This window comes from Girardinichthys multiradiatus, chromosome 15 (genome assembly GCF_021462225.1).
Source record: "Girardinichthys multiradiatus isolate DD_20200921_A chromosome 15, DD_fGirMul_XY1, whole genome shotgun sequence".
Classification (NCBI taxonomy): Eukaryota; Metazoa; Chordata; class Actinopteri; order Cyprinodontiformes; family Goodeidae; genus Girardinichthys; species Girardinichthys multiradiatus.
The window spans coordinates 40123398-40267576 of NC_061808.1; the positions used below are offsets into that span (position 1 = coordinate 40123398).

At 42.6% G+C, this 144179-nt stretch overlaps 2 protein-coding genes and 1 long non-coding RNA gene across 5 annotated transcripts; 2 read left to right on the forward strand and 1 right to left on the reverse strand.

Moving 5' to 3' along the window:
- The first annotated feature begins 2787 nt into the window (after positions 1–2787).
- mcm9 (minichromosome maintenance 9 homologous recombination repair factor) lies at positions 2788–80905 on the forward strand. Of its 3 annotated transcripts, XM_047387063.1 has the most exons (15): positions 2788–2916; positions 12642–12823; positions 27389–27551; positions 33013–33119; positions 39232–39438; positions 39534–39615; positions 39891–40091; positions 40180–40305; positions 58400–58519; positions 59543–59717; positions 71032–71234; positions 71345–71548; positions 75959–76041; positions 77542–77687; positions 78647–80905. In XM_047387063.1, the coding sequence occupies exons 2-15, from the start codon at positions 12659–12661 to the stop codon at positions 79095–79097; spliced, it is 2433 nt and encodes an 810-aa protein (XP_047243019.1). In that variant the 5' UTR covers positions 2788–2916; positions 12642–12658; the 3' UTR covers positions 79098–80905. The 3 variants fall into 3 exon arrangements, with proteins under 3 accessions (XP_047243019.1, XP_047243020.1, XP_047243021.1); XM_047387065.1 differs by lacking the exon at positions 33013–33119 and having other exon boundaries at positions 2911–3019; XM_047387064.1 differs by lacking the exons at positions 27389–27551; positions 33013–33119.
- Positions 80906–116562: 35657 nt separating this feature from the next.
- Positions 116563–122830, forward strand: gja1b (gap junction protein alpha 1b). The gene is made up of 2 exons (XM_047388356.1): positions 116563–116747; positions 119298–122830. The coding sequence occupies exon 2, from the start codon at positions 119314–119316 to the stop codon at positions 120475–120477; it is 1164 nt and encodes a 387-aa protein (XP_047244312.1). The 5' UTR covers positions 116563–116747; positions 119298–119313; the 3' UTR covers positions 120478–122830.
- Positions 122831–136076: 13246 nt separating this feature from the next.
- LOC124882507 lies at positions 136077–136733 on the reverse strand. Its single transcript, XR_007041916.1, has 3 exons — positions 136618–136733; positions 136209–136544; positions 136077–136130 (listed from the first exon to the last, which is right to left on the reverse strand). It is a non-coding gene; the product is annotated as an uncharacterized LOC124882507 (long non-coding RNA).
- Positions 136734–144179: the final 7446 nt, after the last annotated feature.

The following is a 144179-nucleotide window of genomic DNA, read 5'->3' on the forward strand; positions in this document are numbered from 1 at the left end:
TGATCAATCCCATTAAATTTGGTGCAGATCAGATGATGTATGTTGAACTTAGAGCCAAACGTATGGCCATGGCGTGATGTCTGATTTTGCCGCGCCACTATGGCCACGCGCGTTTATGATCAGTCACTGTGCTTCAAACGAAGTTAGACCCACTAGTTATCTGTCTTCTGACACACTTTCAAGTTGATTGGGTCAAGAGGGTCAGAGAGGCACCTTTCCAAGTGAAAAAAGTGACTTCCTGTTCTCAGGGGGCGTGGTTTTGATGATGTCGTCATTTGAGATGGATCAATAATACCAGGTTTGGTGTATTTCAGCCAGTTTATGTGAAAGTAATTGCTGTTTGAAATTTGCGGCGAGAAGGCTAACTTTAAGGCCTGGTCCCGCCCCTTCAACATGCTCAAAATGTCACAATTTTGATAACTTTTAATCCCCAATGTCTTAACTGCATACTGACCAAATATGAAGCCGGTAGCTCAAAATCCCTAGGAGGAGTTCGTTAAAGTTCGACATGTATGAAAAGTGAACAACGTCCAAAAATGACCCTTTGACCCAAAATGGTCAACTTCCTGTTGGTTTTAGGGCATACCCATAATAGACTTTTTTTCCTGATTTGGGGGGGATCTACCTATGTACCAAATTTCAACTCTGTAGGACTTACCAGTTGGCCTATCTCACTTTAGGGGGCGCTGTAGAACCGTTTGGCCACGCCCATTTTCAAATTCATTAGAATACGACAATTTCACTAGGGGGACAATTTTCAGTGAAGTTTGGTGACTTTTTGAATATGTTAAGACCTCCCAAAAGGCAATTCATTTCTCAGATGAATAATAATAAGAAACATTCGAATTACAATAGGCTTTCGCAGCGTTTACTGCTCGAGCCTAATAAGAATTCCTACAATTACAATAGGCCCTTGCAGTTTTCCTGCTCGGGACTAATTACAGGTCCTTCTCAAAATATTAGCATATTGTGATAAAGTTCATTATTTTCCATAATGTCATGATGAAAATTTAACATTCATATATTTTAGATTCATTGCACACTAACTGAAATATTTCAGGTCTTTTATTGTCTTAATACGGATGATTTTGGCATACAGCTCATGAAAACCCAAAATTCCTATCTCACAAAATTAGCATATTTCATCCGACCAATAAAAGAAAAGTGTTTTTAATACAAAAAACGTCAACCTTCAAATAATCATGTACAGTTATGCACTCAATACTTGGTCGGGAATCCTTTGGCAGAAATGACTGCTTCAATGCGGCGTGGCATGGAGGCAATCAGCCTGTGGCACTGCTGAGGTCTTATGGAGGCCCAGGATGCTTCGATAGCGGCCTTTAGCTCATCCAGAGTGTTGGGTCTTGAGTCTCTCAACGTTCTCTTCACAATATCCCACAGATTCTCTATGGGGTTCAGGTCAGGAGAGTTGGCAGGCCAATTGAGCACAGTGATACCATGGTCAGTAAACCATTTACCAGTGGTTTTGGCACTGTGAGCAGGTGCCAGGTCGTGAAGAAAAATGAAATCTTCATCTCCATAAAGCTTTTCAGCAGATGGAAGCATGAAGTGCTCCACAATCTCCTGATAGCTAGCTGCATTGACCCTGCCCTTGATAAAACACAGTGGACCAACACCAGCAGCTGACACGGCACCCCAGACCATCACTGACTGTGGGTACTTGTCACTGGACTTCTGGCATTTTGGCATTTCCTTCTCCCCAGTCTTCCTCCAGACTCTGGCACCTTGATTTCCGAATGACATGCAGAATTAGCTTTCATCCGAAATAAGTACTTTGGACCACTGAGCAACAGTCCAGTGCTGCTTCTCTGTAGCCCAGGTCAGGCGCTTCTGCCGCTGTTTCTGGTTCAAAAGTGGCTTGACCTAGGGAATGCGGCACCTGTAGCCCATTTCCTGCACACGCCTGTGCACGGTGGCTCTGGATGTTTCTACTCCAGACTCAGTCCACTGCTTCCGCAGGTCCCCCAAGGTCTGGAATCGGCCCTTCTCCACAATCTTCCTCAGGGTCCGGTCACCTCTTCTCGTTGTGCAGCGTTTTCTGCCACACTTTTTTCTTCCCACAGACTTCCCACTGAGGTGCCTTGATACAGCACTCTGGGAACAGCCTATTCGTTCAGAAATTTATTTCTGTGTCTTACCCTCTTGCTTGAAGGTGTCAATAGTGGCCTTCTGGACAGCAGTCAGGTCTGCAGTCTTACCCATGATTGGGGTTTTGAGTGATGAACCAGGCTGGGAGATTTAAAGGCCTCAGGAATCTTTTGCAGGTGTTTAGAGTTAACTCGTTGATTCAGATGATTAGGTTCATAGCTCGTTTAGAGACCCTTTTAATGATATGCTAATTTTGTGAGATAGGAATTTTGGGTTTTCATGAGCTGTATGCCAAAATCATCCGTATTAAGACAATAAAAGACCTGAAATATTTCAGTTAGTGTGCAATGAATCTAAAATATATGAATGTTCAATTTTCATCATGACATTATGGAAAATAATGAACTTTATCACAATATGCTAATATTTTGAGAAGGACCTGTATTAGGATTTGATTTTACTTGTTTTATTGTGTCTGTACATTAATATGTATTTTATATTCAATCTTTTTCCATTTTGCATTGTTTTTATGATTGTGTACAGCACTTTGGTCCTGTCGGTGTATAAAGTGCTTTATAAATAAAGTTGGCATGGTATGGTATGATTATGAACAGTACACACACAAAATAAAGTAGACATTTTGTCCCACACTACCGTAGGTGGCGGTAATGCAAACAATATGACTCTTGCCAACCGCAGCCGTCCCCCAAAAAACAAGAAGAAGAGGAAGAACAGGAAGAAGAGGAAGAAGAAGAAAAGTCCGCGCATTGCGAACCTGTTGATGTTCAGCGGTTGTTTGTGAAGCAGGTGAGTTGTCAGCATGAACGTCTGCGGTATGTTTCTAACAGCAGGGTTCAGCCTGAGCCACTCTTTCAGTAACGGGACAATTTCCCAGCTGCACCGGAATCAGGTCAGTTTTACCTCCAGGTATTTGAGTCGGGAATAGAAATTAGTTAAAGATTTGGGAAGAAACAATGTGTGTAAGTAAACAAATTCAATTTGTTCCATAAACTTATGTTAAACAAAATAGACCATTTACTGCATCTAAACATTATCAAAATAAGTTACTGTTTTAAAAGCCAAAGCATACAATATGCACATCCGTGTCGTACAGATTTCTTTTATAGTAACTAATCTTAATATGTAACTGTCATGGAGGACGCATCGTTTCCAATCCGAGTTGATAACTGCTGGCGGGGATCAACTTGTGGCAGCAGCTGGCAGGCGCAGATGTTTCTGTGGGCGGGGCAACAATTGTAATCTCTATTAAGATTTTTGGGTCATTCCAGAATTGGAGGACAATACAGGCACCAACATTTTAAAAAACCGACCATTTATTTTATTTCATTTTTTTTCACGTTTTTCAGAAAAACTGGTAATAATCCATCATATAATTTGGTTTCATCCAGCTCAAACATGCACTGCACACTTTGTATGAGATATTTTATTCGTCATTGGCTATGTTTGGTACAACTCTGTTACACATATTTAGACACCTAAAAAACATATATTTCAAAATATTAATGAATAAACCTTTTATAATTAAATAAAGAGTATTACATTTTATTTGAATAACAATTTCATTTCAGATAATAGTTGCCCTTAATTTGAATTTAAGCAACTTTTGAAATCTATCTTACTCAACCTTCATTTTTCATGTTTGTTTTCTAATATTAATATTTTTTTATAGTTGCCAAAATAAATAATTAATACTATTAGTCAATTTATTGACATGTGACATGAGGTAACATTTTCTGGGGGACGAATGATGGTCAGAAGGTCCTCAAAGGGATACTGGTGGAGATCATCCCTCAACTGCCTGAAAGATTTGTTTCCCCCCACTCCTTGCATACATTTAATCTGGCAGTGGGTTCGATTCACCTGTTATACCGTCCCTTGGTAGATAGTACAGTCATACGACAAGATACACCATTTCCCCACCGCCTCTTGACTGTACCACTGCACTCTGTTGTGCTTTGGATGTGGCGCTAAGTGGTCATCAACTGGGTTAAAGCTAAAGCATTTTCTGGCAATCATACTCCAGATTTACTGTTGCAGAACACATGCAAGTGACGTCACAGTAAAGTATTTCCACATCTGCTGCATCACACCTTTGACATTAGTGCCTCTGCTTTTCAACAGTGCTCACTAGTGTGGGAGAATTCTGTAGAAATCAATTAAAAGTGACATAAAATGTCTATGAAAGCTACTGAAAATTATCGACATGATTTCATCTATTTGAGTCAATCATTCCATCCAGGAATTGTTACACAATTGGGGCCCCGTTTTAGAAAGCAGGGTTACTGAGATTTCAAGTCAGTTCTGGCATAAGTATGTGCATTCCTTGAGTTTTTGGTTTCAGAAAGCCAGGTAACCGTTACCCTGGGTCAAGTTACCCCTGCAACTTACTCTGTGAACCAACCCTGGTTAGTAGCAGGGTTTATTGAAGTAATACTGGGTTTGGTCTACTTTTTGCTGAGATATGGAACAAGGAAAGTGTAAGGAAGGGCATGATCTTTTCTGGGGGAGCCTGTAGACGTTGGAGCTCAAATACTCCGCAGAAATCTCCACCAGGAAAGGGTGATCAGACCCTGATTAGATACCTTATCATGTTCTGGTTGAATATATTTTCGAGCGTTATCGTTTTCGCCACGGTCAATTTATCTCATTCATATTTTCAGTTCTCGTTTTGTTTGTATAACACAATTGAGGCAGAAAATCATTCAAAGGCATCCGTACGTCGTGCTCTCAGGAATGTTATCGTTCCACGTACACCGTTACTGTATAGCAGAGGTTAACATGATCACAGACTATCAGTGGAGTCAGTTTGTCCTCCTTAGCAGAATGGTTCATGTGACGCGGGACACCTGGGTTCGATCCCTGATGGAGGTTGTGCTGAAGTTATGTTTTATTTTATTATCATCAGACACAAATAGCTTAGGTTAAGTTACATCTTATTTTCAACAGGAACCCCTGGAACATTTATAAAGTAGCTTAGCAATCTGATAAAACTGTGGGCAAGTAATAAAAGAAGAAGTTCACAAAATTGCAGGTATCAGTGAAAGCAATGATTTTGTCCGTATCACATTTTGAGATTACGTGCGTTATCTATTCATATATTTCTGGGTTTCTAGGCATAATTGGCTGCATACATGTCAGTTACATTCACTGCTCCTTCATTAAATAAGAGTTTTTTTGTTTTTTTTTATATATATACAGTTTTCATCTGCTGTACATACATTCCAATTAATCCTAACCATTGAACAGTGCAGTCAGATTCAGTTATTTATTCAAATTGGATAAAAAGTTTTTCTATCTAAGGAAACCCAGCAGATTGCATCCAGTCAGTGACTTGCAGCATTAACTCCTCCTTGATGAGCATGTAGAAACAGTGGACAGTCACTGGTGTTGACTTTGCAGCAATCCCTCATACTGAGCATGCATGTAGCGACAGTGGAGAGGAAAAACTCCCTTTTAACAGGAAGAAACCTCCAGCAGAACCAGAACCAGGCTCAGTGTGAGCGGCCATCTGCCACGACCGACTGGGGGTTAGAGAGAACAGAGCAGAGACACAAAGAGAACAAAGAAGCACTGATCCAGGAGTACTTTCTATGGGTTGGAAAAGTAAATGTTTGTGGATGTAGCTCCTTTAGTCATTTCACCTAGAAAGAAAGAATAGATAAACGCTGAGTTTAGAGAATGAAAGAGAGCTCATACAGTTAGTTACAGTAAAAGCTCGGTCAGTAGCTATGTCTAGGAGAGAGAAAGGATTAAACACTGAAAGGCAGGGCCAAGTGGATCTTCTGTTGAAGGTGAGCATTAAGTTGTTGCTAGCAGAAGCTTGGACGATGCCCCTCTCCAGAAAGGTGTCACAGATAGACACAGAGTGAGGCCAGATGTAGCTTCTAGGAAGAGAAAAGAGAGAGAACATAAAGTTAGAAACTGAAATAACAGCAAATAATGCAAAATTGGAGAGTAGTATGAGAATGTAACAGAGAGAGTGAAAGTGGTCATTATGTCCTCCAGCAGCCTAAGCTTATAGCAGCATAACTAGAGAGATAGCTCAGGATAACCTAAGCCACTGTAACTATAAGCTTTATCAAAAAGGAAAGTTTTAAGCCTAGCCTTAAAAGTAGACAGGGTGTCTGCCTCACGGACTAAAACTGGGAGCTGGTTCCACAGGAGAGGAGCCTGATAACTACAGGATCTGCCTCCCATTCTACTTCTAGAGACTAGTAATTACCAGTAAACCTGCAGTCTGAGAACAAAGTGCTCTGTTAGGAACATATGGAACAATCAGATCTCTGATGTATGATGGAGCTAGATCATTAAGGGCTTTACATGTGAGGAGGATAATTTTAAATTCTATTCTGGACTTAACAGGGAGCCAATGAAGGGAAGCTAAAGTAGGAGAAATATGATCTCTCTTTTTAATGTTCATCAGAACTCTTGCTGCAGCATTTTGAATCAGCTGAAGGCTTTTAACTGCATTTTGTGGACATCCTGATAGTAAAGAATTACAATAGTCCAGCCTTGAAGTAACAAATGCATGGACTAGTTTTTCAGCGTATAACAATGGCCACCAGTGGGCTCTAGATGGACAAGCGTTATCAGTTTATTATTTTACTTAGTACCCCTACACATAGCCCATTCTAAAATGTCCAAACTCTAACACTCAGTAGTTTATTCTAAACTCCCCAACAACCCTGCACCATTCCAAACCCTTTGTGAAGAGCTTTGAGATGACATGTGTTGTGAATTGGCGCTATATAAATAAAGCTGAATTGAATTAAATGTATTAATTTTATATACCATTCCTCATGTTGCTGTCTGTTACAGTCCAAGTAACACCAGATACAGCTGGATCACAGGTTATGGACTATCTGCCTACTTAGCTGCTATTTTGTACAGTCTTCTTTTAATTTGGGTGTTCTTTAAATCCGAGTTAACATATTATTTCACATCCCTCACATACAAAGTGATGGGAATAATGGCTTTACTAACGGCGTTACTTTTTTCAGTAACGTGTAATCACTAATTAAAAACTAATCACTTTTTCCATCGTTACATCGCCGTTACCGACAATTTGACAATGACAATGCCGGGCTTTTTAACCATACGAGCAGACAGAGATTTAAAGAGGAGTGGCAAATGTAAAGGAGGTGGACTGGCAGTACTTGTGAACAACAGATGGTGTAATCCAGGACATGTAACTGTGAAGTGTCATCTCTGCAGTCCAGATATTGAACTGTTGGCAGTAGGTTTTCGTCCATATTATTTACCCAGAGAGTTCACCAGTGTTATTTTGGCAACAGTTTACGTTCCACCTTCTGCTGTTGCTGACACTGCATGTGATGCCATCAGCTCAGTTGTTGCTAAGCTACAGACACAAAACCCCAATTTCTGGTGATTTTAACCACGCTTCACTCTCTGCTACACTTCCAACGTTTCAACAGTTTGTCACCTGCTCTACCAGAGAAAACAAAACATTGGATTTGTTTTATGCAAATGTCAATGACTCATACATCTCTACAGCAAGACCTCCTCTAGGCAAATTAGATCACAATCTTGTTTTTCTCTGCTCGAGATATAAGCCCCTTGTTCAGAGGCAACCTGTAATAAAGAGGACTGTGAGAAAATGGTTACAGGAAGCTGAAGAAGCTCTGCAAGGTTGCTTTGAGGCTACATACTGGGACGCACTGTGCCAGCCACATGGAGAGGACATCAATGCCATGACTGAGTGTGTAACCGACTATATAAACTTCTGTGTGGATAACATCATCCCCACCAGAACCGTGAGAGAAGAAGATCACAGGCTTCAATTAGAAGGATGATCAGACCGATGGAGGTCTGGACAGAGCCAATGAACTGAACACATTCTTCAATAGGTTCAGTTCAGAAACAAGCTCATCATCCTCCTCTCCTGCTCACAGCCAAACAGACATTCCACCTTCCTTTGACCCACAGGACCCACAGCTGTCCAGTAACACCTCAAATCTTTTATCTTCCACCTCAGCCCTAGACCCTTCTGCTTCTACATGTTTGCCTTCAACCATATCAGAAGATGCTGATGCTTCCTTTGCTTCCCCCTTCCACTTGTGTGTCTCAAGAAGTCAAGTGAAGATGCAACTGGAGAGACTGAATCGGAACAAGGCTGCAGGTCCAGATCATGTCAGCCCTAGAGTCCTGAAGGTCTGTGCAGAGCAGCTCTGTGGGATTCTGCAGCACCTCTTCTACCTCAGCCTGGCCCAGAAGAAGGTTCCGGTGTTGTGGAAGACCTCCTGTCTTGTTCCGGTACCAAAGAAAACTCACCCATCAGTCCTCAATGACTATAGACCTGTTGCCCTGACATCCCACATCATGAAGGTCCTAGAGAGACTCCTGTTGGCCCACCTGAGTAAGCAAACAGTAAACCATCAGGACCCCCTTCAGTTTGCTTATTGCTGTGGAGTTGGAGTTGAAGATGCCATCATACACCTGCTTCAACAAACCCAATGTCATCTGGACAAAGCCAGTAACACTGTGAGGATCATGTTATTTAATTTCTCCAGTGCATTTAATACAATCCAACCTGATTTTCTTTGTCAGAAACTCCAGAAGACTCAGGTGGAGGCCTCAACAATCTCCTGGATCAAAGACTACCTGACAAACAGACCACAGTTTGTGAGACTGAAGGGTTGTGAGTCTAACCAGGTAGTCAGCAGCACAGGAGCACCACAGGGGACTGTACTCTCACCATTACTTTTCACTCTGTACACCTGACCTCCAGGACCAGACAGACTCCTGTTATCTGCAGAAATACTCGGATGATTCTGCAGTCGTGGGGTGGATCAGAGATTGACAAGAAGCTGAGTACAGGAAGGTGGTGGACCGCTTTGTGGCATGGTGTGGAAACAATCATCTCATTTTGAACGTGACTAAAACAAAGGAGATGATTGTAGATTTTAAGAGAAACAGGAATAAGTCAAAAACTATTTCTATCATGGGAGAAGAAGTGGAGGTGGTGGAGGAGTATAAATACCTCGGTGTTCACCTGGACAACAGACTAGAGTGGAGATGCAACTGTGAAGCCATCCACAAGAAGGGACAGAGCAGACTGTACTTCTTGAGGAAGCTTAGGTCCTTTGGTGTTTGCAGCAAGATGCTGCATATCTTCTATAAGTCTGTTGTGGAAAGTGTGATCTCTTCTACCATCATCTGCTGGGGAAACAGCATCAGAGCCAGGGACTTAAAAAAGCTCAACAAGGTGATAAAGAAGGCTGGTTCTGTTCTGGGGACTCCTCTGGAACCTCTGGAGATCATTGTTGAGCATCCTCTTCATGAGACTGTCCTACAACAACAAGATTGTCTTCAGTTAGAGGCTTCTTCAGATCTGCTGTAAGACGGAGCGCTACAGGAGATCCTTCCTGCCCACAGCCCACAGCGTCTACAACGGCTCTTTGAAGAAACCTTCATAATGAGCTCCAACAACATTTAATTTCCCTTTGGGATTAATAAATTATTTTTGAATTGAATTGAAAGAAATCAATTAAATGGAGCACGTTAGAAACTAAAGCTACTCATTGAAGCTCTTGTCATCTGTCATCTAAGCTTTTTTTTTCTCTTTGAAAAGAGGATCGAGGGGCGAGACAGTCGCTTAAGTGATGATGATTGGCTAAGGTAAAGTAAGCTTTCATGGTAAGCCAGTAAGAGGCAGTGTTCAGTTTACATACAAACCACAAATGCACACGGCAGCCCTGCTCAGGCAAACTAGCAGATGTAAGCTGCAACAATGGCGGGTCTGGAGGGAAAGATTGTGTTTGGTCTATGTAATTCCACTTTATGCAACTGGCTTATGGAACCTAGAAACAAAATCTAAATTCATGGACATATTTAAACTTAATGCAAAAATTACTTTCCCTGTTAACTAGTTACTTTTCTAGTGGAGTAACTCAGTTACTAACTGTTACTGAATTACTCAGAACTAACTAAAGTAAGATAATACGCGTGTTGAATAAATCTTAAAGGAAAAACTAGAGACATTTTTCAAAACCGTTTATTTCACTTTATTCAACCTTTACAAACATTTGTGTTACTGACCCCGTTTTAAACTATCACTGTCACTAGTTGATCCAGGTCTGAATGTGCTTGATAGTTTTCCTGATTAGTTTTATGTACTCTTGTCAACAGGCTGCCTAACAAGTGGAATCCCCAGAACAGAACACACTGCAAATACATTAGATATGTATCATAACCTTTAGGGTGCTGTTATTTGACAGTAAGATTAGGAACCTTTCTTTTTTTTGGTTAGTCCATGTGGATATCACCACTGAGATACATACACCACAACACTGGCTGCTAACTTTGTGTTATTTACACATATATGTTACATATACAGGGGTTGGACAATGAAACTGAAACACCTGTCATTTTAGTGTGGGAGGTTTCATGGCTAAATTGGACCAGCCTGGTAGCCAGTCTTCATTGATTGCACCAGTAAGAGCAGAGTGTGAAGGTTCAATTAGCAGGGTAAGAGCACAGTTTTGCTCAAAATATTGAAATGCACACAACATTATGGGTGACATACCAGAGTTCAAAAGAGGACAAATTGTTGGTGCACGTCTTGCTGGCGCATCTGTGACCAAGACAGCAAGTCTTTGTGATGTATCAAGAGCCACGGTATCCAGGGTAATGTCAGCATACCACCAAGAAGGACGAACCACATCCAATAGGATTAACTGTGGACGCAAGAGGAAGCTGTCTGAAAGGGATGTTCGGGTGCTAACCCGGATTGTATCCAAAAAACATAAAACCACAGCTGCCCAAATCACAGCAGAATTAAATGTGCACCTCAACTCTCCTGTTTCCACCAGAACTGTCCGTCGGGAGCTCCACAGGGTCAATATACACGGCTGGGCTGCTATAGCCAAACCTTTGGTCGCTCATGCCAATGCCAAACGTCGGTTTCAATGGTGCAAGGAGCGCAAATCTTGGGCTGTGGACAATGTGAAACATGTATTGTTCTCTGATGAGTCTACCTTTACTGTTTTCCCCACATCCGGGAGAGTTACGGTGTGGAGAAACCCCAAAGAAGCGTACCACCCAAACTGTTGCATGCCCAGAGTGAAGCATGGGGGTGGATCAGTGATGGTTTGGGCTGCCATATCATGGCATTCCCTTGGCCCAATACTTGTGCTAGATGGGCGTGTCACTGCCAAGGACTACCGAACCATTCTTGAGGACCATGTGCATCCAATGGTTCAAACATTGTATCCTGAAGGCGGTGCCGTGTATCAGGATGACAATGCACCAATAGACACAGCAAGACTGGTGAAAGATTGGTTTGATGAACATGAAAGTGAAGTTGAACATCTCCCATGGCCTGCACAGTCACCAGATCTAAATATTATTGAGCCACTTTGGGGTGTTTTGGAGGAGCGAGTCAGGAAACGTTTTCCTCCACCAGTATCACGTAGTGACCTGGCCACTATCCTGCAAGAAGAATGGCTTAAAATCCCTCTGACCACTGTGCAGGACTTGTATATGTCATTCCCAACACGAATTGACGCTGTATTGGCCGCAAAAGGAGGCCCTACACCATACTAATAAATTATTGTGGTCTAAAACCAGGTGTTTCAGTTTCATTGTCCAACCCCTGTATATTTTATTGCAGTATAACTTCAGTTATTTACAACAGTTATTTTTAATCTGTTTTTGACATGTAAACACAAAAATGCCAAAGCAGCAGGTTTGTGATTTCGATTTTATTAGATTTGGTCCTTCAACACACAAACATATGCTGAGTCCAATATCAACATATACACTCATTGTGAGTACAGTATAGCTAAAAACAGTTCAAAAACAGTCCAATGTGGTTACATGACATAACATGATCTGTTCTTAACATGCCGCTCACACAACAGGTACTCTGTGAACAACACAGGGATTTCCATTTGGGATCTGGTGGGCTCTTAACTTTTCAACATGAAACAGTAAAGGGACAAATCATTTAGAGAACACATTTGATGGAAAATATTTTATACTTTTTAATGTTTTAGAAGAATCACATAGCATTGATAAAAATAATGTAAATGTAATAAGATAAAATCTATGATCCAGTCTAAATTTAAGATTAAACAAATTAACATAGAACTTAATGACAGTCTTGCAGGTTGCTGCGGCTGCTGGCATACGACTCTCAACATGCATTAAAAGTGTCATTTTATATATGCCAGGTACACAAAGTGTAGTCTAAGTAACATGTGGCAGATAATAAAACATTTTTCATATTTTTTGGAAGAAGTGTAATGGCAGTAGTTGGTGCTCAGATTGGTTTTAAGAATCTGCCAGTACTCAAATGTGGGAACAGTTTGAAAAAATGCGATATCAGTACATCCCTAGATGATGGGAAAGCAGTACTCAACACAGCCGAGATATGCTATTTCAATCAGTGGAACTCGTGGAAATATTATGGAATGTTGATATGACTCTGATAAAGGTAGATCTTTCTACCTGGTAAATACTGAAATCTGCCTTTTTTTCTTGGCTTTCAGATTTCATCCGCCTCACTATGTTGATAAACCCTGAAGAGGAAGCCCTGATTGGTCGAGTTTTTGAAACCTATCTGACAGACCATCATCATCATGACATTCTCCAGCTCATCACTGATATAAATGAAGATACTCATGTCTCTGTTGTGGTTAATGCCATGACATTGTTTGAAGCCAATATGGAGGTAAATTTCCTGATTTTTTTTTATAAAAGCAGAAGTAAATTCATGACCTTTTTATAGATTTTTGTTTTGTTGAGTTACCTGTTTTTTTTATTCAATTTGAGTAGTTAAATTAGCTGCTATCCTCTCAATGGCGTTGGGATGATCTGGATACATCCTGCATTGGTGCACTGATTTTAGCAACTTGCTGTCATTTGGTGATGGCTACGTGTTCTCAAAAAGTAACGAGTAAAAGTTATGAATCCCAAAAGTGGAAATTTAAAAGAAGTCAGTTTCTCTGTCCTATGTTTCAATGACTGAAGCTCAACATTCACAAACACTTAAACATAAACTTCCTTTAAGTTGTTCTTATGTTTTTATCAATAATGGCAATCAATCTATATGACATAAAACTTATATAAATGTAACCGATTCTTGCTGCACTCCAAAGTCTCAGAGCAGACCAAATAATCCCTCGACTCTGCGTTGTGTGATTTTTTGTGAAGGAAGGCAAGGAGTTTCTGGTTGAACAGACATTTTATTTCCTGCGTGAGAACATAACGGGTTCGTATCAGTGCAATCGGCTTCAGCTTCACACAGCACACTCTGGTGCAGCTTTCACAGACTGGCCAGATAACTAAAACAAAATTTACAATGTACAATAAAGAATATAATACAAAATGGTGTACCTGCGTGAGAACATAACGGGTTCGTATCAGTGCAATCGGCTTCAGCTTCGTACAGCACACTACAACAGAGCTTCATGTTAGCATTTAGCTTTCACATGCAGAGTGTCTTTCTATATTAAACAAACTGAAAAGTGGAAAAACTGGTGTCGAGTACATATCCAGTATGCACCCACCACACTCAATGTGTATAAATTCATAAAGACATGTTTTATGGATTGCTAATGTTTTTCAATGCTCTGTGCTGAAAAATGCAACTCACCTCTGGTGCAGCTTTCACAGTCTGGCACCGAATACCGTAGCCACCAGCATATAACCAGCCACACCGAGAGGGGTCGCTATTTCCCCATTGCACTTATACATAAAGCAAGTTGAATTGTACAACTTAACCTCTGTTACATAAACACAATTGAATTTAAGTTATTGAACAAACTCTGCTTATTGTATCTGTCTGTTGATATATCTATATACTTGCATTTTTATCCGTTTGTCTCCATCAGTCCTTATCTATTTCATCTTATTTCAAAAGTTGTTTTGCGAGCTTACTTAAAAAGTACTTCTATATGAACAAAAGTGTAATAACCTTTGTTTTGCAAACAATTTAAACAAATAAGATGCTCATTAACTGCAATGTAATAACCCATAAATTAATATGGTTTAATAGTTAACCAGATGTTTAAATAAACTCCAAAAGGAACCACAGCAAATAAATAAAGGACAAAGTCTGAACATTGAGACACTTTACAGTCTCTGACATTCATTTTGAGTTCATTTGTTCACTTTCTTCTGAGGCACGTGTTTAACATGGTAATGACAGAGAGAGTGAGAGCTGGATTTTATTTTGAAGTCCTCCCTCTGTTCCTGTCAGGAGCATTAAGACTGGCTCATTTATACATTTTTTAAAATTAAAATAAAGATGTGCTTTAAAGTGGATGCCAGAAATGCACACATAAAGAGCCAGGTAAATTACAACTTTGGTCAATGCGAGCTTCCATACAAGGGCATAAACCACCACAGTTTTTTCCTTTTCTTTTCTGCTCCGCATTCTCCAGCATTATTTAGAAAAAAAAACAAAAAACTTAACTTGACTGTTGGAGGAAGGGGCTCCGCCCTGCCCTTCCAATAAAACTACCATGGCGTTTCACCACGTTCTCCCCCTCCATGCTCCTCGAGTGTGAATCTGCATTACGCAGCCTTACATCAAGACTTAAATAGGCATCTTTTTCCACCTTAAGTTGGAAACAACATAGCTCTTCTCCCACCGTGATAAATCAGCAGTGTGTCAACACGTGCAGACTTTTAATAATTTACTACATGTGATTTTCTTGAGGGGGCAGGCGGTACTGTTGGCGGGGGGATGGGAGCCCCTCTAGGATTATGGTAGGGGAAACGCTGAAGTATCCCACCACTGATTAAAAACCAACTGGACCTCTGTTACACAGTCTTAAAAAATGCATGTTGGGCTGTCACCAGGGCTGTTTTGGGACTTTCTGACCACTGTCTGCTTCACCTCATTCCAACTAAAAACCTGTAAGCTGTGTTAGGAAGTGGACTGATGAATCAAACCAGATCTTACAGGCCTGCTTTGACTGCAAAAATTGAAATGTGCTTGAAGCTTCAGCCTCAGACTTAAATGGATTAGTCACTATGATCACACATCAGTTTTTGTGAGGATGTGTGTGCAGATCAAAACCATCGTAAAAAAAGAAAAAAAGACCATCGGTTTTTGTGAAAACGTGTGTGCATATCAAGATTTCTCGTATGTACAACAACAATAAACCATGGTGCATTTCAAATTTGAGGAAGCTGTGTCGGACCAAAGGTGAGGTTTACATCAGTGCGTTCCGTATAACCAGGCTATAGATCACTGAAGATGTGAAGAGGCTATTTTAGTGTCCAAAGACTAGGAAAGCTCCAGGACCTGATGGTGTGTCCACCTCCTGCCTGAGAGTCTGCTCTCACCAACTGGCCCTCATCTTCACTCAGATTTTCAACATGTCTGTGCAGCTCTGGAACGTTTCCGCGTGCTTCAAACGCTCCACCATAGTCTTAGTCCCTAAGAAATGCACCATCAGGGGGATTAAGGACTACAGGCCTGTCGCCCTGACGTCTGTGGTCATGAATTACTTCAAGCGACTGGTGTTGAAGCATCTATCACAAGCCCTCCTGCAGTTTGCTTGCTGGGCAAACAGGTCGGCAGATGATGCAGTCAACCTAGGACTACACTTCATTCTGCACCACCTTGACATACGCCAGGATCCTGTTTGTGGACTTCAGCTCTGCCTTCAACACCATCAACCCAGACATCCTTAACCAGAAGCCAATCTAGCTTACAGTCAGTGGATCGCCAGGTGTGTGACTAACCGGCAGCAGCGGGTGAGGCTGGGGAGCATCTTCTCCTGCACAAGAACCATCAGGAGTGGCTTGCCCCAAAGGTGTGTTCTCTCCCTGCTCATCTTCTACCTGTTCACAAATCACTACACCTCAGTGGACCGATCTTTGACACTCCTGAAGTGTGCAGATGGCACCACTGTTATTGGTCTGATCCAGGACAGTGATCAGTCTGCATACAGACAGGAGGTGGATTGGCTGATCCTGGAGCTTAACATCCTCAACGCTGTCTACTGTGGATCACTTCTGGTTCTTTGGAACCACCCTTTTTTAAATGGTCCTCACACAAAGACACTTTTTGGAATAAGCGCCAGCAGAGACTGTACTCCCTGTGGCAACTCAAGAAGTACAACGTACCACATGAGCTACTGCTCATCTTCTACACGACCATTGGATAGTCTGTCCTCTGTTTCTCAATCACTGTATGGTTTGGCTCATCCACAAAACTGGACATGTCCATACTGCAACGAACGATCAGGTCTTCAGAAAGGATCATCAGACCTTCCCTCCATCCAGGACTTGTACAGGACTAGGGTCAGGAAAAGGGCAGCTAACATCTCTGTAGACTCCACACATACTGGTCACAGGTGTTTAGACTTTTACCTTCAGGTGGCACTACATAACACTACTTTCAACAAAAAGAGTCGCCACAGAGACGGTTTCTTTCCCCAGATTGTCCCTCTGATGAACATAACAAACATCTTACACCCCGAGTAGTCTGCTAACCTGCTGACTACTCAGATGAGAGGTGCTGTCTGCAGCCTGTATCCAAGAAGACGGTGGAAGTGATATAGAGGCGAGGAGAGCAGAAAGGAGGTCTATATAACGCTTAAAGGATGTCCGAACACAAACAGCTCTTAAAGACTTTATTCTCTTTTCCATTTTATTCCCTCCCTGAATGTCAACGATGCTTGTCTGCTCACATATAAGCTGTTAGAAGATTTGGGGAAGGGCTTTTGGAAAAGAAGAACCTCTTCTTGTTTTTTTTGCTCTGTTCTCATTGGAGGACGCACGCGTTTTCTCTCCCTCCCTCTTGCCTGCTTCTATATCTGCTTTTGTCTGTGTTTTTCTCAGAGCCTCACTTTACATATCTTCCAAACTTGCAAATTATGGATTTGGTCAGCTGGTCTCTTAATGCAATTGATCAAATTTTTTCCACGGGAAGACAGGGTAAAGGAGAACCCTCTTGCCCAGCCGGTACATTCTTCTCTGGATACACAATGGATTCCTGGCAACAGTGGATGATTGTGTGCCTGACTACAATGAGGACACAGAAGACGTTTATATACGTTATATATTTGGATATTTCTGCTTTTTGGATCCGGCGGTTACCTGACTTATCAAGTGAGTAGCAAAACGTGGGCAGCTGTTCAAAGCATCCCAAAGCTGCCTGCGATGCTAGATGGAATCTGCAGAGCGATCAATGCTCCGACTGAATTGTTAAGAGAGCTAAGCAAGCTGGATACGGTTCTTGAACAGAATCGTAGCCTGGAAGCAGCTTTTGGACTCAGAGGTGAAAGGATTTAATCATGGAGAAGGTTGTTCACTCGAGAACTGCAGAAAGTCCCAGAAATTTGGATATTTGGATTCACAATTGAGAGATAACAGTAAAAACTCTTAAATTGGTTGGAAATCCACACAACTGCTTGAACCAGAACACTTATTGTTTTTCTAAATCTGGTGCCCCAACGTGGCCTTGGCAACTTCTGCTAAGTGGCTATCGACAAAATATCTCCTGGATGTCATGTAATCATGGCGATCTTTCCCAGCACCCCCAAACAGCTGTGACCCAGATAAGACTTTGTGGCCGATTGAGAAAACTTCCATCTCTCTCCTCAAGGACAATGGCGCTCTTGTCTGTGTTGACAGTCAAATTCTTGCACACACTTTCATAGTTATATATTAGCACCCCCAAGATTCCACCGCACTCTTGCAAAATCTTTTTGGTAGCACTGTTGCCTTGCATCAAGAAGGTCCTGGGTTCGATTCCCGGCCTGGGGTCTTTCTGCATGGAGTTTGCATGTTCTCCCAGTGAATGCGTGGGTTCACACCGGGTACTCCGGCTTCCTCCACACAGTCCAAAGACATGCCTGTTAGGTTAATTGGTAATTCTAAATTGCCCTTAGGTGTATGAATGAGTGTTTGTGTGTTGCCCTGCGATGGACTGGTGATCTGTCCAGGGTGTACCGCCTCTTGCCCATAGACTGCTGGAGATAGGCACCAGCTCCCCCGCGACCCACTATGGAATAAGCGGTAGAAAATGACTGACTGACTGGATAAAAAGTTTTTCTGTCTAAGGAAACCAAGCAGATTGCATCCAGTCGTAGCAGTCTTTCCTCCTGGATGAGCATGTAGAGACAGTAGACAGTCACTGGCGTTGACTTTGCAGCAATCCCTCATACTGAGCATGCATGTAGCGACAGTGGAGGAAAAACTCTCTTTTAACAGGAAGAAACCTCCAGCAGAACCAGGCTCATTGTGAGCGGCCATCTGCCACAACCGACTGGGGGTTTGAGAGAACAGAGCAGAGACACAAAAAGAACACAGAAGCACTGATCCAGGAGTCCTGTCTATGGGAAGGAAAAGTAAATGTTAATGGATGTAGCTCCCTTAGTCATTTCATCTAGAAAGAACAGATAAACTCTGAGCCAGTTTTCAAGGTTAGAATCTGAAAGAAAGCACATAGTTGGTCAGAGTAGAAGCTCAGTCTGTAGCTATGTCTAGGAGAGAGACAGGGTTAAACACTAAAAGACAGGGCCAAGTGGATAATCTGTAGAAGGTGAGCATTAAGTTGTTGCCAGCACAAGCTTGGACGATGCCACTCTCCAGAAAGGTGTCACAGGTAGACAGAGTCAGGCCAGATGTAGCTTCTAGGAAGAGAAAAGAGAGAACATAAAGTTAGAAGCTGAAATAACAGCAAATAATGCAAAATTGGTGAGTAGTATGAGAATGTAGCGAAGAGAGTGAAAGCGGTCATTATGTCCCCCAGCAGCCTAATGGTGCGTTCACAATGAACGCGGATTCTGTGATAGGAGCGGCCGATTTACATGTTATCCCTATGTAGAGGCGCTTTCAGGAGTGGCGCGGTGCGAAGGAAATGGAGGACGCGGTGCGGAAGGTGCGCCGAGCAAAGCGGGAGCAAAGCGAGATCAATGGACGAGTTGAAAAATGTGAACTTTTTCCTAAATTTGCGTTGCGTCAACCAATCAGGGACTGGATGTGGCTGCGGCGTAGGGTGAGAGACCGCAGCAGAGAAGAAGCGGTTGTCAGTGAAGATGGAGGACCAGATCATAGTGGCGGTGTGTGGCAAGCCAGAGTTGTATGACTCAGCTAATTACTTTTATCGAGACAAGTACAGAAAGGACCTGGCCTGGTTATGTTTAGGCACAAATATCTTATATTTAGGAGATGTGGACATTAAAAATCGGCTGTTGTTTTTTACTGAGCTGAGATTTATTTACTCACCAAAGACAGATTGACAGGCGTTCAGCAGCGGGGATATAGTGCCGGTAGTTGGTGTCCCGGAGGCCGATTCGTCTCCCAACGCGGGACAGCAGATCTTCAAACTGGGTCCTGGATAGACGGAAGTACCGCTGAAATCGACCATCATCCAGACGCAGCTCCTGGAGTAGGTGGTGGTAATCTCCGAACTGTTCCCGTCCCTGAAGAATCTGGTGAACCCAGGGACGTCAGTGGCGTTTTTCGGCTCTCCACAGGTAAAACGCCGTAATTATCAGTGAAATCCATGTCCACCATGTTCAGTTGAAGCCAGCAAGCAGCAGATGGAAGCACCTCCTATTTGAAGACGTGGCGAAGCGTTGCCGCTTGTTGCCAAATGCCAACGCGGAGATCACGCGGAATGTCAAGCGGGCAAAAGCACACAAATGAGGCGAAATATTCGCAGAATCTGCGTTCGGTGTGAACGCACCATAAGCCTATAGCAGCATAACTACAGAGATAGCTCAGGATAACCTAAGCCACTGTAACTATAAGCTTTATCAAAAAGGAAAGTTTTAAGCCTAGCCTTAAAAGTAGACAGGGTGTCTGCCTCACGGACTAAAACTGGGAGCTGGTTCCACAGGAGAGGAGCCTGATAACTAAAGGATCTGCCTCCCATTCTACTTCTAGAGACTCTAGGAACCACCAGTAAACCTGCAGTCTGAGAACAAAGTGCTCTGTTAGGAACATATGGACCAATCAGATCTCTGATGTATGATGGAGCTAGATCATTAAGGGCTGTATATGTGGATTTAACAGGGAGCCAATGAAGAGAAGCTAAAATAGGAGAAATATGATCTCTTTAATTTTCATCAGCACTCTTGCTGCAGCATTTTGAATCAGCTGAAGGCTTTTAACTGCATTTTGTGGACATCCTGATAGTAAAGAATTACAATAGTCCAGCCTTGAAGTAACAAATGCAGGTACTAGTTTTTCAGCATAACTCCTGGATAGGATATTTCTAATTTTGTCAATGTTCCAGAGGTGAAAGAAGGAAATCCTAGAAACCTGTTTAATATGGGATTTAAATGACATGTCCTGGTCAAAAATAACACCAAGGTTTATTACTTTATTACCGGAGGTCAATTTAATGTAATCCAAGTTAAGTGATTGACTAAGCAGTTTCTTTTTTAAAGACTCCTGTCCAAAGACGACAACTTCTGTCTTGTCTGAATTTAGAAGCATAAAATTTAAAGTCATGCAAGTTTTTATGTCTTCAAGACATGCTTGTAGTCTATCTAACTGGTTGGGCTCATCAGGATTTATGGATAAGTAAAGCTGAGTATCATCAGCCTAACAGTGAAAATTTATCCTATGCTGCCTGATAATTTTACCTTTTAGAAGCATATATATAGTAAAGAGAATTGGCCCAAGTACTGAACCATGTGGTACTCCACAATTAACCCTGGAGTTTGAAGATGATTTATCATTTACATGAACAAACTGGAATCTCAGACAAATAAGATGCCAACAGCCTAGCACTGTTCCCCTGATCCCTACAGCATATTCCAGCATTTCTAAGAGAATTTTGTGATTGACTGTATCAAATGCAGCACTGAGATCTAACAGAACCATAACAGACACAAGTCCATTATCTGAGGCCATAAGAATATCATTAGTGACTTTCAGCAGAGCTGTTTCAGTGCTATGATGATCTCTGAAGCCTGACTGAAACTCTTCAAACAGGTCATTGCTGTATAAATGCTCACACATTTAATTAGCAACTATTTTCTCAAGAATGGAAGATTGGATATAGGTCTGTAATTTTTTAAGTCATCTTGATCAAGCGAAGGTTTAAGTAAAGGTTTAATTACAGCTACCTTAAAAGCTTGTGGTACATATCAATTTACTAAGGATAGATTAATCATATCTAAAATGGGGCTGGTAATCAGAGGGCACACTTCCTTAAATAATTTGGTTGGGATTGGGTCTAACATACAAGTTGAAGGTTTAGATGAAGCTAATATTTCTGATAACTCAGGAAGCTCCACAGGATCAAAACAGTCCAAACACAGATCAGGTTCTACAGTTATTTCCAATGTTGTCTCACTTGCTGAGGATGAAGTAATCATCTTCGGGAGTATGTCAAAGATTTTCTTTTTAATAGAATCAATTTTATTTAAGAAGAATCCCATAAAGTCATGACTGGTGAGAGCTAAGGGAAGGCATGGCTCAACAGAGCTATGACTCTGTGTAAGTTTAGCAACTGTACTAAAATGGAAACCTAGGATTATTCTTGTTCTCTTCTATTAATGATGAGAAATGAGCTGTTCTGGCTTGGTGAAGTGTCTTTTTATACAACAGTAGGCTATTTTTCCAGATTAAGTAGGAATCCTCTAGGTGTGTAAAGCGCCATTTTCTCTCCAATTTTCTAACATTTTGTACGCAGTACTTTAAAGCACCTTAAATAACCAGTACCTTAAATAACCAAATTATTTAAGGAAGTTTTCCCCTTTGATTACCTGCCCTATTCTAGATATGATTAATCTATCCTTAGTAAATGGATATGCACCACTGGCTTTTAAGGTAGCTGTAATGAAACCTTTACTTAAGAAACCTTCACTTGATCAAGATGATTTAATAAATTACAGACCTATATCCAGACCTGTGCTTTAAAGTATGCAGCTCTTAATTAAACCAAGGACCTAGCCTCCTTTTAATGATTACCTTCTTTTTCAAGGGGGCTGCATTGTCTAATGCACCACGCAATGATGAAGTAACACTATGAACAAGAGAATTAATTTGTGAAGGGGAAGAAACAAAATTATTGCCCTCCATTGTGCTTTTCTGTGATAATGTGGAAAATGAAAGTGGACCAGATTCTTTAAAGGTTGTTACAGCATTGTCTGATAATGATGTACTATAATGAAATGTTCTTTCAGCTGTGGAGTACTCGGTTAAGATAAACTCAAATGTTATTAAAAAATGGTCATACAGGACAGGGTTATGAGAAAATATTGTTATGTCTTTACACTCAATGCCATGTCAGCACAAGGTCCAGAGAATGAAGACAACGGTGGGTAGGTTTGTTAATGTTTTGAGCAAAGCCAATTGAGTCTAAGATAGCATTAACGGCTATATTTAAGCTATCACTTTCAGTGTCAACATGAATGTTAAAATCCCCCACTATAATAACCTTATCTGTATTTAACACTAAATCATATAAAAGGTCTGAAAACTGATCTAAAAATTGAGAGTAAGGGCCTGGTGGAGGGTACAAAACAACAAACAGAAGTGGTTTTAGTGCTTTGCAATTTGGATGAGGAAAACTAAGGATTAAACATTCAAAAGAGTTGTAGCTATTGATTGGTCTGGGACTAATCAATAAATCAGACTGAAAGATGGTTGCTACTCCTCCTCGCCCAGTATTTCGAGGAATGTGAAAATTTAAATAATTAGTAGGAGTTGACTCATTTATAGAAACATAATCCTCTAGCTGCAGCCAGGTTTCTGTGAGGCAAAATAAATCAATCTGATTGTCACAAATCAGGTCACTAACTAGCAAAGTCTTTGAAGAGAGAGATCTTACATTCAGTAAACCACATTTAATTGTTTTATTTTTCTTTTCAGTCAGAGTTGTTTATTTTTATGAGATTTTTCCTGATTTCCTCGTTTTACATTACAGGTCCTTCTCAAAATATTAGCATATTGTGATAAAGTTCATTATTTTCCATAATGTAATGATGAAAATTTAACATTCATATATTTTAGATTCATTGCACACTAACTGAAATATTTCAGGTCTTTTATTGTCTTAATACGGATGATTTTGGCATACAGCTCATGAAAACCCAAAATTCCTATCTCACAAAATTAGCATATTTCATCCGACCAATAAAAGAAAAGTGTTTTTTATACAAGAAACGTCAACCTTCAAATAATCATGTACAGTTATGCACTCAATACTTGGTCGGGAATCCTTTGGCAGAAATGACTGCTTCAATGCGGCATGGCATGGAGGCAATCAGCCTGTGGCACTGCTGAGGTCTTATGGAGGCCCAGGATGCTTCGATAGCGGCCTTTAGCTCATCCAGAGTGTTGGGTCTTGAGTCTCTCAACGTTCTCTTCACAATATCCCACAGATTCTCTATGGGGTTCAGGTCAGGTGAGTTGGCAGGCCAATTGAGCACAGTGATACCATGGTCAGTAAACCATTTACCAGTGGTTTTGGCAATGTGAGCAGGTGCCAGGTCGTGCTGAAAAATGAAATCTTCCTCTCCATAAAGCTTTTCAGCAGATGGAAGCATGAAGTGCTCCACAATCTCCTGATAGCTAGCTGCATTGACCCTGCCCTTGATAAAACACAGTGGACCAACACCAGCAGCTGACACGGCACCCCAGACCATCACTGACTGTGGGTACTTGACACTGGACTTCTGGCATTTTGGCATTTCCTTCTCCCCAGTCTTCCTCCAGACTCTGGCACCTTGATTTCCGAATGACATGCAGAATTTGCTTTCATCCGAAATAAGTACTTTGGACCACTGAGCAACAGTCCAGTGCTGCTTCTCTGTAGCCCAGGTCAGGCGCTTCTGCCGCTGTTTCTGGTTCAAAAGTGGCTTGACCTGGGGAATGCGGCACCTGTAGCCCATTTCCTGCACACGCCTGTGCACGGTGGCTCTGGATGTTTCTACTCCAGACTCAGTCTACTGCTTCCGCAGGTCCCCCAAGGTCTGGAATCGGCCCTTCTCCACAATCTTCCTCAGGGTCCGGTCACCTCTTCTCGTTGTGCAGCGTTTTCTGCCACACTTTTTCCTTCCCACAGACTTCCCACTGAGGTGCCTCGATACAGCACTCTGGGAACAGCCTATTCGTTCAGAAATGTTTTTCTGTGTCTTACCCTCTTGCTTGAGGGTGTCAATAGTGGCCTTCTGGACAGCAGTCAGGTCGGCAGTCTTACCCATGATTGGGGTTTTGAGTGATGAACCAGGCTGGGAGTTTTAAAGGCCTCAGGAATCTTTTGCAGGTGTTTAGAGTTAACTCGTTGATTCAGATGATTAGGTTCATAGCTCGTTTAGAGACCCTTTTAATGATATGCTAATTTTGTGAGATAGGTATTTTGGGTTTTCATGAGCTGTATGCCAAAATCATCCGTATTAAGACAATAAAAGACCTGAAATATTTCAGTTAGTGTGCTATGAATCTAAAATATATGAATGTTAAATTTTCATCATTACATTATGGAAAATAATAACTTTATCACGATATGCTAATATTTTGAGAAGGACCTGAATTTTTAAATCTATTCAGTTTTGGCCGTGGGCGAGACACTGTCTTAATAGGGTAATGGGTGGGTAGCAGTACAGAAGCTGCAGAGAGGAGTGTTAAACTACAACCATACTTCCTGGTCTGAACCCTGGGTTGTGTTGAAGCCGTCTCTGCTTTCCCGGGTCCGTTGATTTGGGTACAGGTTTCAAAGAGTGAAATAAACACAAGTACAATCTACTTATGTTCGCCTCTGCAGAGTGAGAGATGGAGACTCCAGCCAAGTATCTGTAAGCCCAACTCTGAACTCTTGCTTCCAGCTCGTTTTATTCAGTCTCAAGGGTGTGTTCAACATATACGTATATCATGGCACACATGTATAAAATAACATAACAGTCCCTTAGGTCCAAATAAGGAATACTTCTGATTGTAACATGCAACTCATCCTCCCCTGTCTCTGGCCTTCCCTGTCCTCTTCTAATTTATGACCTTGCACTCTCTATGCTTCTCACTCCCTATGTTTTCACTCCCCTAGGCCCCTTCTATGCTTCACTCCTTAAGGTTGACCCCCCTATTTCCACACATTGCAGTTACACACATAGATAGTTTATATTCTACAGTTGTCAGAGTTTTGGAGAACTAATAAATTCGTCCAGATTCCTAAGGCGCGGTTGAATGACAGCATCCGGCTAAACATGTCGTCACTGGTCAGATCAGGGAGGGGACCAGAGAAAATTACGGAGTCCGACATTGTTTTGGGAAACTTACACACCGAAGCAACACTAACTTTGGTGACTGGGTGTCATTACCGCCAGCGTGAATAATAATCTTACTGTATTTACGCTTATCCTTAGCCAGCTGTTTCAGGTAGGATTTGATGTCACCCGTTCTGGCCCCTGGCAGACATTTGACTATGGTCGCTGGTGTCTCTAGTGCCACGTTTTTGACTATGGAGCTACCAATTACCAGAGTCGGCTTCTCAGCGGGTGTGTCGCTGAGTGGGGAAAATCTGTGAGAAACGCAGATGGGTTTGTGGTGACCTGTGGGCTGGGATCTAGGACTATGCTTTCTACGTACCGTCACCCAGCCGGCCTGAGGCCCCGGCTGCGTGGGCTCTGCTGGAGGACTGCTACGGGGAGCTACCCTCGGTGGCTCCGCTCTGGCTAAGGGGCCTCGGCTATCTGCTGGTTTTTCAACAGCATGGAGCCGGGCCTCCAATTCCGACACCCTCGCCTCCAAAGCTACAAAAACAATACATTTATTACATGTACCATTATCACTAAGGGAGGCAGAGGAGTAACTGAACATCTGACACTGAGAGCAGGAGAAAGGAGGAAGCTCAGAGAGAGAAACAGCAGAACAGGTAGTGTTGAAGCCTAATTTAAGCTTCCCTGGGTTGGTTTATTTTAGGATAAATCCCCGTTAAAATAAAACACTTGAACGCGCTGTTTAAGTTTCGCCTTGGCCAAGGGGAGAGATGCTTCCGTCTGCTGCAACTCTGCTCTTCTCCCTGCCTCAGCTGTTTTTATTGAGTCTCAAGGGTGTGTTCAACATTTCTTTTTTTTTACAGATATCATATCACTTAGTTGTACAGTATAACAGTTCTCACTTCCAAATAAGGAGTTGTTTCTTCTGACTTCAACAGTCAGGAAACCATTACTTCCTGCTCTCACTTCCAGCAGGCTTATCTTAGTCTGTCTTCTTGCACAACCTGTTCTTCACACTGTCATGACCTCCATCAGCACATTTCAGTTACACTCATAGATAGTTTATATTCTTCAGTAGCCATGGTGGAGTTAAAGCTAACGCTAAGCTAGCGACCCCTTGCCACTACTAGAAAACCCGTGTAAAACATGCAGTCCCCAAACGTTAAATACAGCAACAGAAAGTATGTGTTTTAACATGCTTATGTATTAGAACAAATAAGAGATATCACAGTAGAGAGAAATCGGATCAATCGAGAGAGCTTCACACACCAAACAATCCACCGAGTGCAACAGTGAAAACAGGAAGTGACGAATACGCCTTACCACGCCTTTGATGCCTAAGATGCTTTATTATTAAGAGTGGCTTAGAACCAATTTCTACCAGTAAATCCTAAGGATTATTATCATTTGATTTGTTTTTCTGTGCTTGATTTTCTGTATCAATGTTTTTTCTCGTGTACAGCGCTTTGAGTGCCTTGTTGCTGAAAAGTGCTATATAAATAAACTTCACTAAATGTCTTCTTTTTTTCACAACCCCTCACTTCTAGGAGTTTTCTGTTTTCTTCTCACTTTTCATATATCGGATGGTCTGAGGTTTGGAGTAGCCTTTAGTAATGGGAGCTCCCTCCTACTCTAAATAAACTTGATTGGGATTAATCCCCATCTAGCGAATGTAGCATATCTGGATTAGGAAGTTTGTGTCAACTGCCGGGTCTTTCAGAATTATTTGATTAACCATAGCAGTCACTGGAAAAAAATGAATGAGGAATAGCCTTGGGTCAAATAGGGTTAAAATTTGCAGTTCTGTTTTCAGTCACTTTTTAGTAGATTTAGAGGTCTTGCCACACTGCAAAAATGGCACAATTATTAGGCTGAGAAACACATTACCAAGTCTGGAATGTTGAGTTGGGTCAACTTTTTATGATCTCTCTGGGCCTTTACAAGTGATATCCATGGAAACTGCACCTGAGAACTTAGTCCATCCTTCAGTCAGGGTTGTTTTGGCATCTAAAAGAAAAATGATTAAATTAAAGCAGTGTATCACATAGCTGTCTTACAATGGATTCATCATTTGCACTGATATTATTCTGTCTTTTTGCAAGGTTGGGGACTATTTTAATGCATATCCAAAAGATGTCTTGGCTGTATTTGATGAGGTGTTACAGAAAAAAGCTTTGGATTTAACAGATGATGCTTCTCTCAGAGACAAAAGACAAGGATCAAAAAAGAAAAGCACGAAGCAGATATATCACACCCGCATCACAGGTAAGACTTTAAGCTGTTTTTAAATACTGTATATGTTGTATTTAATTGATATGAATAAATTGTGTGTATATATATGCAAATTATATATACACACACATACTATGGTACGGAAGCCCTGAAAGGCAAGTAAATATAAATTTCTCAACAATATAAAAGTCTCAATGAAGTATCTTTTTCTCATGACTTTAGAAGTTAGGTGTAGGTAAAAGAAAAAAAAATCTACATTAAAATATTTCTAATTTTTATTTATTTTTTTGTTTTTATTTATTTATTTTATGGTTCTGCTCTGAAGGGCAAGTGAGAAAAAAAAGTGTAAGGATTATGATTATTGATTAATTAATATTTATCAATAATTACTGGCTCAGAGTTTATCTGTTCTTTCTTCCTAGGTGAAATGACTAACTACATCCATTAACATTTACTTTTCCTTCCCATAGAAAGGACTCCTGGATCAGTGCTTCTTTGTTCTTTTTGTGTCTCTGCTCTGTTCTTTCTCTCAAACCCCCAGTCAGTCGTGGCAGATGGCCGCTCACACTGAGGCTGGTTCTGCTGGAGGTTTCTTCCTGTTAAAAGGGAGTTTTTCCTCTCCACTGTCGCTACATGCATGCTCAGTATGAGGGATTGCTGCAAAGTCAACGCCAGTGACTGTCCACTGTCTCTGCATGCTCATCCAGGAGGAGTGAATGCTACAAGTCACTGACTGGATGCAATCTGCTTGGATAGAAAAAACTTTTTATCCAATTTGAATAAATAACTGAATCTGACTGCACTGTTCAATGGTTAGTTATTAATTGGAGTGCATGTGCCTGATTTGAAATCTATATGATTCGAATGAATTGACTCAGTGCATTTTAAAGTTACCCTCCTTTCACACAATGCAACAGGGAACAACACTCTCCAATTATTTTTACCTCCGTCTTCTTCCCTCCCTGTTGGTTGGAGTAAGGGGGAGTCAGGTTTAGCCTAAACCGGCTCAGTTATGGTTGAGGTACAAACACACCCTCCATTTCTGCTTCCTGTATGACCCCTTCTCTTTTCCAATGGTTATAATCAGTCTGACAGAGAGAGGTATCCCCAATCCTTTTGGTTTTTAGTACAACAATCGCCACCAGTGGGCTCTACATGGACAAACTTTATCAGTTTATTATTTTACTTAGTATCCCTACACATAGTCCATTCTAAAATGGCCAAACACTAACACTCAGCAGTTTAATCTAACCTCCCCAACAACCCTATACCATTCCAAACCCTTTGTGAAGTGCCTTGAGACGACATGTGTTGTGAATTGGCTCTTTATAAATAAAACTGAATTGAATTAAATTAAAAATCATAATTCAGAAAATATTTTCTCAACCAAAAATCATTACTTACGAACAGAAATCAGAGATATCCCCTGGTGTTGTAATTATGGTCTCAAAGCCCTTAATAATTTACAATGAGTAAATTATCATTAATAATTGTTAATTATTAAATAAAACCACAAAATGTCACTGTTTAATCAACCGCTTCACCGAAGGTGTGGGAACTTTGACCTTATTTACTATGAAAGTCAAACCAGCAGTTTATGGGCAAAAATGATGTGGAGCAAAGCTTTTGGAGTGGCCTCCACCAACCTGCAGTCATAAAACTCCCAAAGTTGGTGCTCAGTGAAACACAAAGGGTTGTAAAACTTTTAGATCGCAACCAGTGGAAAAACACTAAGAGTGAAGGCAATGGAACAGTGAGTGTTCCACCATGAGGTTCTAGCTGCAGCTTCTGAGAACTTCTCGCACTCCAACTTTTACGTTCACCTGAGTCTGCGCTCAGGTGTTCAAAACAGAGTGAGAGACACACAGCTTCAAAGCACAGTGGCTTTCATAGTCCAACAGCAGTCAAAGTTTCAATAAGACATTGCATGCTCATATGACTTAAAACACATTGGACTACAATAAGTGGCGATTCTAAATCGCCCCAAAATCCTACTTTATCCTGCCCATGGTATTTCTATTAGAAATAAAACAAAAACGGGATTACTTGGTGCCGTCTTCTCTGGGCGGGAGATTTGTTACGCGTCCGTAACAAACTCAAAAGCGGTCGGCTTCTCCTTTGGCAAAGGAGGACAAATATGACGGACTGTCAGCAGTCGACTGAAGCAAAAACAAAGACGAAAATTTAGTCTCCTTGGAAAACCTCCGTGGATTTTTTCTTGAGTTGCGTGTCAAGTCCACGCCTTGGATAAGTAGGGTAAAACTTGCTGGTCTCTTATCCCAATAAGCATTTAGCTCGTTGACCTTCTCATGAGTTTGGCCAGTGAGTAGAATGAATGAAACCCACATGTGAGTTTCTACTCCAGAATGATGCCTGCCTCCGTTGTATGGTAACCGTGTCTCGGGTTTCCAGCGGGAAAAAAAGCAATGGTGCAGCATCTCCCGTGTTGTTATATATAGCCCATGCTGGGAGTTGTAGCAGACAATACTGGGGGGTGTAAAATCAGACGACACTGGGAGGTATGGTAGCGAACAAATGGTCCAACAAGAGGCTTATTTTTCAAAGTGATTGTCTTTGTAATATGTTGCTATTGCCACTAAATGCACTGGAGCCACCAGCCTTCACTAACAGCTGGATTGCTCAAATGGATAGTCAAATGGCTAGTTTCCAAGAACCAGTGTGCCATTTTCTAGATGAGATTGTTGTAAAGAAAAATAAAATACAGTAAAAGCACATAAACAGTGTATTTGTTGGGCAGGCTTTGTTGTTGTCATACCAAGCTTGTAAATTTATGTGCGATATCGAATTAACAACAGCATTGATCAAGGATATTTGTCAAATAAATGACAATTGCCCACCATGACTGCCCTTTTGTGGCACCTAGACTGTATCTTGCAAATCGCCTTAAACCCTGGTGTCAGTACATGCATATCATAACTTGTCACAATTAGAGAGGGGTACAATAAATCACCAGGCAAAAATTTAAATATGAAGCCTGCATCATCATTTTACCATTACTTGTTTAATGTTTATAATTGGTATATGTGAGATATAAAGCTTTGTGATAATTATAGGTAGCTGAATGTAAAAACTATTTTATCTGTGTATTGTTGTGGACAGAGTTGGTAATATAGTGATTTTATGGAATGTTCCTGAAAGCAGTGCTGCAACACTTATTTTGAGGGACAATGTCTGTCTCCACCATCGGGAAGTAGCATATTTATTAGCTTGACAGCTTGAGTCTTCAACTCTCAAGACAGTCTAAGTGTGCTTTGATTACTGAGAAAAATATTTAAATCAAAGTCTATTAATCAATCAGTGCAGTTTTTGTGTTCATTTTAAAGAGGAAATCCATGTTGTAATTAGGATTGTTTATATCAATCTAAGCCACAACAGTGTACAGTGAAATCCCTCCTTCATTGGTTCATGCCGGAGGACAGACTCTTTCAGTGTGGAAACAGTTTCTGGACAGGTCCCAGTGATCTCTCCAGCTTCATTTCCAGCTTCAATGTCTCTTCACCTTTGTTTGCAGTTTAACACTTGTTAAGAATTAATTAACAAGTCTTAATTAACAAATAATTAATTAGTTAATAAGGTTAATTTTATGGTGAAAAATGTTTTTTCTTTTCAACTATTGGAATAAATTACTTTACTATTAACGACTTTACCTTATGACAACTACAATAGCAATATAATATTAATAATAATTCTTGTAAGGTTAGGTTTGAGTTCATAAAATCTGGTAGTTAAAAATATACTCTAGTAGAAAAAGATAATTTGGTCAAACTTTGAAAATGAGTATACATTTTTTCTCATCTGTCATTCAGGGCTTCCATACTACTGTGTTCATGATTTAATTTTACTTTTCTGGTCTACAGGTCCTTCTCAAAATATTAGCATATTGTGATAAAGTTCATTATTTTCCATAATGTCATGATGAAAATTGAACATTCATATATTTTAGATTCATTGCACACTAACTGAAATATTTCAGGTCTTTTATTGTCTTAATATGGATGATTTTGGCATACAGCTCATGAAAACCCAAAATTCCTATCTCACAAAATTAGCATATCATTAAAAGGGTCTCTAAACGAGCTATGAACCTAATCATCTGAATCAACGAGTTAACTCTAAACACCTGTAAAAGATTCCTGAGGCCTTTAAAACTCCCAGCCTGGTTCATCACTCAAAACCCCAATCACGGGTAAGACTGCCGACCTGACTGCTGTCCAGAAGGCCACTATTGACACCCTCAAGCAAGAGGGTAAGACACAGAAATAAATTTCTGAACGAATAGGCTGTTCCCAGAGTGCTGTATCGAGGCACCTCAGTGGGAAGTCTGTGGGAAGGAAAAAGTGTGGCAGAAAACGCTGCACAACGAGAAGAGGTGACCGGACCCTGAGGAAGATTGTGGAGAAGGGCCGATTCCAGACCTTGGGGGACCTGCGGAAGCAGTGGACTGAGTCTGGAGTAGAAACATCCAGAGCCACCGTGCACAGGCGTGTGCAGGAAATGGGCTACAGGTGCCGCATTCCCCAGGTCAAGCCACTTTTGAACCAGAAACAACGTCAGAAGCGCCTGACCTGGGCTACAGAGAAGCAGCACTGGACTGTTGCTCAGTGGTCCAAAGTACTTTTTTCGGATGAAAGCAAATTCTGCATGTCATTCGGAAATCAAGGTGCCAGAGTCTGGAGGAAGACTGGGGAGAAGGAAATGCCAAAATGCCAGAAGTCCAGTGTCAAGTACCCACAGTCAGTGATGGTCAGCTGCTGGTGTTGGTCCACTGTGTTTTATCAAGGGCAGGGTCAATGCAGCTAGCTATCAGGAGATTTTGGAGCACTTCATGCTTCCATCTGCTGAAAAGCTTTATGGATATGAAGATTTAATTTTTCAGCACGACCTGGCACCTGCTCACAGTGCCAAAACCACTGGTAAATGGTTTACTGACCATGGTATCACTGTGCTCAATTGGCCTGCCAACTCTCCTGACCTGAACCCCATAGAGAATTTGTGGGATATTGTGAAGAGAACATTGAGAGACTCAAGACCCAACACTCTGGATGAGCTAAAGGCTGCTATCGAAGCATCCTGGGCCTCCATAAGACCTCAGCAGTGCCACAGGCTGATTGCCTCCATGCCACGCCGCATGGAAGCAGTCATTTATGCGAAAGGATTCCCGACCAAGTATTGAGTGCATAACTGTATATGATTATTTGAAGGTTGACGTTTTTTGTATTAAAAACACTTTTCTTTTATTGGTCGGATGAAATATGCTAATTTTGCGAGATAGGAATTTTGGGTTTTCATGAGCTGTATGCCAAAATCATCCGTATTAAGACAATAAAAGACCTGAAATATTTCAGTTAGTGTGCAATGAATCTAAAAAATATGAATGTTAAATTTTCATCATGACATTATGGAAAATAATTAACTTTATCACAATATGCTAATATTTTGAGAAGGACCTGTATATGAAAACATTTGTTCACAGGTCTGCCAGTGTGTGCAGAACTAACTAGACATACCATTCCGAGATCCAGAGATGTGGGACACTTTTTGTCTGTGACTGGTACTGTCATACGTACCAGTGTGGCTAAGGTAACAATTCATATGTTAACAGTTTAACTATACAATTTATATAATGATCTTCTCTTCTTGGATCAGGATGTCTTGTTTCTGTTAATGGTTTATAGTTTATTAAAAAACTGAGCTGCTGGTGCAACATTTTTCTCTCTGCTGTCAGTGTGAAGGGCTTCAAAACTATCTCCAACATAGAGGCACTTCCAATCCAATCCAGTTTATTTCTAAAGCACATTCTAAAACAACCAGTATCTGATCAAAGTGCTGTACATTAAGATAAAAACTCGTATTCGTCGTCTTCCGCTTATCCGGGACCGGGTCGCGAGGGCAGCAGACTCAGCAGAGACACCCAGACGTCCCTCTACGTAGACACCTCCTCCAGCTCCTCCAGGGGATCCCAAGGTGTTCCCAGGCCAGCCGAGAGACATAGTCCCTCCAGCGTGTCCTGGGCCATGCCCTGGGCCTCCTCCCGGTGGGACGTGCCTGGAACACCTCCCGAAGAAGGCATCCAGGAGGCATCCGGTATAGATGCCCGAGCCAAAATGCACTGGGAACAGGTCGGACTTAGTGCCGGCAATGCGGACCAAACTCCTGCTCCGCTTGTACAGGGACCGGATGGCCCCTAATAAAGGGCCCCCGATTCCATACTCCTGGAGCACAGGGCATCACGAGTGACAGTCGAATGCTTTCTCCAGGTCCACAAAACACATGTGGACCAGTTGGGCAAACTCCCATGAACCCTCAAGTACCCTGTAGAGGGTATAGAGCTGGTCCAGTGTTCCACGGCCGGGACGAAAACCACACTGCTCCTCCTGAAACCGAGGTTTCACTATCGGCCGGACTCTCCTCTCCAATACCCTGGCGTAGGTCTTACCAGGGAGGCTGAGGAGTGTGATCCTGTAGTTGGAACACACCCTCCGGTCACCCTTCTCATGAAGGGGGACCACCACCCCAGTCTGCCAGTCCAGAGACACTGTCCCCGACCACCACGCAATGTTGAAGAGGCGTGTCAACCATGACAGCCCCACAACACCCAGAGATTTGAGGTACTCAGGGCGGATCTCATCCACCCCCGAAGCCCTGCCACCACAGAGCTTTTTAACCACTTCGGTGACTTCAGCCTGAGTGATGAAAGAGTCCAACCCCGATTCCTCAGCCTCTGTTTCCACCAGGGAATGCGTGATGGCAGGATTGAGGAGATTCTCGAAGTACTCCTTCCACCGCCCGATAATGCCCTCAGTCGCGGTCAGCAGCATCCCACCCCCGCTGTAAACAGTGTTGGCGAAGCACTGCTTCCCCCTCCTTAGGTGACAGATGGTTTGCCAGAATTGCTTCGAGGCCAACCGGTAGTCCTTCTCCATGGCCTCACCGAACTCTTCCCAGGCCCGGGTTTTTGCCTCTGCCACAGCCCAGGCCGCGGCACGTTTGGCCTCACGATAGCCGTCAGCCGCCTCAGGAGTCCCACAAGCCAACCACAGCCGACAGGACTCCTTCTTCAGCGTGACAGCGTCCCTTACTGCCGGTGTCCACCACCGGGTTCTGGGATTGCCGCCGTGACACGCACCGCAGACATTACAGCCCCAGCTACGGGCAGCAGCATCGACAATAGATGGTAATAGAAAAGAACAAACAACTCGTGCTGTGTTGAATGCCACGGAGAACAGATGAGTCTTTATAAAGGATATAAAAGAAGAAAGTGAAGGAGCCTGCTTAAAATTTAGAGGCAACCTTTTCGATTAGGGTCAGCTCTGAGCTTCAGCCTCGTCTTTGGAATGGCCAAGAGCTGACCTTGGAGTCTGTGAAAGAAAGTACGGTTGAAGTAAGTCCAAGAGATAGGGTGGAGCAAGGCAATTTACTCATTTAAAAACGGATAAAAGAATTTTAAAATCAGTTCTGTAGCGCACAGGGAGCTAGCGAAGAGCAGCCAGCATAGGAGTGATGTGTTCTCGTCTGTATGATCGAATTAGAAGAGGAGCAGCTGTATTTTGGACAAGCTGAAAGAGCAGCCTGTCTGATGCCAAAATACAGAGCTGTTGTGCAATGATGGGTTTGGCCATTTAATTTTGGCCAAGCCACTTGAAGCCTGTCAAGAATACAGCCCAAAGTAGCATGGTATTATAGAACAATTGATGAAAGAGGAGATTTGAGCACTGACGTTCTGGAACAGGAAGCCCTGCACAAATATATAGAATAAACACACATCAGCTTCTCTCCAAAATATACAAATTTATTCAGAAATTATGTTGATTACCATAAATGGAAACAGTGTTCTCTCGCCCGGACGCGGGTTACCGGTGCCCCATTCTGGAGCCAGGCCTGGAGGTGGGGCACGCTAGCGAGTGCCTGGTGGCCAGGCTTTCACCCTTGGAGTCCGGCCGGGCACAGCCCGAAGAGGAAACATGTGTCCCCCTTCCGATGGGCTCACCACCTGTGGGAGGGGCCAAAGGGGTTGGGTGCATTGTGGTATGGGTACCGGCCAAAGGCGGAGACCTTGGTGGTCGGATCCTTAGCTGCAGAAGCTGGCTCTTGGGTGGGGAAGGAGCCTGAGTTGGTGTGCGAGGTACAGAGGTTCCAGCTTGAAATTATGTTGTAGATGCCCAGACACTCTGCGGAGGAAACCCATTTCGGCTCTTGTATCCAACTCTGCAGCATCGCGTGGAAATAGGGGGGAGTTCCACTGGATTGGCAGACGGGGTGTTGGTCCCCCTATTCAAAAAGAGGGACCGTAGAGTGTGTTCTTACTATAGGAGAGTGACACTCTTAAGCGTCCCTGGTAAGATCTGTTTGGGGTCCTGGAGAGGACAGTTGAAGCCGGCAGTAAGTCGGACTCTTTTCCAGTGAGGGTTGGACTCCGCCAAGGTTGCCCTTTGTCACCGATTCTGTTCATAACTTTTATGGACAGAATTTCTAGGTGCAACCAAGGTGTTGAGTGGATCCGTTTTGGTGGCCATAGGATTGCGTCTCTGCTTTTTCGGATGATGTGGTCCTATTGGCTTCATCGGCTCATGATCTACAGCTCTCACTGGAGCAGTTTGCAGCCGAGTGTGAAGCGGTCAGGAGGCGAATCAGTGCCTCCAAGTCCGAGGCCATGGTCTTGAGCTGGAAAAGGGTAGAGTGAAGGAGTTCAAGTATCTTGGGGTCTTGTTCACGAATGAGGGAAAAATGGAGTGGGAGATCGATAGACTGATAGATGCTGTGTCAGCAGTGATACGGGCGCTGTACCGGTCTGTCGTGGTGAAGAGAGAGCTGAGTCAAAAGCAAAGCTCTTGATTTACCGGTCGATATACGTTCCTACCCTCATGTATGGTCATGAGCTTAGGGTTGTGACCGAAAGAATGAGATCATGGATACAAGAGCCGAAATGGGTTTCCTCCGCAGAGTGTCTGGGCTCTCCCTTAGAGATGGGGTGAGAAGCTCGGGCATCCGGGAGGGACTCAGAGTAGAGCCGCTGCTTCTCAATGTCAAGAGGAGCAAGTTGAGGTGGCTCGGGCATCTGGTTAGGAGGCCTCCTGGACGCCTCCCTGGTTAGGTGTTCCGGGCACGTCCAACCGGGAGAAGGCCCAGAGGAAGACCCAGAATATGTTGGAGGGACTATGTTTCTCGGCTGGCCTGGGAAAACCTTCGGATTATTTCTTTTGCGGACCCACGCAATACTTTTGCCTTCGCTCGCAACACTTTTACGATCCCATGCTATACTTTTTGCGTTCTCACGCAATAGTCTTTGCATTATCTTGCAATACTTTGTGGGAGACCCGTTTTTGAGATTTATTGAGTTTTATTTTGAAATCGGCCTTAAATAAAAGGATCTTCAATCAGACTTAAAGACCGTTATTATCCACATGCTGTCAAACTGCTGAACTCTGGACCATAATACTGCACGAAACCACATCTTTGACACTTTATTTGCTTATTACTGCTGCATGATTTGTACTTTTTTTGCACTCCACTTTTGTTTTTATAGTAATTTGAACGGTTCTTCTTATCCTAAGCATGTAATCGCATTGTTGACTGCGTGTTAACCTGCATATGATAAATAAACCATATCAATGCCATAGTCAGTTTGTCAAATGTGCTGCTGTTCCAAAATGCACAGCTTTCTCAAGGTGATTAACAACTTTTGCGAGCGAACGCAAAAGTATTGCGTGGGGACGCAAAAGAAAACAAAAGTCCCCCATGTCCCCTCGCGGACTCAGTAGTGTTCCAACAACAAGTTCACAAATGCAATTTGATTGGGTAATAAAAATATTTCAATAAAATAAAGTTTTTTAAGTATTGTTTGCTAAATTAGAAATCCGTAACCTTTTGGAAAACTGAGTGTTTAACGCGTGTTACTAGCCACTACTTTGGATGATTCTTGAATGGCATGATGGACAGTTGACATGGTGGAGAGGAACGTTTTTAGCCTCTTACAAGAAAAAGCTTGTAGCTTATTTAGCAACTTCTTTAAGTCATATATGTACCTTTAACTACCATTAATATAGATATTGTGCATATAAGTGTTAGCGGCACGTTAGAGCAAACTGTAGCATGAACAAAATGAGCAATATTGTGAATTATCTTATCTACCATTTAGCAATATCAGAGCTATTATCCTCTAGCAGCGAACATATACACAAGTTAGCACGTTTTTAAGGACATATTTGGACATATTTTAGCAGGTTAGTTGGGAGGGATGAAATAACATAAAATGTAGCAAACACACATTACTTTACCATTAGTCTTTAAACCTCTCTTTGAAATAAAGTTTGAATAACCGGTTGCTTCAGTTACACCTTACTCTAGGCTCAGTGACATTTAGCATTAGCATAGCACATTACAGATGCCAACAGGAAGACAGGAGGTCCAAAGGGCAATGAGTTGTGTGCCAGGCGGCGAACAGAGAAGCGTGCAGTGTTGGGAATATTGTCTGCTTGGGCTGTGTGCATCAGGTGAGCAGAGCTGCGGTTTTATTGCCGCTTTCTTCAGGCAGTGGAGAAAACCGTTTTCGATAAGAGACACCGCCTCTTTTGGGGAAATCTCTGGCTCAAATTCTTTTTTTGCAGAAGCTCAGAAAGTAAGGTTAAGGTGACTAGTCTTATTTTAGCTGGTTAATGATTGACAGTTACACAGACATTAGATCATACTAAACTTTGGACTCTCCCTTTACTCGGATGGCGAGATAAAGACATTAATGCTCGTGGTCTCCCCGATGCAACACGTTGATGGTTGTGGGTAAAAAGAGCAAACAGGGCTACTTACCAGTGTTTTGTACTAAATGTCATGGGGGTTTGAGCTGTGGCTCACCCTTCCTGGGGCTGTCCTGAAAGTAGGTTAATGCTTTGCATTCTGAGATTCAGGGTTTTTCTCCCATGTCACAATTATGCACGACTTTGCCTGATCAATAAAATCAAATCCCAATAAAATATGTAAAGGTTTATTGTTAAGTTCAAGGGGTAGGGATATATTTCAATGCACTGTAAGTACTGATTGCAGAAGGCCAGACCAAGAGACTATTCAAAATATAGATTTAATAATAATGACCCATTTTCTACTCATGCCATGCACAGAATGTTGTCTCCAGTTCTAGTGTGAAAGAAAATGTTAGTGTTATCATTAGGTGACTATAGTCAACAGAGCATTGTGGATCTTGTGAAGGAGCTCTACTTCCACACTGACAGGCTTATTTCTTCCCAGGTGTAGTAACAGGTGAAGTATCCGTCACGGCACACTGTGATCAAAGTTAAACACATTTCAACTTTAACTGAAGCACCGCGCAAGGTCCGCTGAGCTGCATGTCTAAGTGGAGTGAAAAAGTGACCTGTGCACTCCACTTGTGGTTGGTGCAATGACATGCCTTTTAGTGGGGAAGGCCCATAAGAACTTAGACCTTGGGCTGTTGTGGAATATGTTGTTTTTATTTATATAATTCTGTCCTGGAATGACCTTGTGAATCCTTGTTCCTGATTGTTTTAATAATGATAATAGTTTAGTTGAGGGTTGCCATTTAAAGATTATTCATCTTCCTGATTGAACCAACATGTCACACATCGATAAAGGCCAAACAACTGTGGGATTTACAAGTACAATAGAGGAGATACACAAATGAATGCTGGACTCTTCCTTTTGTATTTCTTCTTTTCTGTATTGATAGGTTTTGGAGTATGAACGTGACTACATTTGCACAAAGTGCCGACATGTTTTCAAGGTGCAAGCTGATTTTGACCAGTTCTATACCTTTGTCCAACCTGTGGGCTGTCCAAATCCTGTTGGTTGTAATTCCAGTAAATTGAGCTGTCTGTCTGAAGGATCTGAGCCTGCTGCCTGTAGGGATTACCAGGAAATCAAGATACAGGAGCAAGTATGGAACATTTACATATAATTCATTTTCTTTATTTCTGTGAAATAAAGTTTAAAAATTGCAAATGGTTTGCTAAAGACCCCCTCTTACAACAGGTGCAGAGGCTGTCAGTGGGCAGTATTCCTCGTTCTTTAGTGGTAGTTCTGGAGGATGACCTGGTTGACAGCTGTAAATCTGGTAAGAATCAGCAGCCAGAATATTTGTAAGATACACTTGACAAAAGGCTGAAATTTCCTGCAGACTTCTAGTGCTGGCTTTGAGTCAGCGCCTTGAGCCAGCGGCATGAACTGATAAGGCTCAGGCCTGCTGGGCTCCACAAAGTCTACCTGAACCTCCGGTGATTAGGGGGTCGAAAAATCCTCCACCTCAAAAGATCGATTGGTGGCAAAACTATATAATAGTCTATAATTGTATATCTATAACGATATATATTTCTACATTCCTGTTTCTAGGTGATGACATAACTGTTTATGGTGTGATGTGTCTCCGCTGGAAGCCCTTTTATGATGGTTCTCCCTGTGATGTGGAGTTGGTCCTCAGAGCTAACAACATAGAAGCAAATAACCAGCAGGCTGCTGCTGATTTGTTGGGAAGAGATGTTCAGGAAGAATTTGAAGAGTTCTGGGACAGCTACAAACAGAATCCACTAGCTGGTCAATATTATTTGCCATTTAACATAATATCTTTACATTTCTTGTGTAACCTGCATTTTTAATGCCATTTTCCCATCTCTTTCTGTAGGTCGGAATGAGATCTTGTTGAGTCTGTGTCCACAGGTTTTTGGCATGTATGTAATTAAGCTGGCCGTAGCAATGGTTCTGGCTGGTGGGGTGCCGAGAATCGACTCTTCTGGGACCAAAGTTAGGGGTATTTCTCATCTTCTTTTACCTCCAAATCAACATAAGAAATACTTTTTTTTATTTTAATGAGTAACAGTTATAAAATGTTTAAACTGTACTTTTTTACCAAAGGTCTTGTGACAATGAAAACGATGCAGTATATTTAAAAATGAAAGTACCGTTCACAATGGATTGCTTGGATGCAAAATTATGTAGGATATAATATTATAGTTATAATTATAAGTCACATGTGTTCACTCTTTCCATAAAAATAACATGGTTGAATAGACGCTAACTTCTTTTACCGTCCACATCAGGTGTCTTTCCTTAAAGACTCATGGTAAAACCTGTGGATAGTGGCGGGGACATTATATAATGCTGAAGAATAAAAAAGTCTAGAAAAGGAGGGTAAATCATAATTGATATTGCTATTAAAATTTCCAGCAACAGAATTGCAATGAAACATTTCTTGAAATCCTCCAGACATACTTAATAACCTAGGTTGAGATCCATCATTAGTGCTGGTGCTTGTGGAGTTGTTTATATTGGTGTACTACACTTTCTGCAGTTTTCCTCTGAAACTGTTGGTTTTGCTGCTAATGAAATTTACAACAAAGCAACTAAGTAATGTAAAAAAGAAAGATGGAAATAAATGGGCCCAGGGAAGTCCATTGGGTAAACGGGTATATATAAGGGGAAAATGTATCAGTGCTTAAAGGGGACATATGCAAAATCTACTTTTTTAGCTCTTAAACACATTTTTTTGTGTAATGGGAGTCTCTGAAAGTCTAGAAAATTTGAATTTAGTCACTCCAGATCCTGCAATATATTGATGATATATTTAGATGCTTTTCGGGTCATATCAGAATCAGAAAAGCTTTATTGCCAAGTACGTTTTTGGACATACAAGGAATTTGTTTTGGCGTAGTCGGTGCAATACAATACAAATTAAACAGTATAAACATATCTACAATATAATATAAATATATGTGCACAGTTTTAAGTGAGTGAGAGTAAATATAGAGCAGTATAAGATGCAAGAGCAATACAACAGTGCAGATGATCATTGTGCAAGTAAAGCAGGAGTCCAAGTTGAGCGTTAATGTAACACATAGAGTTACAGGTTACAAGTGTCCTGTCAGCAAAAAAGGGGGGGTGTGGGGGAAAGGGAGAGTGTCAGGGTGGTTTCTGGGCTTTGTTAACCAGGCTGGTGGCAGATGGGAAAAAATTGTTCTTGTGGCGTGAGCTTTTGGTCCAGATGGACCGCAGCCTCCTGCCAGAGGGGAGAGTCTCAAAGAGTCTGTGACCGGGGTGGGAGGGATCAGCCAGAATCTTCCCTGCCCGCTTCAGGATCCTGGAGGTGTACAGTTCCTGGAGCGACAGTAGACTGCAGCCAATCACCTTCTCAGCAGACCGAATGACACGCTGCAGCCTGCCCTTATCCTTGGCTGTAGCAGCGGCGTACCAGATGGTGATGGAGGAGGTGAGGATGGACTCAATGATGGCTGTGTAGAAGTGCACCATCATAGTCTTTGGCAGGTTGAATTTCTTCAGCTGCCGCAGGAAGAACATCCTCTGCTGGGCTTTCGTGATGAGGGAGCTGATGTTTGGCTCCCACTTGAGGTCCCTGGAGATGATGGTTCCCAGGAAGCGGAAAGATTCCGCAGTGTCAATTGTGGAGTCACAGAGGGTGATGGAAGCAGGTGGGGCTGGGTTCTGCCTGAAGTCAACAACCATCTCCACTGTCTTTAGAGCGTTGAGCTCAAGGTTGTTCTGGCTGCACCAGTCCAACAGATGGTCCACCTCCCATCTGTACGCGGACTCGTCACCATCAGAGATGAGTACGATCAGGGTGGTGTCGTCCGCAAACTTCAGAAGCTTGACAGACTGGTGACTGGAGGTGCAGCTGTTGGTGTACAGGGAGAAGAGCAGAGGAGAGACAACACAGCCTTGGGGGGAACCGGTGCTGATGGTCAGGGAGCCAGAGACGTGCTTCCCCAGCCTCACGCGCTGCTTCCTGTCAGACAGGAAGTCAGTGATCCACCTGCAGGTGGAGTCGGGCACACTCAGCTGGGAGAGCTTCTCCTGGAGCAGAACTGGGACGATGGTGTTGAAGGCAGAGCTGAAATCCACAAACAGGATCCTGGCGTAGGTTCCTGTGGAGTCCAGGTGCCGGAAGATGAAGTGAAGGGCTAGGTTGACTGCATCATCTACAGACCTGTTGGCTCTGTAGGCAAACTGCAGGGGGTCCAGGAGGGGGTCGGTGATGTCTTTTAGGTGTGAGAGCACAAGGCGCTCAAAGGACTTCATCACCACAGAGGTCAGGGCGACGGGTCTGAAGTCATTAAGCCCTGTGGTCCTTGGCTTCTTGGGAACAGGGACGATGGTGGAGGACTTGAAGCAGGCTGGCACATGACATGTCTCCAGTGAGGTGTTAAAAATGTCTGTGAAGACTGGAGACAGCTGATCAGCGCAGTGCTTCAGGCTGGCTGGTGAGACAGAATCCGGTCCAGCAGCTTTCCGGGGGTTCTGTCTCCTGAAGAGTTTGTTGACGTCCCTCTCCTGGATGGAAAGAGCCGTCCCCGGCGTGGGTAGGGGGCTGGTGGGGGGGAACTTCAGGGTGGGGGTTGGAGGTGCCAAGGCCCCTCTTGAGGTTGGGGAGGTGGGGGTGGTGGATTGTGGCTGCAGCTGTTGGGGGGTGTCGTGGGGGATGGTTGCAGGACTGTCCCTTTGTCTTTCAAAGCGGCAGTAGAACTCGTTCAGGTCGTTGGCGAGGCGTCGGTCGTTGATGGAGTGGGGGGCTTTCGGCTTGTAGTTGGTGATTTGCTTGAGCCCTTTCCAGACAGACGCAGAGTCGTTGGCTGAGAACTGGTTTTGGAGCTTCTCAGAGTACAGTCGTTTGGCCTCTTTCACTGCCTTGCCAAACTTGTACTTTGCCTCTCTGTATATGTCTTTGTCCCCACTCCTGAAGGCCTCTTCCTTATCCAGTCTTAACCTTCTGAGTTTGGCTGTGAACCAGGGTTTATCATTGTTGTAACTCACCCTGGTGCATGATGGTACACAGCTGTCCTCACAGAAGCTGATGTAGGAAGTCACAGCCTCTGTGTACTCGTCCAGACTGTTGGTAGTAGTCCTGAACACATCCCAGTCTGTACAGCCTAAACACGCCTGGAGATTCTCCACAGCCTCACTGCTCCACTTCCTTGTCGTCCTCACAACAGGTTTGCAGAGCTTTAGTTTCTGCCTGTATGCAGGAATCAGGTGGACCATGATGTGGTCGGATTGGCTCAGTGCAGCACGTGGGACGGCGTGATGAGCGTCTCTGATGGTGGTGTAACAGTGATCCAGAATGTTGTCCTCTCTGGTTGGACATTTTATAAACTGTCTATATTTGGGGAGTTCGTGGGTGAGATTACCTTTGTTAAAGTCGCCAACGACGATAACTAAGGAGTCCGGGTTGGTCCGCTCCACACTCAGTATCTGGTCGGCGAGCATGCGCTGTGCGACCTGCACGTTAGCTTGCAGCGGGATGTAAACACCGACCAGGATGAACAAAGCGAACTCACGGGGGGAATAGAAAGGCTTACAATTTATGATGAAGGATTCCAGGTCTGGAGAACAGTGCTGCTGAATCACTGTCACGTCGTTGCATCAACCACTGTTGAGGTAGAAACAGATTCCTCCACCTTTCGCTTTGCCGGAGAGTTCCGTGTTTCTGTCCGCTCTGTAGAGCGGGAATCCTGCCAGCTGCAGCGCAGAGTCCGGTATTAATCCACACAGCCACGTCTCCGTTAAGCACAAAACTGCCGATGAATAAAAGTCCCTGTTTTTCCCCAACAGCAGTTGTAGTTCCTCAATTTTGTTGGGAAGTGAGCGCACGTTAGAGAGAAATATTTTCAGGTGTTCGTAGTCCACGCTGGTGAAGACGTACCAGCACCCCAGCCCGTTTCCCTCTCTTCCGGCGTTTCACCACGTGAACAAAGGTGAGCGCACCTTTGACCAGAATGTCCAAAAATTTGGTCAGTCTGTTCAGATTCTTCCAATTTATATTACGTTTTGTTCTCTGTTACATCACAGTATTTTCTTTGGAACTTCTAAAGATGGTCATGGACTCCCGGCTAACCCAGTGTCGGCAACCCGCGGCTCTAGACCCGCATGCGGCTCTTTAGCGTCGTCCTAGTGGCTCCCTGGAGCTTTTTCAAAAATGTATGAAAACGGAAAACGATTGGGGGGGGGGGTATTTTTTGTTTTAATATGGTTTCTGTATGAGGAAAAACATGACACAAACATTCTTAATGTTTTCCAATGCTGTAGAAATGTGTAGAATAAATATTAAATTTTAACATTTCTGTCAACGAAGATTTGCGCCTTAGCATGCGACACAAGTTTCTTTCAGCTTGGCGTGGTGCTAGGCAGGTAGCTGTTGCAAACAAACCAGTGGGTGTGTGATGGGCCATGGATCTCAAAGGGGAAAAGAGAAAGATAGCTGAGGGGAACATAGGATTCAACAGTTCTTGGACCGAATAATTTGCTTTCATTGCCAATGCGGAAGGATTGCCTACATACATTGCTTCATACATTCCCACCGGAGTGTATGGAGGTGATGAACCTTGTCATCAAAATGGTGAACAAGATAATTGCAAAAACCATCAGTTCCGTGCATTGCTAGACGAAGACAGCAAATATTCCAATCTTCTGCCACACAACAAAGTCCGATGGCTGTTTTTACGTTGCTTCGTTGCTTGTTCCAAACACATGAAAACATTCCTGAACTTACAGCATGCGTTGCCTTCATTATAAGGCTTATATAAGGCTTTTAATTTTTTGTTGACTCCATACAGATTTGTTTTTTGATTTGTTTTTGGTCCTATATGGCTCTTTCAACATTTTGGGTTGCCGACCCCTGGGCTAAACAATCCAGTGAATCCGCCATTTGTTTTCTCGCAGTATTCTTGTAGTTCAAGTTGAAGGATGCTGAAGCAGCAAGCACCAGTCATTACACCGTTCCCCAAGATCAGAACCTCTTCGGAGTGCCTGGTTAATTTTATTTTTCATGGAAATGTGCCGATATCAGTGGGGAAAGTCCTCTTCAGGGAGGGGTTTCAGGAACCTCGGCCAGTATGAAGGAGGATTAGCCGAAAGACTCCGTCTGTCTGAGCGGTCATTTCCTTCCGTCTATGGAAGGTGACGGACAGAGCAAAGAGGTAAGCTGCAGAAAATGGTAAAATGACCGCAAGATTGATTGTTGAGGTGTTGATATAACTTACTGGCTATTGTTTTGATTGCACAGTTTCGTGCCTACTGCTAATGTTAGCGCTGTGCGCTGGCTTTTAGGACCTTATGGACATCACCTTATTGCGTGTTTTGAATAGCAATATTAAACAAACAGTTTTGCAATCTGTTTGGTTGCCATTTTTGCCTTGGGAAACACATGATCCAAATGCATTCAGTAATGTTCTTGGTGCTAGCATTAGCTAACTCGTTAACCATTGCCCCTTTTCCACTGGCTCGATTTGGCCAGCCCGGAACAGCTCCACACAGCTCCGCACATTGTGTGTTGCATTTCCATAGACCCATTTTCGCTCCGCTGAAGGGAAGACCTCCTGGAGGCACGGCTTCAAAGCATCATGTGTCGTGCAGTAAAAAGCTTGGCTGGCCATTTGATCGGCTACATCAGCAAACACCTTTTCATTCCTTGTTGCCCCATCCAGCTGCCGCTGGATATTGCGGTCTCCTATGATCACCAGAAAAGCTTGCACCTCGTCGTTGCTCCAAGGGGTGACTTTTCCGGATAACTGTCTGTACTTCATTATGTTTCTCTCACTCGCTTGAATGCAAGTTTGAAAATTGCGGTTATTTATTTCATGCTGGTCGACTCTTATGGCTGGCCGCGCCCATGGCCAATCAGTGAACAGCCGTTTGTTCATGTCACTTACATTGCCGACTCGGCCTCGCTTAGCCCTGCTAAGAAGGAGGTACCAAAAAAGTAGGTAATGGAAATGCTCGCGAAGCGAGCCGAGTGGAGCTGAGTCAGGCCAAATCGATCCAGTGGAAATATGTGGCATATGTTGGGATCTTGTTTAAAAGTTTTATTCAGTTAATTTGTGGTAGCAATAACATTTTAAAAGGCATCTTAGCCCCCTCCAGGCTCCGCAGCCTGCAGGGGTGTGGGGTGTGAAGTGTCTTATTTGCGTTTAAAGAGACCGCAGCTAAACGAGACGGTCAAAAAGGAAGCTTAAAAAATTAGTAAAATGAACGCCTGAGGAGCTACAATAACGACATATTCAAACGAAAGCATTGCAGTTCCACTTTTTACAGACCACATCTGAATGAATTAAAACAGGAAAAGGAAGGATTTAAAAGCATATCTAACTCCACTCGGCTCTAACCAAGATGGCGCCGACGATGGCAGCCTCGGAGCTTCGCTCTCTTTCTTTGTGTATTTTGTGTGTTTTTATGTTTTTGGAGCCACAGTACTGTGGTGTCGGGCCACAATTCTGTGGTTTCATTCAGCACAGAGGAACTTCTCAACATCAGAGAGTCCTCTCTTGGGATTTTGTCAGCATCATTCATTGATCCGAGCTTCACTGAGCTTCTGGCGAGCGGAGCCGCGCACTGCATGGGATACTGCGCTGAAAGCATCGGAGGGAAAGCGTGCTGGCACACTGGTAAAGCTCTGCTAAAGAGGAATTTGCACACCACTGCCTTCAATCCATCTGGCAAATGTCCGCTCTCTTAAGTAACAAGATGGACGAGCTGCTTCTTCTCACCTGTAAAAACACGGACCTCCGCGGATCAGCGGTTCCCAGCTTTACCGAGACATGGCTGAGTGAAAACATCTTGGACCGCGCGCTGCTGATGCCGGGCTTCCAGCTGTTCAGAGCGGATCGCAGCGCGGAGCTATCAGGGAAGAAGCGAGGAGGCGGAATCTGCTTTTATATAAATGAAGGTTGGTGCAGAGACATAAAAGTGCTGGAGAAAACATGTAGTCCGGATCTGGAGGCATTTTCCATAAACTGTAAACCATTTTATTCACAGTTTTCCTCGTTTATAATAATTGGCTCATATTTTCCACCGCATGGCTGCACTTCTGCCGCTGAAAAACATTTCGCTGAGCTGATTACAGACGTGGAGAAAAAATACACGGACTCTTTCATCACAATACTGGGAGATTTTAACAGTGCAAACCTCTCCAAAGAAATCTCCAAATACAGACAGCATATTAAGTGTCCCACCAGAGACAAAAACACACTGGACCATTGTTACACAGCTTTAAAGGACTCATATTATGTTGTTACCAGGGCTGCTTGGGATTTTCGGATCATTCTCTTATCCACCTCGTCCCAACTTACAGGCAGCAATTAAGAGCTTCCAAGCCCACGGTTCACACTGTTAAGAACTGGACTGGGGAATCTAAGCAGACGCTGCAGGCCTGCTTTGAATGCACAGACTGGACTGTTTTTGAAACCTCAGCCACTGACTTAAACCAACTAACTGATGTGGTGACATCATACATCAGTTTCTGTGAGGACACGTGTATGCAGACCAAGACATTCTGCACCTTTGGGAACAACAAGCCATGGTTTACTCCACATCTCAGGAACCTGCACAGGAATAAGGAAGAAGTTCACAGCAGTGGAGATTGGGCGCGGTACAGGCAGGCCAGGAACAGACTAACAAAGGAGATCAAAGCAGCCAAGAGAAGCTACAATGAGAAGCTGAAGAACAGCCTTTCTACTGGTGACACTTCAGCTATATGGACTGGTCTGAGAAACCTGACTGCCTATAGGAGCCCCTCCACCCATCCTGAACAGAGTCGTCTCCTGGCCAACCGTCTGAATGGCTTCTACTGCAGACATGACAAGAAGTCATTCACACCTCAAATAATCTCCTCCACATCCTATTCAGGAACAAGTTCTTCCCATAAAGCTACCAGCCCCCTTCCTTCAGATCCTATGCCTGCACTAAAGATCTCAGAGGAAGATGTAAATAGGCTCTTTCAGCGCATGAAAACAAAGAAAGCTGGAGGACCTGATAATGTCTCCCCATCATGTCTGAAAGCCTGTGCAAATCAACTTGCCCTGATCTTCACCTGGATCTTCAACAAGTCACTGGAGACGTGTGAGGTCCCCTCCTGCCTCAAACGATCCACCATCATCCCGGTGCCCAAGAAACCCACCATCCTAGGATTAAATGACTACAGGCCTGTAGCCCTGACGTCTGTGGTCGTAAAATCCTTTGAGCGGCTGGTGTTGAAGCACCTGAAAGACATCACAGGCCCCCTGCTGGACCCCCTGCAGTCTGCTTACTGAGCAAACAGGTCAGCAGATGATGCTGTCAACTTAGGTCTACACTTCAACCTGCAATGCCTCGACCGTCCAGGGATGTACGCCAGGATCCTATTTGTAGACTTCAGCTCCGCCTTCAACACCATCATACCAGACATCCTCCACCAGAAGCTCACACAGCTCAACGTCCCCGCCTCCACCTGTCAGTGGATCAACAGCTTCCTGATGGACCGACAGCAGCAGGTGAGACTGGGGAGCATCTTCTCCCGCACCAGATCAATAAGTACTGGTGCCCCCCAGGGGTGTGTTCTATCCCCACTCCTCTTCTCCCTGTACACAAATGACTGCACCTCAGCGGACTCGTCCCTGAAACTCCTTAAGTTTGCAGATGACGCCACTGTCATTGGTCTGAACCAGGACGGTGATGAGTCTGCATACAGACAGCAGGTGGATCAGCTGGTACACTGATGTTGTCGGAACTAACTTAAACTCAACCCACTCAAGACTGTGGAAATGGTGGTGGACCTTCGGAGAACACCACCCCCATACATCCCCCTCACCATCCTCAACAACACCGTGTCAGGTGTGGACCACTTCAGGTTCCTAGGAACCACCATCTCTGAGGACCTGAGATGGTCCTCACACATACACTGTTCGGAAGAAGGCCCAGCAGAGACTGTACTTCCTGAGGCAACTCAAGAAGTTCAACCTTCCACAGGAGCTGCTGGTCATATTCTACACTGCCATCATTCAGTCTGTCCTGTCTTCATCCATCTCAGTGTGGTTTGGTTCATCCACCAAACAGGACAGGTCCAGACTGCAACAAATAATCAGGTCTGCAGAGAGAATAATCAGTGCTGACCTTCCCTCCATCCTGGACTTATACAGGTCTAGGGTCAGGAAAAGAGCTGCTAAAATCTCTGCAGACCCCTCACACCCTGCACATAAACTGTTCAGAGCTTTACCTTCAGGCCGCCGCTACAGAGCACTGTTCGCTAAAACCAGCTAGCACAGAGACAGATTCTTCCCCCAGGCTGTTTCTCTGATGAACACTTAGTTCATCAGAGTACCAAACAACTGCATACTATAGTTGCAAATGCACCTTTGTATATGTGTATATTTGTATATACAGGTCCTTCTCAAAATATTAGCATATTGTGATAAAGTTAATTATTTTCCATAATGTCATGATGAAAATTTAACATTCATATATTTTAGATTCATTGCACACTAACTGAAATATTTCAGGTCTTTTATTGTCTTAATATGGATGATTTTGGCATACAGCTCATGAAAACCCAAAATTCCTATCTCACAAAATTAGCATATCATTAAAAGGGTCTCTAAACGAGCTATGAACCTAATCATCTGAATCAACGAGTTAACTCTAAACACCTGCAAAAGATTCCTGAGGCCTTTAAAACTCCCAGCCTGGTTCATCACTCAAAACCCCAATCATGGGTAAGACTGCCGACCTGACTGCTGTCCAGAAGGCCACTATTGACACCCTCAAGCAAGAGGGTAAGACACAGAAAGACATTTCTGAACGAATAGGCTGTTCCCAGAGTGCTGTATCAAGGCACCTCAGTGGGAAGTCTGTGGGAAGGAAAAAGTGTGGCAGAAAACGCTGCACAACGAGAAGAGGTGACCGGACCCTGAGGAAGATTGTGGAGAAGGGCCGATTCCAGACCTTGGGGGACCTGTGGAAGCAGTGGACTGAGTCTGGAGTAGAAACATCCAGAGCCACCGTGCACAGGCGTGTGCAGGAAATGGGCTACAGGTGCCGCATTCCCCAGGTCAAGCCACTTTTGAACCAGAAACAGCGGCAGAAGCGCCTGACCTGGGCTACAGAGAAGCAGCACTGGACTGTTGCTCAGTGGTCCAAAGTACTTTTTTCGGATGAAAGCAAATTCTGCATGTCATTCGGAAATCAAGGTGCCAGAGTCTGGAGGAAGACTGGGGAGAAGGAAATGCCAAAATGCCAGATGTCCAGTGTCAAGTATCCACAGTCAGTGATGGTCTGGGGTGCCGTGTCAGCTGCTGGTGTTGGTCCACTGTGTTTTATCAAGGGCAGGGTCAATGCAGCTAGCTATCAGGAGATTTTGGAGCACTTCATGCTTCCATCTGCTGAAAAGCTTTATGGAGATGAAGATTTCATTTTTCAGCACCACCTGGCACCTGCTCACAGTGCCAAAACCACTGGTAAATGGTTTACTGACCATGGTATCACTGTGCTCAATTGGCCTGCCAACTCTCCTGACCTGAACCCCATAGAGAATCTGTGGGATATTGTGAAGAGAACATTGAGAGACTCAAGACCCAACACTGTGGATGAGCTAAAGGCCGCTATCGAAGCATCCTGGGCCTCCATAAGACCTCAGCAGTGCCACAGGCTGATTGCCTCCATGCCACGCCGCATTGAAGCAGTCATTTCTGTAAAATGATTCCCGACCAAGTATTGAGTGCATAACTGTACATGATTATTTGAAGGTTGACGTTTTTTGTATTAAAAACACTTTTCTTTTATTGGTCGGATGAAATATGCTAATTTTGTGAGATAGGAATTTTGGGTTTTCATGAGCTGTATGCCACAATCATCCGTATTAAGACAATAAAAGACCTGAAATATTTCAGTTAGTGTGCAATGAATCTAAAATATATGAATGTTAAATTTTCATCATGACATTATGGAAAATAATGAACTTTATCACAATATGCTAATATTTTGAGAAGGACCTGTATGTATATTTAAGAACACAAAGATATATGCATAATATATCTTATAACGCATTAAAAAAAACAACCCAGAGAGCAAAGTGTACCGGAGTCAAATTCCTTGTTTGTATGTACGAACTTGGCAATAAAGCTGATTCTGATTTATATGTCTCCTTTAAGTAAAGGTTTAATTATAGCTACCTTAAAAGCCTGTGTTACATATTTCCGTTGTCCGATGAGCTAACCCTTCCCTCCTACTTCCCCATGTCTAAAGGGATTGCTCAATCCAGCTCTCCATCCAACGGGTCCGGACTTCCCTAAACCTGAAAGATCTTACTAAGCAGGTTTACTGAAAGTTCTGTTTAAGCTGGTGTCGGGAAATGACTCGCCTAGCCTCTGACAGCCTTCATCCAAAAGTCTCGCCCTTCTTCAATTGGAGGTCCGGGCGACCGAGTAGCCTCTCGCAGTCATCCACACCTTCGACAGTCACTTTTGTTCACAGCTGCTCATTCCCTAATTTACAACTGGCTCTTGGTATATGGGCTAGGTTAATTTTAGTAGCTCAGCACGAGCCCCAGGGGATGGTGCTCTTGATGGTCAGACCTTATAGTCGCTGTCCACGGCGTCCTGCAATGTATTGACCACATACTTCACAGTCCCGTAGTATGTGGCGGATGTGTTTCATAGGGATCCAGAGGTCCTGCTCTTCCAATTCTTTACGGGTAGGCAGCACGCCTGCATGTCCTAAGGCCTCATGCACGCTCCGTACCACCTCATCCACGTACTCTTCAGGAACTGCCCGTCCTTGGGGAGTTCTGTCCCACTTCTCGATCCCGACAAAGACAACTTTTCTCTGTTGAACATAGCGATCCACTTCATCGTTTCCACGCCAGTGAGCCCCTTCTCAGGTATGAGCCTTCTGGTGCTCCACTTCAAGTTCCAGGCTCATTCTCAACTCGGCGATCTTCTTCCACAGGTCGTGATGGGCCACTAACTTTCCTTTGGCGCTTTCAAATCCATTCTCTTCCCGAATGGATAAGCCTTCGTTCAAAGCTTCTGCACAGTAGTGGCTGTCTGTGATTATCTTGTCTTGATTCTTCTCTTTATCAACTCCAACATTCCTTCCAGCACTGCTGTCACTTCTCCCGTCTGTGCACTACCGGGAGTTTTACCTTTCTGGCGGCACCTCTCTTGACCGTGCTGTTTGAGAATAAACCCCCAGTAGGCCATCTGATCCAGTCCTTTCTTCGACCCATCAGTGTATAGGACCCACTCTGGCGGCCTTTCTGTCACAGACTAAGGGTGTTTTCTTGTTGGCTGGTTGTGCTGGGCCAATCTCAAGGTCGGGGTCCAGCAGGATGTCTTCCCATCTTCCCCACCTTGTATTTGTTGCTTTTGTGCTTTCCACCGTCCCTTTCCTGAGATACTTGTGGACTTGACTCTGAGTGATGATTTTAATCTGCTGTCCTTGTGCTAGGTCTTTTAAGGTGCTCCAGTATCTAGCAAGCACCGCCAACTCTTTTTCTTCTTGGGGGAATTTCTTCTCTACAGATGACAAAGTGTAACTCCACAACGTTACTAACCCCCCCTTCTCATTGCTTACTTTCAGCATGGAGTCCTCATCTTCACAGCTGATCTCGGCCACCAACTTTTCAGTCAAGCTCCTCGGTTCCAACCTCACGGCTTCTTGGATTGCTCTTTTGAGCTTATCCAGGTCGTTCTGGTTTGATGCAGTCCATGTCCAGTTTTTCTTTGTCATTTTTTCTTCTCCTTCTCGCTTCTTTAGGCAGGCATATAATGGCTTAGCATATCTTTGATAATTAGGAACATGATCTCTCACATTAATTGCAGAGTCCCAAAACCTTTTGTAGATCATTTTCAGATTCAGGTGGCTTGATTTGTGCCAGCTTCTCTCAATATCCTTCTGAGAGTCCCAAATCTGTTGTGACTTGGAACCCTAGGTAGTTCAGCTGAAACTGTCCAAACTGGCATTTCTTGAGATTCAGCTTCAAACCTGTTGCTGTGATTCTCTCCACCACTGTTTGCAGTCTCTCTAGGTGCTCCTCTTCGGTGTTGTCTGCGATGAACACATCATCTATGTACAATGTTGCTCCTAGGTCACCCAAAACCTCCATCACAGCTGACTGGAACACATTAGGGGAGTTCTTGTACCCCTGAGGTAACCTTTGCCACACATAACTCTTGCCTTTGTGTGTAAATGCTGTCTTGCCTTGTGATTGCTTTGCGAGTCTGAGGGAGAAAAATCCATTTGCTAAGTCAATGCAGGATTTATATTTCTTGACTCTTAGCGTCTTCAATGCTTCTTGGGGATTGATTAGGCTGGCTCGGTTTGCTATGGTTCTTCGATTGAGGGCCTTGAAGTTGATTATTGGCCTCCAACCTCCTCCTGCTGACTCTGGTTTCTTTACTGCTTGAATGGGACTGTTAGTGATGGGATTTAGCTCTTCTCTGATGATTCTTAGAGCGCTCAATTCTTTTACTATTTTATCCATTTCTTCAACAGCACCCGGGTTCAGGGGGTACTGTCGAACAGGTGGATGCACTCCCCCTTCTATGAGGTGTACATACTTCGGTCCCAAATCTCCACAGTCGTTCTTGAACCGGGCCACACTAGCTGAGGTGATGATCTTCCGCAACTTCTCTTTCCCAGCCGGGGAGAAGTCGCTTTCTTTCAGCTTTTGTTCAGTTACTTCTGGCACATCTACTGCTTTGTACCACTCTTGAGCCCCGGTTCCACTCTGAGTCGATCCTACTTTTACCAACCTTGACCGTAGCTGGCTCAGCCTTTGAGATAGAGAGCTGCGCTTTCCCCATGGTTTGTTGAGTTCTTTCAAGTTCCTTGCCAAGTTCCATACGGCATCTCTTCTACGGTCCCGTTGGCAAATTGGACCATAAGGTATCCTGTTGTCTTTAGGCCTCTGCGAGTCATGGATCCCTCAGCCCCGGTGTCCACTAGATAGGGTTCTTCTCCCACTTCTGTGTAGATTTCGTCCCACTTCCAGTAGGCATTTTCCAGGGTGACTCGTGGCCGTGTCATCATTACTTGGCAGGCCCCCCGGTCCCTGATCTGCGGGACTCGAAGAGGGCCTTCTTTTCTTCAGAGGACAGTTTGTCGTACTCTCCTCTAGGGAGAAAGGTGTTTTTCTTTTGTGGGCTTTGCGATGCTGGTGGTCCGTAAAATCTTCTTTGCAGTTCTTCTCTTCTCTGAAGCGGTGGTCTGTTAGGAGGGTTGGCTGGAGCTTTCACACTGTCCTTAGTTGGTGGTTTGGCCCCTTGTCCTGTCTCTTTCTTTCTTCTTTCTTCATAAAACTGCTGCTCTAGATCATAAGAAATCACTGCTTGATCCATCTGTGGAACTGTTGTACCCTGCATCGGCATTTTGGCAAAAGCGATCTCTCCTCTCCTCCCTTGGGTTACTTCTCAGAGGGCCTTCACATATCTAGCTGGTGAGATTGTTTGCTTAAGCACATGCCACACCGGTGCAAGGCGCTGACCTCCATCCATGCGCAGTGTAGCTCTTCTGATCTGGGAGTTTTCATCATCCATGTCTTCCAACACCAACCTCCTATAATGGCTTTGAGCTGTTCCTTGCTTGTCTAAGGGATGGGCTGTTACATGGCTCAGCCACAAGTTTTTAGCTTCGTCACTTTCAGTAGCATTGGTAATCATCGGCCACACATCTTTGATGTAATCTTCATTACTTTCTTCTGATCTTTTCTCTCTAACTAAGGTCTTGATCTTTTTGTACTCACGAAAAACATCAGCTTCAGGGCTGGATGCCGTGTGTTGTTCAGACATTTTCCTTATAGGCTTGCTTGTGGAGCGTGGTGCTGACGGCAGTGGAGGTTCTTCTTCTTCTTCCTCGGCTGACAGCTCATCAACCTGTCGCTCGATCTCTTGTGCATACTTGTATGCGGCTTTCTTTAGTCTTCTTAACATCACATCATGCACAACTCCAACATAAGCAGATCTGAACTTGCTGGTCAGGGGCTGATAAGTTGCTAGGGTGTGGTAGGATGGCATCATTAGGATGTTGGCCCATTCTCCAACTGTTGCTTTTATCCTGAGTTCGACTTTGTCTTCCAGGCGGTCAGCCCATACAGCCGGGATGTGATAGTCTCTCTGTCCAGCTTCTGGTACGTACGCTCGACGGCTATCATTCGCTTGAACCGGCCCTCATGTCAGGTCTCTGGCCATTCTTTCTGAGACCCGGTAGATGTCAAACACTTCCACTGCTTTCTCTTCCCCTTTTCTCTGTCCTACTTTGAGTGGCTTGTGAGGGGTTGCCGGCTGCACTGGGATTGAAAAAAGGCTTTCACTGTCATCACTCTCTGCCCCAGAGGTCTCCTGTTCTGATGGTTCTTCTTCTTCCGAGCCACTGATTTCACTATCTTCTCTTTCTGGGTTCAAGGGCTCCATTTTAAATGGACTCAGGATCTCCTCTTGGGCTGGACTTTGTCTTATCTTCTTCTTTGCTTTTAAATCTTTTGTTGGAACCTGCTCTGTTTCATCTAGATCTTCCAGGCTGCAACTAGCTAGGCTACGTTCCACAGCCAGCACGGAGGTTGAAGGGGCAGCTGCGTCCCTCTTTGCTGATTTTGGTTTTTTCTCCAGGCGGGACACTTGGTTGGTCTTACTCTTATGCAGGTAGCGTTTTTCATCAGGGTGTGGTTTGGTTTCACTCCCTTGTTTGATTCTTAATATCTCTAATTGAGTAGGATCTTTCGGCTTCTTCTCATCCATCCTTTCTACTCACGCCAGCTCTCTCTTCCTCCGACTCTCATGCTGGCTAAGGAAAGTGACGATGACTATTTCGGTCAGTGAGGCGTCTGTCAGCAGATTCTTGACTACATGGTGTGCTGTTGCAACGGCTACTTTTTCTGCTGACTCCCATGGCAGGTTATGCGATCTCAGTCCGTCTAGGCATATTGTTACCCTTCTTAGGCCGTGGTTGATGGCAGCATTCATTCCTTCTTCCAGGGCTACCCACATTTTCTCTCTGTACTCTTTCAAGTCTTCGCCCTTTTTGTAAGCGGCAATGGGAGAGTGGATTACAGCATAATAAGCGAGGCCGGCCCCACTAGTCAGATGCACTTTGGTTGCTTTGTTCTGGCTCACTTGTTTCCTCAGCTCTCGAACCTCTTGTTTGTAATCTTCCCCTGCCTGGGCTCTTAACCTCTTTCTGAATTTGGTATTGTGGATCTTGAAGTTATCATTTGTGAAAACTAACAGTCCATCTCCCTCTATGTCCCAGGGGTCTCCGATAACTTGGTAGAGTCGAGTCCCGTTTTGCAGGGAAATTCGTCTTGCATCTGTGGGCATCGGCTCCAGGACTTTCCTCATCATGACTCTGTCTGACTTCTGACTAACCTTTCTTGGCTCTTTTCCTTCAAAATCCATCTTTCTTGTCATTTTGGGTTGGTTACTGGCGCTGTTTTCTTTGGCTTCTTGTACATACTGGAAGATAAGGTCTCTTACTTTACTTTGTGTGGGGTCATGTTCCCTGTGGCTTGAGGTGTTGGCCCTACGTTGGAGGCTTCCCTTATGGCGCTCGAGGGCAGCTGATAAGTGGGCTCGCTGCCTGGCAGTCTCTTGCAGTTCTTGTCTGGCCAGAGCAATCTGTTGAAGTATCTCATCCTTCGGCTTTGTGATGAATGGGGTAATAGTTGGTCCTTGGCTGGGTTCAGCTTTTTTTTGGTTCTTTGGTTTCTTGGTTATGGCACCACGACAAGTCTATATCCATGTTTTATCTCTGAACAATAAAATACGTCATCTCTTTGCAGGTGATCTGTTAGCTCACTCTCTAGTGCTACTTTCGATTGTTCTTTGTTGAAACCGAAGAACATTTTCTTTACTGATGGAACCCATGTTGAACATCCGTCCCCACCTAACAGCACCTCGGTAGGTATGCGGTGTAACTCGAACTGTGTCGATGTTGGTTGTTCTGTTGACGGGAGTGGTCCTTCAGCTCCCCGCTCCGTCCATTCCTGCGTTTCGCTCTCTTCGTCCATTGCTATGTCTTTGTCATCTCGAGTTGTCCATCTCCAAAGCCTCTCGAGGATCCTTCGAGTAGGGATGGATTAAGACTATTTCGCTACTAGCTTTACTGTCTGGGTTTGGTCATTCTACCCTCAATAAAGCCCTATCCTCACCTGCACGCTATGCAGTTACTGCGAGGGTTGTGACTGACGGCCTTATCAGTCACAGACACCTTACTCCGTTTCAGGCTGTCGGTCCGGGGTACTCAGGCAGAGACGTCCTTCTGCTGAGCATCCTTCTTTATTGCAGTTGATTGTGAAGGGATTTGCGCAAACTAGTACTGTCTTCGGCAATGTGACGGGAACATTGCCCTCAAAAATAAAATGAAGCCACAAATCTTTGTTATCTGACAGCGGGAGAACGTGCATGGACACATGTCGGGCTTTGCAGCCAACAACAGAACATCTGCCTTTGAGGGTAGCCATTGTAAAGCATGTGTATGGTAAAACCAGCCGGCGAGACGTGATCTTCTTGTGAAAATCAAGTGGGTGGAGGTCCGCTTCAGGTTGCTAGTCAGGGGTGGGACTCAGGTAACGTTGCTAACTGCCAGTGTAATTGTGACGTAACAATTATGCAGCTTTTGAAAGCGTGCCTTTTCTAGAAAAAAAATTAAACAATCATAGCCACAAAACAGCTGAATTGAGGTTCTTTGCATTAGGAGAGTTTATAGAAGCATTAGAGACCCAAATTGAAGTATAAAAACGATCAAAAAGTAAATTTTGCATAATAGATCCCCTTTATTGTATGTGTAGAATATAACATTCCCAGCTCTCCATTCAGCTTTTTAGGTTGCTGCTCTGGTAAAGCTCTGTTTAGGAAGCAAAACATGTTGTGTTGTTTTTATGTTAAAGTATTACACAACTATAAGCTGTCCAGTAGATGAGATAACTTCGATAAAGGTAACTGGCCTGCTTATATTTGATGTACACTCTTACCATTGGCAAACATTTAAACAGCCTTTGAAATAAACTGTTACTATTGATCTATTTCTGAATTTCAAAAGTACATAAAACTACACATTCCCATAAACTGATTGTGCAATATGCATCTTATCTCTAGGAGAATGCCATATGTTGCTGGTTGGTGATCCTGGTACAGGGAAGTCTCAGTTTCTGAAATATGCAGCCAAGGTTATATCCCGATCTGTACTTACAGCTGGAATTGGATCAACCAATGCTGGTAGGCCTTTTTCCTCTCCTAATTTATAATATGCTGTTGTGGTCAAAGAAATTAAATCCAACATCACTAACCAGATAAATGACTGTTTTTGGTATTTTACTAGATGGCAAATGATTTACTACTAGTTGCCGTAAATGAAAAATAGACCTAACGGTTGTGACTGCTATTTTCATCGTTTCTGAAAACCTGGGTAAAATGGGTTGTTTGGAATATTGTTTAGAAGAAAATAATTGAAAACTTGATTGGGGAGGGGCAACGTATAAATGAGTGCACAACATGAAAGGTCGCTCCGTTAAAGTTATCGGAAATGCTTTAAAATGGAAAGCAAAACCATGAAAATGTGTAAGAAAATAAAAACTAAAAACATTCCATTGGATAAAATAATATCCTAATGGGCAAAGACTCAGCCAATGATGAGCTCCTGTGCGATCCAGGTTCTACAGTTACCTGTGAGTATTGTAACATCTATAAGAGGCCTATATAAAGCCAAAATTTTGCAAGAAGCCCCCACAAAGTTCCATTGCTGAGATGAAGATGTTCTAGTTTGAGAGAACACATAACTGGCCCATTATGAAACCTTATGAACTAATAAAATCAAGTTTGTTCTTTTTGGGTCTAGGGGCCTGTTCTCAATTTGTCAGAGAAAAACGAACACTATTGTTTGAATAGGTGTTTCAACAAAACAATGACCACAAACACACCAGCAATTTTTGCAGTTAATGTTTGAATTGGTCCAAAAATAATAAGATACTGCTATTTTTGGAACAGCTTAATAGGTATTTTCTTTTTGAGTATTGACAACAAATTAGTTTTTTATTCTCAATTTCTAATTTGAAATAGTTATGGAGACCTCACAATGCATGTGTATAAATGGGAATAAAGGTGGTTGTTAGAATTCTGAGCTTTTTTTAAAAACACAATTCAGGACACAGCTGTATAAAGAAAGTTACCAAGAACTTCATTTTGTCTGAAAGAACATTGTTATTATACTATAATAATATCTCTATATCTTACTTTTTGAAGGCCTGACAGTTGCTGCAGTAAAAGATGGAGGTGACTGGCACCTGGAAGCTGGAGCCCTGGTCCTGTCCGATGGTGGTTTGTGCTGCATTGATGAATTTAACAGCATCAAGGAGCATGACCGCATCAGCATTCATGAAGCTATGGAGCAACAGTCAATCAGTGTAGCCAAAGCTGGGTAGTACAACCATAGATACAACCATATGTTTTTTTCCACTTAAATAATAATAAATGAGACTTGGAGACACAGACAATGTTGGTGGTACCCTTCCGCAATTAAAAAGAAAACACAGCTCTCTGTGAAATAACTTGAATTATAGTAGACCAAGTTTTAATGGCATCCCTTGTTGTTTATTCCATAACACGAAACAAAGTTTGATCTTTGATTCATGTACAGTAGGGAGAAAAGGTATTTGATTCACTGCCGATTTTGCAGATTTTCCCACTTGCAAAGCATGTAGAAGTATGGAATTTTTATCATAGATACTCTTTAACTGTGAGTGATGGAATCTTAAACAAAAATCCAGAAAATCACATTGTCTAATTTGTAAGTAATTAATTTGCATTTTGTTTGCATAACATAAGTATTTGATACATCAGCAACCAGTAAGAGCTGGCTTTTACATGCCCGTTAGTTCTTCTTTAAGAAGCCCTCCTGTTCTCCACTCAAAACCTTTATTAACTGCACCTGTTTGAACGTTTCTGCATAAAAGACACCTGTCCACACACTCAAACAAAATCCAACCTCTCCACAATGGCCAAGACAAGAGAGCTATGTAAGAACATCAGGGATAAAATAGTAGATCTGCACAAGGCTGGGATGGGCTACAGGAAAGTAGCCAAGCAGCTTGGTGAGAAGGCAACAACTGTTGGTGCCATTATAAGAAAATGGAAGAAGTTCAAAATGACAGTGAATCTCCCTCGGTCTGGGGCTCCATGCAAGATCTCACCTCATGGGGCATCAGTGATCACGAGGAAGGTGTGGGATCAGGCCAGAACTACAAGGGAGGAGTTAGTCAATGACCTGAAGAGAGCTGGGACTACAGTCTCAATAAAGACCATTAGTAACACACTACACTGCCATGTGGGTTCTCTCTGGGTACTCCTGGTTCCTCCCACAGTCCAGAAACATGACTGTTAGGTTAATTGGTTTCTCCAAATTGCCCTTAGGCGTGACTGAGCGTGTGCGTGGTTGTTTGTCCTGTGTGTGTCTCTGTTGACCTGCAATGGTCTGGCGACCTGTCCAGGGTGTATCCCGCCCACAGACTGCATGTGTGTGTATGTATATATATATATATACATACATATGTATGTATGTATGTATGTATATATATATATATGTATATATATATGTGCACTTGATGCATTTAGGCATGTAGACATGGTCAAGACAATCTGCTGCAGTTCAAACCGAGCATCAGAATGGGGAAGAAAGGTGATTTAAGTGACTTTGAACGTGGCATGGTTGTTGGTGCCAGACGGGCTTGTCTTCAGTATTTCAGAAACTGCTGATCTGCTGGGATTTTCATGCACTACCATCTCTAGGGTTTACAGAGAATGGTCCAAAAAAGAGAAAATATGCAGTGAGCGGCAGTTCTGTGGGCGCAAATGCCTTGTTGATGCCAGAGGTCAGAAGAGAATGGCCAGACTGGTTCCAGCTGATAGAAAGGCAACAGTAACTCAAATAACCACTTGTTACAGCCAAGGCATGCAGAAGAGCATCTCTGAACACACATGTTGAACCTTGAGGCGGATGGGCTACAGCAGCAGAAGAAGAAGACTACACTGGGTGCCACTCCTGTCAGCTAAGAACAGGAAACTGAGGCTACAATTCACACAGGCTCACCAAAATTGGACAATAGAAGATTGGAAAACGTTGCCTGGTCTGATGAGTCTCAATTTCTGCTGCGACATTCGGATGGTAGGGTCAGAATTTGGCGTTAAAAAAATGAAAGCATGGATCCATCCTGCCTTGTATCAACGGTTCAGGCTGGTGGTGGTGGTGTAATGGTGTGGGGGATATTTTCTTGGCACACTTTGGGCCCCTTAGTACCAATTGAGCATCATGTCAATGCCACAGCCTACCTGAGTATTGTTGCTGACCATGTCCATCCCTTTATGACCACAGTGTACCCATCTTCTGATGGTTACTTCCAGCAGGATAACGCACCATGTCATAAAGCACGAATCATCTCAGACTGGTTTCTTGAACATGACAATGAGTTCACTGTACTCAAATGGCCTCCACAGTCACCAGATCTCAATCCAATAAAGCACCTTTGGGATGTGTTGGAACGGGAGATTTGCATCATGGATGTGCAGCTGACAAATCTGCAGAATCAGGATCGAGGAGATACTCGAAGTACTCCTTCCACCGCCTGATAATGTCCCTAGTCGAGGTCAGCAGCTCCCCACCCCCACTGTAAACAGTGTTGGCGAAGCACTGCTTCCCCCTCCTGAGGCGCCGGACGTTTTGCCAGAATCGCTTCGAGGCCAACCGGTAGTCCTTCTCCATGGCCTCTCTGAACTCCTCCTAGGCCCGTGTTTTTGCCGCTCACTGGATATTTTCTATTTTTCGGACCATTCTCTGTAAACCCTAGAGATGGTAGTGCGTGAAAATCCCAGTAGATCAGCAGTATGTAGATCAGAAATACTCAGACCAGCCCGTCTGGCACCTAATAAAGTGGCCAGGTGAGTGTGTGTGTGTATATATATATATATATATATATATATATCCATTAATATCCATATATATGACTGCATGTATATATACAGGTCCTTCTCAAAATATTAGCACATTGTGATAAAGTTCATTATTTTCCATAATGTCATGATGCAAATTTAACATTCATATATTTTAGATTCATTGCACACTAACTGAAATATTTCAGGTCTTTTATTGTCTTAATACGGATGATTTTGGCATACAGCTCATGAAAACCCAAAATTCCTATCTCACAAAATTAGCATATCATTAAAAGGGTCTCTAAACGAGCTATGAACCTAATCATCTGAATCAACGAGTTAACTCCAAACACCTGCAAAAGATTCCTGAGGGCTTTAAAACTCCCAGCCTGGTTCATCACTCAAAACCCCAATCATGGGTAAGACTGCCGACCTGACTGCTGTCCAGAAGGCCACTATTGACACCCTCAAGCAAGAGGGTAAGACACAGAAAGACATTTCTGAACGAATAGGCTGTTCCCAGAGTGCTGTATCAAGGCACCTCAGTGGGAAGTCTGTGGGAAGGAAAAAGTGTGCTGCTTGGGATTTTCGGATCATTCTCTTATCCACCTCGTCCCAACTTACAGGCAGCAATTAAGAGCTTCCAAGCCCACGGTTCACACTGTTAAGAACTGGACTGGGGAATCTAAGCAGACGCTGCAGGCCTGCTTTGAATGCACAGACTGGACTGTTTTTGAAACCTCAGCCACTGACTTAAACCAACTAACTGATGTGGTGACATCATACATCAGTTTCTGTGAGGACACGTGTATGCAGACCAAGACATTCTGCACCTTTGGGAACAACAAGCCATGGTTTACTCCACATCTCAGGAACCTGCACAGGAATAAGGAAGAAGTTCACAGCAGTGGAGATTGGGCGCGGTACAGGCAGGCCAGGAACAGACTAACAAAGGAGATCAAAGCAGCCAAGAGAAGCTACAATGAGAAGCTGAAGAACAGCCTTTCTACTGGTGACACTTCAGCTATATGGACTGGTCTGAGAAACCTGACTGCCTATAGGAGCCCCTCCACCCATCCTGAACAGAGTCGTCTCCTGGCCAACCGTCTGAATGGCTTCTACTGCAGACATGACAAGAAGCCATTCACACCTCAAATAATCTCCTCCACATCCTATTCAGGAACAAGTTCTTCCCATAAAGCTACCAGCCCCCTTCCTTCAGATCCTATGCCTGCACTAAAGATCTCTGAGGAAGATGTAAATAGGCTCTTTCAGCGCATGAAAACAAAGAAAGCTGGAGGACCTGATAATGTCTCCCCATCATGTCTGAAAGCCTGTGCAAATCAACTTGCCCTGATCTTCACCTGGATCTTCAACAAGTCACTGGAGACGTGTGAGGTCCCCTCCTGCCTCAAACGATCCACCATCATCCCGGTGCCCAAGAAACCCACCATCCTAGGATTAAATGACTACAGGCCTGTAGCCCTGACGTCTGTGGTCGTAAAATCCTTTGAGCGGCTGGTGTTGAAGCACCTGAAAGACATCACAGGCCCCCTGCTGGACCCCCTGCAGTCTGCTTACTGAGCAAACAGGTCAGCAGATGATGCTGTCAACTTAGGTCTACACTTCATCCTGCAATGCCTCGACCGTCCAGGGATGTACACCAGGATCCTATTTGTAGACTTCAGCTCCGCCTTCAACACCATCATACCAGACATCCTCCACCAGAAGCTCACACAGCTCAACGTCCCCGCCTCCACCTGTCAGTGGATCAACAGCTTCCTGATGGACCGACAGCAGCAGGTGAGACTGGGGAGCATCTTCTCCCGCACCAGATCAATAAGTACTGGTGCCCCCCAGGGGTGTGTTCTATCCCCACTCCTCTTCTCCCTGTACACAAATGACTGCACCTCAGCGGACTCGTCCCTGAAACTCCTTAAGTTTGCAGATGACGCCACTGTCATTGGTCTGAACCAGGACGGTGATGAGTCTGCATACAGACAGCAGGTGGATCAGCTGGTACACTGATGTTGTCGGAACTAACTTAAACTCAACCCACTCAAGACTGTGGAAATGGTGGTGGACCTTCGGAGAACACCACCCCCATACATCCCCCTCACCATCCTCAACAACACCGTGTCAGGTGTGGACCACTTCAGGTTCCTAGGAACCACCATCTCTGAGGACCTGAGATGGTCCTCACACATACACTGTTCGGAAGAAGGCCCAGCAGAGACTGTACTTCCTGAGGCAACTCAAGAAGTTCAACCTTCCACAGGAGCTGCTGGTCATATTCTACACTGCCATCATTCAGTCTGTCCTGTCTTCATCCATCTCAGTGTGGTTTGGTTCATCCACCAAACAGGACAGGTCCAGACTGCAACAAATAATCAGGTCTGCAGAGAGAATAATCAGTGCTGACCTTCCCTCCATCCTGGACTTATACAGGTCTAGGGTCAGGAAAAGAGCTGCTAAAATCTCTGCAGACCCCTCACACCCTGCACATAAACTGTTCAGAGCTTTACCTTCAGGCCGCCGCTACAGAGCACTGTTCGCTAAAACCAGCTAGCACAGAGACAGATTCTTCCCCCAGGCTGTTTCTCTGATGAACACTTAGTTCATCAGAGTACCAAACAACTGCATACTATAGTTGCAAATGCACCTTTGTATATGTGTATATTTGTATATACAGGTCCTTCTCAAAATATTAGCATATTGTGATAAAGTTAATTATTTTCTATAATGTCATGATGAAAATTTAACATTCATATATTTTAGATTCATTGCACACTAACTGAAATATTTCAGGTCTTTTATTGTCTTAATATGGATGATTTTGGCATACAGCTCATGAAAACCCAAAATTCCTATCTCACAAAATTAGCATATTATTAAAAGGGTCTCTAAACGAGCTATGAACCTAATCATCTGAATCAACGAGTTAACTCTAAACACCTGCAAAAGATTCCTGAGGCCTTTAAAACTCCCAGCCTGGTTCATCACTCAAAACCCCAATCATGGGTAAGACTGCCGACCTGACTGCTGTCCAGAAGGCCACTATTGACACCCTCAAGCAAGAGGGTAAGACACAGAAAGAAATTTCTGAACGAATAGGCTGTTCCCAGAGTGCTGTATCAAGGCACCTCAGTGGGAAGTCTGTGGGAAGGAAAAAGTGTGGCAGAAAACGCTGCACAACGAGAAGAGGTGACCGGACCCTGAGGAAGATTGTGGAGAAGGGCCGATTCCAGACCTTGGGGGACCTGTGGAAGCAGTGGACTGAGTCTGGAGTAGAAACATCCAGAGCCACCGTGCACAGGCGTGTGCAGGAAATGGGCTACAGGTGCTGCATTCCCCAGGTCAAGCCACTTTTGAACCAGAAACAGCGGCAGAAGCGCCTGACCTGGGCTACAGAGAAGCAGCACTGGACTGTTGCTCAGTGGTCCAAAGTACTTTTTTCGGATGAAAGCAAATTCTGCATGTCATTCGGAAATCAAGGTGCCAGAGTCTGGAGGAAGACTGGGGAGAAGGAAATGCCAAAATGCCAGAAGTCCAGTGTCAAGTACCCACAGTCAGTGATGGTCTGGGGTGCCGTGTCAGCTGCTGGTGTTGGTCCACTGTGTTTTATCAAGGGCAGGGTCAATGCAGCTAGCTATCAGGAGATTTCGGAGCACTTAATGCCTCCATCTGCTGAAAAGCTTTATGGAGATGAAGATTTCATTTTTCAGCACAACCTGGCACCTGCTCACAGTGCCAAAACCACTGGTAAATGGTTTACTGACCATGGTATCACTGTGCTCAATTGGCCTGCCAACTCTCCTGACCTGAACCCCATAGAGAATCTGTGGGATATTGTGAAGAGAACGTTGAGAGACTCAAGACCCAACACTCTGGATGAGCTAAAGGCCGCTATCGAAGCATCCTGGGCCTCCATAAGACCTCAGCAGTGCCACAGGCTGATTGCCTCCATGCCACGCCGCATTGAAGCAGTCATTTCTGCCAAAGGATTCCCAACCAAGTATTGAGTGCATAACTGTACATGATTATTTGAAGGTTGACGTTCTTTGTATTAAAAACACTTTTCTTTTATTGGTCGGATGAAATATTCTAATTTGGTGAGATAGGAATTTTGGGTTTTCATGAGCTGTATGCCACAATCATCCGTATTAAGACAATAAAAGACCTGAAATATTTCAGTTAGTGTGCAATGAATCTAAAAAATATGAATGTTAAATTTTCATCATTACATTATGGAAAATAATGAACTTTATCACAATATGCTAATGTTTTGAGAAGGACCTGTACAGTACAGACTAAAAGTTTGGACACACCTTCTCATTCAAAGAGTTTTCTTTATTTTCATGACTATGAATATTGTAGCTTCACACTGAAGGCATCAAAACTATGAATTAACACATGTGGAATCATATACTGAACAAAAAAGAGTGAAAGAAATGAAAATATGTCTTATATTCTAGGTTCTTCAAAGTAGCCACCTTTTGCTTTGATTACTGCTCCGTGCACTCTTGGCATTCTGTTGATGAGCTTGAAGAGGTAGTCACCTGAAATGGTTTTCTAACAGTCTTGAAGTAGTTCCCAGAGATGCTTAGCACTTGTTGGCCCTTTTGCCTTCACTCTGCGGTCCAGCTCACCCCAAACCATCTCGATTGGGTTCAGGTCCGGTGATTGTGGAGGCCAGGTCATCTGGCGCAGCACCCCATCACTCTCCTTCTTGGTCAAATAGCCCTTACACAGCCTGGAGGTGTGTTTGGGGTCATTGTCCTGTTGAAAAATAAATGATGGTCCAACTAAACGCAAACCGGATGGAATAGCATGCCGCTGCAAGATGCTGTGGTAGCCATGCTGGTTCAGTATGCCTTCAATTTTGAATAAATCCCCAACAGTGTCACCAGCAAAGCACCCCCACACCATCACACCTCCTCCTCCATGCTTCATGGTGGGAACCAGGCATGTAGAGTCCATCCGTTCACCTCTTCTGCGCCGCACAAAGACACGGTGGTTGGAACCAAAGATCTCAAACTTGGACTCATCAGACCAAAGCACAGATTTCCACTGGTCTAATGTCCATTCCTTGTGTTCTTTAGCCCAAACAAGTCTCTTCTGCTTGTTGCCTGTCCTCAGCAGTGGTTTCCTAGCAGCTATTTTACCATGAAGGCCTGATTCACACAGTCTCTTCTTAACAGTTGTTCTAGAGATGTGTCTGCTGCTAGAACTCTGTGTGGCATTGACCTGTTCTCTAATCTGAGCTGCTGTTAACCTACGATTTCTGAGGCTGGTGACTCGGATGAACTTATCGTCCGCAGCAGAGGTGACACTTGGTCTTCCTTTCCTGGGGCTGTCCTCATGTGAGCCAGTTTCTTTGTAGCGCTTGATGGTTTTTGCGACTGCACTTGGGGACACGTTCAAAGTTTTCCCAATTGTTCGGACTGACTGACCTTCATTTCTTAAAGTAATGATGGCCACTTGTTTTTCTTTACTTAGCTGCTTTTTTCTTGCCATAATACTAATTCTAACAGTCTATTCAGTAGGACTATCAGCTGTGTACTGTATCCACCTCCTGCACAACACAACTGATGGTCCCAACCCCATTTATAAGGCTTGAAATCCCACTTATTACACCTGACAGGGCACACCTGTGAAGTGAAAACCATTTCAGGTGACTACCTCTTGAAGCTCATCAACAGAATGCCAAGAGTGTGTGGAGCAGTAATCAAAGCAAAAGGTGGCTTCTTTGAAGAACCTAGAATATAAGACATATTTTCAGTTGTTTCACACTTTTTTGTTCAGTATATAATTCCACATGTGTTAATTCATAGTTTTGATGCCTTCAGTGTGAAGCTACAATATTCATAGTCATGAAAATAAAGAAAACTCTTTGAATAAGAAGGTGTGTCCAAACCTTTGGTCTCTACTGTGTATATGTATATATATACAGGGGTTGGACAAAGACATGCCTGTTAGGTTAATTGGTAGCTCTAAATTGCCCTTAGGTGTATGAATGAGTGTGTGCATGGTTGTTTGTGTGTTGCCCTGCGATGGACTGGCGACCTGTCCAGGGTGTACCCCGCCTCTTGCTCATAGACTGCTGGAGATAGGCACCAGCTACCCCATGACCCACTATGGAATAAGCGGTAGAAAATGACTGACTGACTGACTGAAATAATTTATTAGTATGGTGTAGGGCCTCCTTTTCAATTCAAATTCAATTCAAAAATACTTTATTAATCCCAAAGCGAAATTAAATGTTGTTATAGCTCATATTATGAAGGTTTCTTCAAAGAGCCATTGTAGATGCTGATGGTTGTGGGCAGGAAGGATCTCCTGTAGCGCTCCGTCTTACAGCAGATCTGAAGAAGCCTCTGACTGAAGACACTCTGTTGTTGTAGGACAGTCTCCATAATGTTCTTCATTTTATGAAGAATCCGTCTTTCCACAATGATCTCCAGAGGAGTCCCCAGAACAGAGCCAGCCTTCTTTATCACCTTGTTGAGCTTTTTTAAGTCCCTGGCTCTGATGCTGCTTCCCCAGCAGATGATGGCAGAAGAGATCACACTTTCCACAACAGACTTATAGAAGATATGCAGCATATTGCTGCAAACACCAAAGGACCTAAGCTTCCTCAAGAAGTACAATCTGCTCTGTCCCTTCTTGTAGATGGCTTCACAGTTGCATCTCCACTCTAGTCTGTTGTCCAGATGAACACCGGTCAATTCGTCTTGGGAATGACATATACAAGTCCTGCACAGTGGTCAGAGGGATTTTAAGCCATTCGTCTTGCAGGATAGTGGCTCGCTCCTCCAAAACACCCCAAAGTGGCTCAATAATATTTAGATCTGGTGACTGTGGAGGCCATGGGAGATGTTCAACTTCACTTTCATGTTCATCAAACCAATCTTTCACCAGTCTTGCTGTGTGTATTGGTGCATTGTCATCCTGATACACGGCACCGCCTTCAGGATACAATGTTTGAACCATTGGATGCACATGGTCCTCAAGAATGGTTCGGTAGTCCTTGGCAGTGACACGCCCATCTAGCACAAGTATTGGGCCAAGGGAATGCCATGATATGGCAGCCCAAACCATCACTGATCCACCCCCATGCTTCACTCTGGACATGCAACAGTCTGGGTGGTACGCTTCTTTGGGGCTTCTCCACACCGTAACTCTCCTGGATGTGGGGAAAACAGTAAAGGTGGACTCATCAGAGAACAATACATGTTTCACATTGTCCACAGCCCAAGATTTGCGCTCCTTGCACCATTGAAACCGACGTTTGGCATTGGCATGAGTGACCAAAGGTTTGGCTATAGCAGCCCGGCCGTGTATATTGACCCTGTGGAGCTCCCGACGGACAGTTCTGGTGGAAACAGGGGAGTTGAGGTGCACATTTAATTCTGCTGTGATTTGGGCAGCCGTGGTTTTATGTTTTTTGGATACAATCCGGGTTAGCACCAGAACATCCCTTTCAGACAGCTTCCTCTTGCGTCCACAGTTAATCCTATTGGATGTGGTTCGTCCTTCTTGGTGGTATGCTGACATTACCCTGCATACCGTGGCTCTTGATACATCACAAAGACTTGCTGTCTTGGTCACAGATGCGCCAGCAAGACGTGCACCAACAATTTGTCCTCTTTTGAACTCTGGTATGTCACCCATAATGTTGTGTGTATTTCAATATTTTGAGCAAAACTGTGCTCTTACCCTGCTAATTGAACCTTCACACTCTGCTCTTACTGGTGCAATGTGCAATCAATGAAGACTGGCTACCAGACTGGTCCAGTTTAGCCATGAAACCTCCCACACTAAAATGACAGGTGTTTCAGTTTCATTGTCCAACCCCTGTATGTGTTGTTGTTTTTCTGGGTTAAAGCCATTTTAAATGGGTCAGGTAATTAAAATTATATGTATATATTTTATATCAATAGGCATTTCTCATAATTATCACAAGTTGGCCAGAAAGAATTTCAAATGAAATGCATAAACCTGGATATTAATTAATGTCAATTACAACAGTTTAAATAATAGAATTAACTAAATTAACTAGGTAATATAGTATAGGTAACCACCTATATAATTAGCATACCATTTTGCAGTCTCCTTCTCTTTGTTGAATCATGAAATCTGAGCTTAGCTGAGATGGTCTGCAGAGCTTTAGATGTTCTGGGTTGTTTGACATCCTGGTTGAATCGTAGATGAGCTCTTGGATGTGTTGCTTTTCGAGATCTTTTTGCTGCCAAAGAGGTTCTGTTTAAATTAGTAATATCTTCAGGTCAGGTAATAATCAAGCTTGGGTTATTTTGTGAAATTGAGCTCAGCTTTCTAACAACTGATTTAATCCTTTAATTCGTGATTTAACAACGGCAGAAATTACTTTTTACCAGAGGGTCAGGTTGGTTAGGGATGTTTTTTGTATGTATAGCTTTTAGCTTTTTTTCTTTCATTAGATGAAAGCAACATTTGTATGTACCCAAGTAATCTTTTTTCAATATTAAAATTTGTTGGATAATGTGAAACATTTAAGTGTGAAAAAAAGCAAAAAGAAATACCACATATAGCTCAATATCACTGACCCAAGAACTCTGTACTGTAGTGGTGGCATTATCATGCTTAATGATGTTTGTTTTGGAACATTAAAGATACGAAACCAGTTTAGAAATTACTGAACATATTCGCCACGGGTTCAGTATAGATTAAGGTTTAATACAAATTATGTTATATGGGGATATGTGATCTACACATATCCTGTGAAAGTTTTTGTTGATGTCTTGCTCTTTTACTCTTCACTACAGAATGGTGTGCAAGCTGAATACGCGAACAAGCATCTTGGCAGCTACCAATCCTAAAGGACAGTATGATTCCAGGGAGCCTCTCTCTGTGAATGTAGCTCTGGCCAGTCCTTTGCTTAGTCGTTTTGACCTAGTTCTAGTTTTACTGGACACCAGAAATGCAGAGTGGGACTGTATCATCTCCTCTTTTATTCTGAAGGACCAAGGTAATGTCAATGCTTTTGAATTTTTGATATGCATGTTACAATTTTCCTTTTCACACATGATGGATAGCATGAATTAAAAATAAACTTAGTCTCCTCATGATTTCTGTCAGGAATTACTGCTGAGCCCAGTAGGTTCTGGTCCATGGAGAAAATGAAAGCTTATTTCAGTGTGATTAAACAGCTGCAGCCACGGGTGTCAGAAGAAGCCAAGTACATCTTGACTCGTTATTACCAGTTACAGCGCCAGCAGGATGGTCACAATGCCGCCCGCACAACTATTCGCATGCTGGAGAGTTTGAGCAGACTTGCTGAAGGTGAGAACAGACTTGAATCCTAAACAATCTGAAGACCAGAGGTTAAATTAGCCGGGGCTGAGTCCCAGCACATGAGCCAGAGCTGTATCTTGCTTTTTCACTTCATTGAAATTATGAATAATCATGAGAACAATACTATAAACAGGAAGGAAAATGAATTTAACCTCTTAACTACTTTGGTTTATGCTGTGATGTCCCAAATGCATTAAGTAAAGGTTATACCCCAATTTTCCTCTCTTCAGTTTACTCTTTGGTGATGATGTCACTATAATGTCAAATGACACTGAAGTTGGTATTGAAATCATACATAGCTTTGTTAAATGGCTGTTTCGCTATTTTAATGCATCTGGACTACATCTGATCCACTCTAGTTCATCATCAACCAAATCTACAAAGGTCAAAATTGGACTAAAAGACGTCTACACAGTTTCTTTAAAACACACTTTATGCCTATGAAAATAAAAAAAAGAATTCTAAATGAAATCACAGTTGTTTGGATTTTCAGCAATACAGTTACTGTTTCCCAGATCATAGGTTCTGTCTTTAGTGTGGAATTATGCAGACCAGTTTGGACCACTATTTTCCATCAGTAATTTAGACCATGAACTAGATCAAATGGTAAATGGACTGAACTTATATAGCGCCTTTCCAGTCATACAGACCACTCAAATCACTTTACACTAGAGCTTATGTATTTCATATCCTGTGCTGCAGTTAAAATGTTAACTTAAAGGGGAGATATCATGCAAAATTCACTTTTTTTTTTTATCCCTTAAATACATTTTGTTGTGTACTTGGAGTGCAGAAAGTTGAACTTAGTCTCTGCAGGTGCTGCATAGATATCTTTATATTGTGTTTTGGTCATATTTTTCAATCCGTTGAGTTTTCTCTATTCTGTTATGTTTTTTAAACTATTAAGTCACATTATTTGCTGCGGAACGGCAAAATAAGGTCATGGACTTCCGGCTGATCAGTTTTGCGTATCCGCCATTTTTATTTCTCAGTGCGATTTTGTAGTTCAAGCTCAAGTTTGCCTATGCTGCAAGAGGATATGTACGGTTCAGTTGGGTGTATTAAATAACCCACACAATTTATACACTGTCCCCCAGCATCAGAACCTCTTCGAAGTGCCTTGTTCAATTTTATATTTCATGGAGATGTACCCACATCACTGGGGAAATTCCTATTTCTCCACTTCTAGGATGAGTGCTTCAGCAATCTCCACCAGTATCAAGAAGGATTTGTTGAAAGACTTCATCTGATTAAGGGGTCAGTTCCTTCTGTCCATGGAAGCGACAGACAAAGCCAAGCCGTAAGCTGCAAATAACGCTAAAATGACAGCAAACTTTATTTTAGACATGAATTTATTGTGTGTTGATATGACGGCATGGCCATTGTTTTGATAGCAGTAGCATCGTGCCTTCTGCTTGTATTAGCACTGTGTGCTGCTTTTAGCCCCTTGAGGACTGAACTGTACTCCGTGTTTTGAATAGTATTATTACATTAACAAGTTAACATTGTTTTGCTGTTGTCTTGTTTCTGCACAGCTATATAATTGTATCTGTTATCAAGCTACAAAAATGGCCGAAGGGGTTAAAGTGGAGCGCTCTTTGGCCTTGAGGGGAGTGGGCTGTGAAGTGCCTCAGTAACATTTTGAGAGACTGCTCCAAAACAAGTTGCTCTCAGACGCACTTTAGAACAGGGGTAGAAGAGGGGCCTCTGGAGCTACAATTACAAGGAATTCAGACCAAAGCTTTGCAGTTCCACTTTATATCGATCACAACTGGATGATTTAAGTGTGAAAAGGAAGAGTTTAAAAGCATGAAATTTCCCCTTTTAAGCATGTTGTAAATCACAGAGTGATGTTATTAAAAAGATGCTTAAATGATGTTGACATCTATACAAACTGTCTTTGATGTGACTTCATTAATCTGACATTAACTAATGTCTAACCCATAGGTATGACCTGAGCATTTCAGTCTACAGTCCCACATGTTCCCTGAAATGCTCTGGATCTCAGTACAGATTAATTCAAACTCATCATCTCATGTATTAAACATCTGAAATATTATATTTCATACAAACAAGCTTTGGTCTGCTATACTCGGAGCAATGAAGAATCTGTGCTTGGGCGGCACCAACTGGGTGATTGTTGTCTCTTTGTGGATCCAGAGATACACAGTATGTTATAGAGGCTGAAGGAGTTGGGAATGCAGTTGCCTTTTGATGCTAAAGCTGAGTTGATCTACTTTATTCACTCTGGTTTTTACGCTTTGGGACATTTAGGTTTTTATGATAGATATGATGGCTACAAGACAATTGAGTGATTCAAACTAGATATTTCTTGTGACAATTGAGAAAAAATCAATTCAATTCAGTTTCAATTCAGTTTATTTATATAGCGCAAATTCACAACACATGTTGTCTCAAGGTTCTTCACAACAGTCAGGTTCATACATTCCAATTAATCGTAACCATTGAACAGTTCAGTCAGATTCAGTTATTTATTCAAATTGGATAAAACGTTTTTCTGTCTAAGGAAACCCAGCAGATTGCATCCAGTCAGTGACTTGCAGCATTCACTCCTCCTGGATGAGCATGTAGAGACAGTGGACAGTCACTGGTGTTGACTTTGCAGCAATCCCTCATACTGAGCATGCATGTAGCGACAGTGGAGAGGAAAAACTCCCTTTTAACAGGAAGAAACCTCCAGCAGAACCAGGCTCAGTGTGAGCGGCCATCTGCCACGACCGACTGGGGGTTTGAGAGAACAGAGCAGAGACACACAAAGAATATACATGTGTATATATATACATATATATACATATACACTATATACAGGGGTTGGACAATGAAACTGAAACACCTGTCATTTTAGTGTGGGAGGTTTCATGGCTAAATTGGACCAGACTGGTAGCCAGTCTTCATTGATTGCACATTGCACCAGTAAGAGCAGAGTGTGAAGGTTCAATTAGCAGGGTAAGAGCACAGTTTTGCTCAAAATATTGAAATGCACACAACATTATGGGTGACATGCCAGAGTTCAAAAGAGGACAAATTGTTGGTGCACGTCTTGCTGGCGAATCTGTGACCAAGACAGCAACCATCACTGATCCACCCCCATGCTTCACTCTGGGCATGCAACAGTCTGGGTGGTATGATTCTTTGGGGCTTCTCCACACCGTAACTCTCCCGGATGTGGAGAAAACAGTAAAGGTGGACTCATCAGAGAACAATACATGTTTCACATTGTCCACAGCCCAAGATTTACGCTCCTTGCACCATTGAAACCGACGTTTGGCATTGGCATGAGTGACCAAAGGTTTGGCTACAGCAGCCCGGCCATGTATATTGACCCTGTGGAGCTCCCGACGGACAGTTCTGGTGGAAACAGGAGAGTTGAGGTGCACATTTAATTCTGCCGTGATTTGGGCAGCCGGGGTTTTATGTTTTTTGGATACAATCCGGGTTAGCACCCGAACATCCCTTTTAGACAGCTTCCTCTTGCGTCCACAGTTAATCCTGTTGGATGTGGTTCGTCCTTCTTGGTGGTATGCTGACATTACCCTGGATACCGTGGCTCTTGATACATCACAAAGACTTGCTGTCTTGGTCACAGATGCGCCAGCAAGACGTGCACCAACAATTTGTCCTCTTTTGAACTCTGGTATGTTACCCATAATGTTGTGTGCATTTCAATATTTTGAGTAAAACTGTGCTCTTACCCTGCTAATTGAACCTTCACACTCTGCTCTTACTGGTGCAATGTACAATCAATGAAGACTGGCTACCAGGCTGGTCCAATTTAGCCATGAAACCTCCCACACTAAAATGACAGGTGTTTCAGTTTCATTGTCCAACCCCTGTATATAGTGTATATGTATATATTGGGTATATATATATGTATGTTTAAAAATATGTGTGTGTGTGTGTGTAAATAATAATTAAATTATAAAATTGTTTTATATTTATATATTTATCAATTATTTCCTTTTGTGAAAGTCAAGTACTCACAAAAAGGAGGCTGAAGTGCCGCATGTGACTGGAGCTGCGGGTTGCCAACCCCTGAACTAAACAGTGACTAGCATGATGCAGAAGCACTGAAATGATCAGTGGGATCAAACATATTCTAAGTGACACCTGACCTTGTTTGAAAGTTCAAAGTTAGTTGACATTGAGTAGGGAGCAGTCAGTGAAATTGAAGATCTGCCTCTAATGCTTCACCTATAGCTTTTTAAATGGACCGATTAAAGATGTTTCCTATGGCTCTGAAATATAGTTAAACATTAAAAAAGTATTCTGCACTTGCTTGTATGTTTCCAAAGAACTAACATCATGGTGCCATGGAAAATGGAATTCATTAAACATATTGACAGAGAAACTTTCCTAAATTCCTTTAAATTTGTACAGCACATGCCAGGCTGATGTACAGAGAGACGGTTACCATCGAAGATGCTGTTACTGCTGTGTCAGTTATGGAGTGCTCTATGCAGGTAAGAAGAAAACAAGCCCTGTTTTACCACAATAATGATGATCATCTGGGGAACTATTAACATGCGCATACATGACTGTAGGGTTATTATGTTAAATATGTGAAATGTTTGGTTTACTTTAAAAAGGCTCTTCATTATTTACTGGATTATAGTCTTGAATATCCAATTGGGTGTTTTTTGTTTTAATCACTATGTGATTGTAATTTAGTTGGTTGACAGTTTGTATAATGCCACTTGCAGTTTTACATTTATTTATAATTTCACAACATTATAAACATAAAGTTTTCACGTACAAAGACAAATAAACAACCTACAACTGATGTTGTGTCCCAGTCTTTTTGTCATTTGCAGTTGGGTCAGTAAGCAGTTCACATCACCCAGCTGGGTCCAGATTTGACTCAAGAAATTCAAACATGTTTGTCTGACTGTGACTGAGGTAGTGTTGGGGCTGTTTCCTTTTTACACATTTTTATTACAACTCCCTGCTGCCTGATCACAGCTACAGCAGACTGATGCAGACTTTCCCTGACTGGGAATCAGGTGTAAAGTCAGGCACAAAATTGTGTAACGTGTCCCCAGCTTTACTGATGACTTGGTCCCACCTCTAATATTTTTAATTCCTTGGATATCTGTCTACAAATGTGTCTAGTCACCACATTTGTGGGCCTAGGCCTACTGATAGGCACACCCATGAGTTGCTCAAAGGTTGGAGGTTATTAGTCTGCATCAAGTAAAGCAAATAAAACAATAAAGAACAATGCACATTTGTATTGATATGAGAATTTTGTAGCTCATTCAAATCTGGAAAGCTAATTGTGAATTTTCTTCAAGGAAGAAAGGTGTTCACAATGATTTTGATCAGGCATCACATAAACGTTTGGGGAATCAGTGAAGTTAAGACAATTTTTAGACATCTGAAATCCAGGCTTCACTGATATGAAAGACCGGTCCTTTTGTAATAAAAAATAGTATACTGGGGAAGATAACCTGGTTCTGAATGACCAATCATTAGTTTTCTTCGTCTGATGCAATGAGTAAATGCCCGGATGACGCACTCAGGATACACTGGGCTCAACTTGTGAAAGAGTCCGAGTACTTTGAGATATTAGGAAAGTTCGCAATGGCCATAATATTGGAAAATATTGTGATGAAATTATCAGGTGTGGTATCTGCCTATTCTCTTTACTCTCTTTCTCTTCTGTGCTTTCACCACTCGGTGACCTTCAGCATTTTGAGCAGTCTACTGCTGTTAGACTCTGTCCAACTGGCTAAATATTACATTAACATCAATAATACACATTCATAACACTTACAATATATTAGCCAACAATTATTGCGCTGCAAATAGTCTTTTGCAATATGAATGCTGTGTACTTTAATATTGCCATAATGATATATTCACGATATATTGTGCAGGCCTTCCCTGCACAAAATTTTCTTTTTACCTCTACAGCTTGATTCTATGTCAGCCTTTAACAGCCTGTTGCATCTTTCCTTTAGGGCAGCGCTCTGCTGGGAAATGTAAATGCATTGCTAACCACGTTCCCCACTGACCCTGTTGAGCAGTATCAAACCCAGTGTCAGATGCTACTGGAAGGACTGAACCTACCTGTGCTTCTCCAGAGTGAGATGGACAGGCTGGCCAGGTAAGCAACTCTGGAATCTATTTAATATGTACATTTCAGTGCTTAAGGTTTGCTGCTCATGTGATAGCGTTGTTACACTTACTCACAAAAAAGTTAAGTACAGAGTTTAGCACCCAGAAGGAGCAGACCAAAAATAAGCAGACTACAGGCAGCTGCTATAGGAACCAACCGAACAATGAGTAAAGGGCTACAGACAAAGAAATACTTCTTAAAGACATTAGAGTACATCTTCTTAAAGACATTAGAGTACATCTCCATCACTTGATAAACAGTGATTCCACACAAATGGAATCACTTCCTTCCCACCTGCATGTATACAAAATGATTCCTTCATCAAACCATTTATTCTTTTAGACCCAACAGGAGCTTTTGACACTGTCGACCACAGTATTCTAATATACCGTTTGGAACATAAATTAAAGGTGTAGCATTAGATTGCTTTTGTTCATACCTGTAGGGCAGAAGTCTCTGTGTTCACACAGAAAATTTAAGTCCAATTCAGCACTGTTCTCCTGTTTGAGTGCCTCAAGATACAGTTCTTGTCCCTCTAAACTATAAATAAACCTAGGGAACTAATTCATGCAAAAATATATAATTACAACACAAATGTTAAAACTAAAAAAAAAACGTAACTAAACACAAAGATGTTTCCAATCATTAGAATTTAAAGATATTTGGTAGCTTCTCCAGAGTCACGTCCCCTGCTTCCAGCCACCTTATAGATTCCTCCACTTCCTGGTGTTGCACCATAAAAAGTCCTCTCCCCCAGACAAGCTGTTTACCAAATGTCTGCACCCATATTAGCAAACAACTGTTTTAAACCAATATTACAGAAAAAGTGAAATTATAATCAAATGTGCTGTTGCGAAATAATCAAATTAATACTAACACTGCAAAATGGCAGGAAGAACCTCAACACAGGGTAACATGCATTTATGTGAATGTTCTTTCTTTGCTAGGCTGAGGAGCATTACCCCAGTGACGCTTAACTGTGATCCATCACTTACCTCATACCAGCGTCAATCACATGGTTCCATCAACGAAACTCAAAACTCTGGATGCTCCAGTGACCTAAAGAGTTGTGTAACTATTGAGAGTGGTTTGGACCAGCTCCCTGCCATCAGCCCATCACTGCCCACAGATGATGTGATCCTACCCACAATTACATCAACTCAAGGAAACCCAAATAATTCTCCAAACATTAGTTTGTCAGGATCATCAGCAGTAATCATACAGCAAAGTGGATTTGAGAGAAAAGATCAGAGACACCTGCCTGAGACAAAGGGCAATAACACTTTGCTAAGTGAAAAGATGCCAGCTGGAACATGTACAAACCTGCATGCAAAACTGGCAGCTTTTATTTTCAAACCCAGGGAAAAGAAACCGCCTGACCATATTAGTATAGAGTAAAAACGTTAAGGATAAAAGGAATGAATACACACAATCTAGTTAGTCATTATGACTTGGCCAGCCAACTTGTGGCAAGCAAAGAAGAGGAAACAAATGGAAAAAAATAGATGGTCATTCCGAAGACTGCACAACCAAACCTACAACAGCTCAGACTTATTTAGAAAAAAACCTTCACATGAAACAGAAACATTTAAGTAAAATCTAAAGCAGTCACATCTTACTCGTGTTTTACACCAACATGTGAAACCTGCAAGCGATGGTGTAGTGAATATAAGGAAAAGAAGTGCTTCAAGAAATTAATGATGGTTCTAAGCAGTTTCTCCCAACTGACCTATCTAGTGATGTCCTTGACACCGACTGGGACAAAGAAGTTTCAAAGACAGCCAAAGCCCGAGATGACTCAGTAGTATAGTGAAGAGCAGAATTTCTTTTTTTCTCAAAAAATGTCTTGGTTAAAAGATTCTTAAACTCATCAGGAGAAATTGTTCATGTTTTACTTTGTTAAATGTAAATTCTGAGTGAAAGCAGAGAGTCTGTTTATTTACCTTCATATCAGAAGGTGTCTGCCACAGAAAAATAAAGCATAAGAATCTCTGAAACATTAAAAAAAGAGTTTCTTCTTGGATTTCTGCTTTTGTCCTATGGGGAAGTGAGATGATGCTTAACAACTTGCTGGAATCCAAATATGAGAAATGGAAAAAACAACAAGCTATGGTATGGATAAACCTTTTTCCATTCAAGTTGGACAAGTTCTTTATGGTAAAAAAATGGTAAATGGCCTGAACTTGTATACCGCTTTATCAAGTCCACAGAGATAGAGACCCCAAAGCGCTTTACACTACAATCAGTTATTCACCCATTTATACACTGGTAAGCTACAATATAGCCACAGCTGCCCTGGGGCGCACCGACAGAAGTGAGGCTGCCATAAACAGGCGCAACCAAGCCCTCTGAACACCATCAGCAGGCAAGTCAGGTGAAGTGTCTTGCCCAAGGACACAAAGACTGAGATGGACAGAGCGGGGGTTCAAACCGACAATCCATCAGTTACAGGACAAATTCCACCACCTGAGCCACAGCCGCCCCATAACTGACAAGAATGTGAAACTCATGTCATTACTGTGCTTTTATGGTAGGGGTTGGCGATAGGGGGTTTGAAGTTTATAACAATATTTTGTGGTACTATTGTGATAACGGTATGTAATGATAGTATTGATTAAAAAAAACGCTATTACTTCAATTCACTCTTTTTTAGGTAACTGTATAGCTGTAACTCCATGGTATGAAAATCATGGCCCCACCAAAAGAAAAACTGCTCTTGAAAAAATACCCATTTGAAATAGGCTTCTTTAGGAGACCAGTTAGATAAAGAAGTGTGGTGTTATCGCTAAACTCCACAGAGTAACTGCATTTAATCATATTTTTTAATTTATTGATATTTATTGATGCTCTCATAAAATAAATCAATGGGAAATCGTAAAAATAACAATTCCAACAATACAGACAGTTACAGTACAGTTACAACACAGTTTTTGAACTTGGGCGACTGCAGCTCAGTGGGAAGAGTAATCATCTTGCAATCTGAATGTTGTGGGTTTGCTTCCATCTTCCTCCTACCACATGTCGATGTGACCCTGGGCAAGGCCCAATCTGCTTACCAACCTGCATATCGTATCAATGTGTGAACGTTTGTGAGTGCAACTGGGTGAATGTGGCTCTGGCTCGAAGTGCTTTGAGTGGTCGATATGTCAATTTGAATTTATCTTTGTTACGATAAATTTTGCAATAAACATAAATGATACAATGAATGCTCTATATTATGGCTTAATTTCTTTTTATTCCAGTTAAAGTCACAAATCAAGTTAGTGTGGTATTTACAATTCAAAGAAAGCATGTGGAGGCAGACAGTAATTTATATTGCAATAATGCAATCCAATATCAACCAAAATCACCAAGCAATTGGTGAAAAAAGCATTAAATCCCAGTTTCTGATCATGTCCTTTCACACTGAAGTGATATAAGGACATGATCTACTACTTTGGCCTCCATCTTATGTTGGCTGTATAGTAAGAGAGTACGTAAAAAACACAGAAAAATAAATGAATGATGGGATAATTGGGAGTACTGGTGCATTGCAAATTTCTACATATTCTGTTGTGGTTTTCTTAATGTTTGAGCATCTTAAGTCAATCATTCTGCTGGGAACCAGCCATGGATTTCAACATTAAACTCCGGTACGAACTCTTCTGGAACTTTTCAAAATAAAGTGCATTAACGGGATAACTGCGGACTTCCTGTGACGCCACTACCCAAACAAAAGCACAGCTGTTGCTACATCCGCTCTCTTCCACACTGGTGTTCATCGGGATAGAAGGGGGACAAAGCGTGCTAATGTCTTTTGCTGGCAAAAAGACACAAACTCTTCAAACTGGATCCAAGTGTGTCATAAGATCACGCGATCATATGCACAAGTTAAGTATGAGTGAAGCACTGTTTGTGTACCTGGTGATTTCATTCACAAAGAGGGGAAATTAAGGGAAATTAAGGTATAAGCATTGCTGACTTTCTCTCCGAGCCCTGCAGAAGCAAACGGTGTTCCAGAGAAACCCCTGCAAAGACGCTGTCTCCCAGTCTGGAAGAAAGACAGCAGAGACCGCATTATCGTGTTAACCCGTGTGGTCAGCGGACAGGACGGGCCGCCCAGCTACAGCTCCAGAGCTAACCCTTTTGTTCACAGAGCGAACGCACCTTCAAACCCCGAAGTTACCGAGGTTAGCTGAAAGCTAACCGCTTGTTGACTGTGGACATTTCTTCAAACTTCGCCCCTTGGACACCATTTCCTCACCATGGTCAGAGGTTAGGTTTGGGCAGATTAACAGTTAGGATGAAATGATCTGAACGTTTTCATTCTATGAAGTTTGGTTTTATTTGTGTGAAACTCGGCTATCTTAGTGCTAGCAGGCTATCTGCAGCACACGTGCCCTGTTTGTGTTCTGTGTTTGTGTGTTTTTGTTGGATGGGTGCGAGGACTTGGGGAATATGTCACATCTGGTAAAGCATTAATGCTACACTATAAATTTTTCTGACTATGCAAAGAATATTTGCAGATCATGCATAATTTGTTGCAAACACGGGGGAAGAAATATTGCCTAGTTGTAATAGATGAACCTAGTGACACATTTCTTCCCCACATATGGTATCCCACAGATTATAAGGTCAGATAATGGAACTCATTTTGTAAATAAATTAATAGAACTAAGTTCTAATGCATTAGGGTTTCAGTTAAAGATTAAGGAAAACAATGGAAGAAACAGGGAGGCCATGGCCCGAATGCCTATCCCTGGTTAAATTATGGATGAGAATAACTACAAATCAAACTGGTCTTACTTCCATTTGCCACCTACTGTACATCATTGTATAACTCCACCCACTATATTCTGAGCCTGAGATCACATGACACCAAGTTGCTGATGTGAATTTGTATTCTCAAAGAAATAGTACATGGCAGACCGTTTTCTCTGCCCTCCAACATGAATGAAATAGAGAAAGCACAACAGGAACCTTCATTAGCTGAGTGGATGAATAAAATGTTGCAGACAAAAGAAGAACAAATGTCCAGTGGTCTGCCGATAATCTCTGCTCCTATCCCACAGAACGACCTGAGGCCTGGAGACCTGGTCCTGATTAAGACACTCCACAGGAAGGATTGGAGCACTCCTTGGTGGAAAGGGCCGTTTCAAGTACTCCTGACAACGCCCACAGCTCTGAAAATAGCAGAGAGGCCTTCCTGGATCCATAAAAGCCACTGTAAGCCAGTTTTGCCATTACAGGAGCCAAACCAACGGACGGGGTAGCAGAAGGAAGCCCGGGTACAAAAGGGACTGTAGGACCCATATGGCCCAGCGTCTCAAACCGGTGAAGAAAACAGCTGATCTGCGCCCAATTATAAAATGGCTCTCTGTAACATGTGGACAGGATTGATAAGCCTGAGCTTAATTCTGGTAGCAGGACTCTTTCTCTATCTAAAGCAGGATCCACAGGAGGTGATACCTCACCAGAAGAGATGGACATCTGATGGAATGCATCTCAGACCACTGACGGAAGAACATGACGCACATCCATTCCTACAGAATTTCTGGTATTGTTCATGGTGGGATATGCAACACTGAACTAGGTAGAAATGCACGAAAATGAAGGAGACGATTATGATGACATGTTGTAAATAAATCACATCAAAAGCCTGAGTGTACTCATACATTGTATTTCATAAAATGACCTTACAGCAGAAAATTGAAAGAAGTTGTTGCTTAAGTGAAATGAGAAAAAGTACAATGATGACATAAACAGGGCAGATTTTTTAATTCTTTGTGTCAGGTTTAACCAACCTAACAATACTTATAACAACACAAATAGAAAAGAGAGACAAAGTATTAGTTCCTTTTACTCGCTTTGCGAGGAGAAACGGTCAAGATTTGCTCAGTTACAGATCTCGCACCGCTCTGAACAGCCTCTGTCCGCCTCCTCTTTTTATTGTCTTTCGGGGGTCCCTAGTTTACAAAAATATTGTTCTCTAAAGGATGGGAAAACAACAACTGCATCGTAAACAGGTCATAAACAGCTTTATACATTAACAACACATTTCCCACAGTCTCCTCCAACTTGTAGGGTCAGTTGTGCCTTTTGTTGAGTGTAATCAGCCTTCATCTTTATGACCTCCTCAACTGGACTGCTTCCTTCTCTGCTAGTTTTCAGCTCCTATTTATTATCCTGCAGACAAACTCATCACATCCTTTCTCACACATATATCATGAAAAGTTATATAATCAAACAGTCAAGTTAATAAATAGGAGAAACTATAAGACAAATCTTTATTCAATTATTCCAACACTTTTATTTTTATGATTTCAAGTATTATTCTTTTATTTTTATGATTTCAAGTATTAATCAACATTTAACTTTTAATGGTCGCCGTGGGCGGCGGGGCCATATGAGTATTTCCCACAAAATATAATCTGTTTACCGTCTGTGGGTTTTCGCTCATACAGAGTATTTTTCTTACTCGTTTTTATATTAAATGTTTTTACTTGTGATAAAAGGAGAGACTGTTGGATGGGTGCGAGGACTTGTTATCACTCATGTAAAAACTTTGTGCTGTAATGCACCTGCAGTCTGCTCTTTGGTATGCAGCTTGTCTCTGAGTGCAGTCCTCCCTCCTGTGTGTGTGAATTATTGTTATCTCCGTGAGAACCAGCCTGCTTTCTGTCTCACACACATACACCCTGTCTGAACTGTCTGTTGAATTGTGTATATAAATAAAGAGATAGGGTGTCAAAACTTTGTAGTTGCACTGCAAAGTGGGCTACCCTTGCTGCAAGTAAAACTGACTCTGTATCGTTCTTACCTCTGAGTTGACTAAATAATACCTAACAGTTTTTAAGTTAAGTCAAACTTGATTTAAAGGGTGATTTTAAACACAGAACATTGATCATAACGCGCCGTCCACGCTTATGCATTTTAACCCTTTTATTAACGGTATTTTAAAGGTATGTGTTGATTCTGGTGCTAAGCTATTAGCTTCTTTGTTAGCTCAACTGCTAACCGGTAAGAACACGTGTTTGCTACTAAAGAGTATTTAACAGAAAGGTTGTTCGTGTTCAAGCTAGTGAATAATAGTCCCTGAACATCATTTACTAGATTTGATAACTAAATAAACACCATTAAGCCCCATTTCTCCAGAAAGATTTGGCTCGTTTCCAAAATACTCCCTTAATAATATTTCTTCAAATATTATTTCAATAAATAAAGGCAGCTAAGTAGAAACCGTTGAGAATTAGTCATCCAGAAGGTTGGTTTTATTCAGCAGATCATTATTTAAAACATTATTTTATTAAAATAATATTTTATCTGATCTTGCATTGTGAATGGTTGTCTAAAGGTCTGCTGATTGTCTAAGTTGGTTCCAAGACTAATTTAAACATAAATATTGCATGGTAATGTTGCATCACTCTTTTGGTCATGATTTCCAATAATCTTTAATCAACTTGTTTATATTGTACATAGTCCATTAGTCTTCGGCAACGGCAAGGCAAGGGCCCTGCGCAACGCCACCCCCACCCACTGACGCAACAGGGCAGACACCACCCAGCACCGCACCCACAACCGGACCCCCGACCCCACACCATGACGTGACAAACTCATCCACCAAGAGGTCCCCGGCCAGCGGCAGGCACCCAGGGCCAGTGACCCCACCACCCAGGTGTCAACCTCATTACAAATTCCAGCCCATCTTATACCATTGACTGTACCTTCCCTTATGCAGTCTGGTGATGCAAATCAGCCAAGCTCCCTTGTGGTATCTATACCATGCCCAAAAGTCGACATTTATTGCTTTATTGTCCATACAGCAGGCTTTTACTGCTTGCAGTTGTTGAGAACTTCCTAACCTCTGTTTCACCCTTGTTCTATCCTGACTCCTGCTGTGATCTGTGATTCCTCTCCTTAAGGCTCACTCATGTTAAATCTCGGTTTAATGTTCCCACATGCAAACTAAACACATATATGAAACTAAATGATTTTAATTCTCAACAATTCCCCCTTTTGACCTCTGCAAAAGAGGTAAATATTCAAAAATGTAGGAATGATAGGCAAGAAATGAAAGAATAATAAGGCCAAAGTGGCACACCAAAAGATTAGTACTCTACGAAGTGACAAAGGAAAGCCATGAATTACAACTGGGCCACTAATTCCCACCCTTCAGTAACAACATTTTGCATCATATTATATGGAGTTGCATGAGTGTGTGCCCCTTTTTCAATAGTTGACGTTATGAGTCGTACTGTAAGGGAGCGAATACATGGCACACAAAAAACATCCACACGTTACTAGAATACCAACAAATACAGACAATGAAATCAGCAATGAGATGATTATATTCTTCCACTTACCAAAGGTGTTGGTGAACCACGCCTCCAGTCCCCCGCCAATTCCCGAATATTCATGCATTTCTTTACTTAACGTACGCAAGCCTTCTAACGCTCGAGTCACTGAACCATCGGGGGCAGTATTATTTGGGATAAACGTGCAGCACATGTCACCAAACATTGTACATACACCCCCTTTTCAGCCAACATGTCCAGAGCCAATCTATTCTGCACAGCCATAAGAGAAGTAGGCGCCAACTGTTCTGCCAACCCTTCAACCGCATCCCGTGTCAGATTTGCCAACCTTAAGACATTGTAATGTATGTAATTGATCCTGTCTACATTTTTATTTGGGGTTACAGGAAAAACTGCTGAAATTACCGGTAAATTTTCAAAACCAGCTGCCCCTTTATCAACTAATTTAAACTGTTCTGGAACTCCACGTGGAATACCTATTGCATCAATATAAGTTAACAAGCTGTCCATAAGATCAAAGGACTTGGTCTTCCTCATCATTCCTCCATGTGGTGATTTCTCCCCCCACAGCAGTAAGGGAGCCACTAGCCGCACCATTGCACAGCTTCCTACTGCCAGAGGAGAAATATGGACCAACATAATATTTCCAAAACAATAGTAATATAAACCTTCTCAGGCCCAGTGCCCTACAGTGCCAGCTGGGTAAGGTTTGTTGCACCATGATGGAGAGACAATTCCCAATTTTAACTGTGGTTCTTCAGTAACCCCTGTAGAATTGAAACAGGGATAATCATAACTCTCACTCTGAGGACTAAAAGGGCCTACCAGTGAACTATTGCTAATAAACGGAAACACCTTTGCTAAGGTATGACAAGCAGGGTTTTCTTTACCATGAGTTAACAGAATCATGCATTTAAATCCTAGTGGATCCATCCTCTCATATATGGGGGCAGGTACAGTGACCAGAGTGGGTCTAGCAGCCACACATGCTATACAATTGCTCATGGCCGACTCACGTGCTGTCTGAGCCATCCACGTCAACCACAAATTGGACTCTGTAAATCCCAGAGGCCCTTGGATAACATCTTCCGGGGTTAAAGTCTATCTGAACCACAGGGGTTTTCACTTCACCACCTTTGGCCACAACAGAAACAAGATTAATTCTAACAATTCTACCCTGATCTCGTGCGAGCCATCCTGGCAAATCTACTCCTAAATACATATAAAATCCGGAACTCATATTTCCACATCTAAGAGTAGGTGGCCTTACTGTCATATTAGGGTTGTGGTAGGGGTTGCTCTGTATTCTTCCAATACTGAGTAATATTGGATTAATACCTCCAGTTGTCAATTTACCCTTCGCTTGTCCTCTAGCCAAGGACACCAAATGCTGAAATGTTTCTGCATATGGATTATCTGACAGTATTCGTCCCTGTTTAGTGTCCCAGATGACAAAACCCCCTGCCGACATGCCTATGCCATCCACCGCAACTTTCAGAACTTTCTGATAGATACTCAGATACACATTATATTTAGTCCAGGCTAGCTCACTACCCTCACATGTAAACACAGAACAGAGATCAAACTGAAACGTGGTGTCTGAACCAAGTACATAATCTAGTTCAATACCTCCATGTCTTTTAATGCATGTGTCCGATTTTTCAGTCATTTTCCGGAGTAGATGACGGCTGCGGAAATTGGGACTGGAGGGATGCTCACCACTCTGGAAAACATCACATATCAAGAATACAATTATTCCTACAAGTGTCATTATTAAACCTCCTCCCCCACATTTCCATTTACAACTAACATTCCAAAAATGCATCACCATTTTTATCTTTTGTACCAGTTCAATACCACTTACCCAGGAGCTTATAACCTTCACACATTGGGATTTACTCAAGAATGTTGATTCAAAGTCATACATCAAGTACACAAAACAACAATAGCATAACCAATGCTCCAAAGATTAATTGACAGGAAACACAACACATTCAATGATCACATAATCAGAATCAAGAGTCACAAATGTTCTTGATTCCCAGTCCTGAATTTATCTGTTGATTAGTTGAATATAATGACTCCTTGTAGTGGATAAATCCTCTTCTTCAATTTTGAAAATTAAAAGAAAAGGTATCTGGAGTGGATAAATCCTCTTCAGCTCAGTGCGATCACACCGGTGAGCCTCCAGGGGATTTATTATGCCCCTTTATGACACGTCTGGTGCCTGTGACTTTGTAGGCTACTCAGCTGGTGCAGACTGGCTCCAATGATACCAGATTTCTCCTTTTCCTCTCAGACAAACTGCATGAGATGTTTTTTCCAGGACTTGGAACGGGCCTGTGAACCTGGGTTCCTGCCATTTCCTCTTGATGACCTTGAGCTACACCCAGTTGACCCCTGGTACCACAGGGGGGCCTCTTGTTCCATCAGGTCCTCTGGAAAATTCTGCCGCTAGGGTCTGCAACTCATTAAAGAACGTGTTAGAAGATAATTGTGCAAATTCACCTGTTTGTCCTGTTATCCGATTTGCTGGTCCCAGTCTGTAGTTCATGTGTGGTGTAACATGTGGACTGATTAATAGACATCCTGACCAACATTAAAGCAACTGGCAAAGCATCCACCCAATTTAATTTAGTCTGTGCACAGATTTTAGCCAATTTTGATTTCAATGTTTGGTTCATTCTTTCAACATTGCCCTGTGATTGAGGATGATAGACTGTACCGAAAGCATGTTTTAGTCCCAACGTGGAACACGTGTTGCAGATCCTTGTTCCTGAAATGAGTTCCATTATCAGACCTTATTTTTTTCCGGGTGCCATGTCTGGAAATGTTATGATTAATTAAAAGTATTACAACAGAGGGACCGGTGCAAAGAGGATTGGGTGGCGGACGAAGGTGGAGACCTCAACGGCCCGATCCCCGGATGCTTAGGCTGGCTCTAGGGACGTGGAATGTCACCTCGCTGGGGGGGAAGGAGTCTGAGCTTGTGCGGGAGGTCGAGAGATATCGACTAGAAATAGTCGGGCTCGCCTCCACGCACAGCGTGGGCTCTGGAACCCATCTCCTTGAGAGGGGTTGGACTCTCTTCTACTCTGGAGTGGCCCACGGGGAGAGGCGGCGGGATGGTGTGGGTTTGCTTGTTGTCCCCCAGCTCAGCCGTCTCGTGTTGGGGTTTACCCCAGTGGATGAGAGGGTTGTATCCCTGCGCCTTCGGGTTGGGGAGAGGTCTCTGACTATCATTTCAGCCTACGGGCCGAGTGGTAGTGCAGAGTACCCTGCCTTCTTGGCGTCCCTGTCGGGGGTGCTGGATAGTGCCCCTCCCGGGGACTCCATTATTCTGCTGGGGGACTTCAACGCCCACGTGGGGAACGACAGTGACACCTGGAGAGGCGTGATCGGGAGGAATGGCCTCCCCGATCTGAATCCGAGTGGTGTTTTGTTATTGGACTTCTGTGCTAGTCACGGATTGTCCATAACGAACACCATGTTCAAACATAAGGGTGTCCATCAGTGCACTTGGCACCAGGACACCCTAGGCAGGAGGTCGATGATCGACTTTGTTGTCGTATCATCAGACCTTCGGCCGCATGTTTTGGACACTCGGGTGAAGAGAGGGGCTGAGCTGTCCACTGATCATCACCTGGTGGTGAGTTGGATCCGCTGGAGGAGGAGAAAGCCGGACAGACTCGGCAGGCCCAAGCGCATAGTGAGGGTCTGCTGGGAACGCCTGGCGGAGCCCTCGGCCAGGGATGTATTCAACTCCCACCTCCGGGAGAGCTTCGACCAGATCCCGGGGGATGTTGGAGACATAGAGTCCGAGTGGACCATGTTCTCTGCATCTTTTGTCGATGCTGCTGCCCATAGCTGCGGCTGTAAGGTCTGCGGTGCCTGTCGCGGCGGCAATCCCAGAACCTGGTGGTGGACACCGGCAGTAAGGGATGCTGTTAAGCTGAAGAAGGAGTCCTATCGGCTGTGGTTGGCTTGTGGGACTCCTGAGGCGGCTGACGGGTACCGTGAGACCAAGCGTGCTGCGGCCCGGGCTGTGGCAGAGGCAAAAACTCGGGCCTGGGAAGAGTTCGGTGAGGCCATGGAGAAGGACTACCGGTTGGCCTCGAAGCGATTCTGGCAAACCGTCCGACGCCTCAGGAGGGGGAAGCAGTGCTTTGCCAACACTGTTTATAGTGGGGGCGGGAGACTGCTGACCTCGACTGAGGACATTATCGGGCGGTGGAAGGAGTACTTCGAGGATCTCCTCAATCCTGCCATCACGCATTCCGTGGTGGAAACAGAGGCTGGGGACTCGGGGTTGGACTCTTTCATCACCCAGGCTGAAGTCACCGAGGTGGTTAAAAAGCTCCGCGGTGGCAAGGCTTCGGGGGTGGATGAGATCCGCCCTGACTACCTCAAGTCTCTGGATGTTGTAGGGCTGTCATGGTTGACACGCCTCTTCAACATTGCGTGGCGGTCGGGGACAGTGCCTCTGGACTGGCAGACTGGGGTGGTGGTCCCCCTTTATAAGAAGGGGGACCGGAGGGTGTGTTCCAACTACAGGGGGATCACACTCCTCAGCCTCCCTGGTAAGGCCTACGCCAGGGTATTGGAGAGGAGACTCCGACCGATAGTCGAACCTCGGCTTCAGGAGGAACAGTGTGATTTTCGTCCCAGCCGTGGAACACTGGACCAGCTCTATACCCTCTACAGGGTGCTCGAGGGTTCATGGGAGTTTGCCCAACCGGTTCACATGTGTTTTGTGGACCTGGAGAAGGCATTCGACTGTGTCCCTCGTGATGCCCTGTGGGGGGTGCTCCAGGAGTATGGAATCGGGGGCCCTTTATTAGGGGCCATCCGGTCCCTGTACGAGCGGAGCAGGAGTTTGGTCCGCATTGCCGGCACTAAGTCGGACCTGTTCCCAGTGCATGTTGGACTCCGGCAGGGCTGCCCTTTGTCGCCGGTCCTGTTCATAACTTTTATGGACAGGATTTCTAGACGCAGCCAAGGGCCGGAGGGGGTCTGGTTTGGGGACCAGTGGATTTCGTCTCTTCTTTTTGCGGATGACGTGGTCCTGCTGGCCCCCTCTAGCCAAGACCTACAGCATGCGCTGTGGCGGTTCGCAGCCGAGTGTGAAGCGGCTGGGATGGGGATCAGCTCCTCCAAGTCCGAGGCCATGGTACTCGACCGGAAAAGGGTGGCTTGTCCTCTTCAGGTTGGAGGGGAGTTCCTGCCTCAAGTGGAGGAGTTTAAGTATCTCGGGGTCTTGTTCACGAGTGAGGGAAGAATGGAGCGGGAGATCGACAGACGGATCGGTGCAGCTGCCACAGTAATGGGGGCGCTGTGCCGGTCCATTGTGGTGAAGAGAGAGCTGAGCCGAAAAGCAAAGCTCTCAATTTACTGGTCGGTCTACGTTCCTACCCTCACCTATGGCCATGAACTTTGGGTCATGACCGAAAGAACGAGATCACGGATACAAGCGGCTGAAATGAGCTTCCTCCGTAGGGTGGTCGGGCACTCCCTTAGAGATAGGGTGAGGAGCTCGGCCATCCGGGAGGGGCTCGGAGTAGAGCCGCTGCTCCTCCACATCGAGAGGAGCCAGTTGAGGTGGCTCGGGCATCTATACCGGATGCCTCCTGGACGCCTTCCTCGGGAGGTGTTCCAGGCACGTCCCACCGGGAGGAGGCCCAGGGGACGGCCCAGGACACGCTGGAGGGACTATGTCTCTCGGCTGGCCTGGGAACGCCTTGGGCTCCCCTGGGGGAACTGGAGGAGGTGTCTGGAGAGAGGGACGTCTGGGCGTCTCTGCTGAGTCTGCTGCCCCCGCGACCCGGTCCTGGATAAGCGGAAGACGACGAACGAACGAACAACAGAGTATCTCTCTTGGTTGGGTGTAATTTTAAACTTACCTGGAGATGAATGCATTGTAAGTTTTGGATTCAATTATCCACAGATAGAACAGTTCATCATTTCTTTTAAATATGGGTGCCACCATTGTTCTGGATTGATAGGCACCTGCAAAATACCTACATGTGATGTTCCATGTGCCTCTTCCAAAATGTGTTCTCTCATGTTTGGTGGCTTCACAACTTTTATCACCAGGGTCTTTTCTCTTCCATACAGTAAGTTCCTCAAGGGGAGAACCCCTTTTGTGATGTTTGATTTTTTCCAAGTTTAGATGTTCAAAGTTCTCAGCTTCAACACTTACTAAATTGAAGCTGGTTGCATAACCTGCTACTTTTTTAGGCAACAACAAGGCTTGAGCCATAAATCTCATTTCATTTTCATGTTTGATTGGCTTCTGTGCTGCAGTCACAAATCCACTTCTCAACCATTGTTTCATATCAACATGTCTTTTTCCATATTATCTAGCATACAGCTAACATACTGAATCACCTCTATATCCCCCTTTTTCTGCAACAACATTGTTGTTACAGAAACATCCAAACAAAATGGCAGACTAATCCTGAAAGAACAATTGTGCAGCAAACTACAGCAGCTGTTTAAACTTAATGAATGATTCCTCGCGTCTGTGTTCCAATTCAGTGATGCATTAAGATTTTTCCAACCCTGCTTTTTTACCAAAAGACTCAGTGGTGCTGTCACACCAGTGTAATTAGGGACATAGTTTCTGCTATTGGCAGTCTAACCCAAAAATGACAACAATCCCAACAATCTTTGTTGGGATGATGTAAAATGGCAGATTTTTGTGCAGAAAAAATATGGGTCCCTGTTATTGAAATAACTAAAAAATAACCTGTATTCTTCAATCTGTTTTTCATTTTACTCGACACCTTTTTTTTTGCAAGATGTAAAAGAATAGAGTTGGTAGCTTCAATACACGTGGTTGCTGTTCGGGCTGTAATCAGAAAACCACCTCCGGTGGCAACATGCAGTCCTGGAGCTGCTGTTTGAGAACCTGATTTGAGAACCTGACCCGGGGATAAGGCAAAATCTTGAGGCAACCTGGTGTCTCTCAGTTGCTGATTCCTATAAGTGAACGAGAAGACATCCCTGTAGTGTTCAGCTAATCAGCTGTCAGAGCTATTAATTTATCTTAAATCGTGAGCCATTTTGCAGTTACCTATGACTTTCCTTTTACAGGCAGAATGGGGGTGTTCCAAGCAGACTGGCAGGGTTCTGACCTGCCTGCTTTTAACAGCCCTCAATGGTGTCAGCAATTCCAGCCTCTGCAACAGAAGAGTGTGGGTACTGGTTTCGCCAGATGGAGAAGACATGTTCACACATCCAACATCAGTGGGTCCTTGACCCTATAGATGTGGTGGACAACTGGATAAACAGCTTCAATCAGATAGTGATCAGTTATTTCTCTGCCATGTTATCTAGATAGCTGATGATGTTCTAACACGGCAGAGTCAATTACTTAAACACAGTAAATGTTAGTGGAGGCAGAGAAAGAAAGGGCTGGGACAGCAGTAGGTTGCTAATTTAGTGGCTCCAAGGGAACGTGTTACAACTCCTCCTTGTTCTTTAGTCTGATGACTTGAGTGCAAGGGTAGAGATATGTGAGATACAACTTCATTAGACATTTCATAAATGTTTTATAGGAAATGGTCCATATTTTCCTTCTAAATATTCCTCAAACTGTTCCTGAAACCAATCTGTTTGTTTCTCATTTCTGTCATAAAACAAAGTCACACGTGGCAGAGCAGGTATTGGGCCGCAAGGAGCCAGGGCCCGAATCCAGGGTTTCCAGATAAGGAAACTGGACCTCACCCCAGCACTAGAAGGGGTTTCAGGCTCAATGAAGCCCTGATAAATGTCCACACAAGGCTCCTCTACAGACTGCAGTAAATACTGATGTGCTTCAGGGCGTGGTTCCATCTGGAAAAGTCACAACCAACCCATCCATGGAACAAAGTATTGTTGCTCCCACTGCAATCAAAATGTCTCTGCCGAGTAGATTCACAGTGCGTCAGGCAAAACAACCAATGAATGCAACAGTTTTTGTTTTCCAACCATAGTGTGAAGAGGTGTAGGCACAGGCAGAGTCTGTTTCACCCCATCAGAGAAGACATTTTATTGGATGGAGGAATATTCAACGTGGGAAAAGTGGCTTCAGTGTTCACAAGAAATAGCAATGTGTCCCTTTAATTCCACTGGAACAATGGGTTCTGCCTTTTTCCCATTGTCTGGACCTCTCTGTGGGGTGTGTCACTGTGGTATGATTGATGCATTGTGTGGTGACAGGAGCTTGTTGTGTCAGAGGTTGATGCAAGGATGGAGGAGCTCCTTCTGGACGTGCCCATAGCGCTGAGGGCAGCTGCGGTCCCCACGATCCATCTGCCCACATACTAGGTAGGAGGAGGAATCAGCTCCTCCCTGTCCACTCCTTCATCCGGCCCTCTTTCCAAACGGCCCACCCCTGGCCCGGCCACGAGGACTATATGAGTGTGACTCCCACTGGATAGGTATAAATTGGTAGGAGCTAGGAGGTTTTACCACCCCCTAGGTGCTGAAGTGGGCGGAGATGTAACAGGAGCCATCATCCAATTGCTCCTCTATCAGCCTCTGCTGTGATCAATTTCTTATCAGGCTTTTACTATTCCTCTTCTATCTTACTGCGGTTAATTGGACAGTTTTAAGTTTTTTGACTAATGCATCAGGCTGTTTCTTTTCATGTTCTATTTGTTCTTTTTCTCCAAATATTCCTGCATGCCTAGCGTGACCACACCTTTCTAAATCTGGGTTTCTTCGCATTGTTTTCCTTCAGGTCTTCCATCCATCAGTTTGTCTAAAATATTGAACTCCATCGAGTCACTGTCTGTTTGATACAAGTGTCTATCGCCTCATAAAGAAACATGTGTTCGCCCGTCTCAGAAAAATTAAAGCATGGTGTCGATGGGAACATGTCACACAGTGCGTCTCCAGCCACAGCAAAATAAGGTGTTGCATTAATGAGGTGCGGGCCGCATTATCAATAACTTGGAGATTACTATGTGTAGTGCTGCGACCCAAAAGTTGTCTGAAATCTCCCAATGCTAAAGTTATACCAGCTAATAATCTGTCTAACTCATCTATTATTAAGGTGGATGTACAGTGGTGATCCACCTCTGTGTCTGTGTTTAGTTCCTTGACACGCAAGCAGCTGCATTAAACACTTCTGATTTCTCTCTGCCTTGTCCTCCACATTTCGTGCATATTTGCCCTTATTCAACACACCCTCTGACAATTTATAGGTAATTTAACATTAAAATAACATAGGACATATTGTACCAGTTCTCTGTCTCGGCTGGTTTTAGACTGAATGTAAATTATTGTGAACAAAAAAGATTTGCAATAATTGTACTGTTTATTTTGGTTAGAAGCTGAATGAAGGACAAGGAGAAACAGAGTTTAGGACTGAAGAAAAACCATTTTGTTGAAGCAAATAATGACACATTTTGAGGTATTTAGAAAATAACTTAATCTGAATTTTGCTGACAAAGGTTTTAGCCCATTCCGAGTTAGCATTCAGGTTTTATCACTATCTTCATCTGAGTTATACCGCTCTGCTTCCACCTGTTCCTGAACACACCAGCCTCCCACTCTTCGGTTGGTTCCGCGGTTGCTCTGAAATAACAATTTTTTGTCTTCTCCTTTTACCTCATTGTCAGGTTATTGTGGAGCGGGACGTGAGTATATGGAACACAAGTTAAACAGCCGATTGTTTTTATATAAAAATGTGAAGTCCAATACCATTTTATGGCTGCATCTTTTTAATATTTCTAACTTTTATCAAGAAGCCTGCCCAGGTCTAACTATGTGCCTGGTTATACGTATTTCCCTTCACGTTGACAGCATTTTCCAGACATTCTTTTACTTTATTAATGTCGTGTGAATCTATATGAGCAATCCAAATACGCTACAATTCATCTATTTTGTTTTGCAAGGGGTTTCCAACTATTTCCCCTGTCAACATCCTCAAACACCCTATAATACTCCTCCATGTTACTATTTGATAACTGCAGCACAAAACCAACCAGTGTTCGAATCACAATGCTTGTTTCCTCAACATTTCACAAACAGCTCATGCGATGATGTCACCACTCGCAGCCAAACATACACAGTCACACACATACACATACACGGATACACACACTGTGCACAGCAAGGAGAGAAAAAGGAAATAAAGAGAAAGCAAGGCAGGTAGTTGAAACCCTACGGTTGCCGGCAACAAAGAGAAAGATTCTCAGTTAACAGAGTGTAACATTTAGGTCCTGACCAAGGGAGTTACCCCATACCTCAACGGCCACACGTTTGGTCGCTTTTCGACACGGCGGGGCAAACCGTTCCTATAACTGCATCCTGTTTGAGGTGAGCGCAAATCCCCGGGTGAGCCAACCCGTTCCTAAGTCCAAACGTCCCTGACTAAACTATATCCACGTTTTGGGTGAGCCAAATCCCGAGTGTGGAACTCTCAGCACGATCCGCAACTCCGCGTCCAGTAGAAGGGGGGCTAGGCCAGCGACCAGCTCTGGGGCACAGAGTTTTTTATTCTAACCGCTCTTCTAAACCGCCTCAGCGCGGCACTTTAAATACACCTCAGGTTCATTTCATCATACAGCGGGGAAACAGCCAAGTTAAAACCACTTACCTTCGTCCCCGCTGATGATGCGATCTCCTTCGGTTATGCTCATGACATCCGGGTCACGGCACCAAATTGTTGAGGTAAAATAATGCTATCACTGATATTCTTGCGGCCTCAACCTCTCCCAGTCTGGATGTCGTGAGAAAGAACAGATGAAGAGCAGGAAATTAAGTTTAACACAAGTTTAATTTGGAAGATAATAAGTACAATGATTTCCAATGCAAAATGAATATACAAAATAACACAAAGAAAGAAAATTACATAAGGCCCTAACGGAGAAAGATCGCAGATTTCAGCAAAGCATGGCTGTCTTTACTCCGATGTCGCTGTCATTACAAGTTCCAGAACATCTTTATACTATTGACTTCAAAGCTTACTGACTGTGCCTCCCCCTTATGCAGTCTGGTGATGTAAATCAGCCAAGCTCCCTTGTGGTATCTATACCATGCCCAAAAGTCAACATTTATTGCTTTATTTTCCCTACAGCCAGCTTTTACTGCTTGCAGCAGTTGAGAACTTCCTAATCTCTGTTTCACCCTTGTTCCATCAGACTCCTGCTGTGATCTGTGATCCCTCCTCAAGGCTCACTCATGTTAAATCTCAGTTTAATGTTCCCACATGCAAACTAAACTAATAGCATGAAAGTACATAATTTTAATTCTCAACACAGGCTAAATTGACATATTGAATGGAATGAGTCAATGTTAGCCAACACGCTAATGTTAGCCAACATGCTAATGTTAGCATCTAAGCTAACATTAGCAATTAGGCTAATTTTCACTTCCAAGGCTAAATAGCCAACATGCTAGTGTCAGCCCACATGCTAATGTTAGCATTTAAGCTAATGTTAGCATTTAGACTAAAATTTACTTGTAAGGCCAAATTAACACATTGACTAGAGTTAGATAATGTTAGCCAACATGCTAGTATTAGTCAAAATGCTACTTTTAGTATTGTAGCTAGCATTTGCGTTTTAGCTCATTTTAGCTCATACGCTGTGTTGAGGTCACCCCTTTCCTCAAGTGAGCCATGCCGAGTTTGTTGATTGGAGGGACAAAAGGAATCAGTCAGTGAATGCAATCAAACAGAATTTATTCTCAAACAACAAAGATATTTTTGGAGATCACACTTATAGCAAGCAATGAAGCCTCTCAGATGCCCTGTGAGATCTGAGCTCAAAGTGTCAACACACCTGTTTTATGCTATCCGACCACCCCCCAATATTCCTGTCTCTGTGTGTCAGTTACTGAACCAGCATCTCCTCAAAACCACTGTATAGATTTAGTGACTTAGTGATTTACTCCCTTTCTGCAGAGTGAGTTCTACATTCCTGATAAGGAGTTGTTTCTTCTTATACTGTGCCTGAGAAACCCTTTCTAACCTGTTCTCAGCAGGTGACATAGAGAGCACATAGTGTACTGGGTGCACAAAATAAATCATACATTGTTTTATGCAGATTAAATGTCACGCCACATTTTCTATCCAAACATTTCTGTTCTTCATTTCTGCAGCCTTTGAGCATTGATTGTGAATGCAGTCATAAGAGCAACACAGCATTAAAGACTACATAGTAAAACACTCAGAACTAAGTATTAAAATGTAAAACACTCCACAATTCCCCCTTTTGATCTCTTTTAAGAGATCGACCTTATACAATGTGTTCTCCACTTCCCGATACTTCAGGGCATTGCAAAAGCATTTGATAAGGAGGAGGAATTTTGTCACCACTGCACTTCTTTATTGTAGCAGTAATCAGTCAAACCATTAGTGCCCTGATACATGAAACACAACAGCATCCACAAGTACCGATTATAGCAACAAAGGTAGCAACTGATATCATCAAGGACATGATTAAACCTTTCCATTGTCCAAATAATGTTTGTGAACCACTCCTCCAGATCCCCATCTATCTCTGAATGTTCGTGCATGGTTTTACTACGAGTTTCAAGGCCTTCCAGAGTTTTGGTAACAGACCCGTCAGAGCTGTATTGTTGGGGATAAATGTGCAGCACATGTCCCTGAACATAGCACACACACCTCCTTTTTCTGCTAGCAACATATCCAATGCTATCCTGTTCTGAACAGCCATAACAGAAGTGGCAGCCAGTCGTTCACTCAGCCCTGTCACGGCATCTCTGGTCAAATTAGCCAACCTAAGGACATTGTAATGCACATAGTTAATTCTGTCCACACTTTTATTTGGGGTCACTGGAAACAGGGCTGCAATAATGGGAACATTTTCAAATCCTGCCGCAACTTGGTCAGCTAGTTTATACTCCTTAGGAACACCTCTGGGCAACACTATGGTGTCCACATAAGTGGGGGAGTTTACAGTGTCAAAAGTGGAGCGCTTACTTAACACATGACACCTCTGTCTTGCAGTCCAGGGGCCAGCCAAATGGGTATCATATAGGGGTTTCAAAGTTTGTCCTATCATTACTAAGGGTAGTGACAGCTGAGTCATAGCACACGAACCAATGGAGTTTTTTGGGATTCTCACATATAAGCTATTACCACCACAATAGTAATACAAGCCAGCTCGTGCACAAACGACAGTTCCTACACCAGTCCTGAGGGATTTGTCCTACATTAAGCTTGGGGAAGGAGGAAGTAAAGTTGAAACATGTATATTGAGCCTTACCTCTGTAAGGGGTAAAGGGGCCTGGCCGAGTGTTATTATCTATAGGAGGGAAAATACTGAACAGGATGGTATAATTTGTTGGAGGTAGTACCTTGGTTAGGTGGAGCATGCAATTATAACCCCATTCATCCTGTGGATAGAGGGGTGCAGGCTCTGTATAGCGCGGTGGTCTAGTGGAAGTACAAGCTACACATTAGCCGTCTGCCGTTCCCTGGCTGTTTGCACCATCCAATCCAACCATAAATGATTATCTGTATATCCAATTGCGGCTTGAACAATGTCTAGGTGCTAAAGTTGACTGTAATCCACTTTAATTATATTTCCTTTAACTTGAGGTTTAGGAGTAGGGACTGATGGAGATGCTGTGGCAGAAACATTGGGCTGTGGCTGTACGAAATTAACCTTAATGAGTCCTTTTGGATTATTTCCTGTCACCTCTGCTCCTAAGACCAAATACAACACCTTAGGAGTCGAGTATCTTGTAGGGAAGAAGCCGCCAGTAAGCTTGTCAGTGCTCAGTAAGATGAGGTTGGATTTAGTCTGCTGTGATGACATCAACTGTCCTCTCCGGAATTTAATTAAGGCTGCTTTTGATTTTTGCCCATAAGTGTAGTTCGGCTGCCAACGATAACCAGTATATCCTATTACGTGTCCCCAATCGTCATACCATCCTCCTGGGGGCCAGCCATCGGTTGTACACTATTTTTGTATGTCTGGGACAGCTGCTAACCAGAGGTCATAACCTCTCCATGCCCACTGGTTGATTCCACAACTAATAACATTACAGAGATCAAACTGAAATGTGGTAGGTGTGCCTTCTGTATAGATTAAGACTATACCCTATACCCTATACACTATACCCTATACCCATATCTGTCTATACAGGCATTGAATGGGCCCTGTCCTGAGCCTGCATCAGTTATGCCCACAGGAGCTGCTAACACTGTTGTTGCTGTCAACTCAGCAATGTGATCCACATTTTGAATCTGAGTTCTTGAGGTGGAAACCTTATCTGTACACACTTTGTACTGGGTGCTATTGCCTTTGTAGGGGCCTTTGTAGCACACAGGAACTTGCAACCTGCTCACTTGTTAGGGTTACCTTCTTCTTCCTCTTCCAAACTAGTGGAGTCAGTTAGTAATATGACTAAACAAACCAATATAGCTTGATTACTAAACCACCATGTAGCTATGACAAACTTCAGCCAATAGAACAGATATTAATCTGTTCTTTTTAGAAACTGGTGTTCCCTGTTAGCAGCAACTTCAGGAGGGAAAGGAAGAAACACAATACAACAATATTCCACAACACAATGAATAACTGTAGCTCTGTAGCTCTTCTTTTTATTTATCTACAAGCTGAAAAACATGAAACCAGAATCGGAGAGTCTGCGTAGTCTTCTGCTGTCTTCACTGGAGTCAGTGTGCAGCCGCACGATGACTCCAATGAAACCAGGTGTCACCTTTACCCTTCAGCTTTACGGCATGTGAAGTCCTTTCCACCACCTGGTAGGGCCCTGGTAGGGCCCTTGGCTCCGACCACTTCCTTTTGATGACTTTCAGCCACTCCCACGCCGCCTTAGGGGTGGTCCTGTCGTCTGGTCCTGATAGCTTTTCTCCAATCACCTTGGAAAAAGCTTCAACCAGAGCGTGCAATTCAGCAAAGTATGCTTTATGTGTCAAATTCTGTGTGTCACCTGTCAGTCCTGGTAACTTAGTCAGAGGTCCTGGACTGGGTCGAACTGTCTCGAGTTCGTGTGGAGTATACCCTGTAGTCTGGTTAACAGAGCACCTGATAGACATGAGAGCGAGAGGTAAAGCGTCCAACCAATTCATTTTTGTATGTGCACAGATTTTTGCCAATTTGGTTTTGATAGTTTGGTTCATTCGCTCCACTTTGCCCTGGGACTGAGGATAATAAACAGTACCAAAAGCATGCTTCAAACCCAACATTGCCTCTGCTTGTTTGAGGTCCTGGTTCTTGAAACTATACCATTGTCAGACCTTACTTTTTCAGGAAACCTATGTCTTGGCACATAGTGATTAATCAGACATTTAATCACTGTTTTGCTATCTTCCTTTTTTGCTGGCCATGCTTCTTGCCATCCTGAGTAGGCATCTACACACATCAACACATACCTGTATATATGTTGTGATTATGAATATTAATTAATATTTAATATTAATACTTTAATATTTTATTAAATAATATTTCGGTCTGTTAAGGGTTGTCCTGTAAATACCAGCCCAATAAGGCGGTGGCGTTAGGACAAAATTGAAAGGGATGAGCCAAGCTCTGACATTATTGAACAGCAAAACTCTGCACACACATGGAATGAATTCAGACAATTTCTTAAAATACAAGAATTTATTAACAAAAATAAGTCAACTCAAGTCAAACATATTCCAATCAACACACTCTTTACTATGCCAAAACAATCCAACTAAACTACCAAGCAGAATTAAAGAATAACGAAGACTAATGGACTATGTACAATATAAACAAGTTGATTAAAGATGATTGAAAATTATGACCAAAGGAGTGATGCAACATTACCATGCAATGTTTATGTTTGAGAACCAAGGATTATCTTGAAGAACCTGGAAGTGAAGTTAAGTTAGTCTTGGAACTAAATTAGGCAATAATCAGTACACCTTTAGACAACCATTCAAGTGCAAGATCAGATAAAATATTATTTTATTAAAACAATGTTTAAATCTGCTGAATGTTTAAATCTGCTTAGATCTACTGAATAAAACCAACCTTCTGGATGACTAATTCTCAACGGTGTCTCATTAGCTGCCTTTATTTATGAAAATAATATTTAAAGAATATTGAGGAAATTGGTGCTATATAAATAAACTGAATTGAATTGACTTGAAATAGTAAAATGTTTAAGGAAATATTTTGGAAAAGAGCCAAATCTTTCTGGAGAAATTGGACTTAATGGTGTTTACTTAGTTATCAAGTTCAGTAAAATAATTTTTAGGGAAATGTTATTTACTGGATTGAAAACTAATAACCTTTCTGGGTAAATGATCTTTAGTAGCAAGCACGTGTTCTTAGCTGTTAGCAGTTAAAGCTAACAAAAGAAGCTTATAGCTTAGCACCAGAATCAAACACACACCTTTAAAATACCGTTAATAAAAGGGTTAAAATGCATAAGCGCGGACGGCATGTTATGATCAATCTTCTGTGTTTAAAATCACCCTTTAATAAAGTTTGTCTTAACTTTAAAAAACACAAACAGAACACAAAACTGAGCACGTGGTCAGCAGATAGCCTACTAGCATCAAGATGGCTGAGTTCAATAAAAACAAAACCAAACTTCATAAAATGAAAAACGTTTAGATTATTTCATTCTAAATCACTTCTATCTCTCTGCCCAAAACCTAACCTCATGAACCGTGCTGAGGAAACGTTGTCCGGGGCGACGAAGTTTGAAGAAGCATCCACTTTGAACGAAGGTTAGCTTCAGCTAACCTCTGGAGCTGTTAGGGGGGTGGCTCGCTGTCCGGCCAACCAAACAGCAAGTTACTGGTAACCACAGTGATGCAGTCCCTGTTGTCCTCCTTTCAGAAACTGCTTGACTCGGCTTGCTGGAAACTCTCTGGAAACAGCTCGCTTCTGCAGATCTCAGAGAGAAAGTCAAGCAACGCTTGTACCTTAATTTACCCCTTTTTATGAATGAATACCGGACACACAAACAGTGATTCATTCGTACTTAACTTGTACATATGAACGTGTGATCTTATGACATCCTTGGATCCAGTTTGAAGAGTTTATGTCTGTTTGCCTGCAAAGAGACAATAGCGCGCTGTGTCCCTCTTGTCCCGATTGTCACTGGCGTGGAAGAGATTGATCCATTGGAAAGATGGGGGTTTTATACAGTCAGTGGCATAATGGGAAGTCCGCTGTTATCCCCCCTTTTCAATGTGCTGGAAGTAGGTTAAATGCAATTTATTTTGAAAGTTCCAGAAACGTTTGTACCACATCTTGATGTTTTAATCCATGGCTGTGGGTCCCAACATCCCCCCTTCAGTTCCGAAGAATGAGATAAAGTTCACAGTCTTTGGGGCTAACCATCCGTCCTCAGCCTTGTGAAAAGAGTCACTGGGTTCCTGCAGGTTCAACATTTCATTTTTGTTTCAGAGGTTAGTGTTTGGACAGGAGTGAGTCAGGTTTGGGCAGAGACTAACACTAATAAAATGTTTAAAAAAACAAAAGAAAAATCTTGTAATAATTTTCACACCTTAATAATACTGCTTTTAAAACCTTAGTAATTTCTCAAGTTCAGAACTATAAGAAAGAAAAGGATTAAAACAGAAAATAGGGTGTTGGAAACTATTTACCATCTTCATACCTTGTTTGATAGATTTTACAGGGTTGATTCTGGACTGCAACGGCTCGCCATGTCTTTTAGGAACGCCGTTACCTCAGTTATAACACATCTGCAGATCATCTCAAACTCCTCCGTTGTGATGACATCTTTGGAGTGGCTCCACTCTTTACCACCAACCTTACAGTTCGATGTTGCACTGTGAATAAGTGTCTGTCTTTTAACTGGTGGCCTGTCTTTTGGCTGACGCCGATTCCCTCCCCCCCTGGTTCTGTTGCATCACTTGGGGACTGACTTTGCGCTTCTTCTTAGGCCTGTTCTCTGTTTGAAAGTTTAACACTCTAACTTTTCCTTTTCCTGCTCTGTCTTAACAGACACGTGTTTCCCACACAACCTGTGCATATCTACGAATCTCTTGCATGGTGAGATTACCATTATGCAATGCATGGTCACTTCATACTGCATGCTTACGTGGAGGTTGTGAAGAAACAAATACTTAAAAGTGTGGTCTTCTTCAAGACCTGGAGTATAACATCCCTGAAAATAAGCATTCTTCAAACGGTGGAAATATTCTCTGGGAGGTTCATCCTGTTTTTGCAAAACTGTCAATGCATTAATATTGGCAGCAGCTTCATCTCTGTAAACATAGTTATCCAGCTCTCTGCCAGGCTCTTAGAGAAGAGTACTGTCACTAATTTCTGGAGGAAGAGTTTTTATGAACACATGAACACTCGTAGCTGTTGTTTTCTAAAGAAGCCTCAACTTCTCACGATCAGAAGGAAAACGCAAGTCAAGAACACAATGTTCAACCTCAAGATGGTAAGCATCAATATTTGACTCCTGGCTACCTGGATCAAAAACATCTATGTCCTTAGCAAGGGATTCAAGCTGCTTAAAACGGAGACCATGCTCCCAAGGTGGACTATGTCCATCTGAGAAGTCATGCTGGTTAGGTTCATGAAATGGTGGAAGATCATGATCTAACCTCTGGGAAATGAAACAAGTTTTCTCATGATTTAAATGAGAGCTTTCTAATGAATGGACTCGTGCAATTGGTGGTATGTCAGGTTGGATTGAGTCACCCGAGAATCATTATTATGTTGTCCCTACGGCTGGGGTCCCAACACCCTTGCCTGGAAAAAAAAAATCAAATGTGTGAGCATTTACACAGCAATGATCTGTTTGAAGAGTTTCAGTCAAGTTTCAGAGCTCATCATAGCACTGAAACAGCTCTGCTGAAAGTCACTAATGATATACTTATGGCCTCAGATAATGGACTTGTGTCTGTTCTGGTTCTGTTAGATCTCAGTGCTGCATTTGATACAGTCGGCCATAATATTCTCTTAGAAAGGCTGGAATATGCTGTAGGGATCAGGGGAACAGTTCTAGGCTGGTTTAAGCTTATTTGTCTAACAGATTCCAGTTTGTTAATTATAAATCATCTTTAAACTCCAGGGTTAATTGTGGAGTACCACAGGGTTCAGTACTTGGGCCAATTCTCTTCACCATAAACACTGCTCAAAAAAATAAAGGGAACACTCAAATAACACATCCTAGATCTGAATGAATGAAATATTCTCATTGAATACTTTGTTCTGTACAAAGTTGAATGTGCTGACAACACAATCCCACAAAAATCATCAATGGAAATCAAATTTATTAACCAATGGAGGCCTGGATTTGGAGTCACACACAAAATTAAAGTGTAAAAACACACTACAGGCTGATCCAACTTTGATGTAATGTCCTTAAAACAAGATAAAATGAGGCTCAGTATTGTGTGTGGCCTCCACATGCCTGTATGACCTCCCTACAATGCCTGGGCATGCTCTTTATGAGACGGCGGATGGTCTCTTGAGGGATATCCTCCCAGACCTGGACTAAAGCATCCGCCAACTCCTGGACAGTCTGTGGTGCAACGTGACATTGGTGGATGGAGCGAGACATGATGTCCCAGATGTGCTCAATCGGATTCAGGTGCAGGGAACGGGCGGGCCAGTCCATAGCTTCAATGTGTTCATCTTGCAGGAACTGCTGACACACTCCAGCCACATGAGGTCTAGCATTGTCCTGTATTAGGAGGAACCCAGGGCCAACCGCACCAGCATATGGTCTCACAAGGGGTCTAAGGATTTCATCTCAGTACCTAATGGCAGTCAGGCTTCCTCTGGCGAGCACATGGAGGGCCGTGCAGCCCTCCAAAGAAATGCCACCCCACACCATTACTGACCCACTGCCAAACCGGTCATGCTGAAGGATGTTGCAGGCAGCAGATTGCTCTCCACAGTGTCTCAGGACTCTGTCACGTCTATCACATGTGCTCAGTGTGAACCTGCTTTCATCTGTGAAGAGCACAGGGTGCCAGTGGCAAATTTACCAATCCCGGTGTTCTCTGGCAAATGCCAATTGTCCTGCACGGTCTTGGGCTGTAAGCACAATCCCCATTTGTGGACGTCAGGCCCTCATACCATCCTCATGGAGTTGGTTTCTAACCGTTTGTGCAGACACATGCACATTTGTGGCCTGCTGGAGGTCATTTTGCAGGGCTCTGTTCTGGCAGTGCTCCTCCTGTTCCTCCTTGCACAAAGGCGGAGGTAGCGGTCCTGCTGCTGGGTTGTTGCCCTCCTACGGCCTCCTCCACATCTCCTGGTGTACTGGCCGGTCTCCTGGTGGCGCCTCCAGGCTCTGGACACTACGCTGTCAGACACAGCAAACCTTCTTGCCACAGCTCGCATTGATGTGCCATCCTGGATGAGCTGCACTACCTGAGCCACTGGTGTGGGTTGTAGAGTCCGTCTCATGCTACCACGAGTGTGAAAGCACCACCAACATTCAAAAGTGACCAAAACATCAGCCAGAAAGCATAGGTACTGAGAAGTGGTCTGTGGTCCCCACCTGAAGAACCACTCCTTTATTGAATGTGTCTTGCTAATTGCCAAAGATTTTCCCCTGTTGTCTATTCTATTTGCACAACAGCTGTGAAATTGATTGTCAATAAGTGTTGCTTCCTAAGTGGACAGTTTGATTTCACAGAAGTTGGATTTACTTGGAGTTATATTGTGCTGTTTAAGTGGTCCCTTTATTTTTTTTGAGCAGTGCATTATTAAAGGCACAACACTAGGTGAAAAGAGAGAAAAATGGAGAAAAAGTCAAAACTGCCTGAACTTGGTCTCGAACAACTTTCTATAACTCGGAAACTATAAGAGCAATGGATATAATTCATGCACCATATGAATCAACAGGCCTTGCTGAACAATCGTGGATATTTTCATGTGAATATAATAATCTGTCTGGGAGGCGTGACCTTTTAAATATGTGGATCATTTTGAACATTTTTCACCTGACCGAAGGACTGATATTTTACTCTGAAACACGACAAAACGGTATAAAGTATCAAAAGAATTTTTGGACCATAGGTATCAGCAGGCATGGGTGAACAATCCTGGAGATTTTCATGTGTCTACAATAATGCGTCTGGGAGAGGGGACAGTGTAAAAAAGTCAGTCATTTTGATCATTTTAGCTTTTCTAGGAAGGACAGATTTGGTATTCTTAAACAAACCTTTTTTATGACAAAACCATAAAAGGGATCAAAATTATTCTTAAACTGAGTGCCAGCGAGGTTTCAAGCTTAATTGGCACAAGGCTCATGTCTCTACCTCGAACGGTTTACAAGAGGCGACGATTTGAAAACGTGAGTTTAAGGATTTTCTGCTCGTATTTTTGTCAAATACCTATGGGTGGCCCATTCAAGGTGTGTTGACTTTGTGTTTCTTTGGAGTGTAGTTAAAAACCATGTCCAAGGTGTAGGGCGTGACCCGTTCTGGGGTGGCCGGGCTCTGGCACTTGGTGGTTTGTTCTGGCCTCCCCGGCGGCCCGCACCATTCCGGACCCTTTGTGGGGCTGCCTTGAGACGACATTGTTGTAAATAAGTGCTATATGAATAAATAAACTGAACTGAATCTACCACTGTTGTTATGCTGCTATAGGCTTAGGCTGCTGGAGGACATAATGACCACTTTCACCCTCTTTGCCACATTCTCATACTACTCTCCAATTTTGCATTATTTGCTGTTATTTCAGCTGTTAACTTTATGTTCTCTCTTTTCTCTTCCTAGAAGCTACACCTGGCCTGACTATGTGTCTACCTGTGACACCTTTCTGGAGAGGGGCATCGTCCAAGCTTCTGCTGGCAGCAACTTAATGCTCACCTTCTACAGATGATCCACATGGCCCTGTCTTTCACTGTTTAACCCTGTCTCTCTCCTAGACATAGTTACTGACTGAGCTTTTACTGTAACTAATTATATGTGCTCTCTTTCAGACTCTATCCTTGAAAACTGGCTAGGAGTTTATCTGTTCTTTCTTTCTAGATGAAACACCTAAAGGAGCTACATCCACTAACATTTACTTTTCCTTCCCATAGAAAGTACTCCTGGATCAGTGCTTCTTTGTTCTTTTTGTGTCTCTGCTCTGTTCTCTCAAACCCCCAGTTGGTCGTGGCAGATGGCCGCTCACACTGAGCCTGGTTCTGGTTCTGTTGGAGGTTTCTTCCTGTTAAAAGGGAGTTTTTCCTCTCCACTGTCGCTACATGCATGCTCAGTATGAGGGATTGCTGCAAAGTCAACCCCAGTGACTGTCCACTGTTTCTACTTGCTCATCCAGGAGTAGTGACTGCTACAAGTCACTGACTGGATGCAATCTGCTGGGTTTCCTTAGATAGAAACCTTTTTATCCAATTTGAATAAATAACTGAATCTGACTGAACTGTTCAATTGTTACAATTAATTGGAATGTACAGGGGTTGGACAATGAAACTGAAAGTGGTTTTAGACCACAATAATTTATTAGTATGGTGTAAGGCCTCCTTTTGCAGCCAAACCAGCGTCAATTTGTCCTGGGAATGACATATACAAGTCCTGCACAGTGGTCAGAGGGATTTTAAGCCATTCTTCTTGCAGGATAGTGGCCAGGTCACTACGTGATATTGGTGGAGGAAAACGTTTCCTGACTCGCTCCTCCAAAACACCCCAAAGTGGCTCAATAATATTTAGATCTGGTGACTGTGCAGGCCATGGGAGATGTTCAACTTCACTTTCATGTTCATCAAACCAATCTTTCACCAGTCTTGCTGTGTGTATTGGTGCACCGCCTTCAGGATACAATGTTTGAACCAGTGGATGCACATGGTCCTCAAGAATGGTTCAGTAGTCCTTGGCAGTGACGCGCCCATCTAGCACAAGTATTGGGCCAAGGGAATGCCATGATATGGCAGCCCAAACCATCACTGATCCACCCCCATGCTTCACTCTGGGCATGCAACAGTCTGGGCGGTACGATTCTTTGGGGCTTCTCCACACCGTAACTCTCCCGGATGTGGGGAAAACAGTAAAGGTGGACTCATCAGAGAACAATACATGTTTCACATTGTCCACAGCCCAAGATTTGCACTCCTTGCACCATTGAAACCAACGTTTGGCATTGGCATGAGTGACCAAAGGTTTGGCTATAGCAGCCCGGCTGTGTACATTGACCCTTTGGAGCTCCCGACGAACAGTTCTGGTGGAAACAGGAGAGTTGAGGTGCACATTTAATTCTGTCGTGATTTGGGCAGCCATGGTTTTATGTTTTTTGGATACAATCCGGGTTAGCACCCGAACATCCCTTTCAGACAGCTTCCTCTTGCATCCACAGTTAATCTTGTTGGATGTGGTTTGTCCTTCTTGGTGGTATGCTGACATTACCCTGGATACCGTGGCTCTTGATACATCACAAAGACTTGCTGTCTTGGTCACAGATGCGCCAGCAAGACGTGCACCAACAATTTGTCCTCTTTTGAACTCTGGTATGTCACCCATAATGTTGTGTGCATTTCAATATTTTGAGCAAAACTGTGCTCTTACCTTGTTAATTGAACCTTCACACTCTGCTCTTACTGGTGCAATGTGCAATCAATGAAGACTGGCTACCACGCTGGTCCAATTTAGCCATGAAACCTCCCACACTAAAATGACAGGTGTTTCAGTTTCATTGTCCAACCCCTGTATGTACCTGACTTTTGTGAAGTGCCTTGAGACAACATGTGTTGTGAATTGGCGCTATATAAATAAACTGAATTGAATTGTATAGGGCCAGATACACGTTAAACAAATTAAAGAGTCCATAATGCTGAGAAACTCTTTGATAGTACTACTGGATCAGTCTTTGGCATGCCAGGTTAATGACACTTTTGAGGCACTCAGGGAAGGTTCAGGTGTGGATAGGTTTCTTAGCTTTTGGTGTAAGTTTGTATTTAACAACTGCTGTTATTTTCCACAGTGTCAGTAACAAATCTGGCAAAAGTATTTGATTTCTGATTGGTAGCAAGTGGCGTAATCAAAGGGTTCCGTTTAGTTTTGAAAATGGAAAATAGTTTCCTGCTGTCAGCAGTACTGTGAATTTTGGCAATGTAGAAAGCCTGTTTTGTATCAGGGCCCGGATTCATAAAGAGACAGTTAGTATTCAGTAAAGTAGCTCCTAGTTACGTCACTCTAAGAAATATTTTAGAATTTCTCAAATTCTAAGATTTTTCTTCGAATCTTCCCTCGGTAAGATAAAAGTTATTTACAAAGCACCTTAGACCTTAAGAGAGCTCCTAAAGTGAACAAATGTTAACAGTAGTGAGTAGATCATAATAAAAATTGAAAAGAAAGATCTTATTTCTCCTATTTTAGCTTCCATTCTCTGGCTCCCTGTTAAATCCAGAATAGAATTTAAAATTCTCCTCCTCACATATAAAGCCCTTAATGATCTAGCACCATCATACATCAGAGATCTGATTGTTCCATATGTTCCTTACAGGGCACTTCGTTCTCAGACTGCAGGTTTACTGGCGGTTCTTAGAATCTATAATGGGAGGCAGATCCTGTAGTTATCAGGCTCCTCTCCTGTGGAACCAGCTCCCAACTTTACTCCGTGAGGCAGACACCCTGTCTACTTTTAAGGCTAGGCTTAAAACTTTCCTTTTTGATAAAGCTTATAGTTAGGGTGGCTTAGGTTATCCTGAGCTATCTGTGTAGTTATGCTGCTATAGGCTTAGGCTGCTGGAGGACATAATGACCACTTTCACCCTCTTCGCTACATTCTCATACTACTCTCCAATTTTGCATAATTTGCTGTTATTTCAGCTTTTAACTTTGTTCTCTCTTTTCTCTTCCTAGAAGCTACACCTGGCCTGACTCTGTGTCTACCTGTGACACCTTTCTGGAGAGGGGAATCGTCCGAGCTTCTGCTGGCAACAACTTAATGCTCACCCTCTACCGATGATCCACATGGTCCTGTCTTTCAGTGTTTAACCCTTTCTCTCTCCTAGACATGGCTACTGACTGAGCTTCTACTGTGACTATCTCTATGTGCTCTCTTTCAAACTCTAACCTTGAAAACTGGCTCAGAGTTTATCTGTTCTTTCTTTCTAGGTGAAATGACTAAAGGAGCTACATCCATTTACTTTTCCTTCCCATAGAAAGTTCTCCTGGATCAGTGCTTCTGTGTTCTTTTTGTGTCTCTGCTCTGTTCTCTCAAACCCCCAGTCGGTCGTGGTAGATGGCCGCTCACACTGAACCTGGTTCTACTGGAGGTTTCTTCCTGTTAAAAGGGAGTTTTTCCTCTCCATTGTCGCTACATGCATGCTCAGTAAGAGGGATTGCTGCAAAGTCACTGACTGGATGCAATCTGCTGGGTTTCCTTAGATAGAAAAACTTTTTATCCAATTTGAATAAATAACTGAACCTGACTGTTGTGAAGTGCCTTGAGACAACATGTGTTGTGAATTGGCACTATATAATTCAATTCAGTTCAATTCAAAAATACTTTATTAATCCCAATGGGAAATTAAATGTTGTTGTAGCTCATTATGAAGGTTTCTTCAGAGAGTCGTTGTAGATGCTGATGGCTGTGGACAGGAAGGATCTCCTGTAGCGCTCCGTCTTACAGCAGATCTGAAGAAGCCTCTGACTGAAGACACTCTGTTGTTGTAGGACAGTCTGATGAAGAGGATGCTCAGGGTTCTCCATAATGTTCTTCATTTTATGAAGAATCCGTCTTTCCACAATGACCTCCAGAGGTTCCAGAGGAGTCCCCAGAACAGATCCAGCCTTCTTTATCAGCTTGTTGAGCTTTCTTAAGTCCCTGGCTCTGATGCTGTTTCCCCAGCAGATGATGGCAGAAGAGATCACACTCTCCAAAACAGACTTATAGGAGATATGCAGCATCTTGCTGCAAACACCAAAGGACCTAAGCTTCCTCAAGAAGTACAGTCTGCTCTGTCCCTTCTTGTAGATGGCTTCACAGTTGCATCTCCACTCCAGTCTGTTGTCCAGGTGAACACCGAGGTATTTATACTCCTCCACCACCTCCACCTCTTCAGTTACCTCGAGCTACATCCATTAACATTTACTTTTCCTTCCCATAGAAAGTACTTCTGGATCAGTGCTTCTGTGTTCTTTTTGTGTCTCTGCTCTGTTCTCTCAAACCCCCAGTCGGTTGTGGCAGATTGTGCTCACACTGAGCCTGGTTCTGCTGGAGGTTTCTTCCTGTTAAAAGGGAGTTTTTCCTCTCCACTGTCGCTACATGCATGCTCAGTATGAGGGATTGCTGCAAAGTCAACGCCAGTGACTGTCCACTGTCTCTACATGCTCATCCGGGAGGAGGGAATGCTGCAAGTCACTGACTGGATGCAATCTGCTGGGTTTCCTTAGATAGAAAAACTTTTTATCCAATTTGAATAAAAAGCTAACTCCGACTGCACTGTTCAATTGTTAGGATTAATTGGAATGTATGAACCTGACTGTTGTGAAGTGCCTTGAGACAACACGTGTTGTGAACTGGCGCTATATGAATAAAACTGAATTGAATTGAATTCTCCAATGATGGAAATAGTTTTTGACTTATTCCTGTTTCTCTTAAAATCTACAATCATCTCCTTTGTTTTATTCACATTCAAGATGAGGTGATTTCATTCTACACCATGCCACAAAGCTGTCCACCACCTTCCTGTACTCAGCTTCTTGTCCATCTCTGATCCACCCCACGACTGCAGAATGATCCGAGTATTTCTGCAGATGACAGGAGTCTGTCTTGTACTGGAAGTCTGAGGTGTACAGAGTGAAAAGTACAGTCCCCTGTGGTGCTCCTGTACTGCTGACTACCTGGTTAGACTCACAACCCTTCAGTCTCACAAACTGTGGTCTGTTTGTCAGGTAGTCTTTAATCCAGGAGATTGTTGAGGCCTCCACCTGAGTCTTCTGGAGTTTCTGACAAAGCAAATCAGGTTGGATTGTATTAAATGCACTGGGGAAATCAAAGAACATGATCCTCACAGTGCTGCTGGCTTTTCCAGATGACAGTGGGTTTGTTGAAGCAGGTGTTTAATGGCATCTTCAACTCCAACTCCACAGCGATAAGCAAACTGAAGGGGGTCCTGATGGTTTACTGTTTGCTTACTCAGGTGGGCCAACAGGAGTCTCTCTAGGACACTTCATGATGTGAGATGTCAGGGCAACAGGTCTATAGTCATTAAGGACTGATGGGTGAGTTTTCTTTGGGACCGGAACAAGACAGGAGGTCTTCCACAACACCGGAACCTTCTTCTGGGCCAGGCTAAGGTTGAAGAGGTGCTGCGGAATCCCACAGAGCTGCTCTGCACAGGCCTTCAGGACTCTAGGGCTGACATGATCTGGACCTGCAGCCTCATTCCGATTCAGTCTCTCCAGTTGCATCTTCACTTGACTTCTTGAGGCACACATGTGGAAGGGGGAAGCAAAGGAAGCATCAGCATCTTCTGATATGGTTGAAGGCAAACATGTAGAAGCAGAAGGGTCTAGGGCTGAGGTGGAAGATAAAAGATTTGAGGTGTTACTGGACAGCTGTGGGTCCTGTGGGTCAAAGGAAGGTGGAATGTCTGTTTGGCTGTGAGCAGGAGAGGAGGATGCTGAGCTTCTTTCTGAACTGAACCTATTGAAGAATGTGTTCAGTTCATTGGCTCTGTCCAGACCTTCATCGGTCTGATCATCCTTCTAATTGAAGCCCGTAATCTTCTTCATCCCTGTCCACACATCTCTGATATTGTTTTGCTGGAGCTTGCTCTCCAGCTTCTTCTTGTACACCTTGCTGTCTCTTGTCTTGACTTTAAGTTGCTTCTGTATAATCCTCAATAATTCTCTGTCTCCCTCTCTGAAGGCTCTTTTTTTCTTGCTAAGCAGGTCCTTCAGGTCACTGGTGATCCAAGGTTTGTTATTGGGGAAGCATCTCACGGTTCTGGTGGGGATGATGTTATCCACACAGAAGTTTATATAGTCGGTTACACACTCAGTCATGGCATTGATGTCCTCTCCATGTGACTGGCACAGTGGGTCCCAGTCTGTAGCCTCAAAGCAACCTTGCAGAGCTTCTTCAGCTTCCTGTGACCATTTTCTCACAGTCCTCTTTATTACAGGTTGTCTCTGAACAAGGGGCTTATATTTCGAGCAGAGAAAAACAAGATTATGATCTGATTTGCCTAGAGGAGGTCTTGCAGTAGAGATGTATGAGTCCTTGACATTTGCATAAAACAAATCCAATGTTTAGTTTTCTCTGGTAGAGCAGCTGACAAACTGTTGAAACGTTGGAAGTGTAGCAGAGAGTGAAGCATGGTTAGAATCACCAGAAATTGCCACAAAAGCATTGGGGTTTTGTGTCTGTAGCTTAGCAACAACTGAGCTGATGGCATCACATGCAGTGTCAGCAACAGCGGAAGGTGGAATGTAAACTGTTGCCAAAATAACACTGGTGAACTCTCTGGGTAAATAATATGGATGAAAACTTACTGCCAACAGTTCAATATCTGGACTGCAGAGATGACACTTCACAGTTACATGTCCTGGATTACACCATCTGTTGTTCACAAGTACTGCCAGTCCACCTCCTTTACATTTGCCGCTCCTCTTTAAATCTCTGTCTGCTCGTATGGTTGAAAAGCCCAGCAGAGAGACGCTGGAGTCGGGGATATGATCCTGCAGCCATGTCTCAATAAAACACATAATACTGCATGCCCGGTACTCTGGCTGGGTCCTTTGTAGGGCTTGGAGTTCATCTAACTTGTTTCCCAACGATCTCACATTGCCCATCATAATCGACGGAAGAGATGGTTTGAACTTCCTCCTTCTCTCTCTTCTCTTAGCTCCTGCTCTGCATCCAAGGCGTCTCCTTTTCAACTCATCAGGGATTCGGGGTTGTAGTTGAAGTATTATTTGAGCTTTTGAGATCTTAATCAGCTGCTCGCGGTTGTAAGAAACAACCCCGTTGCCATGGCAATCCATCATAATAATTGTCCAAAAATGGAAAGTATTAGGAAAAATTCTTCAAGCTGCACAGCATCTGACACCGGAGAGGACAGTTATCCAAAAAAAAAAAAAAAAAATCAACTGTATCCACCACAAGAGGAAGAATAAAAAAGAAAGAAAAAATAATAAATCAGAATCAAAAGTAACAGAGCTGCTCCAACCTGCTGCCACCTTGAACGGTGCAATTCTAGAAATCATCCAGGAGGAGCGAATGATGCAAGTCACTGACTTGATACTATCTGCTGGGTTTCCTTAGACAGAAAACCTTTTAAACTATTTGAATAATAAATTGTATCTGACTGCACTGTTTGATAGTTAGGATTAATAGGAATGTATGTATCTGATTTGAAATCTGTATGATGTGACTGAATTGACTTTGTAACGTGCCTTGGGACGACATATTTTGTGAATTGGCGCTATATAAATAAAACTAAATTGAATTAAAATGTATTGAACATGACCCAGCTGGGTTTTACATCCTATGTTCTGTATTCATGGTTTCCTACTTTCACTGTACTATGTCTTCGCCTTGTGGACATTTCACTAGTGCACAGTGTTACATTTCTTGACCAACTGATATGACAATCTTTATTATTTATACGCTTGTAGTATCATGCATTTCTGTGCTTCTCAATATAATTGAAATAATCTACCTCATCTGTAAGAAGAGAGGAGTAAGCAGAAACCAACTTGTAAGGAGACAGCATTCACTCAGTTCAACGTAGCTTCAGAAGCTCAGAACCCACACTATGAAGGCTTTTTATTGTTGCTTCTGCCATCTCAGAATGTTTCCAGAGACAATGATCACAGTAATTCCCTTAGTAAAAAGAAGAGCACCTGATCTGTAGCAATTACACAAGTTTGTTTCAGTATTCCTATATTTTGAAATATTGACTGACTGTTAAACATACTATTTGGTAGCTTTTTACACCTCACTTGTTAACATAGAAAACTAGAAGGCACTCTGTGATCATTACATTTCTCATGTTCTTAAAAACTGAAGATAATCAGTGCAAATACAAAGATTAAGAAGGTATATATGAGGCCTTAGATCCCTTCTCACTTAATATTGCATCTGATAGAAACATTTTTAAATGAGTTAAATTCCAATCTCAAATGATTCAACCTGCTAGCAGTAGGATCAACAAAGTTATTTGTGCCTTTTTTTTCTTTTGTTACTTTGTTTTTAAATGTGTCTAAAATGAAAACTACTCTAAAAACACCCTCTGTGAGTTTCATATTTAAGGACCATCACAAGGCGGCGCTATGCACTACTGAAGTACCCTCTAGTGTGTTTTGTCGAGTTCTTTTTCAATGGAAGTTCAAGCCAAAATGTTGTTCTAGGATTTGGGTATAGATGTTAGACTTTTACAGAAAAGTGAGAAACATAGAAAAAGACAAAATTTCATCCAATTTGTAGAGACAGATTTTCTCCCATTTTGACTTTGTTACTTTTATTGTATACATTTATAGTTTAAAAGTCCTTTACTCTCATTAAAACATATTGTAAGCAAGAAAGAATTGGTCGTGCTGCAGGCGGCCTGTTTGTGGCACCGCACACTAAACAGGGAAAGCGAAGCTGCTGGTGCTGTTGGACCCCCACCGTCAGCAGAGAGGAGCTGCCCTGTTTCTGGGGGAGTTTTGGCCCCTCCGCTTCCAGCATTCAGGGGCTTCGTGTTTTGACGTAGAGATCAGGTGACTATAACTTCTGTGACGGGACAGTTAAAAGGGAAGTTTCAGGAGTTCGGATCACTTTTTCCTCCGGATCCCGAACGTGGAAGGGAAGTTTTACCATCGCAAAGAAGCGACGCTGGGCCGCCGTCTGTAACCCTGCAGGTAAGCTGAAGTGGAATCAAAGCGGAACAAACAGAAAAGTAGAAGGCCTGACGTTAGGACTAGATGGGCAGACTCCTATTAGACATTTACAAACTTTAACATCATGTTTTTTTTAAAGTTTCTTTTTCTGTAGTATTCATCTTTATTCAAGTAAAGCGTCTCGAAATCAAGTTAAACCCCTATGTACACAAGAAGGGTTTGCTAGACATTTAAAAGCCTTCTCTGCTCGTTTATTAAATAAGGTTTTCAGGAACCAATAAAAGGTAGGCTGCTCAGCTTTCTCTAACTTCAATTCTGACCATAGTAGAGAGGCTGAAGCTGCAGCAGAAAGGTTCAGTTCTTGCAGCCCATTGTTCTGCTTATTTCTACATGACAGACTCAGTCATGTAGAAAGTGGCGGGATATTTTCTACTCAATAACCACACAGACACCTAATTGTCCTCAGCTCCTCATTGCCTTCAATTTGCTTTAGACCGAAAGAAGTTGTGAAATAGTTTTTACAGAATGTGGCTTAATGTGCAACAAGTGAGAACACATGCATTTGATTTAGCAGCATGAGGATTAGTCTACAAGTTCCTTTTTAGACTTGGATGAAGGAATTTGATCTGTCACAACCCCTGGTAGTTCTTTTTAGCCCACACTGTAGGGTGAACAAACATCCATGGGAAAAGGTTTCTTTAGGTAAAAGCGAGAACTTCATGAAACCCAACACCAGATGTTTTGAAGCTGATCAGGTATATTACAACAGTTTTTTTAAATAGGATTTTTGAGGTATTATATTTGCAGGGAAATCATGTTGTCTGTTTCAACATGTCCTTGCATGCACATAAGGGTAGATAAGAAGAAATGAATGTGAAATATTTCTCAAAGGTTTTCTTTTAACAAGTCTTAAAGATTTCCAGATCCTTAGGATGTGAAAACTTCACTGCTGAGAAGGGCTGTTTGTTGAGGACCCTTTCTTGACTTCTCAGTGCCTGTGTCAAAAGCCTACTTAGGATTAACATTGGACTGAGTAAAACAAGTCTACTTAATTCGGACACATGATTACCCTTTTTCTACAGTTTTATTTTATTTTAGAGAAATTAAATCATTATAACAGGATAGTCTGGCATTCTTTCCAGAGGAAAACATATCTGTTTTCCTCTGTTCTGTGTAAGCAGGAAGTTGATTTATTGCTTTCACACTGTGAGCAATCTAACTGCACTACCCTGTCTTCTTAGGACTCACGTCACACTTTCTGTTTTTAGACTTAATTATTCTGTAGAACTTCACTAATAAAACAGTACAAATGAACTTCTCTTATGCTCTTTGATGTTTTTTATTTGTGTTCACCCACTTGGTGAGTAGTATGCATTTATCTTCCCTCTGACAAGTAAAACCTGTTGAGGAATCATGGCTCTAGAGTTTGCAGAGTTTTAAAATTCGGCATCTGAAGTTGAGACCTTTTTGACCAATAAATCTAAGTGCAGCTAGTTAAACTTTGGCACACATTTTAAAACAAGTCTAAACCTCTCACATGATAGGTTTGAAAAGCATGAGAAAGTAACCGTGTTGGACTAGGAGAAGGATTGTGATTAGGGCCATGTGTTTTGTTTTGGGTTTTTTTTCATCCAATATCGGGCCTGGAACATATGACTTTATTGCAGTTCTTTAAACTGGATCTAACTGGAATTTTGCCTTTGCCTTTTTATAAAAGTTTAGCAACTTAGCTGTAGAGGCTCCTGCTGTAGTTGACCACTTGAAGGAAAAGGGAGGTGGCCTTTTTCCGACATAATGTTAGCTCTACATGTAGAAACACAGGACAATGATTCGTTGTCCATAGGCTGTTATTTAGTCTCGGATTTGCAGTTTTCATCATAAAGTTATCAAATTCTTTTGTATATTTTGGAGATTTTTCAATCTCAGGGATGTCATTTAGCATAATCATCAGTCTCTTATTAATACTGGGTACATTTAGATCCATTTAGAAAATTGTTAAAGATTTAAATGATAAATAACTAAAAACTGCTTTTCTAGTCATACCGACCACTCAAAGAACTGTACACTAGAGCCACATTTAAACTTCCAAACACACACAGATACATACACCGATACACAGATCGAGGCACAGGAGAACATCAACGTGCAACTGAAGAAACCTGGAAACAAACCCACAACTCTTGGATTGCAAGTCAAACTACTCTTCCCACTGAGGCACAGTTGCCTCTTTTTAAGGAGTTCATAGATTTCAGTGATTTGTCAAGGTGAAAAGTTGCTTGAAGTCATATTTTCATTGCAAGAAGAAGCCATTTACAGGTTTTGAAAATACATCTAATGTCTGTGAAAAGTTTTAATAATAATTTCCTAACATTGTGTCAGTTTTAGTTGTCTTTTTTTAGCACCTTGCCTGAAATAAATGTTTTGTTTCACAAAAAGAAAAAAGTTAAACAAAAAATAAGGAATGCTGTATGTCTTCCCCACAAGCCATCTAAGTTGCTTTAGCACAAAATTATCTTGCATCATACTGTCTATATAATAGTAGTAGTAATATTATGATTACTATTGTTCCAGCTCACACTCCCGAAGAATGGGTGACTGGAGTGCTCTGGGTCGTCTTCTGGACAAGGTTCAGGCCTACTCCACAGCTGGGGGAAAGGTGTGGCTGTCGGTTCTCTTCATCTTCAGGATCCTGGTGTTGGGTACTGCAGTGGAATCAGCCTGGGGAGATGAACAGTCTGCCTTTAAATGTAACACACAGCAACCTGGTTGTGAAAATGTCTGCTATGACAAATCTTTCCCTATCTCTCATGTTCGCTTCTGGGTCCTCCAGATCATTTTTGTCTCAACACCTACGCTCTTGTACCTGGCTCATGTTTTCTATCTGCACAGGAAAGAGCAGAAACTCAACAGGAAGGAGGAGGAGCTTAAAGCTGTACAAAATGATGGAGGTGATGTTGACATCCCACTGAAAAAAATTGAGATAAAAAAGATGAAGTATGGCATAGAAGAACATGGCAAAGTGAAGATGAAGGGTGCCTTACTTAGAACCTACATAGTCAGCATTTTTTTTAAATCTTTGTTTGAGGTGGGCTTCTTGGTGATCCAGTGGTATATGTATGGCTTCACGTTGTCTGCAATCTACACATGTGAGAGGTTTCCATGCCCACACAGGGTGGACTGTTTTCTTTCCCGTCCAACAGAGAAGACCGTTTTCATCATCTTTATGCTGGTTGTCTCTCTGGTTTCTCTGTTACTTAATATCATTGAGCTCTTCTATGTTTTTTTTAAGAGAATTAAAGATCGCGTAAAGGGAAAACAACAACCCACACTCTATGCCAGTGGAGGCACTTTGAGCCCTACCCCTAAAGAACTGTCCACTACAAAGTATGCTTACTATAATGGCTGTTCTTCCCCAACTGCTCCCCTCTCACCTTTGTCCCCACCAGGTTACAAGCTGGCCACTGGGGAGCGGGGAACTGGTTCATGCCGAAATTACAACAAACAGGCCAATGAACAGAACTGGGCCAATTACTCTACAGAGCAGAACCGGCTAGGGCGAAATGGTGCAGGAAGCACTATTTCAAACTCCCATGTGCAAGCCTTTGACTTTCCTGATGATGCACACGAGCAAAAGAAACTTCCCTCAACAGCAGGACATGATCTCCAACCTCTGGCTTTAATTGATGCCAGACCTTGTAGCCGTGCCAGCAGCAGGATGAGCAGAGCAAGGCCAGATGACCTGGACGTGTAAACCAAGGTTTTGCCTACTTCAGTGTCTGTCCAGCTGACAAGGTTATTATCTGCAGGCAAAGGATCAGGCAAGGATTGAATGCATATTGATATAAAAGCTGGGATTAACCTCAGTCATAGTCCTTAGTATAGACATTCCTTCAGAGGAATAATAAACCTAAATGAAATTAAAATATTTTTAACACTTCTGAAAAGTACAAGTTGCATATATTTTTCTCTGAATATTGCTGTAACTTTTCATAAAATGAAAAAGTTGTAGAAAAGTTTCAAGATCATGTGACCATGCTCACACTAGACAAATTAATTTTCAAGTCACAGACAAATTTTAAAAACTACTGGCAAAAGCCCCAGAGTGGAGGCAAAATGGCTTTTGTCACCAATGGCAATGTGTGAATGTTTAATACTTGTGATTTATTAGACTCACTGACATGTCCCAGGCTCTAACCAAATATCTAGTGTGTTAGATATTTCTCAGTAGTTAATGAAGAAGTGCTGGGGGTCACCAAGCTGCTACTGCTTGTGAGGGAAAATGGATGCTAGAATCATGTGAGAATAAAAGGAGAAAACGCAGCCCCAACAAACATGGAGAATAGGAGCAATGTGTAATCTGTTTGGGGGGAAGGAATATTGATACTTCTCATACCGATATGTTTCCAAATAATACAGGATTGTAGAAAACAATGTACATTTAACACATTGAATATAGTATATGCACTAACAGGTCAGGTAGTGTACAGAAGGGAACAATTGGATAACTGAACATAGTATTATGTGATTTTATTTTAAACATTCACTGATTTAGCTTAAATACAAAGAAGTGGACCGGTGACACTTTGTGATTCTCTGTGTTTGGTTGGTCATGTTCTATTTCAGGTAAGAACACTCCCGTGCTTTGATGCATTGCATTTGCACTTTGGGCTATAGCTAGTAAATGGAACATCATAATGAAGGCATTAGTGGATAGCTGGTAAATTTGATAAGATAGTGGTTTGGATAGCTGACAGAAAGGTAAAGTTGTTTTTTACATCATTACATTTTATTAATAGCCATGGTTATCCTCCATTGCCTAACTGTGATCTTGTCCACATAAAGAACTGAACATTTGTTCCAGTCCTGCTCACAAGGAAACATGAGTGTTTGGCTTGTGTTAGGAGTATGTTTTTTCAGCAGTAGTGCTGCGTTGTTCAGTGGGAAAGAAGAATCTGTAGAGAAAGCAAAACACCTTCCACTTAGAAAAAACAAACCCAACTGCCCTGTGTCATCTTCTCAACTACAAATGCATTTTTATTGAGAGTAAAAACCCCTCTTCTCTTTCTTTAAATTCCAACATTCTCCTTTAGCTGGAATGGTGACTCCTGATAAACTTTGAATATTGTGATTTTTCATGTTTTCATTTTGTAGTTTCTTTTTTTTTCTGGCTGAAAGTGTCAGGAATTGCAAACAGACATCACTTGTTTGTGGGTTCCTAAAATAAAGATTTTATCAGATTTTATTACCGTCAGTTATTTAAGGACCAGCATTCTTTTTTTCCATTTCTAAGTAGTATTTCAAATGTGTTTAATAAATGTTTTTTCCTTGTTTAAATAATTGCTGCTTGAAGAAAGATGTGTAGTACTGTACATCAAGCCAACTGTGTCACAATAAAAATGTGAATTTTATTGAAGACTGGTCATAGATCTGGACTAATATTTAGTCTTCTCTTACCTTAAATCCAATTCCTTTTAGTTCCACAAGTGTCAATTTAGTGCAAGTTTTTGTCAATTTATAATTTTGTCGGTACTGACAAGGATCTTTTCAGCTACAAAGGCATTTGCACTGAGATCTTGCTGTTAAAAGGTGTAACTTAATGCAAAGTGTATGTGGTGAATTTTCTGATAAATGTTACTAATTTATTTTTTAACACAAATCTCAACTCTTCAATATAAGATAAGACAACTGAACATTTGTAATGAATTGATTTTTAAGATAGGTCTTCCATTTTGGATAGAAGCAAGCATTTGCTGCAGTTTAGAAATGTTTACCCAGGGGATCTGCTATTGTGCAAAGTAAAATTGATCGTAAGAAATGCAACTTCATCCGGGAGGAGGGAATGCTGCAAGTCACTGACTAGATGCAATCTGCTGGGTTTCCTTAGATAGAAAAACTTTTTATCCAATTTGAATAAAAAGCTAACTCCGACTGCACTGTTCAATGGTTAGGATTAATTGGAATGTATGAACCTGACTGTTGTGAAGTGCCTTGAGACAACATGTGTTGTGAATTGGCGCTATATAAATAAACTGAATTGAATTGAATTGAACTTACTAATTCACCTGTGAAATGCTATCTTAACCAATAAACGTTTTCAGTCCTCATTTCCGGTTGAACTACTTTCATTTCCTGAGAGACTCATCAGTTTGGTTTGAACTAACTAATGCTTTTTCCCAATTTATAGCTATCTTTGTTGTCGTTTTTCAGACTTTCTGGCCATCAGTCGTCAAAAAGGCTTCAAGTTTCCATCAGCAATGGATTCATGTCACTATAATATGCTTTTGATAATCAAATAATTTTAATTTTTCTTTTCAATTATTTCACGCTAACATTGCAACAGATGCTTTCTCCAATTCCAAAAGAAAATATTGGTCCAAAATTTTCAGGTCAGTTTAGTGATATAGTATGTACCTATTCACAAACATTGTCATTTGTAGGTGTTATTCCAAGTTGTAGCTTTGGTAGAAATAAAAAAAAAAAAAAAAAAATATGTATTCCTCTAATTCATTTTTACAGTAACATATACAATGTGGATGGTTTTTATTAGCATTCATAAAAACTAAAGTTGGGCTTTCAGTAACTGCTGCTCTGTATCAGATGGTAATGATGGTCTTTTGAGATTGTCTTATAGTTTTAGCCCCTTGTTGAATATTCAACAGGGGACCAAAAAAAAAAAATAATCTAGCCCAAGTACATTTTTTCACTAATACTTGGGTGGGCCACATAATAGAAGAGCCATTATCTTTGTTGCTTCACAGCAAGAATGTTCCAGGTGTGTGGCTTTTCCCTGGCTACTCCAGAGAGTGCCTTCCCACTGCCCAAAATAACTCCATGCTAAGTTAACTAGTCATTCTAAGCTGACTGCAGGTAATACCAGAAGGGCAGAGGAGCTCATGACTGGCTATGGCTTAATTTATATTTCTGACATGAGGCCAGCTCCTTATAAAGAATAAAGGCGCTTTAAAGAATGGATATTTACATTTTTACAGCACCTTTATCAGAGCCAGGACTTTGATATGCTTGACTCTTTAAAAAATAAATTGTGGTCTAATCTTATGTTCTTTCTCATCCATATTTATAATATACCCTTCTTATAAAGAAATTTGTAGCCAGCAAAACACAGTTTGACAGCCTACTGAGTTGAGAGAGGGCCTGATCCACTATACCTGAATATACTGTCTGCTTCAGCTCATATAATCAATGTAGGTGCATTTATGAAAGAAATCGCACTAAAGCGTTTGGGTTATCTTTAACAACAGATCCTACTGGATGGTCTGCTGAGCTCAACTATTTCCAATCATGTTTGACGTCTCCACAGGCCACAGCTTTCAGGCAACATTCCTCACATGCCAGCTGCCACTTGCCATTACTGAATTCTGTGGGTTAGAAAACGTCTTAGCCCCTAACAGGGCCATTTCAGTGCCTGCTTGGTTATGTAAATAATGGACTTCCATTAAACAAGAGACGAGAATGAAGTGTCCAGTAGAGGTACATCTACATATCTTTTTATAGCGAATTCTAAGGTTATTGTACGTACATCATGTTTTTATTTGGGGAAGTACCATATACTGTCCCACAAGTGTCTTTGCAGAATGTTTGAATGACCTATTCAGAGAATAAGATAAACAGAATGTGGCTCCATCTCTGGTAATTTGGTCATGTCTCCTGTGCCTCTAGAAACGTCCAGCTTATTTTCAACAATTGGATTATGCATCTCTGACAGAAACTGTCCATGACCTAAAACTTCATACCTGCTTTACAGTACTTAAAATCTTAAAAATGTTTTAAACTTTGTTTCATCTGAAATATTGTAGAAATAAGATACTTTTAAGATCATTTTCCTCAACGTTTAAAAAAGGCTAGTGTGGTTATGCCAAGAATAAGTAACTACAGTGTTAGAATTATGAATCTGAGAATATGATTTAATATTAATATTTTAATATTTTATCAAATAATATTTCGGTCTGTTAAGGATTGTCCTGTGAAAACCAGCCCAGTAAGGCGATGGTATTAGGACAAAATAGAAAGGTGTGAGACGAGCTCTGACATTATTGAACAGCATAAACTCTGCACATATATGGAATGAATTCACACAATTTCTTAAAGTACAACAATTTATTAATTTAATTTATCAAACATATTTCAATCAACAAACTCTTTACTATGCTAAACAATCCAACTAACTACCAAGCAGAATTAAAGAATAATGAAGATTAATGGGCTATGTACAATATAAACAAGTTGATTAAAGATGATTGTAAATTATGACCAAAAAGAGTGATGCAACATTACCATGCAATGTTTATGTTTGAGAACCAAGGATTATCTTGAAGAATCTGGAAATTAAGTTAAGTTAGTCTTGGAAGTAACTCAGACAATAATTGGCATACCTTTAGACAACCATTCACAATGCAAGATCAGGTAAATTATTTTAATAAAATAATGTTTTAAATAATGATCTGCTGAATAAAACCAACCTTCTGGATGACCATTCCTCAGCGGTGTCTAATTAGCTGACTTTATGTATTGAAATAATATTTGAAGAAATATTATTAAGGGAGTATTTTGGAAAAGAGCCAAATCTTTCTGGAGAAATGGGGTTTAATGGTGTTTACTTAGTTATCAAATCTAGTAAATGATGTTCAGGGACTATTATTCACTAGCTTGAACACAACCTTTCTGTTAAATACTCTTTAGTAGCAAACACGTGTTCTTACCAGTTAGCATTTGAGCTAACAAAAGAAGCTAATAGCTTAGCACCAGAATCAACACATACCTTTAAAATACCAGGGTTAATAAAAGGGTTAAAATGCATAAGCGCGGACGGCGCGTTATGAGCAATGTTCTGTTTAAAATCACCCTTTAAATAAAGTTTGTCTTAACTTTAAAAACATACAAAGAACACAAACAGGGCCCGTGTGCTGCAGATAGCCTGCTAGCACTAAGGTAGCGGAGTTTCACACAAACTAAACTTCCTAAAATGAAAAATGTTTAGATCATTTCATTCTAAATCTGTCTCTGCCCAAAACACCTAACCTCATGAACCATGGTGAGGAAATGTTGTCCAAGGGCGAAGTTTGAAGAAACGTCCACAGTCAACAAGCGGTTAGCTTTCAGCTAACTTGACCTCCGGAGCTGTGGCTTGAAAGACGGCTCGTTCTGTCCATCAATCAGCTGTTCATTACCGTAAACACGGTGATGCAGGCCGTTGTCCTTCCTTCAGACTCGGCTTGTAGAAACAGCTTCTCTACTGGGGATTTCTCTTCGGCTGGCCTCGGAGAGAAAGTAAGCAATGCTTATACCTTCATTTCCCCTCTTTATGAATGAAATCACCAGGTACACAAACAGTGCTTCACTCATACTTAACTTGTGCATATGAACGTGTGATCTTATGACACTCTTGGATCCAGTTTGAAGAGTTTATGTCTGTTTGCCAGCAAAGAGACATTAGCGCGCTGGGCCTCTCCTGACCGGTCCCACTAGAGGCCGTGTGGAAGAGTAGCAACAGCTGTGCTTTTATTTGGGTAGTGGCGTGACAGGAAGTCTGCAGTTATCCCGTTTCCTGGCTGTGCCGGAAGAAGGTTAATGCACTTTATTTTGAAAAGTTCCAGAAGAGTTTGTACCGGAGTTTAATGTTGAAATCCATGGCTGTGGGTCCCAACATCCCCCCTTTTAGTTCTGAAGAATGGGATGAAGTCCACAGTCTTTGGGGCTAAACATCCGTCTTCAGCCATGTGAAAAGAGTCTCAGGCTTGGGCAGAGACTAACACTACTAAATGTTTTAAAGAGAAAAAACAAAACAAAAACAAAAGTCATGTAATAATTTTCACACTATGATAATACTGCTTTTAAACCTTAATTTCTGAAGTTCAAAACCAAAAGACAGAAAAAGATGAAAACAGAATATAGGGTGTTGGAAATTATTTACCATCTTCATACCTTGTTTGATAGATTTTACAGGGTTGATTCTGGACTGCAACGGCTTGCCATGTCTTTTAGGAACGCCGTTACCAAACTCCTCCTTTGTGATGACATCTTTGGAGTGGCTCCACTCTTTACCACCAACCTTACAGTTCGATGTTGCACTGTGAAAAGGTGTTTGTCTTTTAACTGGTGGTTTGTCTTTTGGCTGGCGCCAGTTATCACCCCCCTGGTTCTGTTGCATCACTTGGGAAGTTACTTTGTGCTTCTTCTTAGGCGTGTTCTCAGTTTGAATGTTTAACACTCTAACTTTGCCTTTTCCTGCTCTGTCTGAACGGACACGTGTTTCCCACACAAGCTGAGCATATCTACGAGTCTCCTGCATGGAGAGATTCTCTGTCATGCAATGCATGGTCACTTCATACTGCACGCTAACGTGGAGGTTGTGAAGAAACAACGACTTAAAAGTGTGGTCTTCTTCAAGACCTGGAGCATAACATCCCTGAAAATAAGCTGTCTTTAAACGGTGGAAATATTCTCTGGGAGGTTCCTCCTGTTTTTGCAAAACTGTCAAAGCATTAATAGTGGCAGCGGCTTCATCTCTGTAAACATAGTACTCCTCTCTAAGAGCCTGGCAGAGAGCTGGATAGCTGTCACTAATTTCTGGAGGAAGTGTTTTTATGAACACATGAACACTCTTAGCTGTTGTTTTCCAAATAAGCCTCAGCTTCTCATGATCAGAAGGAAAACGCAAGTCAAGAAGACAATGTTCAACCTCAAGCAGGTGAGCATCAATATTTGACTCCTGGCTACCTGCATCAAAAACTTCTATGTCTTTAGCGAGGGATTCAAGCTGTTTGAAACGGACACCATGCTCCCAAGATGGACCACGTCCATCTGAGAAGTCATGCTGGTTAGGTTCATGAAATGGTAGAAGATCATGATAAAACTTCTGGGAAATGAAACAAGTTTTCTCATGTTTTAAATGAGAGCTTTCTAATGAATGGACTCGTGCACGTGGTGGTGGGTCAAGTTGGATTGAGTCAGCTGAGAGCCATGTGCGTCTCTCCTGGCCCCTAGGGGTCGACACAGAGTCAGAAGGGAGAGGGGTGCCAATCAGGCCAGAAGGGTGCTCCTTCTGGCCTGATTGGCACCAACTGGACCAACTTGTGCACGCCGACTGGACCACTTGTGCACGCCGAGTCCGGCACTCGGTCATCTTGGTGGTTGTTCACTGCAATGGAATTTGACAGGAAACCACTGGAGACCATCTGACTTCAAACACTTCTGTTAAGGTAGAATCAAACACATACCTTTAAAATACCACAAATAAAAGGGGTTAAAATGCATAAGCATGGACGGCACGTTATGGCCGATCTTCTGTGTTTAAAATCACCCTTTAAATAAAGTTTGTCTTAACTTTAGAAAAAAACATAAACACAGAACACAAACTGAGCACATGTGCCCAACAGATAATCTGCTAGCACTAAGATAGCTGAGTTTCAACACAAATAAAACCAAACGTCATAAAACGAAAAAATATTTAGATTATTTCATTCTAAATTACTTCTCTCTGCCCAAACACAACCTCTCAAGTGAACCGTGCTGAGGAAAAGTTGTCCGGGCGATGAAGTTTGAGGAAAGCATCCACAGTGAGCAAAGGGTTAACTGCAGCTAACCTCCAGAGCTGTGGGTGGGGCGGCTCGCTCTATCGGCCGGCCAAACTGCACGTTACACCTGTAACCACGGTGATTCGGTCCTGTTGTCCTTCCTTCAGACCAGGAAAACTGTTCCACTCGGCGTTGTAGAGACTGGGTCTCTGCTGGGAACTCTCTATAACACAGTTTGCTTCTGTAGACCTAAGCGAGAAAAGTCAAGCAACGCTTGCACCTTAATTACCCCCGTTCATGAATGAACACCAGATACCCAAACAGCAATTCATTCGAACTTAACTTAGTCCATATGATCGCGTGATTGTATGACACTCTTGGATCCAGTTTGAAGAGTTATGTCTGTTTGCCAGCAAAGAGACATTAGCGCGCTGTGTCCCTCTGTCCAGTTCCACTGGGGACCTGCGTGGAAGAGGTCAGTTTGTTGCAAAAGTGGGGTTTTTATTCGAACAGTGACATCACTGGAAGTCTGCTGTTATTCCCTGTTTCTGGCTGTGCTGGAAGTAGGTTAATGTGATTTATTTTGAAAGTTCCAGAAACGTTCGTACTGGCCTTTCATTTTGTAACCATGGCTGTGTCCCAACACAAACATAAAACAATTTAAACAGAGTAAAGTTCCAGAAAATCAAAAACACAATTAGCATTTTTCAGAGATAACGATTTTGTTTCCTTTTAATATAAAAACTGATTTTGCAGACCATATTAACAATATGTTTTTCCTACATGTGAAAGAAAAGAAAATTAAGACAATTAAATATGGCTTATTGAACGTAAGATCTCTCTCTTCAAAGACTTCAAAGTGACAATCAGATTGATTTATTTTGCTATCTGGCTGCAGCAAGAGGATTATGTCACTATAAATGAGTCAACTTCTTCTAATTATTTACATTTTCACATACCTCGAAATACTGGGCGAGGAGGAGGAGTAGCAACCATCTGTAATTTTCTCTGGTTCCCTCCCCTATCTGATCAGTGTTGTCATTTAGCCGCATGCTGTCATTCAACCGCAGGCTGTCGAGGTGATGTCCAGAAAACGATGTGGGCTACACTGATAATTGGCGAACATTTTGGGAAAAACCTGATCTGATCCGGAGAGACGGCATCCACCCCACTTTGGATGGAGCAGCTCTTTTTTCTAGGAATCTGGCCGAATTTATTTGTTCTCCAAAACTCTGACAACCCAGGGTTCAGACCAGGAAGCAGGGTCGTAGTTTAACACTCCTCTCTGCAGCTTCTGTACTGCTACCCACCCATTACCCTATTAAGACAGTGTCTCGCCCACGGCCAAAATTGAATAGATCTAAAAGGAGGAAATCAGGAAAATCTCATAAAAATAAACACAACTCAGACTCAAAAGAAAAATAAAACAATTAAATGTGGCTTACTGAACATAAGATCTCTCTCTTCAAAGACTTTGCTAGTTAGTGACCTGATTTGTGACAATCAGATTGATTTATTGTGCCTCACAGAAACCTGGCTGCAGCAAGAGGATTATGTTTCTATAAATGAGTCAACTCCTACTAATTATTGAAAATTTCACATACCTCGAAATACTAAAAAATAATAAATAAATATAGCCTTTAATGCTATCTTAGACTCAATTGGCTTTGCTCAAAACATTAACAAACCTACCCACCTTTGTCTTCATTCTCTGGACCCTGTGCTGACATGGCATTGAGTGTAAAGAAATAACAATATTTTCTCATAACCCTGTCCTGTCTGACCATTTTTTAATAACCTTTGAGTTTAACTTAACCGACTACTCCACACCTGAAAGAAAATTTCATTATAGTAGATCATTATCCGACAATGCTGTAACAACCTTTAAAGAATCTGTTCCACTTTTAATTTCCTCATTATCACAGGAAAACACAGTGGAAGGCAATAATTTTGTTTCTTCCCCTTCACAAATTGATTCTCTTGTTCATAGTGTTACTTCATCATTGTGTGGTGCATTAGACAATGCAGCCCCCTTGAAATAGAAGGTAATTATTCATAGGAGGCTAGCTCCCTGGTTTAATTCAGAGCTGCATACTTTAAAGCACAATGTTAGAAAATTGGAGAGAAAATGGCGTTCTACACACCTAGAGGATTCCTACTCAATCTGGAAAAATAGCCTACTGTTGTATAAAAAGACACTTCGCCAAGCTAGGACAGCTTATTTCTCATCATTAATAGAAGAGAACAAGAATAATCCTAGGTTACTCTTTAGTACAGTTGCTAAACTTACACAGAGTCATAGCTCTGTTGAGCCATCCATTCCCTTAGCTCTCAGCAGTCATGACTTTATGGGATTCTTCTTAAAGAAAATTGATTCTATTAAAAATAAACCAGCCCCATTTTAGATATGATTAATCTATCTTTAGTAAATGGATATGTACCACAAGCCTTTAAGGTAGCTGTAATTAAACCTTTACTTAAGAAACGTTCGCTTGATCGAGATGACTTGGAAAAATTACAGACCTATATCCAATCTTCTATTCTTATCTAAAATTCTTGAGAAAATTGCTAAAGTTGCTAATCAAATGTGTGTGCATTCTCTTAGAAAGGCTGGAATATGCTGTAGGGATCAGGGGAACAGCGCTAGGCTGGTTTAAATCTTATCTGTCTGACAGATTCCAGTTTGTTCATGTAAATGATAAATCATCTTTAAACTCCAGGGTTAATTGTGGAGTACCACAGGGTCCAGTACTTGGGCCAATTCTCTTTACTATATATATGCTTCCAATTGGTCAAATTATTAGGCAGCATGGGATAAATATTCACTTTTACACTGATGATACTCAGCTTTACTTATCTATAAATCCTGATGAGCCCAACCAGTTAGATAGACTACAAGCATGTCTTGAATACATAAGAACTTGGATGACTTTAAATTTTCTGCTTCTAAATTCAGACAAGACAGAAGTTGTCGTCTTTGGACTGGAGTCTTTAAAAAAAAAAAAACTGCTTAGTCAATCACTTAACTTGGATGGCATTAAATAGACTGCCGATAATAAAGTAAAAAACCTTGGTGTTATTTTTGACCAGGACATGTAATTTAAATCCCATATTAAACAGCTTTCTAGGATTTAATTCCTTCACCTCCGGAACATTGCCAAAATTAGAAATATCCTGGCCAGGAGTGACGCTGAAAAACTAGTCCATGCATTTGTTCCTTCAAGGCTGGACTACTGTAATTCTTTACTATCAGGATGTCCACAAAATGCAGTTAAAAGCCTTCAGCTGATTCAAAATGCTGCAGCAAGAGTTCTGATGAAAATTAAAAAGAGAGATCATATTTCTCCTACTTTAGCTTCCTTTCATTGGCTCCCTGTTAAATCCAGAATAGAATTTAAAATTCTCCTCCTCACATATAAAGCCCTTAATGATCTAGCTCCATCATACATCAGAGATCTGATTGTTCCATATATTCCTAACAGAGCACTTCGTTCTCAGACTGCAGGTTTACTGGTAGTTACTAGAGTCTCTAGAAGTAGAATGGGAGGCAGATCCTTTAGTTATCAGGCTCCTCTCCTGTGGAACCAGCTCCCAGTTTTAGTCCGTGAGGCCCTGTCTACTTTTAAGGCTAGGCTTAAAACTTTCCTTTTTGAGAAAGCTTATAGTTAGAGTGACTTAAATTATCCTAAGCTACCTCTGTAGTGTTGCTATATGTTTAGGCTGATGGAGGATTTAATGACCACTTTGCCTCAATCTGCTACATTCTCATACTACTCTTCAACATTGCATGTTCTCCTTCAACAAATGATACACTTTGCCATGTCTTTCAGTGTTTAACCCTGTCTCTCTCCTAGACACCGCAATTGCCCAAGGCTTTTGCTGCAAATAACTGTATGTGCTCTCTTTCATACGCTAGGCTGGCTCAGAGCTTATCTGCTTAGCTGTTTTTGTCTACTAGATGAAGCCACTGAAGAAGCTATTACTGCCTTAAATGGTTTACTTTTATTTAATAGAAAGTACACCTGTGTCAGTGCTTCTGTGTATGCTCAGAACGAGGGATTGCTGCATAGTCACTGACACAGTGGAAGAGGCTGTCCACTGTTGTTTCATGCTCATCGTGCTAACGGTATAATGCTCCACTTGAAGTATATATTTAAAAAAAAAAAACTTCATTGGAAATTGCTTTGGGATCATTTCAATTACAATGGACACAGAGATGGAAAGCAAAAGGAAGAAAAAATGCAAGAAAGCGAGAGATGTCAGTCACAAAGGAAAAAGGGAGAGAAGGAGAGAAGAATAGACGAGAAAAAGAAGGATAAAGAGAATACAAGATACTAGAAGACTGCTTCTATGCTTCCTAGAGAAACAGATATAACAACAGCAGTTTTTCCGAAAAGTGTATGGTACTAATGAATGCAAGATGTATTTGGTGGTAACAGCGGCGTAGTATAGAACATCTGTGTAAGTGTTAACACCTGAATCCAAACACCTGTGGGGGTGAGTGTGAGCGAGCTTGTGTATGTAAGATTTCTCCATGAAAATATGCAATAGCGAGAAGCCACAGACCTGCCCTCCAGTATCCGAGACAGACACAGAGGAGATTGGAGCCACAGACATCCAAAGCCCCCCAGAGCATGGGAACCCCAGAAGAACAAAGGAGAGGCCCAGGGAAACCACCCAGCAGCCACAGTGCAGAAGCACCAGGGAGCTGCAGCAACAAGCCCACAGGCCCTGTCGGCAGCCGTCTACGCCGCGGCAGATACAGCCATGGATCCAGAGATCCGAGACCCAAGGTCACCCCAAAGCAGTGGCCCGATAGAGCCAGAGGGCTCAGGTCCTGGCAAGCAGCCACCGGGAGTGAGCTGGCACACACCAAAGCATACATGTCCCCGAACACAAACGCAATGGATCCCCTCCACACAGGGGCACAGCCCTGTAGATGAACACTACCCGCGAAAAGCCGATGAAGACACATTGACACAGCACCAGCTCCATACATGGCCCTGCTCCAAGCACCCCCATCGCATTCTGCCCCCCACCACACAGCGCTGCGATGGCGAGACAAGGGCCCTGCTCCACACCACCTCAGCCCTATCCCACAAGTGCAACAGAGTAGACACCACCAAGCACCGTTCTCATAAATGAGCTCCCGACCCCTGACCAAGATGGGACAAAGTCATCTGGCAAGAGATCCCCAGCCTGCGGCACGCACCCAGGGCCGATGGCCCCAACCATGCTCCTGGATCCACACAAACACAACACATCCACTGCCACAACAGTCCAGGGAGAAACGCCAATCAGCTTAGCTCCACCACTCAGCCAATCCAAATGCTGGTGACCACACATCCACAGAGTATACAATCCCTCCACACCACCCTCTAGCCCGCTGCATCGACCCCACCTGGACACAACCGCCAGGTAACCAGGCCAGGCCAACCAACCACCCCAGACCAAGCACAACCCGCCAGCTGCCCCAGTGCTGGTTCATGACACGCTCCACCACCCCAATCACCTGACTACCACCGCAGCCCGCCGCCAGGCTGGGGGCCAAAGCCAGAAGGAAACATTGGAGGAAGGCCATCACAGCACACCAAAGACCAGGCACCCCGCCAATTCGTCCCACCATGCCGGCCACACACACTCCTGCAAGACATACCCTGCCGCAGGCCCTCCACCAAGGCGAAGCCACATCCCAATCACACTGTCCAGTCAAGATCCCCTAGCCTGAACCCGGTGTCCACTCAGCCAATTTGATTTTTTTTTTTCGTCATGGGGACCAAAAATTCCTGGCTGTGTCGCTGATGTGAGCTACAGAAACCATGATCCTGACGCATCAACGGAGCACCTATGTGAGACTTTAAGCACTCAGCAGCATTTCAAAATCCTTGTTTTTCAGATTACTAACAGGGCATCTTGATTACCATGACCATAATGGGCAATTAGGCAACAAGACACGAAGATCACGAATTCGACATATGACGCAAATAAAATGTTAGAAAATTCCAAAGTTTAATATTTTTAGCAGGTCAAACCAACGCTCTATAAACAAAGAAGCAAAAACTCTGCAACGAGTTACAGAATTAACAAGATATGAAAAGCATGATGCAATTTAGCACATTAAAGCAACTTTAAAATTTAACTTTTTCTTATAGTTGGACTCCCACTGCTGATGTTAAAGCTGATTACATTGAAGAGGAAGACTGTACTGATTTTATCTCAATTCATAATGAAAAGGCCAGTTTCCAAAAACGACTGGATTGAGGAATCTTGTATATTTTATGACAAATTCTATTCCTATTACAAGCCAACTTACAAAGATAATGAAACCTTAAATTGAAGGGTAACTAGAAGTTGTTAAGCCCAATATTTGAACATCCTAGAAATGACACCATTTCAGGTCACCTGTTTTTTTAGTACTACTGCTGCTGCTGTAATGGTCTGTTTTTTGGTTAAAAACAGATTACATATTATGGTTAGAGAAGCTCTTTCCACAATACAAGAACTGCTACTGGCAAAAGTAATAGTGGTGTGAATAAACATAAAAATATGTGGTACAATAATTCTGGTAAAACATGCAGTAAGGAAAACGTGTATGTTGAGAAGGCAAACAAATAAAGAAAATTCCGTCTCTTGGGGTGAGGATGTTTTTTTCGTTTTGTAGTTATCATGTGCCTCACAGACCTACAGACCTTCTGAAATTCTTTTGAGTGCCCAGGCAGTGCTGTCATTATGAAGCAGAAACAAAGACATTACCTCAATTATGGCTGTGTTTTTGGCTGCTGATTGTGTTTTTGCCGCATAGCAAACACAGGCACACAACTTTGTTTACTTCACTTTAGATCACATCAACTTAGAAAGTGTTAGATTTAAACCTATGCTTACAAAAATGCATTTCCTTTATTCATCTTATCTCAATACAAAAAAGCATACTTGTAGTGATAGACAGTCAAATGGGGAGGGGGACTCAATTTGAAAAGATATGCAGCAATCTGTCTCAATCAGCTGTGGGTTCAAAGGACAGACATAAACGGAAGCATACATCTAGGGCATGGTGCTGGTGGCATAGAGGGTTAAGTGTGCAACCCATGTATGGAGGCCTCAGTCCTCCATAGAGGCTGTCGCAGGATCAAATTCCAGCCTGTTGATGCTTTCTGCGCTCCCTTACCTCGCTTTTTCCAAACCATTTCCTGTCTACCTACATTCAACAAAACTATTTTGAAACAATAATAAAGGCCACTAGTGCCTAAAATTAACTTTAAAAAATAAGTATATATTTTTTGGGAAAGTTGAAAGAAGCAATAGTTGCATATATGAAGAATGAGAGAAGTCCAGCAGAGGGAAGAGGTAATAATGTGCCCTCCAGCAGCCTAACATTTCAAAAATGCAAAATTTCTTGAAAGAAAGTCGTTTTCAACATTTACATCATAATAATCTGTTTCAGTCAGTTTCATTTTAACATCAAAAGAGCAATGATGAAAATTGCCAATGATATTCTTATACACTGGAGTTGAATTGGTGTCACTCGGCACTCTGTACCTAATGAGGAGGGGTGGGGGGGGGGCAAACATGTAATAAAAGTTTTATTGACTATGATGATTTCTTCATTAACTGTTCCACTGATTTAAAAAGATTAGTCATAGCAGAAACACCATTCATTATTAACATGAAGGCACTGTTCTCACTTTCTGGCAAAACTGTATTTTTGCCCACTTCAAAGTACACAGGTTGCAAAAAACCTGATTCATTTTATCATAGTTTTATGGATTGTTTTGACCCACATGCAGAAAGCAATCAGGAGACAGATGAAGTTTTACAAGAGGTTTTATTTTACAGTGAGCAGGTGAAGGGAAGTGGAGCTGGAACCGGAAGACAACTGCAAGGTAAGTAGACACGGTAAGAATATATAAAGTCCAAGATGGTGAATGTAACAAAATAACAAAATCTGTCTTACTAGGGAGTGGAGTTTGATCTGCCAGGAGGGGGGTGAGACAACAATGGAACTGCACACTGAGATGAATGGAGCTGGTAGGTACTTGGACTCACTTTGAGGTATGCTGAGGTTCGGCTGATGATGTTATTGTGTGGAAGGGTGGACAGGGTTCGGTTGTGGAGGTCCGTAGTTGTTCCAGGAAAGGCACCGTCGGAATAGCCGCCAGCCAATAACTTAGGAAGCAAAGTGTTGGCAATCCAGGTATAATCCACGTGGCTAGGAAATCGTTCTCCAGTGACAAAAACATTCAAGTTGATGAGGATTCTTCAAAGACAAGGTCAGGCATAGGAATCCAGTCTGCAAAGAGCAAATACAAAATTACCCAAAAGGAAAAAGACAAGCTTAGGCAAACTGTGGCTTGAGTCAATACCACTATGGGCAACACTCTGGCGCTGAACTGCTGGCAGCCTCCATCTTAAGTACCCTCCAGGGATGATTAGGGAATATGGGACACTTGCCACCACTCCTCATGAACCCAGAGCCACCTAGAGGCCAAGCACAGTGCAACAACAACAACAACAAGACAACACAATCCTGACACATTTCATCAAAATGTAATCCATTGGGAACAAAATAACTGAGGCAGAAATACCCTTTGAGTCTTAATATGGCAGCCACAGTTTCTTTTCTACCAGAATAAAGTAAAATCCTTTTAAGGCAGGAATAATTGCTTTGCAAATGAAATGCTTTTGGCCTGTATATGGCATGCCATAGTATGCAAAGGACCTGATATCTTTTATACATGAAAATGTAACTAAAAGGAATAAGATGAAGTATTAAACTTGCTAAAAGGTGATAAAGGCTGTCATGTTATGATTAAAAGCTTAAAAGCTTAAAAGCTTTTGTCCAAGTTTGTTTGTGTGGATACATGCGTTTACCTCTCTAATTACAGGGTGAGACTGGCAGGTGTGGTCCTTGCAGCTGAACCTTGTTCGGGCCAATTAGGAGGAGCATATAAAAGAATGAATTCCTTAAGGCAGATGCCAGATTGTTCTTGCTCATAGTATGGTAATAAGGCCTCAGTATTTTGTTACATTATTTTCTCTCATGTTCTCTTGCTTACCTCCTGCATTCTCCTTCAAGAAAGAAGCCCATTTTTCTGGTTTGCAGTCCTTCTCACTCACACCAAAACTTGTCAACCTGAGTCCCAGTGGATATACTCCTCTCCTTCCCTGGTTTCTCACCATCTACCCCATCTCTACTAACAGTAAACCTCCTTCTTCATCACAATATATCAAACTTTATTTCCTCTAATAACTTCCCCCCTTGAGGAGTCATCATCCAATCAGTTTAGCCATGATATAAAGTTTCTTGCCAATATTCACAAGAGATTAATGAATTTCACAAGTACAGAGGGCAGATGAGTGTCAAACATACGTTTCTGCTTTGTGTCACTGGTTCACAAACTGCACAAAACTGAAATACAAATACAAACATTTTTAGAGATGAACAAATATTCATTTGTCAGGCCTTGTGCACCTGAAACAATCCATTGAAAACAAGTTTTCTGTTTCTGTTAACACATCTACATGACAATGTTTTAATTACACTGCCTGGCCAAAAAGTCTCCACCTGGATTTAACTAAGCAAATAGGTACGAGCCTCCCATTGGATAATTATTACATGGGCGATTATGTTTCAGCTGGCAACAAGTTATTTAACCCCAACTGGTGCAATGAGTTGCTTCTCATTTCTTAAACAACCATCTCGAAAGACACATCCTCTGGTCGTGGAAAAAGATGTCAGTCTGTTTCAGAGGGGTCAAATCATTGGCATGCATCAAGCAGAGAAAACATCTAAGAAGATTGCTGAAACTACCAAAATTGGGTTAAGAACTGTCCAACGCATTATTAAAAACTGGAGGGATAGTGGGGACCAATCGTCTTCGAGGAAGAAAAGTGGCCAGAAAAAAATCCTGAATTATCCTGAATGGGTGCATCAGGGTAAGAAGAGAGGCAGTGATGCACCCATCATGCATAGTGCCTACTGTACAAGCCTGTGGGGGCAGTGCCATGATCTGGCTTTGCTGCTGTTGGTCAGATCTGAGTTCAGCAACAGTTTTTGTTCAAAGAATAACTGACTACCTGAACATACTGAATGACCAGGTTATTCCATTAATGGAGTTTTTTCCCTGATGGAATGGGCATATTGCAAGATGACAATGCCAGGATTCATCAGGTTCGAATTGTGAAAAAGTGGTTCAGGGAGCACGAGACGTCACTCTCACATGTAATCAAAGCTAAAGGCAGTCCAATGAAATATTAGAGTGTGTGACATTTTTTTTTGGTGGCGACTTTTTTTTTGGCCAAGCAGTGTATGGTCACACTAGTTGAAATGTGAAAACAGTGTAATACCCCTGACATGCAATTAGGTGGTATGTATGTTTTTTTGTTATCTTATGCTTCTTTGGGTTTTAAACTGGTCGGCAATTTACAAAATATTTGACTGAAAATTGTGCCAACACACGGTCTGAAATGTGACTTGTCCTAAATTACACCAAATGGCAACATCAACTTTTAATGGCTTCAGATTTGATATACCTACGAATAACAGTTTTGGTGATTTGATGTCACCCACTCTGGCCCCAGTGATATATTTACTATGGCTGCTGGTGTAGGTAATACCATGTTGCAGACTAAAGACCTTAACAAGGTTTATATTTCACCAGTTGTGTGGGAAAATGTATCATAAATGCTAATGTGTAATTACAGGCTTTTCATTTCTACTTAGGTTGCAGGTTCTTGCTTGTGAAAATTATACCACTTTTGTAGCCCACTGGCTCACTAAACATTTTTCATTGTAAGTTTCTTTTGCATTGAATAATGGAGATCAGATTTGGAACCTCAGTGTTAACTAGAATTTAGTCCTTCCCAGTAGTGAAAGGCAGCACTATGTGGTCAATCATGTTGTTTACATCTGCAATAATGTTCAAAATTGTGTACACAATAACTTTGCTGTGCTTCTTGAAGCCAATGTTTACACTTCAGATAGATACAGACCCCATAAAAGAGTACACTACTGAAAAATGTAGCATTTTAAATGCTTTGTATGTTTTTAGGTTTTGGGGTGTACGTTTTTTAACAGACTATAATTCTGGCTCTCTGTGTTTAATAGATATTAACTTAGTAGAATATGTGGTGTGTGCACTTGAAGCTAGATTTAAATAATTATACTGGTCAAAAGTTTTAGATACAATTTCTCACTTAATGGGTCTATTTATTTTCATGACTACACTGTAGATTCTCACCAAAAGATAACAAAGCTATGAATGAACACACAAGGAATTATGTAGTAAACAAAAACTGTTAAATAACTGTAAACATTTTTTATATTTTAGATTCTTCTTTGATTACTGCTTTGCACCCTTAGCATTTCTCCATGAGATTCATGAGGTAGTAACCTGACATGGTTTTTCAAAGAGTCTTAAAAGAACTTCCCAGAGGTTTATTGAGAAGCGACCAAAGGTTAATATTTAAGTCATTGCAGCAAAGGGCGGCTACTTTAAGGAATCTAAAATATAATATATTTAAAGTTATTTTACTATTTTTTTGTTTGCTACATAATTGCATGTGTGTTCATTCACTGTTTTTAATACCTTCAGTGTACAATTTAAAAAGTCACAATCATAAAGAAAACCACTTTCGACCAGTTGTGTGTGTGTTTGTGTGTGTGTGTATGTTTATGTATATATATAAATATATATATGTGTATATGTATATACAGTATATATTCAGTTTATTTATATAGCGCCAATTCACAACACATGTCGTCTCAAGGCACTTCACAACAGTCCGGTTCATACATTCCAATTAATCGTAACCATTGAACAGTTCAGTCAGATTCAGTTATTTATTCAAATTGGATAAAAAGTTTTTCTGTCTAAGGAAACCCAGCAGATTGCATCCAGTCAGTGACTTGCAGCATTCACTCCTCCTGGATGAGCATGTAGAGACAGTGGACAGTCACTGGTGTTGACTTTGCAGCAATCCCTCATACTGAGCATGCATGTAGCGACAGTGGAGAGGAAAAACTTCCTTTTAACAGGAAGAAACCTCCAGCAGAACCAGAACCAGGCTCAGTGTGAGCGGCCATCTGCCACGACCGACTGGGGGTTTGAGAGAACAGAGCAGAGACACAAAGAGAACAAAGAAGCACTGATCCAGAAGTACTTTCCATGGGAAAAGTAAAGTGTTAATGGTTGTAGTTTTAGTGGCTTCATCTAGAAGAGATAGACAGCTAAGCAGATGAGCTCATACAGTTAGTCACAGTAGAAGCTCAGACAGTAACTGTGTCTAGGAGAGACTGGATTAAACATGGAAAGACGGAGCCATGTGTATTATCTGTAGAAGGTGAGCAGTTGTTGGCAGCAGCAGCTTGGCCGATGCCCCCATCCAGGAAGGTGCCACAGCTAAACAAAGAACCAAGCCAGGTACAGCTTCTAGGAAAAGAAAAAACAGAAAGAAAACATGAAGCTCAAATAACTCCAAATAACACAACATTGGAGAGTAGTGTGAGAATGTAGCAAAGAGAGTGAAAGTGGTCATTATGTCCCCCAGCAGTCTAAGCCCATGGCAGCATGACTACAGACATTGCCCAGGATATCCTAAGCCACTCTAACTATAAGCTTTATCAAAACAGGAAAGTTTTAAGCCTAGCCTTAAGTAGACAGAGGGGTGCGGGGCTGTTGCTGTAGGGGTTTAAGTGTGCCGTCCATGTACTGAGGCTTTAGTCCTCGGTGCGCTGGTCCCGGGTTTGAGTGCAGGTCCTAGCGACATTTGCTGCATGTCTTCCCCTCTCTCTCCACCTGTCAGAGCCTGGGGTTTTGCTTTGTGTCTTTTGCCTGCTGCTTACTCCATTTAGCCTCTAGATGCCGCCAGAGCTGCTGGTGCCAGAGGGCGACAGGTGCAACCTGTTAACCGCTCACCAGGAGGTGCTTAAAGAGGCTGGGCAGTAACTCTTTACCGGTCAAGCTACTGACTTTCTCCTGAAAGTGTAGTGTCTGACTTCTCGTTGTGCTCTTTCCTAGGTTAATTCCTTGCCCTGGCTCCAGTTCCTGTGAACGTTCCTACCAAGTAGAAAGAAACATGAAAACCTTCCGGATCAAGAATCAGCTGACTGCCCGGGGTTCTCAACCCTTACCAGCCTCTTGCGAATCCTGCCCACCCTCCAACAACCTCTCTGGCACCAGCACCTACGCTCTCTCTCAAGGTGAACCATCTAGTGGATTGGATTCTGAACAACTTCCAAAACTCTCTCACTTATTCTGGCTGCTCACTTGGAGCTTACCCTGGACCAAGCAGCAGCACCTACCTCCCTCTCCAGGCTCTGAATAATCACCTTCTCGAGCTGGACTCCTCTCCACCATCCGTAAGCATCAAACTATCACTCAACCACAGACTTTCCAGTTACCGTTGCATCTATTCAACCAACCTCCATTTTCTGCATAGAGTGACGACTCCTGTTCCAGTACCAGATCCATTTACCATCTTCAAAATAAACTTGTTAAACTTTTCTCTGTTCCTCTGCATGTGGGTCAAAACTGTTAGTTAAACAATGACACCACCCCTGTTTCCTGTCTGCCTACTATTGAAAAATACTAAAAATGAAGGCCACTTATGCAGTAAAGAAAATTTATAAATAAAAAACAAAAGGGAGACAGGGTGTCTGCCTCGTCTGAGAATGAAGTGCTCTGTTAGGAACATATGGACCAATCAGATCTTTGATGTATGATGGAGCTAGATCATTAAGGGCTTTATATGTGAGAAGGAGAACTTTAAATTCTATTCTGGTTTTAACAGGGAGCCAATGAAGGGAAGCTACAATAGGAGAAATATGATCTCTCTTTTTCATTTTCATCAGAACTCTTGCAGCGCCGCATTTTGGATTAGATGAAGACTTTTAACTGCATTTTGCGGACATCCAGAATAGTCCAGTCTTGAAATAACAAATGCATGTACTAGTTTTTCTGTGTCACTCCTGGATAGGATATTTGTAAATATGGCAATATTCCTGAGGTGAAAGAAGGAAATCCTAGAAACTTGTTTAATATGGGATTTAAATAACATGTCCTAGTCAAAGATAACACAGAGGTTTTTTACTTTATTACCAGAGGTCAGTTTAATGGCATCCACATTAATTGATTGTCTAAGCAGTTTCTCCCCTCCTTGAACCGCCACTTAACGTGGTGGAGGGATTTGAGTGCTCGAATGATCCTAGAGGCTATGTTGTCTGGGGCTTAAATGCCCCTGGTAGGGCCTCCCATGGCAAACAGACAAAGAACGGTTCAAGACACCTTCAAGACACCTTCATGAGGACTACTAAATCGAAGCACGTGAAGTCGCCTGGTACGGCGGAGCTGAGGTCCCACCCTGGAGGGAGGCCTGGGGTCGGGACTCGCTGGAGAGCGCCTGGTGGCCGGGTTGCTCCTCACGGGTCCCGGCCGGGCCAAGCTCGAACGAGAGACCCGAGGCCATCCCCCAGTGGGCCCACCACCTGCAGGTGGAACCGTGAGGGACCAGTGGAGACCTCGGCGGACCGATCCCCAGATGCTTAGGCTGGCTCTAGGGACGTGGAATGTCACCTGGAAGGAGTACTTCGAGGTTCTCCTCAATCGTGCCATTTTATGCATTCCCTGGTGGAAACAGTTGCTGGGGACTTGGGGTTGGACTCTTTCATCACCCAGGCTGAAGTCACCGAGGTGGTTAAAAAGCTCTGCGGTGGCAAGGCTTTGGGGGTGGATGAGATCTGCCCTGAGTACCTCAAGTCTCTGGATGTTGTGGGGCTGTCACGGTTGACAGGCCTCTTCAACATTGCGTGGCGGTCGGGGACAGTGCCTCTGGACTGGGAGACTGGGGTGGTGGTCACCCTGTGACCGGAGGGTGTGTTCCTTCTACAGGAGATCACACTCCTCAGCCTCCCTGGTAAGGCCTACACCAGGGTAACGGAGAGGAGAGTCCGGCCGATTGTCGAACCTCGGCTTCAGGAGGAGCAGTGTTGTTTTCATCCTGGCTGTGGAACACTGGACAAGCTCTAAACCCTCTACAGAGTATTCGAGGGTTGATGGGAGTTTGCCCAACCGGTCCACATGTGTTTTGTGGACCTGGAGAAAGCATTCGACTTTGTCCCTCGTGATGCCCTGTGGGGGGTGCTCCAGGAGTGTGGAATCGGGGGCCCTTTATTAGGGGCCATCCGGTCCCTGTACAAGCGGAGCAGGAGTTTGGTCCGCATTGTCGGCACTAAGTCGGACCTGTTCCCGGTGCATGTTGGACTCCAGCAGGGCTGCCCTTTGTCACCGGTCCTGTTCATAACTTTTATGGACAGGATTTCTAGACTCAGCCAGGGGCCAGAGGGGGTCTGGTTTGGGGACCAGTGGATGTCGTCTCTTGTTTTTGCAGATGACGTGGTCCTGCGGGCCCCTCTAGCCACAACCTTGTAAGAATTATGATTATTGATTAATTAATATTTATCAAGAATTATAATTTTAAATAATAATTTGAATTTTTTTTTTTTCTTAACCAAAAATCATTACTTACGAATCAAAATAAGAGATGTCCTTTGGTGTTGTAATTATGGCTCAAGGCCCTTGATAATTACAATTATTGAATTCTCAATAACAATTGATAACTATTACTAGATGTCCCGGTTTAATCAACCGCTTCACCGAAGGTGGGGGAACTTTGATCTTAGTTTGACAGACAAATCCCTCTTGCTCAAAATAAACAGAAACGCTTTATCTTTATCTACGTGAATATTTATTAAACCAACAGCCCTGATACACCTCGCTATTCTGATTCAATAATCTTCACCTAATCAAGCATGCAAAGGTCTACACAAAAGGGGCAAAATAACTAACTAAACAACATTGCACCGCCTCAACAACATTGAGTGTGTATGAAAGTCAAACCAGCAGTTATGGCAAAAACAAGAGAAAAT

What these genes read in the sequence shown, in the direction of transcription:
- gja1b (XM_047388356.1), top strand. Translation starts at nt 119,314, where the DNA reads ATGGGTGACTGGAGTGCTCTGGGTCGTCTTCTGGACAAGGTTCAGGCC.
- mcm9 (XM_047387063.1), top strand. Translation starts at nt 12,659, where the DNA reads ATGTTGATAAACCCTGAAGAGGAAGCCCTGATTGGTCGAGTTTTTGAA. An exon ending in AAATCAAGATACAGGAGCAA is followed by an intron (nt 39,439 to 39,533) that starts GTATGGAACATT and finishes CTCTTACAACAG; the next exon opens with GTGCAGAGGCTGTCAGTGGG. An exon ending in AATTGGATCAACCAATGCTG is followed by an intron (nt 58,520 to 59,542) that starts GTAGGCCTTTTT and finishes TACTTTTTGAAG; the next exon opens with GCCTGACAGTTGCTGCAGTA.